Source organism: Aphelocoma coerulescens, chromosome 2 (genome assembly GCF_041296385.1).
Source record: "Aphelocoma coerulescens isolate FSJ_1873_10779 chromosome 2, UR_Acoe_1.0, whole genome shotgun sequence".
NCBI lineage: Eukaryota > Metazoa > Chordata > Aves > Passeriformes > Corvidae > Aphelocoma > Aphelocoma coerulescens.
In genome coordinates, this window is record NC_091015.1 from 8601748 (window position 1) to 8717930 (window position 116183).

The 116183-nt window shown below is 39.1% G+C and overlaps 1 protein-coding gene across 2 annotated transcripts; it reads left to right on the plus strand.

Moving 5' to 3' along the window:
- Positions 1 to 37911: 37911 nt before the first annotated feature.
- Positions 37912 to 107733, plus strand: UBE3C (ubiquitin protein ligase E3C). Of its 2 annotated transcripts, XM_069006410.1 has the most exons (23): positions 37912 to 38258; positions 48479 to 48532; positions 51251 to 51325; positions 51971 to 52117; positions 52790 to 52905; positions 54241 to 54398; positions 56432 to 56585; positions 57386 to 57606; positions 57890 to 58044; positions 59835 to 60022; positions 67094 to 67180; positions 67833 to 67990; positions 68554 to 68786; positions 72527 to 72631; positions 73461 to 73548; positions 77362 to 77459; positions 80699 to 80831; positions 81627 to 81874; positions 94428 to 94640; positions 102311 to 102499; positions 102597 to 102663; positions 103497 to 103627; positions 106755 to 107733. In XM_069006410.1, exons 1-23 carry the CDS (start codon positions 38193 to 38195, stop codon positions 106923 to 106925), a joined length of 3255 nt encoding a protein of 1084 aa, XP_068862511.1. In that variant the 5' UTR covers positions 37912 to 38192; the 3' UTR covers positions 106926 to 107733. The 2 variants fall into 2 exon arrangements, with proteins under 2 accessions (XP_068862511.1, XP_068862512.1); XM_069006411.1 differs by lacking the exons at positions 102311 to 102499; positions 102597 to 102663; positions 103497 to 103627; positions 106755 to 107733 and adding an exon at positions 95997 to 102302.
- Positions 107734 to 116183: the final 8450 nt, after the last annotated feature.

Here is a 116183-nt window from a genome sequence, read left to right on the forward strand (position 1 = left end):
CTCAGGGGAAATCAACAAGTCACAGATCAGATCCATTACGGAGCAGCCCCGGCTGCCGGCGGCTCCCGCGCCGGGGCCGTTCCTGGGCCGGGGGGCTGCCCCAGGCCATTCTGGGGGGAAATGAGCCCCGCCGGGTCCTCGGGCTGGGACGAACACCCTCAGGCACTTAGAAAATGCCTCTGCGTTATCAAACTTCTTCGTATTGCCCGGAAATGAGTTGGGGATCCCGGGAGGGCTCTGGGCAGGTCCCAAAGGCGGCTGGGTCTCCACAAGCACCTTGCCCCTCCTGGGGTCTCGGAGCTGACCGCCTCCTCCCATCCCTCCAGGGGAAAGGGCTTTTCATGCACCCCAAGATGTCCGAGCTGGAGAGAGGGGCCGGTCTGCCAAAACCCTGCCTTCACCTCAGACCCCACATCTGGACAAAAAACTGGCCCTGCGTTAGGAGGCCGGGATACTTTTTGTAGATGTTTTTTGGTTGTTTTCTTTTTTTCTTCCCTACAAGCCATCTCCCAAAGTTTTGCCTGGATTGCTTTAGACTTTTTTTTCAGATAATGTCAAACAAAAATTTTAAATTTATTCCTGCTAGTGCTGCAATTCCTGCATCCATCGCGGTTTGTCTGGAATAACAGACGCTGGACAGTTTTTGCTCATCCACAAGAAAACAACAAAAAGCCCACCCAGTGTGTGCTGTCCCTTTAAGCCCGACCGACAGCCTCTCAGTCCACCCCCCTTCAATTTAATTTCATTAAAACAGAGCATGAATATTTCTATTAAACCTAAAATGAAATATGAAGCCATTTAGACTCTGCCTGCACCAATCACCCAGATTTATGACTTTTATTCATCACATCAAGAGCTGGGAAAAATGAATTTTCTTCACCCAGGAAGGAAATAAAAACCCTGCCTTGGTCATTTCCAGAAAGCTGTTAATTTGCCCGTGTGGTAATTACTTTCACAATTAACTAAAATACAAATCAACCTGACAAATTGGGTTAGTTTATATATTAATTAGCCAGTTTAAATTTATTCATTATGAAAAGACAATTTAAGAGGACCTCGGGTGTCTGTTTTATCGCAATAAATTATTGTTAGGAAATGGGGGCTAATAAAACATCACCGCATTTGAGGGCACCGCGCGGGGCTTCCGCGGGCCGGAGCGCGGCTCTGCGCGGGAGCGGCGGCCCGGAGGAGAGGGAGAGGGGCCGGGGCCGTGCCCCACCTCCAGCTGTGCTGATTTAACACTCCGTCGATAGGATCATTCGATGCCTTTTAGCTTGTGATCTTTATAAATGTCCCGCTATTAAATTAGAAAATGATTCTCTCCTCGTTTAATTGTATTCTTTCGTTTCTTATTTCCAATTAATTAGTCCTATCGACGTTGCAATATTTTAAGTGACTGGAGTCCGTTTACAGTTTAAAATATATGGGTCAGCGCGTGCAATTTTAGACTAGGCAGAACTATATAATGTGGGTTTTAACTACTCTTCTCTCATACGTCTTAAACATCTGGCTGAATGCATCACTGGGAAACACCGCGCGTGTTTTACGCGCTGGGGACCGGCGGCCCCGCGGCCCCTCCGCGCTCCGCACGCAGCCGCGGTGGCTGCGCCCAGCGCGAGTCTCTGAAAATCGCTTGCGCTGCTCCTTCCGCCGGCGCTGCGGACAAACCGGGCCGTTCGGGGGGAAAGCTGAGGATTTGCTTTGTTTTGTTTTGTTTTCCAGTGCAGCAGCTCCGGGGGCTGCAGAACGCCTTTGGGGCTCGCCCCGGCCCCCCTCCCCTGGCAGCCCCAACACTGCTGGCAGCGCAGGGGAAAGGGCTGAGGGGCTGCGCAGGGATGCCTCTTTTCCCTGCTGCCTGTCCCGTGCAGGAGCCTGGGTTGGAAGCTAGAGAGGCCATTAAATATATATCAAATATATGTAGTGAGGTATTAAATAACCAGCCCTCTCCTGGCCGGCGTGATCTGCAGGGTCCCCCAAAGCACCGCCCAAGGGATGGAGGGGAATGTGTGTCCCCACTGTGTTGGAAGCAGATGGGGGGGACCTGGTGCTCTTTCTCCTTCTCTGCTCCCCTCTCCTGTGTAGGAAAGACCCGTGAGAGCTGCCCTAAAAGACAATCCAGGTTGGGCAGCATGCGTGATCTTGTTTAACTCCTCTCCGGGGTCATCCTACCCCTGGTGCAGGCCCCCCGCCCTGAGCAGCCACAGTCTCTATGCAGTCCCACCTTCTCCATGAGCTGGGTTGCCTCTGACCCCATGCTGTGAGACCTGGGGGGACCCCACGAGCCCATGGGGGCACCTGAAAATACATAAGGCTGATGAAGGAGCCCACCAGGAGCAGGATGGCTCCAGGAAGGGGGCTGCCAGAATCACTGAGCAGGCAGGTGAGTATGGCTGGGCTGTGACAATGTGGGACTGTGGAGGACACACTTTGTTTCCTGCTCCCCGGCCCCGTGGGGATCCCCCTTAGTGCACATGGACATGAACACCCCTGGTCTCCTACTGCTACATCCCTCAGCTGATGCCTCCTCCCTGGTCCAGCCCATCCCATCCTACCCTCCAGCACCTGAGGGCTTGGGGGCCACAGTGGGGCCTGCGTGTCTCAGACACCTTGTCTGTACACAGTTACTGGGACATCCTGGGGCTTTCTGGGTGGTCCTTCACTGATTTGTGCTTAAACACCCGTCACAGAGAAGCTGCTCCCCCACCCACATCTGGGGTGATGCCAGACCTCTCCCCGATAGCTTGGGCAATGAAATCCTGGGCACAGAGTAGCCCTGTAGCAGACAGAACTGCACCTTGCTGTCCCCAGCTCACCTCGTGTCCCTGGTCCCTCCAAGTGGGAATGTGCCAGGGTCCATAGATCTTGGAGGCTGCCTTGAGTTTCCACATTCAGGGGGTTCCAGCCTCCATCTCCAGCCCTGCCTCCATGGGACCCTCTCTCCAACCAGGCAAATCTTGTAATTATTTTAGAGGAATTATTTGGAGAAATAAGAGATCCATGTGGATGGAGACTGGGATACCTGTCACCTCTCCAGGATACACACAAAGCCTTTCTTCACCTTCAGGCTGCTCGGCTCTGGGACTGTTTGGACCTCCATTGTGCATGTCAGAGGAACCACATAAATGCCAGGAAGGATAAAAGATGAATCATAAGAGCAGATTAATAATGTGACAAATACTATTGTTTCCTGGCCAGGGCTCCAAAGGTCCCTCCCATTCATGGTGGGCTCAAAAAAGCACCTAATGTGGTAAAACCTAAATGTGAACTGCTCTCACTATTGATTGCATCAAATGTCATTGTAGTAACATCAATCACAGCAAGTTCCTCCTGCGATTTAGGAGATTGTAATATGTGATTCCATAAGACTCTCATTGTGATTTAGCATTGATTAATGTCCGTTCATAAAATGATATAAAACTTACTTCTCTTCCATTGTAGAGCCCCAAACCGCATTCCAGCCAATATTTCAAAACCTTGTTAATGTAACTGCTAATTTCAGAGGGTGATGGGGATGGTTATGGTGTACATGGGCTTGTGCTGAGGGGTCTGCAGTGGGGGCAGGAAGAGGTTAGAGGAATTATTTCCAAAGCAGAAGATTGCTGTCCAGTTTAAATTATTTTAGGTGTTACATGGTCATTCTGCTGTGCCTTCAGATTCACATCAGAGCTCCTGAGGATTTAATTAGCACTTTGAAATGCCTGACTCTAAATGCTGAAATTATTTTGGTGATAAACCCCACAGTATTTTTACCTGTGGTTTCTTCTTTTCTGCTAGCATTTGGCCACCTTCCGCTCCCAGTGAACTGGCTGCTCTGAAGATATTCATAGAGGCAGTTTGCTTTCACTGTATTTTCTGGAGGTAGGAGGCACTTCTTGGCACAGGGCCTAGTACAAAATAGCTCATGCTTTTTATTTCCTTTTCTCTTCTTTTTTGTAAGACACATACCAGGGATTGTGATGTGCATGCATAATGGTGTGTGGCCCAGGAACCAGGCTCTTGCAAAAAAATAATCAAATTAGTGGAGTGGGGAGGAGACCGAGTGACTAGCAAAATGTTTAGAGAATTAAAAAAAAAAAAGGCTGAACACTGACATCTGGAAAAACAATATGTAATAGGAAGTCAAACATTTGGTGCTTTAATATAAATAATTTAGTTATAGATAATAGATAATAGAGAGTTCACAGGATTACTTGATGGGAAATATATTGATAATACAGTTTTTCTTTGCAAAATGCATGCAATGATTGCAGTTTTGGTTTAATAATAAATGTAACTTTGAAGAATCATTTGATTCAAACCTCTGCTTTTTCTAATGGCATTCAGAATTATTAATATCTGTCTAGCCAGCTAAAGAGGTTTTTAAAAGAGTATGCTGGGGTGTTCTGCAATTAGAGTAGCCATCTGCCCTTTATTAAAACTCCATTAACCTTTACATTAAAATACATTTAAAATGCAGACACACTGAAAATATCAAACACAAATAAAATAGATAAATCTAAGTGGTTTCTTTTCTTAAGTGGCTTATTTGTGCAGAACCTGGCAACTTGTTGTGGCACCTATAAATTTCTGGGGACGGATAACAACCTAGAATAAATTTTCTCATGTTAAGGATAGGAAATAATTACAAGAAGGTAATGGAATTAATAACGTCCTTGATGAAAATTTCTAGAGCGTGATCTTGTTTATAGGAGGCTAGAAAATCGTTTAAAGTTCATATTATTAACTTCAAAATAAAATGCTTAATTTTAAGAGCAGAATTAAACTGCTTTGCTCACGCAGCTGATTACAGTGGAGCTATTTTTGTGGTAGAATGACTCATGCAAATAAAATTATTGAAAATTTTCTGAAACTATTCAGATATATTGTCAATATGAAATCCAACAGAGCTCCTGTAGATGCTGCTGCATTGTTCATTGAGCCTCATACTGGTGTCTCTCTAAGGAGTGAGAGTGATGCTGTCTTTTCCCTGCCTGGATTATTATTACCATTAGCAGAGCTGCCGACTTTGTCTGTAAATACATATGCTTAAAATACCCCTTCTAAGACCTGTTTGCAGTTGCTTCTGTTTTCACACACTTGATCAATGTGGGCTGAAATTCCTGAATATCTGAAATACCTGCCTACATTTTTTGAATTTTTTTTTAAACAAAAAATGTCTCAGCCATTTTTGAGACCCAGGTTAAGAAACAACCTCCTTGTTTCGGCCGGCTTGAAGTCTTCCCAGTGAGGGTGTTTGCACACCCACTGAGCCCTGATTTACAGCCACAGCTGGCCGGGATCAGGCCCTCCTGGCACAGGGCACACCTCCCGTCATTGATCCCACAAACCCAGCCTTTGGCCAAATCATAAAACTTTCCAAAGTGGCTCCTCCGTGAGCTGCACATCCTGCACTTCGCAGGGACTGCCTTCACTCCTGGTCAGGGTCTGAGCAGGATTTCCCTCCCTGCCGCTGGTTCTTCTGCCTCCCATGGGCTGCAGCAGCCGGGGCGAGGGGAATGAGGTGTCAGCCAGGGAAGGAGCCGGGGCCGGCAGGAGCCGGGTGAGGGATGCTCCCGAGCACTGTGGGTACCGCACCTGCAGGGCTGGCAGGGGAGTTCAGAGCTGGGTGTGCTGGGGCCGGGTGGGAGGACACCAGAGACAGAGATGCTGGGAGAAGAGAGGTTGGTGGGAGGTGAGGAGGGACGGGGAGGATGAGGATGGGGAAGGGCAGCGGGCAGTGAGAGGCAGCGCCTGCAGAGCACCGGGCAAAGAGGATGTCAGCAAGAGGGAGAGGTCAGTGGTGGTCAGTGGTGGTCAGTGGTGGTCAGTGCTCTGTGCAATCGGCTGCTGCTGCGCTCAGCAGCTGCTCATAGAGAAATTTCTGACAGTCCTGGGATTAAATAACCTCATTTTCATTGCAGAATCAACTTTGCAAAAATTTAATGTGGCAAACCATTTCAATCCACGCTACAAGAAAATGCTTTTACTTGGCTTGACAGTGTATTCTCAAAGGTCTGTTTTCTCAGAAAGCTGTACAACATTTGCAGTTTATTTTTATTCAGAACAAACACAAATGTCAAAATTACAGAATTTCCCAAGAACCATAAATGCTGCTTCCTTTAAGGCTCTGGTCTTACTGATCCCTGGGTATCAGATGGTACAATTTAAGTTTAGATCCCAGCAATACCCTTCTGATGAGAAAACAGTTGAGGAATTAAATAATATATTTTCATGGACTATCATGCTATTTTCTTAATGGTATTTTCAATCCACATCTCCTTGGATTGAAGGATCATCTTGGAAAAAAAAGCTCAGTTTTCAAATAGGTTTGTAGTTTTCTTAGCTGGGTTTATATGTAGTCCTTTCATTGACAGTACTTTTTGATTAATATTGTGTATAACATTCCTTAATGCATCAGTTGAATTAAGTATGCAGAAACATTTGGCCACCTGGACGTCCTATTGACGAAATGACATTTTATTGACAAAATGACAATTTAATACTGAGCTCTCCTAAAGCTCTCTGCTGAACAGATTGGTTTGGCAAGTAGAAGAGGGCTTGTGGGCAACTTGGAAAATCCTTTTGCTTTCCCCAAAATTTCTCAGTGGGCTATGAGCACCTCAGGATTGCTACTGGAAGTTAGTACTGGGCTACTTTGTGCCCTCAAGTCCAGGTTGGATGGGGCTCTGGGCAACCTGATCTAGTGGGAGGAATCTCTGCCAACAGCAGGGGGGGGTTGGAACTGGATGATCTTTAAGGTCCCTTCCAACCCAAAATAGTTCAATGATTCTGTGATTCCATGACTCTGACAATGGATAATGCAAAAAAGAGAGGTTTCATCCACAGCTTCTGCTGGCTGAGCTCAGTGTGGTTTTCTGAAATGCACCTGTGGGTCATGGCTCTGACATCTCCTTTTGGCTGGGGTCCTGCTCTGGCTTTGGAGAGTTCAAATTATTTTGGTAAATGAGTGGAACTGTGGCCAGGTGACAAACATGGCTGTTAAGGGGAAAAAAGAGCTGCCTCCCACACCTGAGAGAGAGTGCTCAAAATTTTCCCTTCTCACCACTCTGTGGACAGTATGATCTTGTTGTGTGGTCTCAAATGAGCTTCTGTTTAGCTTTTGCCATGTCTTTGAACCCCAGACTTGAAAAATCAAGACACACTTCAAAATGATAGATTTAAACTGGGATTTTCAAAAGCTTACAAGTGACTTTGGAACAGGAGTCCAATGAAATTGCTGCGGTCTTCCATCACTTGGGCACCTTTTTTTAAAAAAAACCATATTCTTTATAGGGACCTTAGTTTAACTTTCTTAAACAGTTGGAGTGTAGAGGTGGTCCTGATGATGGAGAATAATATTGACTTTCTGTAGCTGATAGCAGAGATGTGAGTAGGCTGGGAGTTTTCCAACCAGATGTTTTTCTCTTGGAAAATGCTGATTTATTAAAACTGATACTTTTCATGGGAACATATCAGTACTGATTAAATTTTGTTGAGAGAGATTGCTAGGGCCTGAGCCAGAATCTCTGACTGTAACAAAAAAATGAAATCCTTGAATAGGGAATGGCCAGCAGGTCAGGGCAGCCATCTGGAGCCTGTCTAGGTCAGGTAGAGGAGCTGAAGGGCTGTGAAGGGCTTCCACATAACTGACAAAGCCCTTGGGCTATTGCTTACTCCAAGGATCATCTACTGGTTTTTCATAAAGCAAACTTAAAAACCTCTCCAGCTTATTGTCATATGGAACAGGAAGAGCATTTCTTACCTAGGTTGTTGTGAGAATTAAACACTTGCAGTGTCTTTGAAAATCTGATCTATCAAATTATTTGTATTGCATTATTAATACTAATTTAGAGAGGAAAGTGCATGGCAGGGTACAATCACCAGGAACACTTCGGAGAGGATGGGTGAACGTCAAGTCCAAAGACTTAATCCTCTGGAAGCAAATTACTGGTAACTGCATTATGGTGAGTTAATATCAGTAAATGTTATTAGTGTGAGGATTTGTTCCCATGTCAAAATGATGTTAATACAATATTAGGGATGCAGGTCTTTGGTGTCAACATAAGAATATCAAATGCAAGTGGAGGAAAATTGTATTGGATTGTGGAGATGATGGCAAATCAATGACACAGAAAATCTATGGAGAGCAGTTCACAGTGACACAAGAAAGCAGTGTCTTCATAAATCAGTGCAGGCCAATTGGACACTGAAAGGAAATTTCCATGCAAGATTAAGTGGGCATAGTTTTCATGTCAGGACTACATGAAATAAGTGCTGAAAAATGAGGATGATACCGTGATACCGACATTTAGACCAACCAATGTCAACAGAAATTGCTCTCATGAAAAGAAACCAGCAGGCTCCTCCAGGACAAACTCCGACAGCAGCAGGAGCAGCTACTGGGCTCCATCAGGCCTGGGAGCTCCTATGGTGGATCAATCCCTGCAGCATTCGGTGCTGAGCAAGCACAGACCTGCACAACCCCTCCTGGCCCAGAAAGCTGACAGAGAGGGGGACAGCAGATGTCTGTAAAGGGGATGTGGCAAGGAGAGGCCAAAGAACTGGGGAAGGTGGGGGCAGCTTCTGCTTTGCTGAATTTTCTGTGTGCAAAGGAGAGAGGTGAAGGATGAGGAGGGTGATGCTCTGGGGACTCATGGGGTCATGGAGAAGAAGGGGAGGGGAAGGAGAACTGAAGGAGAACTAGAGTGGGAGTTGGAAAGCTGATGCTGATGGGAAGGAAAAGCTGATAGTGGAGTCACCCAACATCTTTTCTAACTAGATGTGTGTTTAAGAAGGTAATCAATGTGTTTAAGGGGGATGAGTTGATATGTCCCATAATCTTACCTCCTTGCAGTGTGAAATTTAGGGAATATTCTTGACTGTGTCCCGATCCAGCTGTCCATCCAACACTGCAGCCCAGCTGAGTAGCTCTGTCATGGGTCCACTCAGTCCAGCCTTAAGCCCAGCAGGGCATCACAATATGTGGAACTGGGTAACAGGACCCACACGAGGCAGCTCACACCTGACACAGGTACTGCAGGCACCTACCCTGGGAAGGGCAGGAATAAACCCTGCTCCAAACATTGCAGTTGTGTAAACACCTCATCAACATCGCAGGCTCAGCCCAGCTCATGCATGGTCCCAACTCCCAGCAGGTTCCCCGTGTTATCTTGGAGCTCTCTGCTGTGGGTGGAAGAGAGTCTGCAGTTTCTACATTTAGTGCACATTTACTGTACATTTACTGTACATTTATTGCACATTTATTACACGTTTGTTTAGTTGAAGCCCGGTGAGCTGGGTCTCAGGGAATTCAGTGGGAATTTTGCCACCAGTTTGACAGCGAATAGGACCAGGCCCTGTATCTGCAGAGCAGTGTAAGTGTCCTAATGTGCTTAAAGTGTTTATAAAATTACTTAAGTCAGACACATTTTTCAGTCCAGCCCATTAGCCTTTCACACGTGTTTGTGCAGAGCACAGTGCCCAGGCAGACTGGCGGCTTGTAAATGTTAAATCAGCATAAATATCACAGCCTCCACGAGGGCTGTTCATGTGGCAACTCACAGCATGATTAACATAATGCAGGGAAAGAAAATATTGACATTTTATAAATCTGTATCTCTGTAATGCCGCATGGAAAATGATATCTGCGATACTAATGGACACCTAATTAATGTTATTACAATACTTACAGCTCACTGAGAAGCTGGTGAAAGAGCCTGTAAAAGAGATAAGATTAAAAGAGGGAAGAGTAGTAGTAATTTCAGCCACATTTCTGGCAGCAAGCTCTAGTGCAGCTCTTGCTTTAACTCTTGCTACAGTCACTGCTGGCATTTATGGCTGTGTTGCTTCAGGGGCTGCTCCTGCAAGGATGTTGGGTGGTAAAGAGGAGTAGAGGGTACTGAGTAAGAAAAGTCAGATTTGGGAATGAATCAGAGAGGTTTTGTTGCCCGTGACACTAGTGGCTGCTGCTCACAGCTGTCTTGATAAAGCAGAGGGAGATGGAGAGGAATTCAATGACAGTGACTGTGACAGCAATGATACAGGGAAATGCTCGAGGAGGAAAAGGCAGAGTCCCTTTCTGGCATGGTCTGTTGCCAATGTGAGGTTCACAAGGTTTGGTGAGGTGTTTCCTAGTTAAGTTTCTTAGCTGGCTTCCCAGACCTTGCCATTAACCAGGAAATTTGGTTCAACCACAGCGATGACAAAGAGGTATTGGCTTAGCCTCATGCTGATCTAGGTGAGGAGCTGCTGAGTAGCATTTGAAGAAGCATTCCTGTAACTTGAAAATGTGTCACTCCCTGCCATCCTCAGGGGCTGAGCAGGGGCACCTTGGTGGGTCAGAAAGGCCCCAGCTGTGTGAACCTGGGCTCTGGGCAGGCAGGGAGGAGCTGGGGCTGGCACACCCCATCCACAGAGGAAATACTGTGGACTTACCAACATCGCAGGGCATTGTGGTGTGGTGAAGAGGAAACTGGAAAAACAACATTAAAAGCCATCCTTGGGCTAAACCACTGGCAGCAGTTCAGAAAATGAAAGCTCAAGATAATGCTTTCCTCCAACAGGGCTGCTGGATTTGTAGTGACATTGGTTTGTCTCTGGGACATACAAACTTGCCTTCTTTTTTCTCTGCTGTTTGAAGGATGCAAATATTTCCTGGAAGCGTAGCAGGTATGTTGATACTGACTGTATTCCAATGAGGGTCTCCTTCCTCCAGCCTCTGGAAATGGGGGGCACTGGTTGAAGTGCTGACCTTGCTGGAAAGCTCTGTCCTCCTGCAGTGAGGCTCTCGCTGCATTTTCCTGCCTGCACACACCAGCCAGAGTGCCACTGTCAAAAAGGACTCTGTCAGGCTGTTGCAGGGGAATGCAAATAACACACAGCAATGCCAGAACTGCATCATGTCATTAAAGGCAAATCCTCAAGTGAAGTTACCTTGAGTGCACCAGGAATTCTTAGGAGGTAAGGACTGACGTGTGATTTGTAGATACCTGCAGACACTAATCCCTCACTGCTTGCTTGTCTCCAGCTCCAGGGGTGTTGATTTAGCTTCCACCACATTTGAGCAATTACTTTTAGTGGCTAGGACATCATTTGCATGTTGAATAGCCTAAACTCTTTAATGCAAGACTGTTTGCCTTCAGAGGCATTTAGAATTTTCCTAAAAGATGGCAAAGAGCCACTATGCTATCTTGAATCACAGTCTAGTTCCAGAACAATCAACTCTAAGTTGTTTAAGAAGGCTGGGTACATTAAAGTGGCTGTAAATCAGCATAATGAAAACAACAGTACATACAGAAATTCATTACATATCTGATATGCTGGGGTGTTATTTTTTTATTTGGTTCATTTTGCTTTATGATTGTTTTGCAGCATAAAATTCAGCCGATGGATGTGAAGTTACAAACTGCTGCCACCTCTCTCACAGTAAACAGAAAGCATTAAAATAAATAAATAAAATAAACACCTAAATGTTTTATTATAATAAAGTTACTTGAGGCCAAGAGTTCAATAAGGAGAATTTATAAACATATCATTTCAGATCTTGGAAGGATTTCAACATAATTTTCTTGTGGTATGGTAAGTGAGGTGAAATCCATCTACAAGTCTCTCTGGAGTAATAAATATATGGAAGTGTCTCTTTATATTTGCTATGAATTTACTGTAGCACAAAAATGCTCTAGACTATCCAAATCAAATATGCATGACTTTTGGGCAAGGAAGAAATTCTTGATGCACTATATTCTCATGTAAGTTAAATTCTATTTCTCCACAAAACACAAACCTTATTCTCTCTTAACTATTTTGGCTCCAGTGGTGCTACTCAGAGGGTAAGGTTTTGAAGAATCAGGCCCCAGGGCCCCAGCTTCCAGCAATATTTTTGAATATGTTTTCATCTAAGCTGACAGTGTAAATAAATTATAATAATTGAGACTTCATTTTATGTCCATTTGTAAATGAACATAGATTTTTCAATTTATCTAAGTAATTAACCTTTATCAGCACTGCTCGCTGTAATGCAATGACAATTTTATACACAAATAGACACAGGTGATTATCTGTGCATATTTTGGGCTTGGTAACCAAGCCTACTTTTGGGCAAATTCTCTGTTGTGCAGGTGGGTATGGCTGAAGAGTCACCTACTGCAAAACTCCCTATCACTGTCAGCAGTTGCCTCTGCAGTGAGAGATGGAGTTGCTGAAGGGAACAACCTTGCTAGAGCAGGACAGTTTTTCATCCAGTGGCACTGCTGAGATTTTTACCTTTGTTGCCATTTACCACTGGAATTGAATTAACCTGTTTAACTAAACACAGGACTTTGAAACCTTGCACAAGGAGTAGGAAAAAAAATAAAAGGATGGCTATTCAAAGCTTCTGGTGAAGTTTTATTTAGCAGAGATGTTAGTTAGTAGATGTTCTATATCCCTTGTCCCACTCCAACAGAAATATTGCCTCCTTTCCAGATATCTGGTTTTAGGCTCATTTCCTAGGGCCTCATTGTTCACTCCAAACAAATTTCCTCACTTGGGACAGACAGACAGTGCCTCTCCAGTCTCTGCTATATAATCTTTTTCTATCCCACCCATATGAAAAAAAGGGTCCAGAAAGGTATGAATTACCAAGGCCAGCCCTTTTCTTAAACCTGTAGTCAGAACTTTTTTAGCTGGCCCCTGAGAAGGGGATTTGCTTGCTGACATTCAGAATGGGAGCAAAACAAGCCCCACTTCCCATCTGCTGTTTTGAAATGACCTGGAGGCTTACCCAGGAGTTTGGATATCTTGTCTTTGAAAAGTTTAATGATTTGTTGCCTGTATGGTCTTTCAGATTCAACAAAACCACCTGTTGTGATTTAAAAAAAAAAGTTTGAAAAAAGTTTAAATAACATTTAAGAGTAGCTCTAGTCTTTATACATCCAGAACCCTCCAGTACCAACACTGAACCATAGGGGAAAAACAACTACATAGCATCAGAGATATGTATTTCTGGGATTTACACTTTTATTGAATGAAACCAAAGTCTTAAGAATAAACCTTCTACACACAGTATGCAGTAAAGTTGGAAGTGAAGGTGATTGATAGGTTCAAACTCTGATCATGGATGGGGCTGTGTCAGGAAAGTCAGTTCTGCATGAGCAGCCTGTAAAGTGTGAAGGGATATATTCAGAAGCAGGGGGAGCTTGAAGTCTAATGTAGAAAAATAATTTTTAGTAGATCAGGCTAACAAAAGATCAATCAGAGATCAAGTAGATATTTTTGATCACACCCTGGGGGCTGAATCAAGGGCTTCTCAAGGTCTTTGACAATCCTATTTTCTAAGATCTGACAGCAGTTCCAGGCTGAACTGCTGAAAATCTGCTATGTAATATAATTGATTTTAAAATGTACTATGAGTTATTCTGGCCAATCCAAGAGAGAGAAAATGTCCCTTCTGTCCTCCTAGCTTACAAATCATAAGCTCGATAATAAAATACAGATCATGACAGAATTGCTTTTCCCTATGTTTTAGAAATGAATGACTTTAAAACATTGGCAATCTTCTCTTGCTTACAAACTCTCAAAGCCATGTTTAAGCACATTAGGTTCTTTCCATTGTGCAAGGCAAGGTAAGCACTTAAATGTTTTGGGTTTTGGCAAGCAGGGGGAAAAAATCATCAAACCCTACTATTGAGAATGCAAGCAACACAGTCAGCAAAAAGTTGCAGTGAAAAGGAATCACTTCTCAAGAAGAGAAGCTGTGGCAGAAGAGGATCATTGAATTTACTCTGGGACCACAGGGATCAAGATGGTGGCTCTGTGCCAAACCCTTAAAAAGGCAGGAGCTGGAGAAGCTCTGATGTCCCACCAGGCCTAAAAATGAGAAGGGTGGAAAGAAACAGAAGGAAAAGTTGGCAATGACTGAAAAGTATGCATGAAAGAAAAAAAACTGTGAAAGCTTTGAAATCAAATACATGGAGGATGATGGTTGCACAGCCCTGTTCACCAAATCTAAAGGATGAAGTGAAAAAGCTCCAGTTTGGTGTGATTAACAGTGGAAGTTGATGCTGTCAATGAGGAAAAGGAACCAGAGTGCCTTTTTCTGGATCTCCGATCTCAACAACCTAAACTTTTAATTTGCTCTTCAGGGACAGGATGGTGTGTGGCTTGTGTCTGTGGAGGAAGCCTGTTTTCTGCCCTTGTTCCCAGTCACCACACAATGGTCAACTTTTGCCAGTGGGAAACATCATTTTCTTTACCAAAAATGGCCTTTCCTGTGAATCATTACACTTCTCCTGCTCAAAGTTTTCACCCTGACTATCTATCAGCCATGTGGTACATGTCAGAGAGAGGAAATGCTCCATGAAAAATTACTTTATGATTTGCAAACATGAGCTGGAACTGCTGACCCAACTATGCAGTGACAGCTCCCAGGTAATTTCTGAATGATCTTGCAAAAGAGTAAAACAGGAAGCTAAATTTTTTCAGCAAGAGACTGCCTACAAATTCTTATTTCCCTTCTGCAGAAATACCCTCTCTAAGCACAGTGGATGTTACCTGTGACTGGGACTGTGGCAGGCAAATCTCATGGCTGCTCTGTGTCTCGCCCTATCTGCAGATCAACAGCAACTTCATGATTTGAAGTGACTTGGATTAACTTTCATGCTTCAGTGTGTTTGGATGGAATCCCATTAATTTAACATGCCTAATTGTCCTCATGCTACCTCAGGAGACATTGCAATTGCTTTACCAAGGATCTATGAGCAGCAGTTGCCTCAGATATAAACAGCAAGTCTTCTCCACAGACCTTGTCAACCAAACCCGGCAGCTGCCAGCACTTGCTTGGGTGAGAGACCTGGACCCTTTCACTTGTGGCATGTGAGGCCTGAAATAGTTTTTTTGTTCCTCTTTCAGGCCAGAAATTCCAACCATAAGTGAGGAAACATTTTCTTCTAAACTGATGTGTTTCTGCCAAAAACTTTGCTAGCTGGAAAGGATTTAATTGAAAAGTTCCGGTTTGTTCTGGCACATCCTGACACCAAACCCTCAGCAAGAATTGGGGCATGCACAGACCCAAACCAGAAGGTTACAAATACAAACTGGTGCAATCCCAATGAATATAACCAATTCCCTTATATATTATATCCCTTTAGCTAGATAGTTAAATTCAGTTAACTGAGTATAGCTTAATCAGAGTCATTGAGCAAAAGCAGCAACATAACCTGTGCAGGAGTCAGGCGTTGTTCTTTTGTTCTGCTCACACTGCCTGGGGTAAAGCAGCCCTTTAGTCTTCCTGACAGGGTTAGAAATTAATATAAAGTGAAGACATATGGATTCATTCTCCTCCCAACTATTGTCAAGCAACCTGGGAGCAATTCCACTAAAAATAGTTGTTATGGTCTAAAGGTCAAAAGCTCAGGATTTTTATAAAATTTGGTCTGGCAAAGAAAGTATTTCTTTTGTTCCTGGCTGCTTCTGATTTGCTGGTTGTCACTGTGGTGCCTACTCCAGTATCAGTGAATGGGTTTCTCTCTAGACATTTTCTCCATAAATTTCAGAATATCCTTGCAGGTTTATGTTTTTAATGTGAGCTGAATGTTTGGTAGCTGGAAAAAAAAAGTATCTGCTGCAGAAGAACGGTGAACAATTGCAGTGGGAACATAAAATGGCCAGCTTGTGATTAAGGAAGTACCCATGCTCAACACTGGGAAATATCTGACTCTCACTGAGTTTTAATAAAAATCAGTCAGTCAAAAATGGTGACATCTGCAGGTGATCAGTGACTCCCATATCCCTGATGTAATCAAGTCCATGACCTTTCTCTAGTGAGGAAATGGGGGTAACCATTGGACTTGGAAGTGTATTTGTGGATCTTAAAAGTTATGGAGAGGAGTGGTCACTGCTGCTTCTGAAGAGAAGTTATGCAAACCCTCCCACACAAAGGCCTTGCTTCAAAGCCCAGTGAGCTGGACTGGGAATGTTTCTGTAGCTTTCACTGGACTTGGCCCAGAGCTCAGAGCAGGCAGGATGTGCCCTTCTTTGGGCTCTGTTTCTGAAGTGCCCACACATGGAAACTTCTTGGCACAGAGCTGAAATGGGCCTTTCCAAATGCTACCTGACCCTCTGGCTTACTCCAGGCCCTGTGCTCATCATGGGCACTCCTACCCAGCACCCTTCTGCTGGCTTCGGGGCACAAGTGGGAGAGGTGGAGGAGTGACGTGGATGAACGCTCCCCGTGTGAGCACCAGCCTCTGATTCCTGTTGTTTCACATGGAGATTCATTCACCTGCTGTTACAGCTGTGTGTGAACAGGGACACTGCCTCCATGCTGCTTCTCCAGTCCTGGTGAAGTTCTCACAGGGTTTCTGGAAAAGCTAACAGCGAGAGGAGATGTTTGCACTGCCCAAGCCTTATTCTTGTTTGTTAAAAGCAGAGCCCAGCACTCCCTGCAGGGGAGAGGGCAAGCTTGCTTGGTGCCTAAGCTTTGGCCTGAACATTTGGCTAGGAAGAGCAAAAATGTTACAGCCCACCTGGCCAGCATCTATCCCAGGCTTGATTCTGTCAGAATTCAGTAAAGACAGTTACTAAGGCCAAGTCCAGGTGCATAGAAATATCTCTTAATGCTCTCAGACCTGGTCTTTACTTCAGGATACAGACACAGCTGAACTCCTGGGGACATCGTTCTGTGGGGTCTGGTTCAGTCCTGACATTAGGATGCCAAAAAATGAAACCCATGAGGTTTGCCCTCACCCTTCCAGCATGATTTAGAGAAGTCAGGTGAACCTTGTTTCAACCTTGTTCTTGGGTTCTAAGTGGTTGTTTCATTTAGGACATTTGACTAAAAGCCCTTTTCATGGAACCAGCTTCTGCAGGAAAGATGCCAGCAATTAATGAAAGATGATAAAATAATAAAAGAAGTAATACATTAACTATATTATCCTTGCACATTTGGGCAGTCTTTTTCATTATATCCTCTTTATGGACATCCTCCAGCAACAATTGAAGAGCTTCTTTACTGCTGTTCTGTGACTGTTTTGGTTTCTAGACATTAACAAGTTATTTAAATGCAAAAGTTCTCTTTTGCTCATCCATTTCCTACCAGTAGATTTGATTCAAATAACAGAAAAACCCTGCAGTATGTTGCATTTATACAATTTCTGTGTCTGTAGGAATACTCATATCAAAAGGAATTTAGATCTTTGACTTTCTTCTTTTTCTCTCTCCTTCCTGCAAACACAAGGAGATGCAAATATTCCTTATATACAGGTGTATACTCTTCTGGTTGAGTAGTACTGTGTAGCCACATTGTTTTGATTACTGAGACAGGATTTTCTGAGCAGAGAAACCAGAGTGAGCCCACCAGCCCACAGGGCAGTGATTTCCCAGTACCTTGAAACAGCAACCTCTATCCCTCCTGGGCTAGGTGGGAATCACACTGGCAGTTCTAGGCAGATTCCTCTCCCACAAATCCCAAGGCCCTTGTAACTCCTTTGGTGCTAATTCTTCCAACACCAACACAAACACTGGTTTGGAGGCACCATTCAAAGCTTGACTCTGCTTTTGTACAGAACAGAAATAGCTCTCCAGACAATTTTGACTGCTGGCATCAAAACAGGGCATCTGGTGGGAATGGCTGGTTTTGGAGCCCAGATTTAACAGGCAGGCTGGATTATTTTGAAACAAGAAAGGTAGGTATGGTCAAGCCCAATGAGAAAGCTGAAGGGGGATTGCTCGTTACTTTGTTCACTCATTCCACTTCCCCCAAATGCCTTCTGACAACTCCTTAAGAAAGGCAACAGCAGAACCAGGTCTGGCAGGAGGTGATTCCTAGGCTGCCTATGAACCACAGCTCTGTTTGCTTGCAGAGTATGTTTATGTCTTACACAAAAATCAAATGCTGTATTTTTTTATTCTGCAATAACCCTGTGGCTACACAGGCTGATGGAAACTGCCAAGGTTCTCAATGTTATTTTTATTTAGCCTATTTTTACCCACCTGCATTTCTTCCAAAGGACTTGTTGTTCTAGATCCATATATATATATTTAAATTCTCAACTATTAAATAGTAGTTTGCCATCCTGGAAAAAGAATGTCAATGAATTGTCAATTCTTTACGTTGAGTAATTGATAATTTGGCACATTTATCTCTAAATCAGCAGCAATAAACTCTATAATTTTTAATCGTGACCTAAAAGTACTAAACCACTCCTAAGTGCCACTGTTGCTGCTGTAAAATGACCAATTAAACTGCATTCATATCATAATCTTTGTTGCTCCTGAAAAGTCTAATTGAAGTCACATCAGTGACTCGGTGCCAAGAAAGGAAAGGACATTGCTTTTGCTTTCTCTCAGGAATTACTTGGATGGGAACACCTGACATTTCCTGCTGCCTGTACTGGACACTGGCCTCCAATTTTAATTATTGCTGCAATGCTATTTATTGTCTGCACTGAGGCCCAATGTCCTGGGTGTTTTACAAACCCAAGACAGGACAGTTCTAAGCCCAAGAGCTGAAGAAGGATATGGAGAAGTAGGAAAGCACAAAATGATGATGAAGCACCACAACAAACACCAGTTCCAGAGTATCAGAACTTTTGCAAAGTTTTCATCAGGCATCAAAGCAAATGGGAGTTGTGAGGAGACATTTAATTTTATTTTGCAATTTATGGAATTATTTTCTAGCAATTCAACATCACAAGGACTCTAGGAGTCAGCTTTAGCCTGACCTTTGTATACATTCCTAAGAAAAGGGATAGAGCCTAAAATCCCACCATTATGGTGGATCATAAATCCTGGGGGCCACAGGCAGCTGGGATTAATGAACAGTTGAGTGGCCCAAGGATTAGGATGACCGTGTCCAGTTTTCCTTTGTTCTCATGCCTTCTCCAGGCTGAACACAGCTCAGCCTGACTGGCTAATCCAGCCCTCTTGTGCTATCATCATGTACAAACAGGATTTGTGAAGTGGTACTTTAACCTTGTGAAAAACAGAGTTTTCTGACAAAGAAGCAGAGCAGACCATCAGGATCCAGACAAGCTTTCTTTGAAGCTGGGGGAACTGGAGATGTTTTCTGACAGACAAAATACCTCCACCCTTCCTGTGTGAGTTATGCAAACTGCTGAGAAACCTGAGTGGCAGCTTCAAGTTGTAAAAACCAAAAAAAGGAACTAAAAAGAAGTAAAAATAATAAAGGACTCAAATCCTGCAGGATTAAGCTGAGGCCCAACTTCTAAACTTTTGGGAACTAAGTCAGCATAAAACCCATCTAACAAAGTTACAATGCCTTCCATCCCAGATTCTTGGATTCTTGTTCTGGTTTATTCATTATCAGCCCAAGTTCTGTAGCTACAGCTTTATTATGATTCTAATTCCACATAAAGTTTGCAGGTGAAAAAATTTTGAAACTGTACCAGATGTGATCTGAAAGAAATAGAAATAAAGAAGCCCAGACCACCATAATTCTGTAACCATGAATTTAGATTTTTATAAACCTTATCCTGCTTATTGCATTTGACAGTGTTACATTGTAAGGGGCTCTATTGCCTCAAAGAGAGTCTCCAAACCTGAGAACCTCTGTTTTATCAAAAAATTGGTTAAAGGAATCCAAAATGACTAGAAGAAAACAAAACTTATCAGGACCCAGCATGAGCAACATCATTCCTTTTGCCTCCTTACACCTTCCCATGATCCCAAGGACAACACGGGGAGCAGCTGAGTTCTGTAGGATTTTGGAGAGAGGTACTGGCAAGGCAGAATGAAATAGGGAGAGGAAGGCCACAGCTCTTAGCACAGGTTTCTCTCAGTAAATACAGGAAAAATGCCCATGGGTGAAGATTAGCCATAGGTGCTTTTAAATAGAGGGGAGTGAGAATACAGGGGATAGGGACATGAAGGACAGAGGGTTTCTCATCTCATGGACATCTGAGGTCTGAAAGGACAGAACACCTCCTCCCCATGCTGGGAAAAGCCCCACATTTTGCTTCTTCATGGTGTGGGTACTGAGTGGAACAAGTGGACAGGTGCAGTGTAATTCTGCTCCTGTGGGTCAGCACTGCAGAGGCAGAGGGCTGTGGGTGAACACTGGCATTCACTGCTGCTTTTCTAGGGTTTTGAATCAGGGAGGAACACATTTAACACTGTTAAAAAGTATCTTAGGTTTTGGGGTTTTTCTTAGGAAAGGGTTTTGGGGGGTTTCTCCTATATCAGCTTTGGTTGATTTTGCAGGGCATTTCCCAGCTATAATGCTAGTAAATGGTGGGCAATGACCGAGTGAATGGGGCAATGAGCTTAAGAGGAAATAGGGCAGTGAAGCCAGCCAATTTAATCTCCTCCATGTAAAATCTTGTAGATGAGAAGGAAACTCGGGCTGATGGCCATCTTTCATCAGACGTTTCTGTCACTTGAAGTTTCCTCTATGAGGATTAGAAAGCATAAATGTATGGAGTATTAATCACAACTGATTTGATTGTTAAAATGACTTCTGTAATTTCTTTAGGGCTTTCTCTGCTTTCAGAACACCCAATTACTCCATCTTGTGCTTTAAAAGCAACATGAGAATTACTTTTAAGAACAGCTGAAGAGCACTGAGAGAATTTGTCTTGTTCCTTAAATAAAAGGTTTCTTCTACTTCATTATTGCCTTTAAATTAGCAGAGATTTTGTGCCTTAGTAATTTCTGTTTTTTCTAGGTGGGGCTGGGTAGTTTGGAAAGTGTGTGCTGTGATTTCTCTGATCACAGGTGCCAGGGTGGGAGTAGTCTGTCTCCGAGAAAGAGAGCTGATGTTTTATATACCAAACACCAGCAACTGCAATGAAAGAACTGTGAAAACTAAACCCACCAGTCCATGAAACCATCTGAGAGATCATCTCCACAGCTGCCAGCCTCTTATCTCTTTGTGATGTCCTGACTAACCAGCTGCAAGGCACCACAGATTGTTGACCTAGTCAGGAGCTGGCTGAAGTAGTCTAAAAAAAAAAATGAAAGCATACCCCAAAAACATTTCTCATGAAGCCCAGACTGCATAAATGCCTCAGATTTCCTTCCTTGTCATGAAAAAGAAAAAAAAAAAAAAAGTACACAAGTTCAGTTTAAAAGAGAAAATTTCAGGAAATCTTCGTCTAAAGGGATAATTCCTGGCCCTTACTGAGACTGTTTCATCCCATTTCCTCTTTTTTTTTTTCCTCCATGTGTGCCAGGTTAATACATGATGTAATGCTCACAAGAGTGTTTTGTACAATAGTCAGATATCAAATACAGCTAAAATAGCTTAACTGGAACAAGCCACAATGGGACTATGTGAATATTTGACACCAGCCCCTCTTCACTGTGGAGTGATTGTTCATGGGGAGAAGTGGGATTCCTGGTGGATTTTCTCAGGTTTATTTACATGGAGTCAGATCCCTTTCTCATGCTGCTTTGGCCTTCAAACCTGTGGCCGAGCACCTTCTCCACAGCCCCAGAGATGCTTGATGAGGTTGGTGCATTGAAGTAGCAATGATGGGTTCAAAACCCTGTGGAAGAATCCCCCCTTGCACAGGAATGGAGGAAGATATTCCTCTGAGTCACTCAGAAACATCTCTTGAAAGACCTTGCATGGCTTAAAAATTATAACAAAATCCATAAATGGTTGAGAGCTTCTGATTGCTAGAAAACGACCATGCTTGGTTGATTTGAATTTCAAGTTTTCTCTAGAGCCATGGGAGCTGTAATTTTCAAACCTGGGAATCATACAGAGCTACTTGCTCTAGGACACAGCAGGGAGAGAGAAAAAGGGCAAGTTTGAGGCTCAGACTGCAGTAATAAGGCTGCAGCAGAGGGGCTTCTTTGGCCAAGAGTTTAAAACCCAGTGAAATGCTGAATCACTCAACCAGCAAAGTTGAAGTTACTCCTCTGATACAATCTGTTATCTCTGCTGCTTTCTGTGTGACTTGTCCCAGAAGAATACAGTTCATAGCTTATTCTTCACAAGTAATGAACACAAAACCAATTGTATGATGCAGTATTTGCCACGACAAAAACTTTATTACAAACTAATTTGGAAAGTAATTTGTAACAGATACATTTTGGGAAGAGTGTTATATGGCAAGCTCTGGAATGTGAAACTGTGGTGACTCTATAAAAGCCAAAATGTACACATTAGTAAATCTTAAAATAGTTCCTGTCCTAGATTTTAGAATAACCTACAAATGGATCATTTTTCAACCTACAGACTTCAAAATTACTTTTAGACAGATCCAAAGAAAAATTTTATTTGCCAATAAAATTTTCCAAAGGAGCTGCTTTAAAAATGGCTAGAACATAAAGTAATGGCTTCATCTAACATTTTCATCTAATGGTTTTGGTTTTCCTATGACTAAGAGTTTGGGACAGAGACATCTTATTATTCATATATTAGAAAACAATTTCATTCCTATTTTAAAAACAAATGTCCATATAAACCCAAGTGCTGGGCTGCCTTTTAAATATTTGTCATCAAATCCATTAATCCTCCAAACCCTGAGTCCATTTGTGATTAGATTGATCTGTCACATTAGACAGCATCCTTTCTAAAATGGTAATCAGTGGAACATTAAGTGACAACATCCACATGATGACCCGCAGATTGCAGAGGCAAGGCCCAGAAAGATATTAGTGAATGAACTTTCAATCTTTCTCCAAATTTATAAGATTTTTAAACTGCCAAAATTTAAAAATAGCATACTGCCATTGCCATGAACATAATTAAAAAGGAACAATAAATCCATGGAATTAGAGATGTTACATTAGCAGATTCGCACTAACAGAATGTATCTTCAGTCTTTGTTTTGCTACAGTCCAGTAGCCAGATTTCACAGTAGTAAATCTCTGAAATGTACTTTTGTACCTTTAACAGTCCTTTTCATAAGGAGGCCTCAGTACAGGGTAAACATGACCAAACCCTCATTTAAAAAAAATATTTTTATAGACAAAACTATCCAAAGAAAAGAAAAATAAAAAGAAAATTTAAAAAAAAAGAGAAAAAGAAAAAGAAAAATAATGAAACCCCTAGAAGAAAATGTTGATTTTCTTATAGAAGCTGTTAGATAAATGCATTTGTAAATTTTCAGCAAACTTACTGTAGGCAACTGCAGCTTTCTGTAGCACAAAAATAACTAAATTCCTGTTTTATGTGCATATATCAATGCAACCTTCAACAGAGAAACATCTTGGTGGCTTCACATTAAATACTGCCTCCAAAACTCCATTTGTAATCTTGTCATAGAAAACAATTGTACAAGACAAATAATTCGACACGTCTTTGAATTTTTTTTCAGCACAAGAAGGCTATCAACTGTAAAGGAATGAAATTTGAATAGCTAAGTGAATTCATCCAGTTTTAATGTTAAATACCGAAGATGAACATTGCAGTTCTTTTGGCTGATGAAAAATTGCACCATTTGCCAGCTCTGGTCTGATACCAGGAGGGGTCAATGTTCATAAGTGCTATGAAATAATTTTATCTTAGTACTGTCATCACTACAGAGGCAACAGAGTTTATTTTCCTGTAGGTTTTTTTTTAGTTAGCTTTGCTTGAGTTATTCTGTGAGCTAACTTTCAAATTGTGTCCATATTGTTCTGCATTTATTCATTTGTCTGACAAAGACAAGTTTTATATTTCATGGCAGTGGTAAAAGTTTACCTGTTGAGCTACTTCATTCCTAGTGAACATGGAAGCACTTTTCTTTTTGGACTCCTAGAGGATTTGTGAGAAAGCCCTGGCTGAACAGAGCTGGTCTGGGCTCACACTACCTTGTGACTGTGTAAGTACTGAGTGTGGACCAGGCTACTTCAGCCTCTTTACCCCAGTAGCTTCATCTACCTGAGTTCAAGACATTATCCCTCTAAATCAAAAGTTTCTGTGTGTGGATTTGACTATGACTAGAAACTACACTTCAATGATGACATCGCCTAGCTTTGCTGTAAATACCAGCCACCTGTCTATTTTCATGTAATTCCAAAAGTGTTTGTCACTTGGTTGCCTGGATACCAATAATCAGAGCTTTTTTTGAAGCCTTTTTTCATTGAAAAACAACGAAATGCGAATTTCAGGAAGCCTCTAGATGATCTACAACAACCAAAATAACTTGAATTCTTGACATTTCTCCCCCTTGCCTTGTTTTTTCTTACCTCACACATTGTATGTTTCTACAGCCATACTTTTTGTTTCCATATAGCAGCATTTGTTCCTGCACATTGTAGCAGTGCTGGTCATCAGTGAGCATTTCCTGGTCACCCTTTGCACTTTGCTGCAGTGATCTGCCCATCATATTTCATTATCAACTGCAGGGTGAAATACATTATATAGGCATTGTCTGCAGGAGACTCGCAAGGTTAATGCAAGTACAGCAATAACTGCTCTTTGAATATAATTAAACTTCCTTTGTATTCAGTCAGCTATTTTTTTTCCTAGAGACCAGGGTTATGCTATGGAAAATGTTACTTTCCATCAGGCCTTGTTATTGGACTTCTTGAGATTAATGTTCTTAAAATCAAAATACAACCTACAGAAGATGTCATGTCTTGGAAAATTGTTGCCAGAGATACTTTATTTAGTAAATCAGCAATCAGCAGGGACACATTGCTGTAGCGTATCAAATACAGCAAAAGACTGCTCTGCAAAACTGTCATTTGAGCAGGAACAGTCTGAAACTAAGCCAAAAGTTCTTCTTGAGTTCAAAAGTTAAACATATCAATAAAATTTGGTTCCCTTGTCAGTTTTGCATACTAGATAGATAGTGTACAGTGCAGGGCCAACAAATGCATATCGAAGGCTGTATAACTTTTTGCATCCCAGGCTGTTTTGTTCGCTTCTGTGGCTCCTGACGGAAGGAGCTTTACCTAGGAATTATGTCAGTGTGGTGCAGAGTTAGGAAGAAAAATCATCATGGCAGTTTCTAAAAATAACTTAATTACAACTAACAACTAGCTAACATTCAAGATCTCATTATTCTACCGCTGCAGTCAGGTAAGTAAATATCTGAAGATTATCTGTGGTGTAGTATCTGGTGACTCCCAACCATGTTAAACACACCATGTCACTGTAACTTAAAAATAAATAAAGTGGAGGCAGGGGATTCAGCTGGCTGCCAAATAAATAATAATAAATAGCACACTCACCTGAAAATTATTAACACCAGTTGTAAGCAATAAGGAGATCTGATGCATGGGCCAGTCTCCTTTTGAAACAAATTCATGACCTTCTATTCACTGAAAGTTAACTTTTAAATATACTTTTTCCAGGAAGCCTTCCAAAGAAAATCTACCCTGGAAACAAATCCAATTTAAAAAAGCTTCACACAAACAAATGAAAACAGCAAGAGGAGTACAGTAATAGACTGCATTTAACATGTATATTTTTACTTTTTTTTTCTGTTTTCTTTTTTTTTTTTTTTCAACTTTCCTCTTGTTTAGGCTTTACGGTACTTTGGATGGTGAGGAAAAAAAAATCAAGGCCAAGTTGTCTGACATAGTCTGTCTGCTTTGCAACATTACATTTTCCTTAAGATTACTGTAATCAGAGTCTAGTGAAGAAAAACTTCAGTCAAGCAAAAATTGTCTAAGCCAAGGGGTTACCTGAGAGGTCCTCTAGTGCCTGTCCAGCCTGGGGCTTGTCTTGTACAATATTTTTATCAATGACTGTGACACACAAATCAGGAATTTGCCAAAAGTAAAAAGTTGAGAGGTACTGTTGATACTGAAAGGAATCTGAACATCCAAGACAAAGAAAGTACTGGATAATCGAAAGTGCTGGAATCTGAAAATTAGTCCAAATTTCCTTGTGCAAAAGTGTCCTGCTTAAGGGGAGCCATCAGAGGGATTTCTGCTGTAAATTGAACTCACCAGCTGAGAATGTCTGAGGAAAAGGAAGATCAGGATATAACAGGGAATACCAGGACTATTAGGAGACAACAGTGTTATGCAGAGATGAGGAAAAGTAAATGGAAACACATTTACAGAAGTATTTCAAAGAGCAAAAGGAAAGTTTCATTTTGATAAGGGAGACCTGTGGTTTGTCACCCAGATCTGGCCACATGTCCTGACAAAAAGAGTGAAGAAGGGTTAGTGAGATGATGCCGGGAGTGGAGAGCTGATCTTACAAGACGACACAGTGTTTTAGAGGTGGCCTGAACAAGCCCAATTTTGACCACCTGCCAAACTGATCCTGCTCCCTAAACCAGCAGAAAACTCTTTGTATTTTCTGCTGGGTTATTTTATTGATTTAATCACCTATTTTATTTATATTGATTTAATCACCTAAATTGAAAGGGCATACAAGAGCCAGAACCAGTTGCACAGGAAATATACACATGGACAGGACAGAGAGAAGGAGGAGAAGGAGAAGAAAATCAGGGATCATCCTTTTTTAATGGCAAGAAGCTGACAGATTGACTCAGCCTGTTTCTGACAACCTCACCTAACTCTGCAGAGCAAAGCTTGCTCAGCCTAGAAAAACTTGATGGGGCAGAAAGAAGATTTTGTCTATCAACACCCAACCAGATAAGACAGAAGCCAACACTGTTGCAAGAATAAATGGATATAAACTGGCCATGAACAGAGCTGCAAGTCAAAAGAGTGGTTTTAGGCTCCATACCAGCTAGATCCTTCAGTTTCTAATGGAATTAGTCAGGAAAATGTGAAAGCCATAAACACTGAGGAACACCTAGTAAACACTCAAGTAAAAAACTTAGAACAGAGGGCATTACTTTTTCACCCACAGAGCATTTATAAGCATGCAGCAATAGGACTCTGCTGTTGCAGGATGTCACAGTGGCCACAAGGATAAATGGGCTCAAACAGGGATTGGCCAAACTCCTGAAGAGAAAACCCATCAGTCTCTGCTTCAAACAGTCTAAGTGTTCCTAGGATGGAGCTCCATAAATCTGTGCAAAGGATTATATGTATGGAACATGTGGTAGCAGAGGACCAGAGTTCATGGTGCAGGATGCCTTTTCAAGTCCTAGATCCAAAGTGTATGGATCAGTGAAGAGGCAAATGAACCAAATTCCATGTCCTGTATTCCACAAAAGACCAAATGACCATTCTTATCTGGCCAAAATATTTCCTTGCTTAAGACTAGGGTACCAGATAGTGCAAAACAAGCACAGGTTGTAGGCAAGTTTTCAATTTCCCAGTTGAAAATATTTCACTTTTATTCTCCACTATCAATCACTTTGCTGTTATTGATTTCAAATGCTGTAGAGGCTAATTGGTAAGCATAGAAAATTGAACTGATGGAAGTGAGTATTTAATTAATGCAAAATCCAGTTTTGTAGATCTTATATCCATCATTTAATTCAAATAATTTAATTTTCATATTACAGGTTTGTATTCCAGAGATGCATAATACACAAGATTTAGCAAATGCTCATACCTCTGTTACAAAGTTCCACAAAATATTTTACTGTCAAGCCAAAACATTGAAAAAATACGAATGAGACCCCAATAATCAGGATACATAATTTAAAATATATTTTTAAAGGAATCAAGAAAATTCTGACTGCATTAAAGTCAATGACAAACCTTTTGTAAAGTCAATGACGAAATCCATATGGGATTAGTTTTAATTGCCTTTTGTTTTTTATGAGCCTTCAGGACTCACCTACTTGCCATTTCCAGTCTCTGTAATCAGAAAATTAATTTTCCTCTTTAACTGACTGATGGAGTTTTCCCATAGTCTAATAAGTCCAGGAGTTGAGGCAATAAGAGAAAGACAAGTTACCATAAGGTTTGTGCTCTAATTAAGTGTCTCCAGTCAATTGGAGAACAAATTCTTCTTTTAAACTCATCCTGCAGGAAAAGCGTAGTGTCTCCCAGGGAGATTTGATGAATTGGACAGGAGGGCCCTGGAATTAAGGGCTGGAAGTGTGGTCTAGACAACCCTGAGAAGGTGGAAGGACCAAGCTGGGAGAGAGAGTGGGATGTAGATCCCAGCTGAGCTGTCCTTGCCTTTGCTCCTCAGGGGACAGGTGGGTTGAAGCAATGATGTCTACTTTTGGGACTGACCACCTCCTTCCTTGTTGCTGCCACTTTTTCTGCCCTGCAGAGGCCCGAGCTGCTGGTCTTGTTCGGCAGATGGCACAGGCAGGGGTGCAGTGGGAGCAGAGCTGTCAGATTGTGATTGCATCTGTGCCTGGTGTCACCCCTGCTTGCTGGGTTGCATGTGGGACAGAGGGAAGCAGAGGACTACCCTTGGAAAATGTTTAAGTTGAGGCCACTTATGCTCAGTTCAAGCTTGACACCTCAAACAATGGCAGTGGATTGATGTCATTTTACAGAAGATGGATTTATCTTCTGCTGATGTTCACTGACTTTATCTTTCAGCCTTGACTAACTTCATTCCTGGGAGCTGCTTCATACAGGAACATTGATAGTGGAGCAGTGAAGATCTCTCTTGAGGCTGGAAAAAAAGCATGGAAAATAGCTGGAAATATCTGCTTGGAAGATAAGAGCTTAACCTAAGAAGAGAAAAAAAGACAAATCTGCAAGAAACAGGAATGACAGGAGGAGGCCAAGAGGAACAGAAATTTTTTAAACTAAAAATAAACCTCATTTCTGAAACTTAAATATATAAAGCTGTCTATTAAAAATAGTACCAGATTACATCTCTACAGTGCCAAATAATTAATAACTTTTAATAACCCTAATAAATTTGGATTTCATCAAAATCTTGTTGCATATCATTGACTGTTTCAAGCAAGGACTATGAGTTCTTTAGGCAGACCAGCATCTGTGTTAAAATGTACACTGCTGACATCTTTCCCAGGTACATCAATTATAATTAAAGTGTAATAAGAATGCCAGGATGGACTTCTCAGGCACTTTCATGCAGGAGCCCTAGCATTTAAAATTAAATCCATTAATTGTAACTACTGTACGTTTGTGATCTCTCAGCGTACAAACTAATTCATTGCTTTTGCAGTCATGCCAGTCTTTGTTAATTAAGGTTTGTGATTTATTTAATTTGAGCAGGGATGTATCAGAGTGCCCCAAACTGGACTGATAAAAGTTCATTAGTTCGTACTGTTTAAGACAATTTGGAATCTGATAATGAAAAATGTTTCTAGGCGCCTGACAAAAATTGATTAGCAAAATGCTCTCTAATTGTTTAAAGGAAAGGTCCATATTTTCTTCAACACACCCATCTGAAAGTTCATATGTTAAGAAGCTCTTCTCACTCTGAAGTGGCTCTGAAATATATTTGAAGATAAAAGCCTGATTTAAAATTATTTTTGGCATTGCTTAGGGGAGGAGGGAGCCACTGTACTGTCATCATCTGGAAGGCTTTATTTCTTTCTTCTCTTTCCATACATAGCAGCCAACATCACAGTCTCAGAGCAAGAGTCAAATATTAACAAAAGTATTCCTCCAGAAAAGTATTAAGGTAGGAGTATTTCTGCATTGCAAATGTGGAAGAGAGCTGAAGAATGTGGGACTGATATGACCAAGTCATGGCTTAGAGGAGACACTTCTTTGTCATCAGAAAGATCTCAGCAAGAGAGCAATAATCCTGACCACAATAATCCTGATGAGACTGGTGAGTCTCATCGTGAAGTTGGGACTGGAAGAGTCACAACAGTGATCCCAGAAGGAACCCAGAGCAACCACATCAGTTGTAAGCAACCACACCATAGCCATTGGTTTGGTGAGCTGAGTCACAGAGTCAGAGAAGAGCTGAGGCTGGAAGGGACCTGTAGACAAAGCAGGACAACAGATTGCTCAGCACACTGTGCAGGGCAGGTTTGAATGTCCCCAAGGATTGGGGTTTCACAAGGCACCTCTCTGGGTCCCATCCAGAGTGTTTGACCACCAGCAGCATGAAAAGTTTCTTCCTAATATCTAGTTGAAAATAATCTAATTTCCCTTGCTGCCACTTGTCTCCAAGGCCTCTTGATTGCAACTTATGTCCTCAAGAGGAGCTTGGTTCCACCTTTGCTATACACTCCCATTAGATGGTGATTAAATTGCAGGGAGGTCTTTCCTTTGGCTTCTGCTCTCAAGGCTGAACAAACCAAATTCTTTCAGCCTCTCTTTGTATCATACAGTCCCTCATCATGTTGTTGGTCCTCTGATGGATTTCCTCCAGAATTTCAAAGTCTTTCCTGCCCTGAGGAGACCAGAACTGCATGCAGCTCTCCAGATGCACTCTCAGAGGGAAGAGTCATTTCCATCAAGCTGCCGGCTATGCTCTAGTTAATACAACCTGCTCCACAGCTGGTTTTCTTTGCTGCAAGGGTACACTGGCCACTCATGTTCAACTTCTTGCCTAGGTGGAGCCCAGGCCTGTTTCTGCACAGGTGTTTTCCAGCTGGCTTACTTAATTATTATACAGCAGGTTGATGGAAGTGCTTGGCATTTAAACTACATCTGCCGAATCCTGGATGTGGCACCTTCATCTCTTCCTAATGGCATTCTGAAAATCAAAATTTACTGCAAGAGATCAAAAGAAAAATGTCATTTCTGTGTCTCTTTCTAGAGTAGATACTAACTACAGTCTTTAGAATTTATAAAAGGAGAATTATTCAACCGTCTCTGACACTTTTCTCAACATCCTTCTGTGACACCAATAATAATCATGAATAATTTTATTCCTCATTGGTCATTTAGGTCTTAAAATCTGTTTAGAAGTGTCTAAGCATCATTGCTCCTACTTTAAGGATGAAGGATCATTGTTTTCTTTATTGTTTTATTGTCTTTATTTCTTTATTTTCTTTACTGGCTTTTCTTCAGTCACATGGAGAGTGAACTCATCCCAGCTAACTTCAGCCTTGCACATGGCAAGTGCCCAATCTCATAATGAACTTTCAGTCAATCAGCACATCCAGTGACCTGAACCCATTATAAGGGAGGAGTTTAGAAGAGGAAGGAAGTGATTGTCTGTGTGGAGAGGTCCAGATGAAGAGGTTAGACCAGATGCCTAATATTTAGACAGCTAAAATTAGATTACACTGGTGTCACTTATAGAGAAATATAAGAGTAGGTAGGAGTAAAATTCAGGAACTTTATTCTGAGGCAGCATAAACTCTTTACTCCTACTGAATGCTGTGTAACCATGCCCATTTTTATCAATGGCAAATCTAAATGAATGGATCTGAGGACGCAAAATCTAAAATTAGAGAAGAACTTCTACAGTTCATATAGGACTAAACTAAAACACCCATGCAGAAAATTAATCTGAATAACTTGAATGATGCACAGATGTAAAGCAGAACAATTTTTCAGGATCCCATGGCTAGCTGTAGTAAATTCTCCAAAGTAATTTTAAATACCAGAATACTTTTTGTTTCCTCATAGTTATCTAAACCGATTTCTGGGGTTTTTTTCTTGCTTTCTCTTAATTATTTTCCACCAGATCATAATTTGTGTCCCTTAAATACTTTTTGAATGAGTCTTCAGAATATGAATTTACTGGCTGCCTTTAATTTCAATCTGCCTCCAGATTTTTAATCTGCTTCCAGATGACAGCCACTTCCACCTCCTAAGAGCTGGTCAGTGAAAGCTTACTTTCTGAATGGGCAAGGTATTGACATGTATTTTCATGATTTTTTTTTCACCGTTACAAGAGCCCAGGCCTTGTACAACAAACAACCCATCTGAGTGTTCATATTCAATGAGCATAGGTTGGGGGTGTGCTGGGATCTTCTTCAGATGTTCAAGACTGTTAACATTTGTAATTATGAGTAATTTGTTATGAAGGACCTCTTTAAATTCTTTTGTGAATTCCTGCATGAAAACACATCCGTATACCCTTGTATCAATACAAACACATCTAAGTATGCATGTGTGTATGTGCTTTTCTGGATCACAGGGAGCTCAGGTGACCTAATTCAAGGAAATAATCTGGTCTGGTTTTTCTCAAACCATGTGAAAGATTTGGCTTCAACATGGTTCTTGTTTACATGGGCACCAAGGGAGGGTGAAAATATTCCAACCAATTTAAATAGGAAATTAAATGGAACATGTTTTAACAACAGCTAGATGTGTACTGGCCCATAGCACACGTTTCTCTCAAGATAAAATCAGCATGTTGGAATTTGCTTGGAATGGCAATTTTTATAATGCTTATGTTTAGGGAAAGCTTCCAGGTGTATCAAAGGTGACCCAAAGATAGCAAGGTAAATATGAAGTTATATTTGTGTTCACTTGAGGGTAATTATTCTTTAAAATTGGGCTTTCAATGACATGTAAGAATCCTGAATGCTCCATTCCTATTAAAATAAATAGTTCAGTTTTTAGGCAGACTTGAAAAAGATGGTTCTAATCTTTACTGTTTAGCTGAACATCTTTGCAGCACTAGTATTTGAATTAAGTATGTTTATATTTTTAAACCCCAGAAAACAAAATAGGATTTATGGTTAACTAACATTTGCCAAATAACATAATCATGTCTCACAACTATAGCTATAAAACTATAGTAATCCCTTACCCCTAATGCTCCTCAGAAGACTGGATTCCAAAAATAAATGATCTTGCTCCATCAGAAGCTGTGAATCAAAAATCTAGGCACCTCTAGGGGGGAAATTTTGCTATGTAGATATTATAAAGGAGCTGAGACCATAGACTAATAACTTTTTCATCTTAGAAATTGTGGACATAACGTTCCTCATCTCTTCTGCTCAACATGCCTTTAGAGGAATAAGGTGTCAATACTGGGAAAGGTACCACTTGTCTGACTTTTGCATCCTTAAGAGCAGGGACAGCAGGCAACCAATGAATATTTGTAGATTTCTAATGGAAATCCCCAAAATCTCACTGAACCAAGCCAGCAAAACATGGAATGATGGCCCCAGATTGGAATCCAAATGCATCACTGTAGTTTGCTGATGTGATTTGCTCTGTAGTACAGGATGGAGTCTGTCCATTTTTAAAAACTGGGCCAAAGCCTTGAACAGTTGTTTAGGTAATGTAGATGAGGCTTTAGGTCTTAATAGTTCCTACAATTACTGCTGAATCTGGCCTTGGCTCAGGAATAAATTCCTTGTATTGAAAAGATTTACTATCCTAACTATATCTGTATTTCAATTTAATGAAAATGTTAAGGATAATTTGATGGTCTCTTGCCAGTGTAATTTTAAATAAAATGTCTTCATTCCTTGGCACTGTCTATTGGCACTCAGGTTTAACTAAAGGAAGTGCTTAAGTGAAGTGCTTTTTGCATTACAGTCTTGCCAGTATCTTCTCTGATAGAATACATTTAATTTTCAGTGTTTTACCAGAGTAAATAAATTAAAAAAAAAAAAATTACCTCCCACCATCAGTCCATGTGGTAGCAAACCTTACTAAAAGCATTACTAAAAATCAGATATTGGCCTATCACAGCATTTGGACTAATCTCAAGCCTCATCTCCTGTAAATTAAAGCATTTCTAACTTATTTACTGCTCATTTTTTATGCACTCTTGTAAAAAATCTTTTTGTACCTTGGGAAATAATGTAGAGCATAATGAGGCGCTGTCAGTGCATCTTAGATTTTCATCTAGTTCAGCAAGTCAGCAAAAAAGTTTAGGACACTTTATTATAATTGCATAGGGAATGGAAAGTAATGGCAAGGTGGTGACAATTTGGCCATCATACCCCACAGAACCGAGCAATTGCCAAATACAGTCTTGATTGCTTACCCTGTCTAAATCAGGAACGTGTGTACAGAATGAGGCCAGAAGGACAATGCATCAGAACTTAAATTGTTTGGGGATAGACTGATAATAAAAAAAAGATTGTAGATACAAAAAAGTGCTCATTCAAGGGGTAAAACATTGGTAATATTTATTTTCTTTCTAAAATTTAAGTGCCATTGATTTGTTTTAATATGTAGAAAGAGTATTTGCAAAAATAAAAAAATCTGCCTGACAGAGGCAGAGTGTGCTGCTACTTACATCAAGGTACCAGTAGCTCATAACTTTTACAGTTCATAAGTCACCTCAGTAATGCTATCCTTGGCACCCAGCACAACAACTCAAGATCTTCGTCACTGTTGGGAAGGAATTATTCTTCTTGTTATTATTGCCCACCAAATCCTCATTCCTCTTTTTCTTCTGCTCAACAAGAAATATTCAGAAGTGTCAACAAGAGACTTTTAGAAGATGGCTTTGCTCTGAGCCACTCACAGTGAGAAAGGAATATCTTACAGCGGCCATATGGGCACCACGGATTTTTCCTATCCTTTGGTACCTAGAGGCAAGCACTAGAGACACTCTATAGATAAGTTTCTCTGTAATGTGGATTGAATCACATATTTTCTACAACTGTGACTATCTTTGTGTTGCTGTTTTAATTTCCATGGCATGCATTTACAAGAAAAAGATGGTATTTGCACCCACTTGGAAAACTTGGTTTCAGGGAGTGAAGAAAATGTTGAGTGATGACATCTTTTTAAGAGACTGCATCTGATAAACAATTGGACTTCTGCAGACCCCCTGTACCTGGGAGCAATGTGTACACATGCAAGCAGAGGCAAAAACGGTACAATCACAGGGCAGAGAACTGTGATTAGGATGATGCCTTAGGTTTTAACTTTTATATTTTTCAAATCACTGTACTGCTTAGTGTGTAACTCTGAAGTTTCTTGTAGCCTGTTAATTTCTGCTCTCTCATGCTATGTAGACATAACAAAGCTTCTCTGGGCCTGCTCCTCAAGGACACCCAGACCGTCCTAGGCCCAAAAAGTATAAGCCAAAAGCCTTTGAGAGGGGGGCAAGCTGAGGGGAATTGCATCATTAAACTGAAGCTTTAATTGGAGAATTAACCCTGACATGCAAATGAACCAAACCTATAAAAATGTGAAGAACTCGTGACCTGTCGTCCATCTCGGGGTCCATCTTGGCAATGGCCTCTGGCCCTCAGGGGGTACCTTTGAAGGCCTTTCAAATAAATACCTACCTTATTCCCTTACTCCTGTCTAGCTTCTGTTTCTAGGAGGCCTCTCAAGGCATCAAGGAGAATACAAGAAGTCTTGTGGAATGTGTAATAAAGAGATGAGGAAGATGGGGAAGATTGCAGCAGGTGAGGCAGGTGGGTTAGCATACATACAAAAGCAGTACTCTGACATCCTTGAGTTTGTCAGGGCCCTGGATTGCCCTGAACAGCTTCATCCATGGCCTGCACTCACTCACCCCACTGCTCATCAGTCCATCTAAGCTCAGGTGTACCTGTCTCCAGCCCTGCCTCCTGGATGGACCGTGGACATACATCATAGCTCTATCTGCCCTCTGTGGACTCATCCCCTCACCCTGCCTGGGGCTGTCAGTGAATCCTGTGTAACCACTGCCAGGCTCTGCCCCCTCTCTCTGGATCCTGTGGGATTATGTTGTGACCTGGGAGGGCATGGCCTGTGCTGGGGTCATGCTGGGGGAATCCACTTTGCTTCCTTCATGGAACAACCTGTTCTTGCTGCTCCCTGAGAATATTAAACTAGTCATGGCCTCGAAGGACACATGCAAATCATAGAACCACAGAATGGCTTGGATTGGAAGGGACCTTAAAGATCATCTAGTTCCAACCCCACTGCCATGGGTAGGAACACCTCCCACTAGACCAAGTTGCTCAGAGTCCCATCCAACCTGTTCCTGAACACTTCCACGGATGGGGCATCCACAACTTCTCTGGGCAATCTGTTCCAGTGCCTCACCACCCTCACTGTAAAGAATTTTTTCCTAGTATCTGATCTGAACCTATTCTCTTTTGGTTTAAAGCTATTCCCTCTTTTCCTGTCACTGCATTGCATTGTAAAAACTTTCTTTCCATCTTTCTTGCAGGCTCCCTTCAGGTACTGGAAGGCCACAATGAAGTCACTCCAAAGCCTTCTCTTCTCCAGGCTGAACAACCCCAATTCTCCCAACCTTTCCTCATAGGAGAGGAGCTGCATCCCTCTAATAATCTTGGTGGCCTCCTCTGGACTCAATCCAACAGGCTGATGTCCTTCCTGTGCTAGGGACCCCAGAGATCACCAGGACTTCTCAGACATTTGTTAGCTGGGCCTGTGTCATTTACCAACTACTTCTGCAGAAGGTAACAGCCAGGGTCAGCAGAAGATCTTGTGTCCTGACACTGGAGCTAGAACACGTCAAATGTGTATCAGTCAAAACCCTACTTCATAGAAACTCTGCTCTCTGTAGTTTCATGTTTCTTTAGCCTCTTACATGACAAGGGATTGCATTCCGAAGTTGTCTTTGCTACTGATAAACATGGCACAAACTCAAGGCCTAATAGGTTGCTTCTGTGATAATGAAAACTAATTAATTAACCACTAGGGACACCTAGACTAGTCCTTTTTTGTATGAGACTTAAAAAGTTTACCAAGGCTTAAGTAAAATTGAAATTAATCTTGTTATGTTTGAAAAAACTTACTGTCATTGCAATACAGAGTGGTGGGATATTTCATCAGCAATGCAATGTGTTGAAACTATGAACAAACATTTGATGTGGTATTTCACAATACCCTAAACTCCATCTGCATTTGTAAACAGTATTTAAGGAGGCCAGGCTTGCTTATACTGAGACTATGTTATCTGGGGAAATGCCAGGCTAATGCTCACTCTTGCCAAGCACTCATTCCCTTATGAAAAGTCTGAAATTTTAAAATTTAGACTCTTCTGAATCATCCAAATCCAATGAAATCTCAACAAATATTTCATTTGCCAGCCAGCTTGACAACAGTTAAAGAGCATTGTGCTCTTGGTGTGAACAGCTGCAAAGCTCATACGTCCTCTCCTGACGTGGGTGCTTGCCAGTTGTTTGTTGTGATAGGCTGATGTGAGAATTCACGAGTTAGAGCTCGTGAAATCAAATTTCCACTGAAGGGAATGAAAGCTGGATTTGGCCACCTATATTTATTTAACACCTTGAGCTGCAGACTGAAGAACTGCTTTTTGTTATTGCTGTTGTTTGTGCCACCTCTGTATCTGGAGGGATGCAGACACCGCACTGAAAAATGGAGAATGAGTTAAGAAATGTAAAGCAGCCTCAGGTGTCATTTCACCATGCGGGTCTGCTGCTTTTACATTACAGCCTTTTTCTCTTTGCTGCTTTTACATTAGAGCCTTTTTCTCTTTCCACTCCTAATCAGCTGTTGGGGCCGCGTTCCTGTGCCAGCCCACCTCTATCACGGACCTTCTCGAGTGCATTTTCATGGCTGTGTGTCTTGTCACGGCTACACAGAAGCCTGTACTGGTGTGTTCAGTCTTCATCCTGACGAGGTCTTTGCAATGGGGCAATGTGCATCACATGTCCATCTCTTCCTGGAGAAGAGGAGGCTCAGGGATGACCTTATCGCTCTCTACAACTCGGTGAAAGGAGGGTATAGCCAGGTGGGGGTCGGTTTGTTCTCCCAGTGACAGGACGAGAGGAACTGGCCTGAAGTTACACCAGAGGATATTCAGGTTGACAATAGGAGTTTCTTCACAGGAAAAGGTGAGCAAACATTGGAATGGGCTTCCCGGGGAGGTGGAATCACCGTTCCTGGAGTTGTTAAAGTCGATGTGGCACTTAGTTGACGGAGGTGTTTGGTCTAAAGTTTGACTCTGTGATCTTAGGTCTTTTTCAGCCTAATTTATTCTGTGATATGTTTATCCTACTAAAAGTACGAATTATCTATATGTGTGTGTGTGTGTGTGTGTGTGTGTGTGTGTGTGTGTGTGTGTGCGTGCGCGTGTAACAAGTGTGTTCCCATAGTCCACTAACGCTGAGGAGGGCAGCCTGTGCCAAAGCCCGGCTGGACCCTCAGCTCGGTTCTCGCCCTCAGCGCAGCCCGCCTGGGCAGGATGCGGCACAACAGCGCAGTCCAGCTCCAGACGCCCCTGCACACCCGCAGGCAGCTCCCGGGGAGACCTGAGCGGGAAAGTTTCCCGTGGAATACCCACAACCAGGACAGCCGGCGCCCCTGAGGGCCGGCGCGGCCCGGGGGCGGGGCGGCGGGCGCGGCCGTGTGTCGGGAGCGCGCCCGGCGGGCGGCGGGCGGACGCCATCTTCTCTGCGCGGCCGGCGGGAGCGCTCCCAGTGCCCCCTCCTTCGCTCCCTCCTCCTCTTTCTCCCTCCTCCCACTACGCTCCGCCGTCGCAGCCGGTCAGGAAGGGGGCGACCGGGATAGCGAAGGCCGTGGGGAAGGCGGGGAACGGGGGAGCAGCCTCGCGGGGGCGGGCGGGCCGCGGGGCGCCAGCCCGGGAGGTTCGTGCGGCCCCTCTGCTCGCCCTGCCGGCCGGCCGGGCCCCGCTCCCCATGGGATAAGCTGTAAACATGTTCAGCTTTGAAGGGGATTTCAAAACAAGGCCCAAGGTGTCCCTCGGAGGAGCGAGTAGGAAGGTAAGGAGCGGCGCCCGCCCGTCCCTGTGTCTGTGTCGGTTCCGCCGCCCCCCGCCCTGTTATCGGTGCTTTTACCGTCGGGCCTTCAGAAATGGGAGCAGCGATGACTAAGGTTTAACAGAGGGGGAAAACCCTCCCCTCCTGATGGTGTGTTTATCTCCGATCTCCCTGCCTCTCTCTTATTATTATTTTTGTATAATCAGGCCACACCATCCCAGGCTTGTAGTGTAGTAAGAATTGTGGGAAGTGAGGAAATATCTCCTTGGCTCGTCCCCCCCGCAGGCGATCGATCGGTCCCGGGTGTCGTGGCCGGTGGCACCTCCCGAGCAGTCGCTCTCCAGATCTTCCAAGGGGGAAGGACTCGGAGACCTGCTGTCATTTCCCTCCAGAGGGAATGTCTGGCGTGGACCTGCTTCGCCGTAGGGATGTGGGGCACACGCAGCCTCACAGAACCCGAATTGCTGGGGGAGGTTCATCCACGTGAGCCGGGACTGCCGGGTTGGTCTCTGTCAAGTTTAGGTTCAGTCAATTTGTGCGCAGGGTGAGTAGCAGTTAATAGTCAGCTGTACCAGACTATTTGATCTCCTTGTGTTTATTGATGGGAAAGAAGCAGAATGATTTATTCAGATCTTGCTGATTGGACAGGGTAAACAAATGTTTAGTCGAGCACTGAAGGGCACAGGACTTCGGAAGAACGACAGAAAGGACTAAGTGCTTTTAGAAGTGGCCTGATCTGTAGGAGTTACTTTAATTCACCGTGAAAATACCGAGTCTCCCTGTTGTCATTGGAGATGGCTGTGTGGGAAGCTAATGAGTGTTTCCATTAGTATTTTTGAATTTTAATTGAGTAAAAAAAAAAGGCTTAAGTTTTTATTACTGTGCACTAGAAGCAAGTTTGGTTCTTGGAAACTTTTAAGGTTTGGCAGTACAGTGAGGAAATGAGCAAAAATGCTGCAGTTTGTGATATTAAAATCACAGTGAAGTTTGCATTTTGGTATATTGACTTAATATGAAGAGATTGTGTTCAGAACTGTGTTTAGATTATGCAGCTTTTTCTCTGAGTCATCTTCTGTTTATCTTCCTACATTTCTATTCATTAGGCTACATAAACTGGCATTACATGAGTCAAAATGCCATAAATACTCCCCAGCTTAAGTAGGAATTGGCAGAACATGCCCTGGTCCTGAGCTGTACACTTCAGGTACTTAGCAACTTTTGACCCTGACTTGGTCATAGTGCTTCTTGCTGAACATGTTGCCTTCTACAGAAGTAAACAACTGTCATAACATATTCTTTTACACTTAGCAAATAATGAAAATGTATCAGAATTATGTCTATTTTAATTATATGGGACAAATTTATTAATGTTATGCAGGCATAAATTTCCAAGGGCAAATACTAGCATGCAAAGGGCTGGAAGCTGAAATTGATGCATAACCTTCACTCTGTGCAGTAGAGGTTGTGTTTCATGATGAGATTGATACTGACTGGTGCACAGATTTCGTGATTTTACATTGGTTCACCAAAGTGCTTGTGCTGCATCAGTGCAAATCAGTTACATGCAGCTTTGGGCATCACGGTTATATAGACATCCTAGAGTGTCCTTGAAATAGCTGCATATTTTCAGAAACTGTGTGCGGTACTGACGAAAGAATTTATTTAAACAGTACTAAAAACTACTTCTAAATGCAGTTTACCTGAACTTCTGTGGAAACATACAGCAGAGATTGGTGTGCGAAATGTTTATTTGGGTTCCCTGAGTTTCTCATTATTTCACATCATAGGCTCCTTGGGATCATGTTTCTCATACCTATAGGCTTCATTTTTACAGAAGACTGAATTGTAAATAATTTCCTTTCAGCTTTTGGTACACATACTAAAAAACCTCATTTTTTGACATATGCTCTTCCCCTTCCAAATGGCGTATAATTTTAGAAAGATCCAGTGCTGTATCTCTGCCATGCTTTTGGTAGCTTGATGCCTTAGGATTTTATCTTTTATATTTTTCATATCCTGTAATGCTTTAGCATGTAACTCTAAGACTCCATATAGCCTGTTAGTTACTGTTCTCCCATTCCGGTCAGACAAAACAAATCCTCTCTAGGCCTGGACTTCAAGGACAACTTACTGTCCCAGGCCCTGAAATACGTAAACAAAGCCTCTAAAGGGGGCAACAAACTTGGGGTAATGACTTCATTACCTGAAATTGTAATTGGAGAATTAACCCCGATATGCAAACGGACCAAACTTAAAAAAGTATGAAAACCCTTGATCCAGTCGTCCATTTTGGGTATAGCCTTTCTGAAGGCTTTTGACTGCCCAAAGTGTACCTTGGAGGCCCTTCAATAAATACCTGCTTTTATTCTCTTAATTTTGTCTAGCCTCTGTTTTCAGGTAGCCCCATCAAGGCATCAGCTAGCTGTATACTTAGTGCTGCCTGCTGTAATTCCTTTGGTGGAAGAAGGCACAACTCAGAAATACTGGGGCCGTGCAGGCTGCGTAGTGCTAAGAATAACTCTGTACCCACTTTGGGGAAGTTCCCCAAAACCTCCCTGTATGGACACGGGGATGCCTGGTGGAGGAGCCAGTCAGTGTTCGAGGTGCCAGTGGAGCCTGGTGTGAGTACAGCTACACCAAAATAGTGATCAGCAGCACTGTTAGAGGTGTGGTTTTGCTGATGGAACTGCAGCTGCAAACAGTGTGTTGGTCACGGCTCACATGTTGACACCTGTCTGGCACCACGATGTGTGTCTGTAGTGTTCCCCCAGGCCTCACAAGGGGCTGATTTCAGTAAGTTCTATCAGTAGAAGCACAATGATAGAAGTATAATTGGGGACTTGCATAATTGTGGCAGTTAGGTACTGAATCTAGTGTGCCTTCTCATCACTAGCTTGTATGGCATTTTTGAATTACAAAAACAAGAGAGCTTCAGGTCTGTTTTTGCATGGTTTGCATCTTATATTCAAGTGTGTTATGGTCTGAATTGTAGATGCTGTGGAGAGGCACTTCAATCCATCTGTATCTTTTGAGAAAAAAAAGTAGTTTTTAAGTATCACTTGTTTTTGTTCTAGTCCTGGGTTGCAATTTAATGTTCTCAAAATTACTACCTCAGTGACTGATCCTTTCAGAATATTATTGTAACATTATAATATTGCATTGTACATAAGTGTAAAAATGTAGGTGGTACTGTCAGTGTCTGGACCTTTATTTCCTTACCTACTTTCAAGAATCTGCTGATTCATCTGGACTATTTGAACTGTTGAGTATGTGTTTGAGGGTGTAGATACAGGGTTTTATTTACAATGTGATAAGCAAATTTTAGCAGGTTTTATTTATTTTTATTTTCAGGGTAGCTTATCGTCACCTTTTAAACATGGTTCCTTACTTCATGAGGCTCTTAAAAACAAATTCTCAAATTTAGTTTAATTGTAACTGGCAAACCATATTTTTGTGCTTCTGAAGTAAAGTAGACTCCAAAAATGAATGCTATTATTGGAGTTCAATACAGGAACGTCTTGAATTACTCATGGACATTTTGTACAGGACAGTAATTGTTGTCTGAAAGGCTGGGGCTGCAGAGAGTCTGGTGTGTTAGGCAGGAAATGCAGAGCTGTGCAGGAAGAGTTGGCTTGGGGTGCAGCTCAGGTTGGCCTCACCCAACCCAACTGTGCAGGGGACTGAAGCAGATGGTCCTTCACCTGGGTGCTTCCCTGTGTCCCGTGTACTGAACATATTTCTGCTAGGTGGAGTGTCACCGAGCCTTCTGGGGGCAGCTGGCAGCTTTCACTGATTTTAGCATGAGGTTGAACACAGCACAAAATTGGTTTAACCATGTCAGCCTGATTTGGGACAGTCAGGCCTAGTGTTACTTCATTAATTAGTATTAAGAAAAATCGGAGGTAGCAATGATTTAGTACATCCATGCAGGGGATCCCCAGGCCAGTGCTGAGAGGTACAAGGGGCTCTGTAGCTTCACATCATTTAATTATGAATGAAACCTTGGAAGTCTTAACAGGTAAAGTGGTTAAAAGAATATTAAGTCAAATGTACAGTATCACTAGAGATATCTAAACTGTGCTTTTATAAATCCCAACAAAATAGAGTATTTTAAAATTATAACCTATTATGAGATGATTTTAAAAACTCCCTCCTTTTTCAGAATTTGTAGTACAGATGGGTTAGCACTGTCATGAAAGTGAGAACAGCTTCATTGAGTTTGGGGTTCTTTTTGATCTTTAGCTTTTTTTGTGGAAGACATGAAAGCTTACTAATGAGCAAATACTGATGACTCCATCTGTATTTTAAAATGTCTCAGTAATTTAATATGGACATTTTTAATAATCAGAGATCTTCAATTTACAAAGTTTGTTTATATTTTAATTAAGTAGTTACTGATGTACTTTCTTAAATTAGTAGCATGACATTAAACATCAGATTCTTGGATATATTTACCCCTGCTTTCAGCTGAAGTGCAGAGGTAGAACTCCAGAAGCACCTTGTTTGCTCTTTGTTGTCTGTATTTCACACATGAAATAACTTCTCGTGGAATAAAAGTTATAGAAGCTGTAAGAAACTGTAAGATTGCCAGTGTATGGAGAGATCTGCCAAGGCTATCTTGACAGATGTCCGCAGGATATAAACATTGATGGGACAGTTTAAAAATGGTTTTGTTTCTCTCTTACTGATTGATTGAGGAAAATAGGTAAAAATTTTAGGAAGGAATAATTTCTATGTTATTACAACTTATTTGAACCTACACCATGTGGCAATGCAAGTGAAATGATGCTAAGGATTTATAGTACAGGTTTTCTAGATTAGAATTATAAATTCAGTGTTTATTTTTGAATGGTGGGAAGACATTGTAGTGCTTTGCTCTGTAAGACCTTTGTCCCTTAAGGCACATGGCGTAGATCTGTGTGCAGGTACCTTCCTCATTCTGAGTCAGAGCTGTATTTTATTCAGAATCTTGCAGTGTCAAAGCCTAAGTCTTGAAATACTCCTGGAATTTCAGATCTGTGGCATGGAAGTATGAGGAGACCATCATGTTGTAAAATAATGACTGCCTGATGGTAGGAAACTACACGGTTGATGCATGCTAGATTCTTGGGCATTTTTTTCCTATTTCTGTAACATTTGAAATTCTCCTCATTTGAAAGCTAGCTGCAAAAGATGGAGTTGCAGTTAGCTGACAGCAGCAGTGATTATGCTGTTATTTTCACTTATGTGCTATTTTTTCAGATTCAGAACAAAAACCTCTGCTTTTATAAATACATTTTCCCCGCTTGTTCCGGAGAAAATGATGAATCATGGAATAGTTCGGGTTGGAAGGGATGTTAAAGATTACCTCCTTCCAACTGCCTTGCCGTGGGCAGGGATGCCTTCCCCTAGAAATTGCTCAACTACAGCTTTGTGTACAATAAACATCTTAGAAATCATAATAGGGACAAACTGAGCATAAATGTAAAAGCAACTTTCTTGCATTTCATTTGGCCTCTAGAGCCTCTGATCAAATCCTTGTTCCACTGTGTGTAGCTTTGTGGTACTGTGATAGAAGAGGTTCCAGATCCTCCCTACCTCCCACAGTAAATTTCAGCTAAAATGCTGAGGTGTTTTCTAGCAAGCACTGTGGCATTGGCTTTGGTGAGGCCAGGCTTTCCTGGGCCAAATGCCTCTTCCTGGGCATAGTTCAAACTACCTTCTGCAAGATGGTCTGCTCTACTTGTAAACATACTTCTGATTATTTACATCATTATAAGGAAGAGTCACAAACTGGTTAAAAGCAGAATATTTCAAGCTGCTGAACATACTCAGACATGTTCAATGGAATTTAAGTTGTTGAGGTTCAGTTCAAGACATTGTAAGCCTTTAAAAATGCAAATTTCTTTTACTATTCATATTAAAAAAACCCAGTTGGAGTTCATCTTGTCTTAAAATAATGTTGGAAAATAGAAACATTGTTGAGAAGGTGAGGGACATCTCCCAGTGTCCGCATTTGTTCTATAAAAATTCATGTTAGAAAATTTTCCATTTATTTGCTGGAGTTACTGAATACTTGTGTTGAAAGGAATTTTATTCTATAAATTGCCTAGGTCACTTCATTTGTTTTAGGAGTTGTTACTGATTTTTATGTGGTTCAAGTTAAATTCAGCTGTAAAGTCATGTTCCTCATTTTAAGGAAAGAAAAAAAGATTCAAGTTCCTGGATTTTATAGATGAAAACCATACAAGTTTTTATTATTGTCCACAAAAATTAAAAAGATCAAGTGCTGACTTGTTTTTAAAGAAAATTTCATAAAAAGTCATGCCTTGTACTTCACGTGACCTCTTGTAATGTGAAATACAAAGCATTCTCAACTACTAACCAAAATAAACCCTCTTTCTTTATAAATAAGCATCAAACATTTATTAATAATATTAATTTTTTGGCTTCAGTGTGTTATTATGAATTTTTTTAAAAACTGTAATCAGTGTTTAGCTAGTACCTGAAAATAATTATTCAGTTTCATCTTTGCATCTGGCATATTTAGGTTTTAAATTTATTTGCTATAAGATGGCTTGATTAACATAGCTGTCCAGGAGTGTTCAATTTCAAATTTTAAGAGACAACAAATATTAGAATTGTTGAAAAGGTGAATTTGGATTTTGAGCCAAAAGGGCTGAAAGTTTATTCCTCTGAAGACGAAGTGTTCAAATGCAGAAGGAAAAGAATAATAATTTCTATATTTGTGTACCTTATTCAGTCTTTGTCTAGGATATGTGAAAGCTAGGAGTTCTGCAAACATACTTTTAGAAGCTGAAAGTTTATTGCAACAAAACAAAGATAAGAAAACAATTTTAATTCAATTTTTTTTTCATTATGGATTGAACTGGTGTTTTTGAAGCAGTGGCGTTGACATTATTCCCCTGTCAGATGTGGCTGTTCTCTCTCATCAGCTGCTCCCTTACAGCAGTGGTGCCACTTGGAACTTTGCTGTGATGAATAGTACAGTACTAGCAGTTTTATGCCCATGTACAAATTAACATTTCAAATGTTACTCAACATTTCTTCGGTGGCAGTCACAAGTTTTCCTTTCTGTATGCTGTCCTCCATCTGCTTCCCTGTTTTCACCTCTTTCCTCCTTCTGTCTTACCCTTTGAGTCATCGTCTGTAATGTTGCATTGTGTTATGCTGTCCTATGAGCTTCCTCTGCTTTCTTGTTTCTTTGTGCCGAGCCTCACAGAAAACTTCTCAAGTTGGGTTTTTGGGTTTTTCATGGTGCTGCAGCTCGCATGCTAGAGCAGGAGGTTGGTTGTGGTTTGAAAACTCACAGACAGTGTGTTCCCTGTTCTGTGCTTGGGAGGGCAAGCTCCTGAAGGAGGAAGACCACATCATAAAAAGTCAGAACTGTGATTCAGGGAATGGCTTTTTACTCCTTTTCAGTTAGGGTGGACAGAGCCATATTCATGCTTCCTTCCCCCTACCTTGTCTGCCTGCCTACCTTGAGAGGAAGACTCAATACCTGGCGTGTGCCTGTCTGGCAGGTGAGGAAAGACGGTGGCATGATCACCACAGGATCAAGGCAAGGTGGGGAGTAGGAGCGAGCCAGGTGTGATCTTTGGGAGTTCCTGTCGGGCCATCTCCTACTGTGAGGAGCTGTGGCTGTCGGCAGCAGGAAGAGGTGCTGGAACAGTGGCTGGAACAGTGGCAGTCAGGAGAGTCTGGGTGGGAGTTGTCAAATGTGTGTTACTTGAGTAACGCTGTTGTCATTCACAACCGGCCACAGAACACCGAGTTCGGCTTCTTTTCACAGTGCTGGCTGTTAAGGGGCAATTCAGGGAGGATTATGTCTCTAAGAAATGATTTTGTTGGAATGCCCTTTGTAGGTGAAGATTATTTCATGGTTCTTTTCATCTCTTTCTTATTGCATGTTTGTTTTATTTTGCACATGTACTGTTACTTTTTAATTTCTGAAGAGACAGTGTATTCCAACTTGGTTTAATAATTCTTAAGGTGATTTTTTAAAAAAAATTTAATTTAAATATGTTCTTTAGTCATAGTTATGATCTGTGTATATCTTGTGAACATGAGTAATAGTATTATTTTACCCATAATAATTCTTTAAAGGTGGGATGTCCTTACCTGAATATTTTATTGCCTTAGGACAGTTCTTCTGTTTTGTTTAATTTATACTTTAACAAGTTGGCATTTTTCTTTACAAGTACTCAAAGCAAGTATGTGGCTGACTAAAAACCTAACTTTTGTTAAAGAGTGGATTGGTTTAGAGTGCTTGCCACAGAGACCCAGTTCCTCATCAGTGAAAAGCTCGTGATACACTTGAGTGAGGATCCACTGCCCTGATATATCTCCCTCTCTCTTCAAATGATTTTAAATGGTTTGTTTTTGATAAACCCTCTGGCCACTTACTTTCCTTTATCTACTGATCATTTGTATTTATGGTGTTTGTGGTTTTTCATACCATTCTCTTCTCTCACATAGCAATATGTTTTTCCTTTTCTATATGTTCTGCTTTTTCTTTCAATTCTTTCGGAAGTGTAAGAACAAATTAAAAAACATTGTTTCTAAGCAGAAGTGCACTTTAAATAGTGCTGCCTGCAGAATGATCACTTCTAAATAGGGACATTTCTCCAACTTCTTTAATGCATCAGGTATCAGCTGTTGAAAAAGTCGTGAAACTTTAAGCCATTTGTTGGTTATTAATTTAGTATCTTGTTTTGTCTTTGTGTGTGCATGTCTGTACTGGTTGAGTTGGGATATATCATCCGTATGTATGGATTTCCTTACTTTTGTTTATACTGTGTTTAACACATGGACAAACCCTGTCTTTAGAGGGCAGTAGCTGTAGTTAGTGGTGTCTTTGGCCATAAATGCTGTCTTTAGAGGAAAGATGGTTAACCTTCTTGTGGGATTTTTTTTATTTTTCACTCTCTTGGTGGTCTGTGTTAGAGTACTTTCTGTCCTAAAGAAACTAGGAGAATCATGACTTTGATTCCTCTGTATCATCAAAAAAGAAATGCAGAAGAGTTTTGCTCTCATTTTTTGTATCTGCTGATATACATTGAAAGTATTCCAGCACAGTTGTTTCAGCTGTAGTTAAATATTCTATAAACATTTGTTTGCCAACTTTAAATTGATTTTTCTGTATTAAAATACAATAAATTTTTAGTTTGAGTGTTTTTTAATTTCTTAACTTCTCTAGGCTAATAGGAGGCATAGGAAAGAAATGAAATTGTCATATGTGTTGTAGTGTCAAAAAATGAAAATCGTTTCCTTAAATCTGCTGTGTGTTTTAGACTGAATTTGGGAAGGTGCCAGGATGCTTTCATCTCCTGTTGCCTACAGTGGAAACTGAATACTGTGCATCAAAATTGAGTTATTTTGTATATTTCCTTGGAAATTACCCAGAAGCACCCAGTAAGAGACTCTTGCACATAAAACTTTGTTTATATATTGTAGTCTATGAGTACTCATATAAGATTGTGGTTTAAAAGCTAATGCATGGTTTTTCTGTTGTAATAATATTGGGTTTTGAGGCCTCATGAATACTTCAGTATTTTTTTTTTTTCTCTGTTGGTGAGATCACTGTCCTGAAAGTTTTGGTGTGTAGCCTTAATTTGGGTGAAGAGTTCAAAATTTCAAAAGAAAAAATTCCTGCCATTTATGCTATATCTCTCTTGACATCTTTTCTGGACAAGTTTTGAGAAAAAGGATAAGTAAATATAAGAGCTTCATGCTTTTTTGTAAGTTAGACAAAAGCATGGGGCTTTGGAACAGGATGTGATTGCTCTGAATGTGCCACAGCTTGCTGTATGCACCTGGGCCAGGGTTTATGTACCCTGTAGGCAAGGAAAGCACTCAGACTTCTGGTATGATCTGGTGTCTGGGACCTTATTGTGCTCCAGCTCTGCCATTTGTAAATGGGTAGTTTGCTAGGGTGACTGGGATGCTGAGAACACAAACATGGACAGAGATCAGTAGAGTTTGCTGCTCTTTGCCTGTCTCTTTTCATAGGGACATAACTTCCCTTCCATCACTGTTCTTTTGGGAGGGCTGCAAGTCCTGTGTTTGTGAGTTCAGAAGATGATTAGCAGCTACTTTTCTCTATGTTTTACGTGTTATGCGTTCCAAGAAATCCCTAAAGTGAAGTCTGCATTAAATATCCTGAACACAGTTGAAGCACATTTGAATGAAAATGCAGTAGTATCTTTCTTTGTGTCTTGTAGGAAGAAAAGGCTTCTCTCCTTCATCGTACTCAGGAAGAAAGGAGAAAACGAGAGGTAAAGTAGCCTGTAAGCGTTTGCCTGCTCACTGGATTTTTCTTTGGTCTGACATTTACAGTGTAAAGTACTTCTGCTGCAGTTGTACTTAGTTCTTTCAGTTTCAGTTTTTTCTTTAGTTTTCTTTCAGTTTGCAAGTTCTGTATAAAGTGTGCTTTAATGGCAAAACAGTTTGAGTGCTTTAAGATGTTTCTTATGAGTGCTTTTAATCTCAAAAGAAGATAAGCATGCACTGGGTGCAAAGGGAATTTTCCCTTTTATTTTGGTGTTTATTTGATCTAGTCTTTGTTGAGAAAAGATAGGGATTTGGCTAGTAAATTGCAAATTTTACCTTGTCCGTAGTCTGTTACTATGGGTTGGTCTCAGCAAACTTTCTTTTGCTCCTGGTTCTGCTATGATTTCTTGGCTGACCTTTAGTAGTTCACTTCCCCAGTGTGTGCCTCAGCTCTGTGAACATAAAATCAGAACAGTGATTCTTGAATGCTTTGAAAAGTTCTCAAGTGCTTTGAAATCACCTGATAATTAAGGAGCAGTGAGAAGCTGATGTGTGAAGCTTTAAGCAACCTTAATACTGGTTTATGATGAAGGCTTACTGCTCTGGATAATTCAGTCTGGAATAATGCAGAGGTGGAATAGGCATTGAAAGGAATTTGAGTGAATATGTTAATTTTGTCATTTTCCCCCCACCCCTCTGATATAAGTTGAAAACATGTTGGTGTTAAATACTGTTTAAAAAGTATAACTATTCAGGTTTCATGCTCGGGAAGAAAACAGCTCTTTGGCCCTTAAAGGTGTGTTTGACCCATGCTAGATTAAGCACAAGTTCTGCAGTGGCTCTTCAGTTTCTGTGGACAGTTACTGCTTTTTATTCTTTCCAACACGGGTGTGTAGTTATGGACCAGGTTCAAGTACGAAAGTAGCAGGATTTCACCCATTAGTTCAGAATTCCACGTTATGAATCAGATTTATGATCAGTGAGTATTGAGCAACATACATAAAAATTCTTCTTTGTGGTTCATAAACTCATTCAGTTGCTTGGCTCTGTCCTTTGCAAAACTGATGCAGAGCCATACACTCATCCCAGTGCATGTACACATGTGCACACAATGATTTGCTGTGGCATTGAGCACATTTTCACAAAATGAATGGCTCCTCTGAGAATAAAATCAGCTATGGCTTTTAAAAAACTGACTGTAGCAGAGTCTTAGCAGTGACCTCAGACTTAAAACCTCTGCAATTACGGGTCTCTAATTGACAGTTATGTGTTCTGAGATAAAGCCAGTACCTAAAGAAGAGGAGAACTTATCTGTGTTTTAGTTGAGCCTTACATTATGCTTATGAAGAGGCACCACCTCTCTGAAACTCTATCCTGATTGCAGTTTTACTGTTGATACTTTGGAGAGGAAAATACCCTTTGGCCTATCAAAATTTTGATTTTGGTCCATCCTTTAGAGGTAATTAGAGTCTTCAAGAATCCTGCTTATTCAGAGAAGTTGCTTTAAGAACCAGGGTTTTCCAAGAAAAATAAAATAGGCCTTGAATAGCAGTTTTGTCTGGTGATCTCTCTGGTCAGTTCAGGTTGTGAGGTTGTATTTTTAAGTTGGATGTATCTTTATAGGACAATAAATTAAAAATCAAGGTTTTATGAATTGAAAGTTTATGTGAACTTTCCTGAAAGTATTTAAATTAAATTAAGGAAAACATTAGGTGTTTTGTTTTGCCTGGTGACTCTCAGAATTATAGGTTCATTGTAGTTTTAAGGATTGATTAGGTTGAAATTTCTCTTTTTAAAGCAGGCTTTTTGATCCTTGTACTTTTCCATCAATCATTGCTCTGTAGCTCTAGGTTCATGAACAACTCTTTATTTCCCTCTTTTATTCCCTAAGAAACCATATGGACATTGTTAGAAACATAACTGCAGTAGCTACTTCCCGTAGGTATTTATTGTAATGGGATATGCTGAGGATGTTGTCAGGGAACCCTCCAAGAGCTCTTTCCATCTCAGGCAAGCTGGTGTTCAGTTCTTCAGAGCCATTGTAAAGGAGTAATTTTTGCTACTCTTTCTACCTACTGAGGAAGATGTCATAAAAGGACTCAGTAGATATGTCTGGTTTGGAGAAGAGACTAAGAAGTTTTATTAATTTCCATGTTGTGCTCCTGGGCCACAATGAGCTTTAAGCCTCATTTTCCTTTTGACAGAAGTACTGTCTCCAAATAACTGATTTTTAAAAATTGTTTTCCCAACATCTAAACTGTGACAGCATCATAATGCTTTTGTATTTTGTACTATTTATCAGTGTTTGCTGCTGTATGCAGAAAGAGGAATGATGTAATTGAATTTGGTGAATGCGTCAGCATTTTTCAACATAGTATTAAAACTTTGTCTAATAAAATGCATTAATAATAAAGTGATGCAAAGTAATAATGTTTATGTTGATTTCTGTAGTATTAAATACTTACTGAGTATTAAAGATCCTTTTGCAATATCTAATCATAAATTTGTGCTTAAAACCAAAAAGCATTCTCACTGATTTATGTGTATTGGATTCAAGCATTAAAGTAATTTATTTTACTAATGATTATTGCTTAATTTTCATTAAAAACACATTAATTCATTAAAAACCCATAAAATTTTGAATACAAATACATTTAATAAAATGGTGAAAATTAAAGTCAGTCCTATGGTGTTGATTTCAATTTTCTTGCTTTGTTTTACAGGAAGAAAGGCGGAGGCTGAAAAATGCAATAATAATCCAGTCGTTTGTAAGAGGGTACAGAGACAGAAAACACCAAGTCAGTACCTGTTTATTTAGTTAGAAAGATGCTAAACAGTTTTGCAGAAAATGAGACTTTCTAGTCATAAATAACTTGATTGAAAAATCGTTTTGAGTATTTAAGAAAGTGGAAGTTCTTTTTTCCCTCTTGGCATTTTCATTTCAAACTCAGTATTTTAGTAAACAGATCTATGTTCTGCAAAGCAGTGATGTGACTGGACCTCAGTGGGATCACACAGGGTTTTTTTTAGCTGAACAATTGGATAAAAACCGTTAGATATTAAAAACTTTGACACACCAGTGGAGCATTTAATTTTTTTACAGTATGGCTAAGGTGGTAGTTTGAGTCAAAAAGTTGTTCTAAGTTGCTGTTGGGTGGATTCTTCTAAGAAAGAGCTTTGTTTAAATTCGTTAATTTGAGTAAACTAGACTAAAATGTTTGATGTGATATTCTTGATAAGCAACAGATTTGTTGAAACTGTACTGAGGTACAGAACGGAGTTATGGCTTCAACTATGATATCGTGTATATTTTGATCTCTTGACAAAGGAATGTTGTATCTGTTTTACTACTTTGCAACCTTGCTGGATGAAAACTGAAATTTTGCACCTCTGTTTTAAATCATAACAATTACTGATATATTGATGCATGTTTTATTTTTAAGTACTCTATCCAAAGAAGTGAATTTGATCACTGTGCTAATTTGGCCCAGTCTGGAGGAACCTTCTCCACTGCTAATGGAGCAAATTTGACTCTTCTAGTTCGCCAGTTACTCTTTTTCTATAGACAGAATGAGGATTCAAAGCGTTTGGTGAGTACTGTTACTTTGATCCATAGCACTTGCATTTCATGCACTTATAAAGTAGTCTTTCACTTGAAAGTGCACTTTTCAGTGCACTCTGCTGTTTTTCATTTAGTCACAATAACTAAAAATTATATTTTACAAGTACGTGTGCCCACACACATACATAGTATGTGAAAGGAAGCCCTGAAAAATCCTACGTGTACTATTCACAGTAAGGTTTAAAAAATAATACACTTCTATTAGAATTTTAATTTTTAGACAGTATTTCTACTTAGCCTCCTGGTCATTCCCAAGGTGTTTGGGTGATATTTTTTTTCTCACTGTTCAATATTGCTGGCATATCAATTGCAAAGTCACTGCCAGTTTCCCAAATGTGTGAGTAAGTGTGATTCATAGTGGCTATTAATAATGGATGTTAAAGAATTATGGCTATTTAAAAACAAAAAATTACCAGATGGTGTAACTCTGTCTTAACTTTGAAAGTTTAGTACTAGTGCTTGTGTAGTTTATGTAGTGTGACAATTTTTTTTTTCTCAACTGAACATGATTCAGTCTGAGTTTGTGTTTTGTAAGTCCTCCAAAGGTTTCCACAACAGCACTGAAATATTACTGTCTGAGTTGCCATAGATGATAGAACTTCTCATTATAACCTGTAAACTTTTGCATATCTTGTTGCAGGTATGGATGTGTCAGAATTTAATTAAACAGAGTTCTCAGTTTGTCAAGCAATTGGATGGTCCAGACAGACTTACTTGCTTATTCCAAATAAAAAGACTGTTGGGGCTGTGTTGCAGGTAAGTTCTTTTTTTCTATGTAAAAAGTATTCAGAAATTATGTTGGGCACTTGTTTGTTTCTTTTTGCAGCAAGGGAAGTATTAAATGTACATTTATTTTATGTAGAGGACTATTTATATTAAATATATGTAGGCTATGGTATAGGATACCTGTTCCTATGTACAACAGTGGAACATTCTTAAGATCTGTTGACTTTCAAGTTCAACATGTGCTTAAGGGATGCTGTCCTAGGATAGGCCTGAGTATGTTCTTAACTGGTTTTGTATAGTGACATCATTTGCAATATTTGTGGAAACGCAGTTTTCTTGGGAATTGATAGCATTTAGATGTTGTTATCTGAAGTAGACTAATGTTCCAAGGATATGCTTTGGATAGATGTTGTTTCAAAACTAATATAATTTATTATGCCCTTCCTCACTCTTTATTTTGAACTTAAAGCATATTAAGCAGCTGCATTATTGGCTTCAGCATTAAATTTATTATTTGTAGTGGGAGGATCACAGGAAGGTAAATCTGTTAAGGTGACTTGAATATCTGGCAGCTATTGTTATTCTATTATTAGAAAACTTATTTGTTCTTATCAATAATAAGGTTTGGTGACACTCTGCTGAGCTTTAAAGCCAGATACTAGAGAAGACTTGAGTGGTGGGCTTTAAAGTCCTTGTGTGCAGTGGGACACAGCTGTGGTGTCACTGCATTGAATTGTAAATTCTCACTACAGTGGAAATAGTGTTTTTGTAAATGCAGCTCTTAATATGGATGGGGAAGAAAGCACGTTGTTAGGGCAGGTCAGCCCATACACATCTAGCACTAAAAAAATACTTTAAATTCTAAGCAGGCTCTTAATCATCATAATTTCTGTGATTACTGGTAGCTGTTATATAAGCAACTTGTTAAAATGATGGGAATAGTTGTGTTTTTAATATTTCAGTTTGTAAATGAAGACATATTGTGTTAGTTATGCATATGGTGTTCCCTAGCACCTGTTCTCAGCCCATGTTGCTCTGGGGCTTTCATGGCTTCATTTTTAATATAGTTAGTGGTGCATGTTGGGAAAACATGTATTATTCTTTGCTTCTCTTCCAGTTCATGCAGTAGACCTCCAAATTTTCAAATCACTCAGAGCAAGAATTTAGTAGGAATTAAAGGTAGAATGCCATAGTTGTAGATAACTCTAAAATCAGGAATTATTGTTATAAAGATGCCGTCAAAAAGATGTAGCTAAACCAGTGAGAGCACCTGGCAACCAAGTAGATAGAAATAAGTTACTTTAAGGTGAATGTGTGGTGAAATAAGAGAAATATCATGTTAAGTAATTTTAATTTCATTTATAGGCTACTGCAGAATTGCAATGATGACAGTCTGAATGTTGCACTTCCTATGAGAATGCTTGAGGTATTTTCATCTGAGAATACGTATTTGCCTGTTTTACAAGATGTCAGCTATGTGACATCATTAATTGAACAAATTTTGCACTACATGGTTCAAAAAGGTGAGTAGCTAGGAACCATAAATTCTGGGAAATAATCAAAAATTAAACAGCTGAAGCCCATAATGTTTAATCAAATTTTTGTCTTTACCACAGACATGAATAAAGTGCTGCATGCACTAACCTATACATTAGGTGGATATTGTGCTTGTAATGAGGTCACGGCTTGAGAAATTACTGCTTGATTTCTTTGGAAAATGTGTTATAAATTGAATATTCTACTAAATTACTGATACAGACTTGTAGCAGAGATTTTGAGAGTAGGTGGATATTGCCTAACAAAAGTTGTATTCCAGTACCTGTTTGACACTCTCACGTGGACACACACACTGTGACAGATTTAAGCTTCAGTTGTGTAAAAGTTGGTCATTGTGTTGCAGTACTGTTCTCTGTAAATGTTAATATTCAGTATTACTCCAGATTGGCATTACCTTTTCATCCTGCCAACACTCAGATGAGATGGTGGCCTGGCTTTTATTTCTCTCCTCCTGTCATCAGCAAAACTGTTTGCTAAACTGCAGTCAGTGACACCTGTGCAAACATACCAAAAGTTAATGAATTGGGTAGTTAGCACCGAGATGATGTTTTGTTGCAAAGAAACTTCATTATTCTGGGAATGTCCAAAATAAATTATTTTGGCTTTTTAATATGGTGGCTTGAGTTAGCAAATCTTGTGGATCATGAGGAAAGACAAAACCATTTTGAAATAAATCTCTTGGATCCATCCTCTTGGGTATAAAATGCAGAAAGAGCATCTTCCAATCATTAGTTATTGGACTATTTCTATATATTTCTAATATATTGTAATATTTGAAGTACATTCAGTGGACTTGACTACCTAATTCTGTTACTAAGGATTTGGTTTTAACTCCTGTATGTTGAAGTCACTATCAGAAAAAAATTTACTCATTGTAGCACATTTATTTTACTTGCCTTGGCATAATAAAAACTGTATGTTTGTCTCATTGGTTTTTATATAATACATATATGTCTTCCAAAATGCATGGTTTTGTTCTTTTATTATAATATTCTGTCCTCAAAACTGATATATGAAAGTTTGCGATCAGAGAATCATTAATTTTTTACTAAAATATAGCTTTCTGATTACTTATAATGAGAACAAAAAGAGGTGATTTTGTGCAACTGCAAATGTTCTGTGTCCTCATAATTTTTGATGCTTAACTTGTAAATTATCTCTTACCAGTTTCCATTAGTTTATGTTTTTGTGTAAAATTTGCCTTCCATTTGTGTCTGGTCAACATTGCTAAGTCATTCCCTTATGGGGACTTCCACTGTGACGAGTTAGGTGATGCCTAAGAAGGGTTCTTAGACTGGGATCTCAATGATGTGACACTGTTTATGCATTTACAGTGTTCTGTAATTGTGGAACTTGTGTCTTAGTTGGGAGTTCATTGAGCATGAAGGAAGTTGTTTAAGAATGAAATCAGGTGGATCCATTTGTACTTCAGTGAGACATAAATAAATTACTTTCTATACATGTCTTTATGGCATGGGTGATAATGCATTTTATTACTGTCTGGGAGAGCCCTGTTCTGGAAACAGTGATTGTATTCTTCAGCCTGCTAAGGCAAGGTGGTCACAGCATTGGGACATTCTGCTGGCAGGGCTCTTACCTGTATGATGCAGTCATATTTTGGAGTAGAGTGGAAAATTCTTCCTTTCTGGAAGAGTGAAAGGACAACATGACTAGAGTCACTGAAAGGAGAACATGTTTTTCATAAGCCATTATTTAAAGAAATCAAATTATTCACTTCATCAGCAAGAGTTGATTGGTCTTTGAAAATCAAACTGACTCTGAATATGGTTATCTGTGAATGATTTTATAATGTGTTTCCAAAGAGATTGCTGATAGCCTGCTAATTATGTGATTGTGACTTGAACTATTGTAAAATGTCTTCCTATGTCAAGCTTCATGTAATGAATTGTAAAGCATTTTTCAACTTAATTTAAATTGTTTTATATGGAAAAGAAAAAAAATACTGTGTTTAAAAGTGATTTTCTTCTTTTACTTGCAGGCTACTACAAGTCGCTTTTTTTGTTAATTAACAATAAGCTTCCCTCGAGTATTGAGTATTCTGATGTTTCTCGTGTTCCTATTGCAAAAATACTTCTGGAGAATGTTCTGAAGCCATTGCACTTTACATATAGCTCCTGTCCAGAAGGTGCAAGGTAAAGAAAGATAACTTAAAACATTTGAGTACTCATTTGCTGTAGTCAGGGGTGCAGTTTGTTGTTATCTAGTGTCCAGCCATTCTTTCAGTGTAGTTCATTGATTTATTTGCAATAGTAATGATTTTTTGGTAGCACTGTACATCACTGAAACAAGGTAGTTTCAGGTGTCTTTAAGAAAAAGGCAATAAAATGCTGAATGCTGCAATAAACAGAGTACAGAGAATAGCAGGTACCACAATACATAGGAAGGAGGGTGTGGAAAATTTAGATGAGAGCAGAGATGCAGCTAAGGGTAGATGAAAAGAATTTCAGAGTTCAAAAGAACTTTGTGACAGATGAGCTGAGGTTTATGGAGAGAAATTACTAAGGCAGCTTACAAGCAGAAAGAGTCAGATATGTAGACAGAGGGAACATAAATCAAATTCTGGTTGTATCACATGCAGTAGTGTTTTGTGTTAAAATAGGGATTTGTGTAAAAAGACTAATTGAGTTTGTTAGATGTATTTTGTTCTTTGATACTATAAGCAATGTATTTAACTTCAGAATAGTTTTCTCTGATTTAATGAAAAGTTTAAAGGATAAAATTGCATGTAAGATCAGGAAGAGGATTTAGTGTAAGAAGTTAATTTTTGAGAAGTCTGAGAAATTTGATGTACTAGGACAGGATTAATGGAGCATATCTTTGCAGTCCTCTTGATGGATGTATTCATACTTGCAAAATGATCTATTATTCCCTTGGTATGATTGTGGGAAATTTTGCCTGTGTTCTCTATAGCAACAATTTTTCTTCATTTCAGGCAGCAGATTTTTGCCGCCTTCACAGAGGAGTTTCTGGCAGCACCTTTTACAGATCAGATATTCCATTTCATCATTCCAGCGCTTGCTGATGTGCAGACCATTTTCCCGTATGAACTCTTTCTGAATGCACTATTACTAGCAGAAAGTGGATGTTCAAGAAGAAGTGATCAAGCCCCATGCCTTTTCTACTTTGTGTTAACAGTAGGAGAAACATATTTGGGTGAGCAAGCTAAGTGGCCAATTCATTGGTTTTTTTCATGTTGGGATTAATATGTTGTGTATTTCCACAACATGGTTCATTGCCAAGTAAAAAGGACAGTTTGTGCATGCAAGTGTTGGAGAGATCTGTTTTATTACCTGTTCCTACCCTTAACATTATAAAAATGTGCTAATTTGATAAGATTTGGCATAACTTGTTTTGGTCGGGTATTTCTGGTAAGATATATTTTATAGCACAGTGTGATCTTGCTGATGATCTTTTTGTTTCAATGTATGTGCTCTAGGATCCCTTTCAGAGGAAGGACTTCTTGTGTATTTGAGGGTACTCCAAACTTTTCTCTCTCAGCTGCCTGTGTCTGCTGCTGGTACAAATTGTCAAGATGCAAACAGTGATTCTGAAGATGAGGATGAAGAGATCAGTAAAATGACAACTACACCAGTAAGCAGTGCAGAATTTCTATGAATGGATTTGTAATATAGCAGCAGCATCAAAGATAGGCAAAAACATGATCACTCTAAGTCCAGTATTTTTCCGTAGATGTAGAAGGCAGCCTGTTTGCTTCTTAAAAATAGGTGACTGTTCACTGCAAGCAAGTGGAACTGGTTGCTTACATTAAAAACAAACCCCTTACTATAATAAGAGATCCTAAACTACAGATAGCATGTCTGTGTAAGGATAAAGCTTTTAGTTAAAAAAAGAATAGGCTTAAAATTACCTTTTTACATTTGTATTTTACTGAGATTTTATTACTCTCTCTATTCTGTAGGTCCGTAGTGATGCTAAGATATCATGAAACATACTAGTACTCCAACTTAGTATTTTCATTTTTTTTGTCATGGAAATACAAGTTCAACAAGAGTCTTTACCCTGTAGAGTAGCTCTGTATATATCCACTAACTCAAAAGCCCTCAGAGTGAAACACCTGCTTTCTGTAATAATGTACAGAGTGTTATAAATACAACTTTTCACTATAGTTGAAACTTATTATAAGTCTGTGCTAACTCTAGCCTGTTCCTACTCATATCAAGGCTTTGACTAACCAAAGTTGGACAGATACAAATTCAGCAGTTTCTTACTGGCCTTTATGCTTTCAGAAGACACAGCCATTCAAAGGACTTAGTGTGCATGCTTTCCTTGTAGAATGTGTGAAATTTCACCATCTTTAGGGTTCATTTAAAAACACCAAACTTGGGGCCATGCTGCCAGGGAGTACTTGCAGCATTTTACTTGCATGTTTTTAGACGCTGCGTGTTACTGTCACACCAAAATCTTTACCAGGATAATGTGAATAAAATACTTAATTTGCCAGACACACACTGTGTGCAATGTAAATATTGGCAGATTCTACTTGTGGCTTAGAGATCGGTGATACTTAAGAGGTGTTTAGGTAAAAACAAAGCAGAAATTTCTGTTCACAGATAACTTACACTAATTCATAAAAGCTGCTCTGAGGAGGCTTTATATAAATAATACTATTTATTGCGATATGCTTTTTTTGTGTGCTTCTCCTATGATTTTTTTAATGTATGCCATAATTTCATGCATGCCTGCCTTAAGAAAAACAAAAGGTCAGGGGGTGGGGAAACCCCTCTTTCTTAAAAATTTATAATTGGTTAACTTGTGTCCTTCAGTGAGCCTGACAGCTTTGCTCAGTTGGCGACAAAATAAAGATGAGAAATAGGAAAAAAAAAAAGGTTGAGGTGGAGTCTGTTGTATGCCGAGGGAAAGTATTCCCCTTCACACACTGCTGGTACTACCCAGATGTGTACTGACCACCCTGAACTGTGTTGTCATTTGTTAACCCAAGAATTATGAATGTGAAAATACTGCTTGTAAAGGAATTTAGAGTCGACATTCATTTCTGGGTTTCATGTCCAATGCTGACCGATGTCAGTGGAGAAGAGATGATTATTCGTGTTTTATGCCAGTAAGTGATTTTGTCTGTTGTATCCACGTGTTGCAGAACATGCTTACATTAAAGGGAGTATTTCCACTGGCCTCAGTGAAGGATGGATACCACAGCCCAACAGTTACCTGCCTGGGGCTTTAAGTTGGTTCTTGGGTCTGATACTTTTAAGACTCGGACATGCATATGTGCTTCCATTTTATTTATTGTACAAGAGAACTTTATGTTCTAATTAAATATGGAAGTATTTTTTTTAATACAAAAAGGGATACTTAATCATTATAAATAATTAAAAGTAAACTTGCCTTTGATATGTTTGTAGGGTGATGGGAGAATATCAGTTCAGTACATAACTGAGGAGTGCCTAAAGAAATTGGACACAAAGCAGCAGACGAACACTCTACTGAACATGGTTTGGAGAGATTCAGCAAGTGAAGAGGTCTTTACCCTGATGGCATCAATCTGCCACACGCTAATGGTACAACACCGAATGATGGTGCCAAAAGTCAGGCAAGTAGAAATAATAGTTATCTTGAACTGTAGTATATCTAAAATTGTTAGATAGACCTATTTCAAATACCATATGGAGTTTTTTCTGTGTTTTCTTTTACAATTGGCTGAAATAAATTAGATTTTCAGAATTTAAACAGTAATTCCAGGCAAACCAAAGAGTGGATTCTTTGTGTCTAGTTTTTCTTGTTCACTGTGGCCTTTCAAGATTCGTGGAAGCATTTTTTCTTTTCCTTTGCTCAGAGGCAGTGTTGAGTGCCATTCCAGCAGAAATTGGACTACCTTGTTTTTGAAACAGTCAGTGCTATGGATTCCACAGTCTCTCTGGCTAGCTGAGCACTGAAACCAACTTGTTCACACCCTTCTTTAATATATGCCAAAATCTCTTGCTACAAATCAAAATAATTCCTAAGTATTGAAGATCGCTATTGTTTGGGGAGGGTTTGGCACCTGAGATGACGATAAAGGACGTTTTCATTTGTGCAGAATTCTTTTGCAAACATTGCAAACCACAAGTGTCAGAACAATGGGAGAAGATTTTTGACCTTTTTATTACCAGACTGAGACCCATAAGTATTAACACTGTTCTGGTGCAAGTACCTATGTAGTTGCTGGTAGTAAAGTAAGTATTTAGGGAATGTTGTAAACATAATTCAAACTGCATTGTAAACAGTGATACAGAAAACTAATTAGGTGCTATCTTAGCCCAATGGTGTTTATAGCTGCTGGAGGAAGTAAGATGTCAGTGAAACCGTGATTGCTCGATTAGGGTAATTAGTTCTTTGTAGACTAATTGCATTAGAGCAGGATGTGAGACCTGAAGATCATAGCAGCAGTTGAATTAGTGTGCCAGCTTTATTGTTGCACGTAGTACATTGCCTTGGATAGTAATTACTGAGCTTAAATGCATCAGTGCTTTGACTGGAGGTTTGCTGGTGAACTGTGTGGAAAAGGGTGTTAAATGAGTAAAGAAGTCACCGAACTTTAATTGTATGAGTATGGCATCTATTTCCTCTGAGAAGCCATATTGGGTCTTTGCAATTATTTGTGATAACAACCTATTTACACACTGGATAAATTCAGGAGTTAAGGAAGTTCTACTCAGCATCTTCTAGTGGAAAATAATTTCGAAATTGTAACTTTTGAATAGCTCCAAAACAGCTGAATTTTAGAAATAAGTAGTAGATACTAAGATTTCTGTCAGTGGTACCAGTGCAATTACTTTCATGGTCAAAATGAACTTAATTCACACAGATATTTGGTAAACTAAAGTAGGCATTTAATTACTATTTCTGATTTAGAAGTCAGCTGTAAGTGCTGAGTTTGCCAGGGATCATAATTTCAGCAGGTGTCAAATCTTTTGTCCTATTCTCAGTGCATTTTAGACCTGGCTTAGGTTACCAAGCAGCTGTTCTAAACATTATTTTTGAGTGTTTTTTGAAGGACAGATGATGCTTAATTGTGGAATTTAAAAAGAAAATGAAAAGACCTTTTGTCATTAAGTTTCACATTTTAAAATTGTCTGGTGACTTTTTTTAAAGCTCAAATAATTTTACCAAATTTAATGATAGTCTCTTGAAAGATGCTAACACTTGCTTTGAAACTAACTTTTAAATTACTTAATATCCAGAGTGAAGTATATCTACTTAATTAAACCATGTAGAAACAGTTAAGCAGAAATAATTTATCTCAAATTATTTTTAATGTATTCTAAGAGCTTAATAGTGCTCTTTTATTTTGTGTTTGAAATCATACTGAGTCAAATGGTTTAAAAAGGAGTTGTTAAAAAGACCTAGTTTATTTAACAGCATATACAACTGTAATATAAAATAATGATAAATAAAAACATAGAAGTTTCAAATCTGAAAAATGGGATGCTTAATAGAGTAATAATGGAAAATAAATTTTCAATAACTGAAGAAAATTAGACTAAGATTAACACAGGCTTTAGAAGGGAGCAAATGACAAATATCTCAGTATTGTTTTAATAGTTCTGAGGTTTTTTTCCTTATTGAACAAGCATGAGAATTTCAGAATATAGAGTTGTGTCACTCTGTCAAAGCTGAAAGTTTTTTTTTTTCTTGAGGCTTCTCAGTACTTTTAATTTGACTGATGATGATGATATTTTGTGGTGTTAGGAGCATTGATGTTGCTGAATTAACTCAGTATTTTCCTTGGTTTTGCAACAAGAGACCAAGGCAAAAGAACAAGATACCCAAAGTACAATATAATTTTGAAAGAAGCAAGCCTGTAAAGTTATTTCCTGATGCTCTGGACAGGATGGTGAGTCTAGAGGTGGATAACTGAAAAAACACATTGCTTTGGGTTAGTTATTAGGAATTTTGAGGAACTCTGAATAATTCTGGAAATACGCAGTCAAACCCAATTAAAGAAAAAGGTCACAATACAAGAAAAACCCAACTGTAGCTTGTGTTCAGTAACAAGTATGACTGGATTAGAGGTGTAGAATAAAATCCTGATTGTAAAGAAGCCATTAGGAATTCCGCTTGTTTTCAAAAGGACAGGACTTTAATATTTTCACTATAAAGTTGATACATATTATTGAATACAGTTAATAAAAAAGAAGAGGAAACTTGTCTCTTGGACTGTAGTTGTCATTAGAGAGACTTGCAAGACTTTTTTTCATCAAAATGATACTTCGAATAAATAGTAAGTTCTGTTTCTGTAAAATATTTCAGGGTGTAACTTAATACCTTAGACTTCATCTTTATGAGAGCTGAATATTAAATAGTGATGGAAGCTGTGCTTGTTCTGGGCCGTCAGTCGCTGTCAGCCATCTGATCAGCGCCCCGAGTTCACTCATCTTGGGTTAACAGCTCCATAGTCACTGTTCATCACTGCTGTTTAATTACTGTAACATTGCTCATCTCAGCCTGTAGTTCAGAATGTTTGGCAAATGACAATCCAGTGTAATCTGAGCAGCCTGTCTTCATATGTGTGCTGAGATACCAGGCTTTACATGGGGCTCTTGGGGTAATTCTTCAGGGAACGTTCTGACCCTGCTGTGTTTCTCTTAAATCCAGAATCATAGTATTTGCAGTTTTAACCTTCTTTTTTTAAGCTTTGCTTCACATTCTTGGTCCAATACAAACAGAGGCAGAAGGATAAGGCAGCCTAAAGAGCAGGATAGTTCATTTACCAATGGCTCTGCTGCTGTCTCGTACCTGTGACACCTCACAGTTCTGAAGTGACAGAATTCGCTGCCCTGGCAGCAGTGACCTGTCGCAGGCTGTATGAGCTCCTCTCATTCTGCTGTATTCTCTTCATTAACTTAAATGGTCTCAGTGGGAAACTGGGCCCAATTTATGACCTAGACTGAAAATCTTGCCTTTAACTAATTAACTTGTAGTGGTGCCTCAGCTAAATTAAGCTTAATGGGTCATTTAATCTGTCCCATTGCACAGGAGGAATTTGACACTTTTTTAAAACCAGAGGTGCCCAAAATGCTGTTCTGTCAAGTAGACATAAATCATGTGGCCTTTGTGGACAATTAGATACCTAGAGAGAGAAACAAGGTCCTAAATAAATGATCATTATGTACTTACTTTTGGGAACAGATAATTTAATTTGGTATGATTAAAATTGATACTTAACAGGAATCACCAAAGTGAATTTAACTCTCTCACAGCCTGTGGCTGAGGCAGTGTGTGTTGTTCCACTTGAAAGGAGTTTATCCTTTCTGATGGCAGCGAAATGTTTCATTCTTCCAAATGACTGTGCTAAATCTTAATATTGGACTTTACAGAAAATCTGTTAATGAATCCATTACATAAAACATGTATAACAATCTCATAATAAAGAAGTTGGTGGCTTTTAGTGAGATTTTCAAGAAAATGCAAAACCTCCAGATAGGAGAAGTTTAAACTTTAGCTGCTTGGTTTGTTTTTAGAACAGTACAAATCTTGAAACCCCTGGGTTAGATTTTACAAGTTTACATAACAATCAAAATGTCTGATCTTTTTTATTTCCCACTTTTTTTTGTGTGGATTTTTTTTTTCTTTAAAGGAAAAAGTGGTCAAGACTGTATGGACACTGGAGCTTTATATTAGCTGATCTCTCTAAACTTTGTGGATTCATAAGGCTTTTTCTTCAGGATATGTAAGCCGTCCCTGTACTCTACTGCAGTTGATCAGGAATTCTTGTGCTGTGTCATTTTAATGTAGCTCTACCTGGAAAGGCTGTTTTTAAGCAGATGCACATCTTTTCTCTGCCAAGGAAAAAGACCAAATAAGGTAGATTTCGACCTATTTTAATTCTCAGAGGTTTTTTTTTTTCCTTAATTTTTGTTTTTTGCTTTTTCACAGTCCTTTTTTCTGTCAATGTGAAGCCAAAAAGTTTGAAATTTTATTATGGCCAGTTTTGTATAGATACAACTTTTCAAAGCCATCCTTGCATTTTGTGGTGGGTTTCTTTTTTTTGTATTTTTTGGTTACAGTTGTTATCTTCAGCTTTTAAAGCCAATTTCTGTCCTTGGAGTGGGAAATTAGCAGGTTTTTTCTGCCATCTTTACTTTTGCAATGGATTAAATTTCAGATGAATCTAATGATAAAAATCTCTTTTAACACAAGGCCCAATTCACCATTCTGTGTTCACTTTCTGGTCACAGTATGGAAACTTTAGAATGGAAGCTTTAGAACTGACAAATTAATCTGCTTCGTATTTACAGATATTTCATGTTAATGAAACAGGTTGTTGGTACCATCTTCTACCAAATGTGCATTTTTGTACTTAACCAGATTTTCAGGAAAGGGAAATGTGAAAGTTGAATGCATTCAGCATTTCTGGAACTGGGCCATGAAACAGACCAGTTGCTACAATTGACTGCCTGAATCACGGATATGGAATAAAAATGGCTAAAACTTAGACAAAGGTTATTACTATAAGCTCTTAAGGTTTGTCCTTTTTTCCCCTTCACTACTGCTGAATATTGCTAGAATGAAAAATGAATTACATTATGATAGGTTCATTGTCCATAATGTTTGTTCATTTCTGCTCAAACTGTTACATAATTTCCAGGGATGATTGTAAAATTAACAAGTTTTTACTTGGAAGCTGCATGAGACCTGATGGCCCTGTGCCAAATTACTTTTCATTTTAAATATGAGGCTGAAAACTGAAGGTCACTGAGGAAATTTCTCAGTGTGGAAACCAAGACATCTGAGCTATCATTCAGATATTTAAACATTAAAATACAAATCCTTATTCTAAATTAGCTAGGTATAATAAGCCCTTCCTTACATGTTAATGTATAATTTTTGCCAAATGTCAGAATAATGTGACTTTAGAAGGGAATAGAATTCTCATGTATCAAATTCAGGTTGAATTTTTTTCAAAAAATACACACAAATTACAACTTAATGTAATGGTGAAGCTTATCTTGAACTGGCATTAGCTGCAGTTGCTTCAAATTTGACTTGAACTTGATGATGTCCTCAACACGCAATTTCTTTGAAATAAATGAAGCTCCCAACTCTTTTTAAAGGTACTGATCTATGCATTTAAAATACAAGGAGATGCTGCGAACTAGAGGTGGCATGTGTTTCATTTCCCATTTTTCTGCATGTCCCTACTCTATTTCCAAAACTCCCTGTACCAAAACGATCCTTTGTGCTTAGTGTGAGGAGTTCTGCCCTTCTCGTGCTCCTTTATCCTGGCACAGATCCTTGGCTGTGCAGCTGGATCTGGTGGATGCAGGTGAACTGGGAGCCCAAGGAAGGGACCAGCTGTGGGGTCAGGAGAGAGGCTGTGCTTGTGGGGAGGCAGCAGGAGGGGCGGTCAGTGAGCCAGGACCCAGGGGCCTGTGGCCCTGTGCACTGGTTTGTGAGAGCGTGTGTAGTGTGGGAATTTTTGTCTTTCAGTGAATTGCCGCTTAAACCATTCTCCAGTATTTTTAAATCTTTATTGATATTTTACTTTTTTTCCCTTAATGAAATGTGTTTTTCCTTTTGCCATGTGGCCAATTTTAATTTAACCATGTGGTCCACAGTAAATACTTTGTTTTCAGGCAGCAGCTAGTCTCCCCTCCCTGGTCCCATTTCCCAGCCTCCTATCTCTTGTATGCCTGGTCTTGGAGAATTTTGATGTTGCAAATCTATTGACCACTGAGAGATGTCGATCTCAGTATTTGTTTTACTTACTTCCTTACAGGAATTAGGAGACCTAGGAAAGTAGCATCTAAAAAAATTACCCAAATACTGTTCTTCAATACCTGAAAAATGACTGTTCAGTCAGTGAAATCCTGTTTGGTTCCTAGAAGGCATTGTTTCAAATGATTTTGTCTCATATGTTGTTTCTTGCAAGGGGAAGAAAATACACTGGGAGTGACTTTTTAGTTTCAGGAAGCTTTTTGTTTCTCATTTCTGTAACATTTCTGAAAGACACTGTAATCATGTCTGATACAATGCGGTTAAAGTCAGTCCTGTGTATAACTGACTTGTGAAATTACATATTCCATTTCATAAATTAATAAGAAATTTTCAAACAATAAACAATTTTCTGTCAGCAGATGGGTTAGTACATGTAGCTGTCCTGACATTGTTCCATTGATGTTGTTTTATTTCTCTCTGCCAAGCTGAGTATACCAGTAAAATTGGTATAGTTCTGACATAAGTGAAGGTATTTTAACCTACCTTTTGCAAAAAATTGCTATGTTTGTTACTGTCAGGAGAACCACAGAAGTGACCTGTTAACTAGTTTGGTATGATTTTCTATATAGAATTTTAAAAGTCCCAGATCATTAGTTCAGTGTCATGTTATTTTTATTAATATATGTTGAATTCTGTGAAAGACTGGAAATGTGGGTTTATATTGTATGGTTTGTTGCTGATTTAATGAAAACTGTAGTTTTTGGTGTAAGGTTTTAGTATGATTGGTTTTCAGCTTTTGGGGCTTTCACCAGAGTTGATCAGAATAAGACCTTTCATCTTGAAAAAAGTAAATTTAAATTGTTAATTTCTGAGAAATGCTTGACAGAAAAGTTCTTACAGAAACACTGTGTTTTGTGAATACAGTATTTTAGAAGCCACAATTTATTTGAACTTCTTCTTGCAGGCTTCTCTATAGTTTAGCCTTTAATGCCAGATTCCTGAGGCATCTTTGGTATTTGATATCTTCAATGACTACACGAATGATTACAGGGTATGTATTGTAGCATTTCTGGAATTTATTCTTTGTTAAAACAGAGCATATCTAGTGAAAATGGAATGGGACAGTTAGAGATATAGTTATTTATCTCCTATGATTTCATAAAACCAAGCAAAATCTTGGAAATTGGACAGTTGTAAATAAAGAAAATATTTACTTAAAATGAGTTGAATGTTTTGTAGTTCTTGGAGTGCTTACAAGCATCAGTGTAGCAAACACTGAAGCCCTAAGTTGTTCACCCCAAGTTTGTGAGTTTTATCTCACCTACTTTGGCTAGTCCAGAAATAGGTGGTGGCAGAACCACTTTCCTGTGAGGAAAGGAGCTGAGGCACTGGACCTACAAATGTGTTCAGTGTTGACATGCAGAGAATTATTCTTTCTCCTTCGTGTCTCCAAAGTATCTGCAGTCCGGATTAGTTAATGCCCAAGTTTATTTGTCATGGAGACCCTGAGCTACCTGTGACAAGAACTTGTGAAGAGTAACCTTATTTTGCAATAATTGGAATTAATAGTTATTTAACTGAAAACACCATTGTTACATTGCTGTTGGAGCTATTACCACGTTGTTTTGCTAGAATGCTGAAGGTGGTACTTTTTAAAAGTATTTTATTAACCCTCTCTTTTACGTTGCATTTTATATTTTAAGGTCTATGGTGCCACTCCTTCAGGTGATTTCCAGAGGCTCTCCAATGTCTTTAGAGGACTCTAGCCGAATTATCCCTCTCTTCTACCTTTTCAGTTCTTTGTTTAGTCACTCACTTATTTCTATTCATGATAATGAATTCTTTGGTGATCCAATAGAAGGTGAGTTTGGAGCACACTAAATAGCAGTGCCTATTAAAATGTTTTTGTGTGAGGCTGGAGAGCTCCCTGGGCCATGATTTGCTGACATCTGGGAGGAAGGATCTTTGGGGCTGGCTTGCTGATGGTCCCCTGAGCACTCAGCTGTCAGCTGGCTCTTTTATGGTGATTGCACTTAGAAAGAAGAGAGCAAAATGAATGGTCTTCACCTTGGGAACCCTAGCTTTACATAGGGTCTGATATGGAAGTTCTTAATCATGATAATTTTTGATGAGTTAGTGAACAGAGCAAACTTCTGGACTGAACCAGTAGTTTAATGTATAAATTTAACATAGCAGGAATCACAAAAGAGAACAAGAGGATATTGCAATTAAAATGTGACTGCAAACAATCCTGGGATTTGATCTCCTTCATGCATGTTTACTCATTCTCTTTTTGGGTTTTTTTTCTCTGCCTTTAGATTTTTTGTGTGAATATTAAAGTTTAGTTAAATAAGTAGTTTCTTTAAATAATAAAATAATTAAGAAAAAGTAATTTAAGGAAACTTAAACTGGTGTTTTGTGTAGTTGTAGGTCAAAGACAATCATCTATGATGCCTTTTACACTAGAAGAGCTTGTAATACTCTCACGCTGCCTTCGAGATGCATGTCTAGGAATCATAAAGTTGGCTTACCCAGAAACAAAACCAGAGGTTCGTGAGGAATATATTGCAGCATTTAGAAGTGTTGGAGTGACAAAAAACACAGAAATGCAGCAATGTATACAGACAGAACAGAAAAGGTGGATTCAGTTATTCAAGGTAAAGTGTCAATTTTCAGAACATAGTTGAATAAAATTTTCATGCTTCTGCTGAAAAGATGAGATTAGGTACTTTCTTTCTCTAATTTTTTTTTTGCTGTTGCAACAAGGAATATGGATTTGGGAAGATTGTTGTTTGGCATATATGCTAAGCTTCACGTAACTAAGTTCTGATAACTTAACACTTCCTTTTCCCTCTGTCAACTCTTAATTTTCATGTTTGTCTTGTTTATAAGACAGTTGCTGTGTAAAAACGGGGTTTAACTTGGACTCCCATTCAGCAAGGTGCTTAAGCATGTTGTCATAATTTTGTATAGGTGTGAAATTCTAACAAAATCTAGTGATTACTCAGGTACTTCTGTATTAGAGACTTCACTATATTGGTACCATGCTGCATTGGTTTTGTTGGTATTCTCCTAAAATCTGTTGATACTCCTCATTTTGGGTTTGCTGGAATATTAAAGGGAAAGTGAATCTGGCTTAGCAAATGTGAATTTAATGTATGTTCTTTCTGCTTATCTACCAGTGTTTTTCTGCTGTTTTATCCATGGCATCCTAGCTAAGACATGAGTTAAGAGAAGCTGAAAACGTTGGCAGAAAAAAACCCCTAATATAACTGTTGCTGAAAAAAAGGAGTGCTTGACTTGTCATGAAAATTCTGCAGCAAACACATCTAGTCAGCTAAAATTGCTCATTAAAGAAGTGGGAGCAGAAGAAATGCATTTTCCAAATTGAATGCTAGATTTACAGTCTGTTTAATACTGGCGACCTCTCGCACACTAATGTTCAGTTCGAGTCATCAGCTGTCCCTTCAGGTCTTTTATCACTGCTTTTGTCAAGCTATCTATTTAATTGAAAGAAGTTAATTGAATGAAAATGATCAACTAAGCTTGTATTAATATTGCTAATGGAACTTTCTTCTTGGCTATGTTTGGAGAAAGATGTCATGCTAGACTTTAGGAAAGGCCCATTAAGGCTTGCACTTAACCTGATGGGCTAATTAAGGAATGCTTATTCATTCTACAAGTCTAAGGTAGCCTCTATCCAGCCTATTCTGCGTGGTTTTACAACACATTTCACTTATGAGCATAAGCATTAATAGCAGTGAGAGTAACTGATAATGTTTTGATTGCATTGAATACAGTCCTAATGCACCACTGAATTTGTAATTTGCACAGATTGATCTAATATATGTTTGCACAATGTAATTTAATTACTTGTCTTTAAATTGCCAAATAAACTTTTGATTTGAAGGTCACCCCAATATGAAAACCCCAATATGTTTATTTTTCTAAGAAAGATGTCAGACCCAGGGATATTTTTATGTATGCAGTTCATATCATTCCACTTCCTATTTGTTTGCTTTAGTTCGTTGTTCTTAACCAATCTTTGTGTAAGTTGGTGGATTTCAGGTGAATTTGATCATATTTTGCTGTCATTCAGAAAGTTGTAAAATCCCGAGTTACTGTATCCCACTTTGACAGTCAGGAATTGAGCTTGTAGTGGAACTGCCTGAACTTGGTGTACTCCTCCTATTTCTAGGAGCCAGGGTTGTCTTTCATTAGCTGAATTACAAATGTAAATCTTGAGGGTATCTGGAAGGCTCTGGTTCTACCCAAAAAAGAATACAATAGCAAAGCTTCCCTTGTTTGATTCTTCAGAAACATGTTTCCATTGTTAGGGATAAAAATCGAACATGCCTAAAGTTAATGTCATCGAGAAGACTCCTGTGTGTAGCACTGAGTCTTTGCTGAGGGCAGCTTGACAATAGCTTCCTGCCAGTAAGCAGGCATCAGTACCTTCTTCCAAATCATGACAAAACAGCTAAAATAGTTAATATAAAGTAAAGTAGAAAATGCTTTTTCTTTCCTTTGCACTGTGTCAAATACATTTATCAAATATATGGGATTTATCTTTGCTAAAACTTTTGCAAGCTACCTGCAGAAAAAAAGGCACATTCCTTCCTTATTATCTGTGCTTTTAATTTCTCTTTTTCCTTTCTTCTTTTAACTCCTCATTTTTTTGTGTGTTTTCCCTGCCTTTGGTATTTAGTGAAATACGTATGTGTATATATGAAATGAGTGAAATACATACACACACACGCAAATATAGGCTTCACTTCTGCAAGGTGATGGTAAATTTGGTAACAGTGAGGCTGCTGACAACGATGTGCAGATTTGCTAACAGATTGGAGGTCTTTGGTACATTTACATGAACAATTATTTTCATTCAACAGAATCCCCCATTTTTGGCTTGATAGAATGATGAGTAGTGTAGTCAACTGTTACAGATTCCATAGAAAATCTTAAGTTACAAGTACTTGGAAATGGATTTTGTTAAACAGAATTACTTCACTATCTTGAGTTAATCCTATGAAATCAAGTTTCTAATTTTGCTGAATTTTAGTTTTAGATGCTGGTTGCACTGCACGTTATTGGAAGGAAATCCCCATTTTAGTATTATTTATTGCAGAGCATCTTCCCTTTCAATAGAATACATACTTAGGAAAATATTTACAAAGGAATGCTGAGTTGAGGTGTCAAGTGTTCTCAGTAACCATGCATTCTGTAGGAGAAACTCGAATTTCACCTAATCTGATTCAGCTTCCTTTAAGGTTTCTTTAGCTGCTTGTAAAATACTGTATTTACATAGACTTCATGTGGATAGTCTTTTCTGATTTTATTTTCCTTTTTAAAAATGTTTGCCTCACTTACAGTGGTAATGGGACCACAGAGCTTTAGTGACTCATGTAACCTGCGCTGAATTTTATAAGGGAAAGGTGATGAAAATTCCTGTGTAATCAGACAGTTCCCTTAATAGCAGTCTTTGTTCTGTCTTGAATAGAGACATTACCTTAAAAACTGGATGTTAAAAGCTCTTTTGTGTAGCATCTAGACACAGAATCCTTTACAAGGCCCATTAAACTTTGTTACTCCTGACACCTGTCTATTAAGATTGTCTTTTAGCAAGATTATTTCAGAAGAGCTCTGGGTTTTCATTTTTTTCTTACTCATTTTTCAAGTGCTGTACTATTAAGTTGCAAAACAGATGGGTGTTCATTGTAGCAGTGATAATGTCTTTTTAGCCTAGTAATTTACTATTCTATTGATTCCACTTAATTATGTTTTGTGTAGTGGTGGGCGAACTTGATTCAGCTTTGGACAGAGGGCATGCAACCAAGTATGGCAGTTCTGCTTGAGGTGGAGAACTTGTTTGCTTGGTTTCTCTATTTTTTTTTTTCTGGATTGGAGGAAATTGCCAAGAAAAACACTAAAATTGCAAAGATACCCTAGTGACCATGATAATTATTTTTCTCAGCCTCTCAGTTTTGCTGGGAAGATAAAAGAACATTGTATACTTACAGAGTATACATTGTGTCTATACTTGGTTCGGTGTCATTTTCTTTAAATAAGTGGTTTAATGTTGATGATTTGTTTGGGCTTCCTTGAAGTGGCATGCAGCACTTTAGGTGTGCAGTACTATTAAGTCCTGTGTAGTCCTGGTTCCTAGTTTTGGATAGAGACTTTCATAATCCAGGTTTTTTGATGTCTTGCAAGTGAACCATGGTTACTTAATTTCATTCTAAGGTATTTAAGTCTAATAGCAAGTTTTTGTGAGTTAAAAATAAGTGGCAATTTTATACATTGCTGATTTTTTTTAAGAAAGCTTTTGCTTTGTGAATTATGTAATTTCATGCACAGTGCTAAATGCATATTGAATGTATGTGTTTCTAACACCTAGGTCATCACAAACTTAGTGAAAATGTTGAAATCTAGAGATACAAGGAGAAATTTCTGCCCACCAAATCACTGGCTCTCAGAACAAGAAAACATTAAAGCAGATAAGGTAAGAGTCATGTTCTTTTCCACAAAGCCTTACAAGTGCCAAATTTTCAATGGTAAAGTTTTTGATTCCTGACAGTAGTAATGATGTTGATGTTGCACAGATTGTGTAGTTTAAAACCTGGAATAATGTTGCTTTTCTCTGATGTAAAAGTCTTGCATCTGTTAAGAAACTTGTGTGTTAAATCACATCTCCAATCCATAAAGTAGAACTGTCTCTACAGTACAAGAGTGTAAATCATTGGCATTTATAGCAGAGGAGAATTGGAAATCTGGTAGCATTTAGTTGCATCTTCTCATAGTAAAAATGCTAAATAAAAGAATTGCTCTATAGTAGGGAAGATTCTCTTCCAAAATAAAAGAAAATTCAGCAGCATTTTCTGTACTTACCTCACCTAGAAATTACTTTTTTTTTCTAAGAGCTTTTGAAAAAATGACATTGATCTTAAAAAGTGCGTATGTGTGTACAAAAGAAAAAGCTAATACCTACTGTGGACTAGATTCCTTTGACTCATGACACTTGCTCAATACAAAATAAACAGAATACTTGACATCTCAAAATTCAAAGTCAGCTTCTGCAGTGTCCCAAATACCAGAACTGAATGTAACATTGTGTGGTATTGTTTAAATGATAGCTGGGATTTATATGGTATTGTTGTTAATTGTGCAGCTCTCCTGTAAGTCACAAGTGTAAGGAGGGATCATCAGAAATGAAGGCATTAAGGCATTCAGACACACTCCTGCATGTGACCTCTCTATGTATTTGCTATGTAGTAGTGAATTGTATGTGTAATTAGGTCCTGTTTAACTGTAAAATCCTGTTAATTTCTCAGGTCACACAGCTGTATGTGCCATCCGCCAGACACGTCTGGAGAGTCAGGAGGATGGGGAGAATAGGACCACTGCAATCTACTTTGGATGGTAAGACACTGACTATGCCAATTCAGCTTTGCTAAGTGAAAGTAAGAGTTTGCCTTAATGGAAAGAAAATCTGTCTTTTCTACTACTCAGTTGAGTATTTTGTATTAAAGTCATGGTAGCCAAAAGCATGACAATCTTTCATAATTTTATTTCAGATATTTTAAAAATTGTGTACTTGTATGCATGTGTGTATATCTTTAAAATATTTAATGTTATTTAATTTAATAATTTCTTTGCCCAGGCTTCTGCTGGCATTGATGAGGGGAAATGATGGGGTGGAGAAATTATATGTTTTAAAAATAATGTATAAAAGGCAGTTGCGTAAGATAGAAAATGAATACAGTTGCAGAAGATGTAAAGCGTTGTGATTTTGCTTTTACTGTATACTATAAAGAAACATTTTAATTATCTATTAAACTGTAACAAACAGGCTTTCCATTGATGCCTTGAGAGGCCTCCTAGAAACAGAGACTAGACAGGAGTAAGGGAATAAGGCAGGTATTTATTGGAAAGGCCTTCAAAGGTACCGCTGGGGGCCAGAGGCCATTGCCAAGATGGACCCCGAGATGGATGACAGGTCACGAGTTCTTCACACTTTTATGGGTTTGGTTCACTTGCATATCAGGGTTAATTCTCCAATTAAAGCTTCAGTTTAATGATGCAGTTCCCCTCAGCTTGCCCCCCTCTCAAAGGCTTTTGGTTTATACTTTTTGGGCCTAGGACAGTCTGGGTGTCCTTGAAGAGCAGGCCCGGAGAAGCTTTGTTATGTCTACGTAGCATGAGAGAACAGAAATTAACAGGCTACAAGAAACTTCAGAGTTACACACTAAGCAGTACAGTGATTTGAAAAATATAAAAGTTAAAACCTAAGGCATCACCATGATAAATATTAATTCCTGTTTATAAATATTGTCTCTAATTAGATAAGGCAGAAACTTAAACCCTGGAATTACTCAAAATATCAGGATTTTATGGAACTTGCAGAGAAAGATTAGCGAATTGGACAAACTTAGCAATCAGGGTAAATTTACACTAGATTAGTTGTGCCAGTATGCTTTCTCATGTAGGCAGTCTGCTTCTTCCAGCTTTTCATACCTTCTTAGCTTCACTATTCTTGAATTTTACCTGTGATCAGGTAAAATAATCATCAAATCAGTGAAACTTGTGCAGAATTAATAATGAATTAAAAATGGGGCCTTAAAGTGGAAAAATGAATTCATCTACAAGAGTCCATACTCTCTTTCAAGATGGTGCAGTCTGCTGGAGTTAGTTTAGCCAGATACAGTAGATCATATAGAGACTGTAGCCTTTGACTGCTGCTATAGAGTTGTACAGAATTCAGAGCTTTGTCTAGGGTTGAAATCTAAAGACTTCTAGTGATAATTTTTATTTGAGTAGCTATGATGGTAAAAGTTCATTTTGATTACCTTATAAGTGTAGTTGCCAGATAATAACTAGTTGGCCCAGTATAAGTACTGCTGAGAATTTTTAATTATATATTTTTTCAGTTTAGTTTCTTTCTTTGGAAGTCACCTATTCTCCACATCAGCAATCCTTGTTTCTTCCTCTGACCTACATGACTCTGCACCGCTGTTTATACTGTCTGGATGTTCTCCACTGTCAAACCTATTCCACATTTATCACTTCCACATTCTCCTGCTGCTGGTCTCCTTGCCCTCATACCTACAGTACCTTGAGTTCTCTGCCTGGTCTCCCTTCCCAAAATGCCCCCAGTTCTCTCCGTTTCATGACTCCCCTGGTGTGGGCAGTTGGGGGATAAGGAATGCCTGTGCTGTGCTGTGCTGTGCTGTGCTGATGTGAGCTGTTGTGTGCTCTCCTTCTCCTGGCTGGCTTCAGGTGAGCTGGCACACTGAGCACAGCTCTCCTGGCTGTTCCTGTATTCAGGTCACTATAGGAATTTCTCCTCTCTGTCCAGTTGAAAATTTTCACAATACTTGGTGTTTTTGAATCTCCTATTCTCTGTCAAAGTTAAAGTTCAGCTGATGAACTCAAGAGATGTGTTGGAGGCGAGATGGTGAGGAAAGATGACACAGTGTGTTCACATAAACCTCGTTTTCATATGAAATCAGGCTAAAATGAAAGTGCAGTCAACATGAATGTGTGAAAACAAGCAGGTAACCTTGTGCACATGACTTGTTTAATCCCTCTTTACTCCATATGGGTTAAAGCCAATTAGCATGAAAGTACTGCTGAATCACATATGGTCATGTTTATTTGTGCTTTTTCATTTACTTAAATGGCAGACTTGTGAGTTCTAAATGCCCTCTATATTGATGACTCCATCCCATATTTCTCTTTAAAGAAAGAGGCTGTGATGGAGAAATGCAGATAAAATTGACTAATTGACTGAAATAATTGAACTGTCGAAGTCATGTAATAGTTTACCTTTGCTGTACATGCACTTTTTATTTAAAATGCTTTTAACTGTTAGCTTAATAGGCTTCATACATTGACTTTAATTAAAAACGTTTACTAAGTAAACTAAAGGTAATCACAAATAAGCATTTTGTCAGAAATTCCAAAAGCTTGCAATGTTGAAACCTGCCCCCAATGAATATATATCAAGAATAGTGATGTTTAGGGTCATATCCTATTAAATTGGTGCTTAAAATATTCCTACTTAAAGTGCTTTGAGGATTTAAAAAACAATCGAAAAAGACCATTGAAGTGTTCAGTCCAGCAAGATGCTTGTCACCAGGGGTAGAAGCCAAAGAAAAAACCTTGAAACTGTCAGCAAAAACTTCCAGAGAGGGTATGACATGAAGCATTTACTTATTTGGTAATACATTCTAAGAATAGTCCAGACTCTGCAGTCTTTTTTCAGAGAGGTGGTTATTTCATGAAAATGGAGCAGCCAAGGAACGGGGGGTGTTGTTTCCTTGGTAGACTGAAGCCAGGTGGACCTTTGGCTGCAATGTCTCATCAGTGAGCAATGCTGTAATTAATTAATTTACAGTCAGATAGGTGCTCACCAGCTGAGTTTTCTCCCATGAAATTAGAGCAGGATTGTCATTTCTACTGTGCATCACCAAAAGTTGAGTTGTTTCCTAAAAATACCTTCTGTAGGTTCAAAGGAGCTGCACAGTAGCTTGGGAACTGCGTGAATGAGCTCTCTGCTGTGGCTTCTTGAATTCTGCTCCAGTATTTTTGTCTTAAGTACATTATACAGGTTCTTGATGATGTTTTCACTGTTCTTGCAATGACTGGGATTTAATGTGGTTACTGTGACTTCGCTGTTAGGAGAGAAAACTCATTGAAATGAATATTATCTTTCTGTTGGTTTCCTTAGATTTGGTTTAATTCTTAAGGTTTTTACCTAAAATGACTTGATTGAAGGTAGATGATGTAGTTGGAAGCACAATAACTGTAAACTATTTTGATCATCAGGGGAATTCCTGTTAGGAATATTGTATATTCCTATTAGGAATATTGTATATTCGTGCAAGGAAAGTTCTAAATTATCACAGTTACTAATTGTCTTCTGTCATGCATTTTTTCCTAATTCATAAGCTAAAATGTCAATAGGAAGATTTTTTTTCTGAATAAAATAGAGGTAAAAAAGTACGTATTTTTTAATGCATTCTGTTTTCAGTGTTTTCACTACTTAAATTTCAGTTTGCCTGTAGCAACTAATGTTTAAAGAAAGGTAAGGCTTTGAGTAAATATGTAGTAAATAAAACTATTTTAATGTATGTATTTTTATACAAAGCGAATTGAGTCACTTGATACAAAATAAACTGTTTAAAAAAATGTTCTTTCCAAAATTTTTAAAATTATTATTTCTATTTTAAGTGGGTTTGGAACCAGCACCTCTTTCTGTATCTGAAGAACGACAACTTGCAATTCTGACAGAGCTACCTTTTGTAGTTCCTTTTGAAGAGAGAGTAAAGGTACCTACTTTCTAATTTAATATGCAATTGGTTTTTTAACCTTTTTGTTTTGAGTAAGTGTAAAAAGAACACTTATTGAAGTAGAAACTGGATCAATTCCCTGCAGAAGGATGTGGCAGTCTGCACTGTTTTTCTTCAGTATTCACGCAGCAACTGAACATTTGAAGTTAATGACTTCTCTCTTATTTTCCTGCTTATATTGCCCTTTATAATAATTGCATTAGAGTTAGAAGCATTTATTCCGAGACAGATGAGAGCAGTTTGCAGTCCTGGCTCAGTGATGGCTCTGCATGACTGCACCCTCTTGTGGTGGCACAGCACCGGCCGGTTGTGTTCTGTACCCGAGTACAGGGTCACAGCTGGGGACTTGGGTGCACTGGGTGGATTTGCTCCAAATGAGATGATGGATGCCCATTTTGGGAAAATATCACTTAGAGATTAAGTTCCTGCTTTCATAGCTGAGTAGCTGAATTTTAATAGAGTGTATAGCTTAATACTTGCAAGACTCTTGTACTTGATTGATTGGATTTGCTTTTTAATTTTTTTAAATTTTATAGATGTAATTGTTAATTCTGTTACTTATTTCAGTTTGAATCATAACTATTCTTAAAGTTTTTTTTCTGTTAAGCACGTTTTTTTTTAACTGGTTTAGTTTTCAACAGTACCAGTTATTTAAAAACTGCTCCCTAAATTGTTTTGGAAATGTTAAGTTTTGAGACACCATCAAGGGAATGAAGAGTAATTCCATACGGAGAGTCGGTCTTTATTTGTCAGAACAGACAGGGACAGCTTTGGTAGAAAATGCATGCTTTTTTCTCAGGTTTCTATGAAACAGTTGTTGCAACAAAACATCTTATTACTGTATGGCAATACTACACTAGGATTACAGGGAAATTATAAGAATTTACCTCAAGCAGGGATCTCTATGTCATGACTTAGTCACTGCTTTCCAACCTCTGGACTTCTTAAAGTTGTGTTGAGATGCATAAATGTTATGTTTTTGGAATTCATAAAGCCTTGTTTGGTGCAGTTGGAATTCATAGAACCTTGTGTGCTTTTATCACAAAAACTGAAGTAACAATTGCATGAGAACTTGGAGATAAGGATAAAGCTACAGACTGAACTTTAGTTCAAAGAGGAGATCCTGTTACACTGTGTTTTGGAACAAGTGTGTATGGTCCTTTTTGAGTAATAGTGGGAGTCAGCATTCCTTTGGAATCTCCCACTGCCTCTACAGAGCAACTTGCAATCAGGGAAGAAAATACCACGACCATAATAAGGTTTTTTTTCCTTTTGGTCAGTTGCTGTCTACTGCTCTGTAATTTAATATGGCAATGCAGCTCAGTGCTGCTTGTGCATGTGGGTTGTTCCATATGCTCTTTCATTTTCTGACTTCCTCATGACATTTTTACCTTGAATTACCAGACAACAGGTACTCCTACAAGAAATTGCAGAGTCCAGTTCCATGGTAGGCTCATCAGCTTTCTGGCCCCAGGGAGTGTTTTCCCCTCCAGCCTTAAGGCACTTGGGGTGCACCTTTCAGTCTGTGGGAGGTAATGAATCCAATTTGTAGGAAGTGCATTGGTTTTCACCTCCTTAGGCCGTACGTGGGGCAGCTTGCCTATGGTGGGTGATGCTGCTTCCCATGGTGTGTGCTTCAGTCAGCGCTGCCTTGTTTTTCTGTGTATTAGTCTGAAGTCATTACAAATGCTTCAGCTGTGCATTAAGGTTCTCATTTTCAGGACTAACATGTACATGAACATTGGCTTATGCAGGGAGTCAGTAGCAAAAAGAGTTTTGCTATGAGATGTAATACCAGGTGATTCTTTCCATCTGGAGTTGGGTAACAATAATTAATAAACTGTATCTAGTCCTGTGTCAGGAAGGAGAGTGGTGGTGAACATATTCTCATGCTCTGTACATTAAAAAAAAGGTGCCTGTGGCTACCTGTCGTGATGTTATAAAACTAGAAAAATTTAGGCCAGAAGGGACCTCTGGAGGTACTATAGTCCACATCTTTCCTCATACAGGAGTAACTTCAGATTTCGGCAGCATGCACAAGGACTTGTCCAGATGAGTTTTGACTATCTCCAAAGGTGGAGATTTCACAAACTCTCATGTAATCTTTTCCAATACTTAATCACTCCTATTATGAACTTTTTTCTTTATGTCCATTCCTTGTTTCTCTTTCTGCAGCTTAGGACTATTTTCTCTTCTTTTCCTCCTGTGTACCTTAGGAAAGATTCCTGCTTTGTCTATACTGTAATCTTCCTGGTTGGAAAGCATCTTTTCCACTAGGAACATTTGCCCATAAAAGCAGTAGATTTGAGACCTTACTCTAGCTTTGTCTGCTGTGGTCAGATTTCCTCTTCCATGGTAAATTTGTTATTTTTTAAAATCCCTGCAGACTCTTACTTAAAAACATGGTCTGACATATTTCTGGGAGATTATATCCCTTGGAAAATGTACTAGACTATTTATTATATATGGGAATGGTGGCAAGAGAGAATATAGTAAACATACATTCCCTGGATCAAGGGAATATTATTGTACATGAGGCAACCCGCTCCCATGCTACGTATCAGCATAGAAACACAGCTACAGTTGCTCTTCAGGTGAACAGGTTCCTCTTGTGAAGACTTGAAAAGGGACAATGAGAAGTTCAATTTGTACTTCACCTGCCAAATGTTATTTTTAATTGGTATGATGCTCTTTTTTTTAATATGGCAGTAATATCCATGATTTTATTTTATCTGACTTATTTGTTCCCTTGTGCAAGGGGAACTGGTACCTCTTTTCTTATTACTGAGAATGTTCCTGACCATTGCAAACAGCAACAAAAAATTATTTACCAGTATTGAGAATAACCTCTGTGTGTGCAAAATACTCACAGGACCTTTTTCCTTTATTTTTGAATACTTTGTTTCAGAACTCTGAAAGTTAGGGAGAGGAAACTGGAGTCACTGGCACAATGTCTGTAGATGTGCCTCTTTATGTAGAAAGAACTGAGGATGATACCTTAGCACAGAAAAGTTCTTTGCATTTCTGTCCCCCTCCTCCGCTTGCCTGGGTCATGGCTCTGTATTAAGTTTTTGCAGCTGTGTGAGAGAGAAGACAGATTACTTGAAAGTGAGTGCCAGAAGCAGCTCAAAGGACAGTAACAGTAGTGAATAACTGTCTCTCATTGAATATTTAGATCTGCACAGTGACATGATTGCTCTTTTCACTCATTTTAACAGATTTTTCAAAGACTGATCTATGCTGATAAACAAGAAGTTCAAGGAGATGGGCCATTTTTGGATGGAATTAATGTCACTATCAGAAGAAATTATATTTATGAAGATGCTTATGATAAACTTTCTCCTGAGAATGGTAGGTTTACAGTTAAGCTATCAGCTTGTTATAACACTTTATTCTTACCATGGAGTTACATATTTGCTTATTTGACTGGTATGCTGTAGGTGTATCAGCTCTGAGATGTGAAGTTCTTAAAAGTTAAATTTCCTTGTTTTTACGGAAGTAATTATCACCCATATTCTTTCTGATTATTGCAGTCTAAATAATCTCTTTACAACCTACTTTTACCGTGCTTTTCTTCCCATTTGCTCATCCAAATAATTGTAATTTGTTTATTTTTCGATTCATTAGATTATTCATTAGTTCATTAGATATTACCTACTTTGGTAATCTTTGCCAACAAATACATATGGACTGAACAGGATTTGCTGAGTACAGTGTGTCTGATAATAGTGCAGGGCTCTTTTTAATGATTGGATGTAGTACTATAAATTTTATTGCATTGAATTAAATCACATGTTCATGTGAATCTCTGTGAATCTTGCATTCACAGTATTTTATATAAACAATTTTCAAGTTATTCTTGGGTCCCTTTCAAATATTTTGTAGGATTTTTTTTCTTCCCCTACCTATGATCTTTTCCACTCCTTTTTTTGATGACTCTTAAAAAACAAGGCCTTTTCTACAAAGTGAATGTTTCACAAACTGAATATTCCAAAATTCAAGCCAGTAATAAGAGTTTTGCTACTGTTTACTAGGTCAATTTTTATTCTAGCATATATAGTTTTGTGTGCAGGTACATGTGGTTTTATCCATACAAAACTGATGCAGACAGTTGCATTTGAGTTTGTCTCTCTCCTTTCTCTGCAGAACCTGACCTAAAAAAGCGCATTCGTGTTCATTTGCTTAATGCACACGGTCTTGATGAAGCTGGTATTGATGGAGGTGGAATTTTCAGAGAATTTCTGAATGAACTTCTCAAATCAGGATTTAACCCTAACCAGGGGTTTTTTAAGACCACCAATGAGGGACTGCTTTACCCTAACCCTGCTGCACAGATGCTCGTTGGAGACTCATACGCACGACATTACTACTTCCTTGGAAGAATGCTTGGAAAGGTAAAAACAGTGTTGGGTAATAGAAAGCTATAGCAGTACTGAAATTATTCAGTTATGTTTTTTTCTAATTAGGAGGGGTTCTTCTAGGCTTAAGAGAAAATAGCTTTCAGATGTTGGGTCTGAATGTTATTACTACAGATCAGCTAAATTTCTGGTTGATTTTAATAAATTGTATACTTGGGAAGTACAGGAAATTTGCAATATCCTGACTGACAGTTGAGCAAAGTTTGCATGTTTGGTTCTGTGTATATCCTCGTGCTTAAGGTTAAGTTGGTTGAAGCCACTAGACCTGCTCTGCTTATTGTGATTTTCAACCTGGAGCTTTTTTGGAATATGACTGCAGTTACATTTCCATCATTTGGAATACGTGAAATGGATGTTTTAAACAGTTTCTAGTTATATGAGGTATACAGTTGTGGCCAGCATGTAAAATTTGCCATCAGCATTTACCATACTTAAAAGCCACGTGCAAATTAATTTTCACGTATTCTGTTTGGGGTTTGTACATTTTACATATTTCTTGAGTTTTAGTGCTTGATAATTTGGTGATACGAATGTTCAAAAGCTAATAGATGCTTGTTGAGCTAGATGAAAAATGAAGGGGGAAGAAAAAAAAAAGAAACCATTACAAACATTAATTACATTCAATTTTCTTTTATGGTCAGGTTTAATACTGAGGCTATTTCATTCTGAGCGCTTGAAATAATTTTTATAAAGCTAATAATTGTGAAACAAAGTTTGGAATACAAATTCAATTTCAGAAGAAGAAAGTATTAATTGCTACTGAGCTGTCTAATACTGAAGGTATTTAAGATACGAAAGTCTCATTTAAGTGCCTGAAGTGTTTTGGAGGCTGAAATCCTGCTGCCTTGCAGTGAGATTTGAAGTGCGGTTGGATGTCTTTGTAGTGTAGCTGGAAGTGGTTTCAAGGGATGTTGTTGGCAAACTTGAATTGTTGAAACAGTGCTGTGCTTGGGAGTTGCCAGTCAACTGATTTAGATAAAACTGCCTCTTTGTAAGCAAATCTCCTGCTAATGGATCCTGGCTACTGCCACATCCAAACTTCTTAGAGAACGGAAGTTACAAATCAGCCATTTCAATAAATAATCTTTGAGTGATGTTCTCACACTCAAAGAGTGGAGATGGATTCAGTACTAATACAATAGTTTGTAATTGTGTCTGATACTACATATCCAAGCTTCATTTTCTTTCTGCATGTATAGATTTTTGGAGTGGGAAAGCAAATACTTGTGGCATTGTTAAGGAAGTTACTTCACTACAAAAATGTTTTGTGTATATCTTGGAAGGAGGCAGGGCTCAACTGTCAGGGGAAGTTTGAAACATTATTTAAAAAATATATATTGTAATTTGGAGTCTTTAGTTTCCTCTGTCAAAACAACACATTGCCTTCTGTAATTGAATTTCAAATCTTAGCATAGAGACAGAAGTTGCAAAATGTGTTCTATCTCACAGAGAGCTACAAGTGGAGTTTTACTTTTGTCTTTTTAAAATCAGAGACTCTATTATTTAACATTTTGAAAGCATAAACTGTTTTTGTATTTGCAGTATGTTTAGATAAGGTAAGAATTGACAGTGCTACTTAATAATTACCCTTGCCCAGGTGCACAGACACGGTTTTAGTAGCGTATTTAGAGACTTGATAAATTAAATAGAAAGATAAGGCACGACCATACTGTTCAAAACCTGCCAGTATTGTGATCTTGGTTAGGTTATTGAATACCCACTCATCCGTTTTCAAAAATGTGTCCATTTTATGCTTTGCACAGGGCTATTTGAGAGCAATAGTGGATTATTAAAAGCCCCTTTGCAAACAAAATAGATATAATGCAAAGGAAGCAATCAGGCATCCACAGCAATTTCTTATTTGTGGAAACCAGTATGTAAAGAGTGCTGCCACCAAAAACTCTCACGTAAGAAGCTTCAGTGTTATCAGAAAACAAATACATTAAAATATAATAATTTATAGAAATTCTCTGTCTCTTGGTAACCACTTCATCCTAATACCAAATGCATTTAACTTTCAGCACCATAAAGTTACACCTAATTCAGTTTTTCTGCTCATTAAGAAGTTTCTAACAGCTTGGCATCTTCTTTGTTAATTGGTCAGTTCAGAACCAGAAACATCTGAAAATGTAAAGCTTATCTTGAAAAATGGTGTATCTGAAAATGTAAATAATTTTAATCCTGGATAAATTACTGACTTTTGGGTGTATTTTTCTAGTTAATGAAGAAATGAACATCAGTGTACAAAATGCATAGCTTGTTCATGCAAGTTTTGTAGTTCACTGGATGAGCAAAAGGTCTTGTAGAAATAATATTGTGTGATCATGTAATTGCATGTGTTGCCTGAAATCATCCTTTAAAAAAAAAGCAGAAATGAGTTTGCTTAAACAGCAGCTACTCAAACACTTCCAAAGTTTACATTTCTCAACTGTCAGTGACTTTACTCTGAAATGTAAATATTACCTTAGCACTGGTGCCTTTTAAGCATTTTCCTTTCTCTTCCTTAGAAGTGAAAGCTCAGCTTGCCGGGCACACCCTTGGTAAGAGTTTGCCATTGCCGGAGGGCTTGGAAACTTGAACCTCTCGCTGTTGCCCACTGCATGCACAGCTGGGGTTCTCTGAGTCCCAGGCCTTGCTTGAGAGCCAAGGGTGTCCTGGGCTGTCAGGAGCATTCAGGTAGAGGACCTCTAACCCCAAATCCTCTTTGTGTCCTCTCTGGAAAGTAAAGTCTTCTTGTCTCATGTGGTGTCCCGGAAGGATGAATGGTCTGGATGCTGTGATCCTTTTGCTCTCTCAGTAGGTGGTTTTGGGCTGTGGGCAGGCCCCTGGTTTGGTTCCACTTCCTTTCCACATGCAGTAATTGTTGTTCTGGCTGCACTAAAAGTCTCCCCACGTGCAGACTCTCCTGCTGCAGGTTTGGCAGTGTAGTGGAATTGACCCAGGAAAACACAAAAGGTACTTTTTTGACAGACTGCCAAGAAGCAACAAAGCAAAGAAGTTTGGAAGCAACACCTGAGAATATTAAATGAGGATTTTCTCCATGCTGACTCTTGAGTGGTCTGCTCCAAACCTGAAAAGAGGGAAACACTGGTTAACCATTTCAGCAGAAGCAGTGCTTGGTAGAACAGTGATGGAGAATTAAAATCTCAACTTCACCATGTTCTGACCTAAACTCAGTCTAGTATATGCCATATTTCTCCATTTCCCGTTTACATTTGCATTATTCAATGATCTTACTGTGACAGATGTTGTGGGAAAGGACATTATTTGCATTTGGAATTCTTTGACATCAAGCTGCTAATTCTTAGGATAATTTACTTAAATTCCATGAAGTATCAGCATTAGTTTAAGAATATGGCAGGAAATCCATAGATAGATTAGTATGATATTTTTTATGGTTTCCTCTTCTTCCCTTTTGACATAAACCTGCTAGTTCTTGCATTTATTTTGTTTTGCAGTGACTGTCTTTGCATGTTAAACAGAGTGACTCTGCCACTAGAGATTTTTGTATAGTACACTCAGTGTCTTTGAATTTACTGAATTCTACCATCTCCACCTCTCTTATTCCAGAATATTAAATAGAACTTGTGAGTCACACGTTCATGTTGCTGAAGAACATCTATTTTTGAAATATAGTATTAAGTCCCCTTTTCTAAGCAATAGAACCTGCAGTTCTTGGAAGACACTAAGGTTTTCTGAAAAGATTTAGATTTGTTTTGCCAGAAGCCAACTTTTGTCTTAAATGATTGGGAAAGCAATATGGAGAACAAAATGTCTTTTGAGATGTTTTGAACTGAGTCCTTCCTTTGTGGAACCAAATAAAGAACTTTGATAGAAGAAGCAGCAAGAATTGAGAAAAACTAATGTGTTCATTTTAAATTTTAGCACTATTTTGGTGGTGGATACAATCTAGGTTTAGTTCTTTGATCGTTAATATTTAATGGTATATAGGAGGTCAGTAATTTGCCTGGACTTGTGGATATTATACTGATGAAAGTCAAAGTTGTTTATTTTCTTAGGAGGTTTTGTAGTTTACCGATTTAAGATCGAACAGACGGTTCTTTGCACCTGTCTAAATGTTGTTAAATATATATAATTGAAAAAAGTTATAAAATAAGTTCTTGCCTAAAAAGAATCTTTAGAAGAGTAATAGTAGATCAAATACAGATTTTATTACACTGCAAGTAAATGTGGGACCTAATTATTGATTAGGTTGTTTTTCTGTATCTTAGAGAGTAGTGTGCCTTATGGTTACTGTTTGTAACTTGGAACAGAGCTGTGAGAGATCATTTTTTGTGTGAGATATTGTATCTGTCTGGAAGGTGCAATTCTAAGATGAGCAGTGTCTGTAGAATCCATTCTGCAGAAAAACTAAAGTAGTTCTTAATCATCCTTGGGCTTTATCTAAGAAGTATGGAATTAGGGGAGTCCTTGCACAGCAAGAGCTGCATCAGATCCTAAACTGTTAAATTATAAACTAGCAGCACATACAGAGTTAAAACATTCAAGGAAACGTTTCTGATAAGATCTGTGAGTGTCGTTTGTGCACCAAAAGCTTGGAGAGAGAAACCAAAGCAAGAGAACTGTACAATGAGAACGGAGTTTCATAGACTTGATTATTTGGAAGGATGGTGTGTCAAGCATCGCATTGCCACTCTGACTGTTGAAGGATGGGGTTTTTATCCTTCTGATTTTTAGGCTGCCCTTTCCCTTTTCTTATTGGTCACTTATTTAGATCCGCTGTAGCTTGGATCAAGTCAGTACACCCTTAATTGATTTGTGCTGCAGCCACAATTGATACTGCTAGTACCTGGAAAGGTAGGTATGGGATTGGTGGTACTGATGCAAAGAGGAGGTGATTGGTATAAACTCTTTGTTCTGTTAATTTCAGTTACCTTCCACATGATTTTGTAGATTCAGCATTTTGCTTAAAAGCAAATTAGCTGATGATCATTTCTCAGAAAATCCTGAATCATCTGATATGGAATCAAAACAGGAATTTACCATGGAAAGTGGCATGATCCTTTAATTATACACTTACAGTGCGGAAACACAATGCTAAGAGAGCAGAATTGATACCTTATGGAAGTTATTTCATGATTTATGAATGCAGATGTAAACTAATCTGAATCTATTTTCTGACACAGTTATTCAGCTTGACAATTCCTTTGTGTACTGGTGCATTTAACAAAACCAATTATCTTTTGATTACAAATAGCTATGTTAGTAGTAGCCTTGTAAATATATGTCTAGCGCTAAAGACTACTGAAACTTGGTATTTTAACTCTAAATCTTTAGGAAGGAAAAGTGTTTATTGATGGATTGTGATATTTATTGGGTCATAATGTATTTAAATTTTCTTTAATGCATATGTTAGTGATTGTTTACCGTGATAAAGTGCATAGAGGTCTCTGCAAGGAGTTCTGCATGGAAAGAATTACCTCATGTCAGTGGTCACTCTCAATTAAAAGTTCCATTAGCAGATGATTCCTGCTTCTGGTTTGTGTACTGATTGCATTTTATTGCCTCTAAATCAGGTTCCTAGACAGGGAATAAATAAACAGTTAAGAGTGTGTGGTAATGGTATCCTGATCTTTTTTCACAGTTGGGAACACCTACATCCATTTCAATCAATTAGGTTTGGAATATTTACTGAAATTCTTAATTCTCTTTGAACTTTAAAAATTACTAGTTTCACTGCTGTTAAAATACAGATTTATCTTAGAAGCATATCCAGAGGTTATATAGTAGTAAGTGTTTATTTTATGTCAGAAGAGTAAACTTTAATAAGGAGGACAAGTTTTCCTTTTATCTTCAGTTCTTCCTAAATTATGTTTAAATTTGAGACAGGAAAAATCTATTAAGCCTTTACTGGAACTTCAGTAATGAATGATAACTCTCAGGTACTCAGTGCATCCACAGGTATCTATAGTGCTTCCTCTCTCATCCCTCAAAACCCTCCAAATTACATTGATAGCAATTTGTGTCATATTTATGGCATAAGTTACTGAGATAAGTGTTCCTATTAAATGAGAAAGAAACTATCAAACTGATGAAATGGTAGTTTTCTGCAAGTGCTGGCAATTCTGAAGCACTCTGTTTTGGTAATAAACATAATTGTAATTAAACTAAATACATTCTTAATTCTTAGAATAAAAATACTATCATGACTTTCCATTTTTAAATTAAAAATTAACTCAAGGTCATTACACTTGATATGATCCAATGAAGTCTTTGGGAATGGATCCTGACATTTTTCTGGTCTTGTGTTCATGAGTTAGGAGTTTGGTCTGTGCTGCCAAACCCCTGTGATCCATATCAGGGATTTGCACTGGCTGCAGCACCTGTGACAGGTAGGTCCTTCATGCCTGAGTCTTGCCACCCCAAATCTCTGAAACTTCTATAAACTTGTGCTTACTGACCTTCAAATTCCCAGTGAGTGGGAAATCTGAAGTAAAACCAATTTACAAAAGGCTTTTTCTAAAAAACAAAAAAAAAAAACAAAAAAACAAAAAAAAATTAAAAATCTGATTATATTAGGAAGGGCTATTAATAAAGCTCGCAGAAGCCTAATTACAGGCATCAAGCTGAATTTTGGACTCCTGTTCTTTAAAAAGACAGAACAAAGGCAAGGTATGAATTTTCACAGTAATGCAGGGAAGATAATGCACCAGATTCTCCATTACTGTGGTGATACAAATGCATCTAGACATTTACTGCTGCTCAGAGGCTTGGAAACAGTGGCTTAGTGCTCCCAGGTAACGGGACACATTGCATTCTCACACACACCTGAGAGAATTTTATTTTATTTTACTATACTGGTGTTAGAAGCAATATCATTTGGGGTTTCCTCACTTTAAAGCACATTATTAAACATATCTTTAAGAAATTATTTTATCTGGAGATTACTAAATGTTAGCTCTAAAAATGTTTCAAAAATGCAAGTACATGCTAATTTTAATTTAACTTAAATTTTCAGTTTAATCTTTTTTATTAGGGTTGAAAAGGCTTTGCTGCCCCCAAAGGCTTCGTGAGTGTGATATTTCTAGGATATAAATAATAAGGTAGAAGGAAGTTCTAATGGTTTTGTTATTTTTCGATCATTTTTATTAATGGTTCTGTACAGCTTTGAAGATCTATTGCACTCTGTAAGTGCTAAGTATTATTTAATAGTAACTCTATAAAATTACTGAAATAGAAAGGGTTATGGTCTTGGGGGCTGATTATGGAAATAACTGAATTTAAGCCCAGTCATTTAGTGCCTTATCCCAAAAGCTGTGCATCTTTCTAGGGATATGACTTTAGCATTGTTTATGCTTTAAAATACACTTCTGGGTTGTAAAGGATTAATGGAAAGTAGAAGCAAGGACGGATTATTTTTCTTAAGAGAGATTTTGGTCAAAATAATAAATGAGAGAGTTGCAGACCTGAAAGTGTAAGTAAAGGCACTAAAGCTGCCTCACAGTGAGAGAGGTTTAATTAGTTCATCTGTGAATTTGTTTACACAGTTTGAACCTAATTCAGCACGTCGTAGTGTAACCTCTACTGTGTATAGCTAATTTGGCTGAAACTACTCTAATATCTTTCATTTTGTCCAAATTTGAAACATGGTGTGAAATCTTTTCTTGCTGAAGAGCAGTTCCCTACATCTTGGGATCATACCTGAGCACTACCTTGTGTGACTATGTAGTACTTAAATGGTATCATGATGTTTACCATCTGTAGTCCCAGTCAGGCATTTTTCTTATTTTGTTGAAAGAAGAAAAGTCCTCCTTGTCCAGAGAACTGTCATCCTTCTGCCTTTGTCACTGTGTACAGCTGTCCTTCCAGCCCAGATCCTTCTTCCATACCTCTACCAATTGCATTCCTAAGGTGCTTGCCTTAAAAAACTGTTTCTTCTTCCTCCACATCACAGATGTTTAGTGAGTGTGTTCAGTATATTTGTAAGTGTCTGAACATCATATTTTTTATCACTTCAAATGCCTGCATTGTGGTCTGTGTCACTGAACTGAGTAAAGGCCAGTCCCTGTTGCAATCAATTACAGTGGAACTATACTGTAATCACAGGTAGCTGAGATTATTTAAAAGAGGAACAACAGACTTCAGACTGCATGTGAAGTGCAAACCTATTAACCACAGTAGGCTTCCTGTTATTTTGGTTGTTTTTAATATTCTGATGTGTTCTGGAAGCATTTACATGCAAAGAGGGAGAGAGGTGTGTGAAGTTCCTTTTACTGAATACTACTTTTTCCATAGTGAAATAATTGTTCTTGGCCTTTTAACCAGAAAACCCCCATATTTTAAGCATCTCTTCAGAAAATAGAAAAGGCTTGACGTAATTTGGAGAACACTGGCTTGGGGAGTATTAAAAATAATTTGTAACTGAAATAGAAATTTTTTTTAGTCATTTCAGAAGCATTTGAGCTACTTTTTTTGATATCTAGAGATGTCAACTTTACCTAAAGAGAATCCCTAACCTACAAGAGTTTGAAATAGTGCTGGGAAATCCAGGTCGGCCTTTTCAGCAGACATAGCTTAGCTACTTGGGAATGTGTTACCCTGTGAGCGTTACAGTGCTTGTGGGATTGCCCTTGATGTGAACATCACTGTCTCTGCTTCAGACCAGCTTCTTGCCCCAAGCTTCTACCTGCAAATTGCACTTCTGTCCAGCTGGAGCATTAATATCCCAGCCTTCCAAGAAGGCAGAGCTATATAGGCTCTGTTGAGGTTGTTTATTTTGTCCCCTACATCTGTACATTGGAAACTAGAAGTCTGATGCCATATGTGACCACCAGTCCCTCCTTTCATACCTTCCCATCTGGATTTTTTGCCTTATGTAGGCCTGCTGCAGTTTATGGACTGCAGGGTAGAGACAATGGAGTCAGGAGCTCAGATAGGAAAGCTGGGAATGGGAACTGTCAGAACTCATTGTAGAAAGGGATCGGTCCCATTGATGATTACTGCAGAGTTAAAGGGAACTCGCCAAAGGGTGAGAGAACTTGAAGTTTGAGAAGAGATTAGTTTTAAAATGTATATTGGTTAAACTTGCTGGCTTTGATCTCCTGAACCAGTGTATGAACAGGAAGCTCTGATTTAGCCAAACAGAGGTAGACATCTCTCTCCAAGAGCAAGCCAGTTTCTTCCATCAGTGTTGTTGCTCATTGGCTGTGAGAGGAGGAAAGAGGACAAGTTCTGTGTGAGAGCACGACCTTATATTGTATTAAAGTACATACATAAGTACACTCTAATTATGCAGCTTCATACTGCAGCTGATGAATCTGACAGCTGGTTTCCTCTGGTGGTCATCATTCCCTTGCCTGTCATTGATGCTGGGCTCCTGCCTCCCTTATGTTGATGTTGTAGAAAGCCAGTTCAGAGAGTTCAAACAGGCAAAAAACTAAGCTTGAAATAGGGTAACCTAGAGCTCCCTGAGGCAGTTTAGTATGGAAAAAGAAGGAATGAGGGAAGTCTCCCTCTTGGCCATTAGATTAGCTTTAGTTAGAAAAATTCCCATCAGGGTGGGCTTCCATGGGCAGCTGGCAGCTCAAAAGTTGTGCTCCTGGGGAAACAAATGGTCCTCCTATTCCCACCCAGTTTTAGCCATGGCTGTGAGCTGGATCGTACTCTGATCTGAAAGAAACTTCAGCATCCATGCTGTAGCCACCAACACTCACCCACCCTACAAAGCCCAAATCCAACAGCCCAAACAAAGCACAACACAAATAATCTGCAAATTTTGAACTTTATTCACGTTGTAATGACCCTGTAGGCCTCTACTGTACAATTACTCTACTTGCAAGCAAACCCAAGGGAACCAGCAGGTGATTCTGGGTCTATCGCCCTGGAATGAATGTGTGGAATCAGAGTTTTCAGCAACAACAGGTAGTTTGATCAGTTTATGCTGACTGAGAAACAGAAAAGTTAGATGGAATCCAGAAAATAAAGTTTCAGTTTATTTAATCATGTTGTACACAGCATTTCTCAGCATCTCTGCACAGTGCTGGGGCTGTAATGGTGGAATTCACCTCTTTGAAACAAACCCAAAGTTTATAATGACTTTATTCACCAGTTTTAGTGCATTTTTTATTAAACTTTTATTAGGATAGCTTGACTTTCAAACTAATTAAAACACTACTGTTTGTCTTCTTTCCAAAAATACTTTGTCTTGAATATTGCAATCACTTAGGTAAGAGAGGGAGTAATTAAAGTTATTCTCAAGTTGCACAATTTAGTTTATTTAAAAATACTTTATATAGTTTTTAGATGAAGTTATAAATGTTCACTTTGGAACTACCTGAAGATTAATAGTGATGCATTTGAAATGCATTATTTTTTTATTGATTCTTAATGTTGTAAATTACTGAAGTTATTTGGCAGCAAACAGAAATAGCCAGTGATGTTGTTCACATTTATTTTCCTGATAGCATCGCAATTTGCATTAATTGCATTGCAGCTGCACTCACTTATATTAAAAAGCTTCTACCATAATTAATCCTTTTTATTTCAAATCATTTTGGCACAATTTCTAGCAATAAACACTCATAAAAGACAGACACTTGAAAAATAACATACAAGTTTCTTCAATATACCTATTGCTGTTTTTTCCTGACAAGGAATTATTGATAGGCTTCTAGGATCAAGTGTTGCAAGTGGTGAAGACTTAAGACCAGTTTGAAAAATGCTAAGTGGATTATTTTGCATAAAAAATAGACAGGTTTTGAATTTGTGTAATTAACCTGTGTTTAGAAAATACCTTGATTTATGTCTACATTTGTATTTCAGTTGCATACATTATGGAAATTTAATTTATAATCCATTTAGCTGATGTGATCATAGTTTTTAGTGCTATCATTTATTAGTCCTTGTATATTAAATGCTCTAAAGGCTTAAACCTGCCTTGTGTAAAAAATTACACCTCTGCATTTACATTTTATGAGTCATAGATGGAATTCCATTTTAAATTCGGGTAGCTTTGATATATTTAAGGAATTACAATAGCTTTATTGTTACTAATGCAGGAACAGCAAACACTGACCTTACACATTGCAAATTAATGATTTATCCCTCTAGTTTGCTTTTAAAGTCAACTATACAAATGAGGATTTTGACTTCTACACCTTGAATAAATCATATGGCTCTAAATATAATGCACCCTTTGGCTTTGAACTCGTTATTCTCAGGTTTTTTTGCAAGGTCTAACTCACCTCATAGAAAAATGTTCTTTCAAAAGTTTAAGGAATTGTGTATATTTTTCTTAACATCTTTGTTGGAATATCATTGGGTGATTAGAGCTACCTTTGTTCTTCTTTTTTCCGTTTATTTTTTCCCCCTCAGTGTTATTCCTTTTCCAAGTTTCCAGCAGGTTATGGAGGAATTAAGTAATGTCGAAACACTGCTCGTGGAGAGTTAAAAGGAAACAAAGATGTTACAATGGTGTTATGTTGGTGATGCCTTTTCTGATCAGCCTGGCAGTGATATTGATGATCTGTAAAGATTTGGTTGTCACTAGTAGAGAGATGCTGATGTGGCAGACAGACTGGACAATGAGAAAGGCAGCATGTGCTAGGAATGGGTCTTTTTAAAGCAGTGGTCCTGTATTCAGAATAGCTCTGAAGTTTCCACCTCTTGTTCTTCAGAGAGCTACCATAAGTACTTTTTTCTTCCAGTCAAGAAGTTGTTACTGACTTTGTGAAAAATAATGCAGAGGTATTTTGCATTATGTGGAAATGTGCTCATACAGTAGATCAGTGTCGAATGGTATTGCTGGAGTTTAAAAATTCTTGAGGATAATTTGAGTTTGCAGTCAAAATACATCTTTCGTGAATGCTGCAAATTTGGGTCAGGTACATGTTTGGTTCAGTAATTTTTGACATCTGTAGCAGTGTCAGGCATAGAAAGGATTGGACCAGTACTACAGTCAGAACTGGTAAACTCTTGGCTTGGAAATAATGTTTTGCCTGTGGCATTAGAGCAGTAGAATTCAGCCAAAATGTGCAGCAATGAATCTGTAACATGCACGAGATAGTTTTTATGAGTTTAAAATGTACTGGTTTTACAGAGTTATTTTTAAGGGGATGAGGGGGATGACAGTTCTACGTGTAGTGATGGATATGAATGGAATAATATTGCTTGTGATGGTGCTAATGGAAGTAGAGATGTTAACTTTTTTTTAAGACATTCTTGATGCAGTTGCATTGTCCTTTAGCAAACCTTGCTTTTCCTGAAAAACTGTGGAGTTTGAATAAGAAGAGTAATGACAGATAAGCAATGACCTTACATTTTAAATCACAACATAATTAATTTGTGAGATTTGGGACCTTGGTATTTCACAAGAATATTACCATTTCAAATTTTAGATGAATATTCTTAAATTTATGCAATGTCTGAGCTATTTCCATGGCAGAAGAACCTACTCTGGCACCAAATTAAGATGGAATTACTCAAAAGTTGAGAAATAGACAATAGCCTTCAGAATTCCTGCATGTGCAACAATAAAATCTAATGTACTTTTAATTGCTTTATTTTTCAGGCTCTTTATGAAAATATGCTGGTGGAGCTGCCATTTGCTAGTTTCTTCCTCTCAAAATTATTAGGGACAAGTGCTGATGTTGACATTCATCATTTAGCTTCACTAGATCCAGAAATGTACAAAAATTTGCTTTTTCTCAAGAGCTATGAAGGGGATGTGGAAGAACTTGGACTAAACTTCACCGTGGTAAATAATGACCTTGGGGAAGCGCAGGTAAGAATGGCTTTGAATTTTTTTTTCTTTTATCTATGACTGGTGAATCATTACTATCTCTACTAATTAATTTTTTTATTTAGGTGTGATAGGAAACAACTGTTAAAGGCACTGTGAGCCATTAGTTGGGTTTCTGACTCAATATTTGGAGCAGAGAGCAATAACTGTTGTACTTAAAAAAATAACTTTTGATGATTACTTTAAGGTTTGGTCTTTTAAGTAGTAAACTGCAGTGATTATTTTTGAACAGTCATACATATAAAGCTCTATTGCCTGAGAATGTCTCTTGAACAAAAATACGTTGTTTCTTCAATTGCACTTGTAATAATTGCAAAATTTAGATGATGTGTAAACTATAGAAGTACTGCCTGGTTTTAGAATTGCAGGTAGCAGTCAGAGAGGTTTTAAATAATAATGGTAGTAAAGACCCTTTATTGTGGGACAAGCATTGTCTCTGTAACTGCAATTTTCAAAGTAGAGAGCCTGAAGTCTTCCCGACACAATTTTTTTTTTTTTGTATACCTACCTCTTTTTTTTTTGAGACACCAGATTAGTCAGAGGGGATAAATGGTGTTCAGTGCTTCTATACAGCAGTTACTTAGGTCCTTAAGTGTGAGTTCTTAACACAGTTGCACCATATAATTTGATTATAGCTTTTATTTGCTCTGTTGTGTGTAGTAAAGATCACTCATAGTAGAAAATAAATGTCACTAGAGCTTTAAAAGCCTGCCTTAGTGTGCTAATGCAGGTAGCCTCCTAGGTAAAGTCTTCTGTTGGGCTTCCTCTTTCATTTTTGAGGATTTAAAATTGAGGATTGAAAACTTACACTTGGTTATGGCATATAATTGGATGAAAAAAGTAGATCTGCCCACATTGTGATGAGCAGCAGCATCTGAATTCAACCTCCTCTTGTGGGGAAGAAACAGAGACTCTAGAAGAGGGGGAGCAGTTCTCTGGGGTTTGCTGCTCAGGGAAGCTGGGACTTTGCATGTCTTCAACAGAAGCAGCACCACTGGGATGCAGTAACCTGTCCTGGAAATTGGTAGCTTGAATTCTCTGCTGCTGCTTAAGTCATAGCAAGTTTGCTGGCCAAGACTTCTGCTTGAACAGCATCAGGCTTGGATTTTATCTTACTCCTCTGTCATCCATTTCCTGTCATTTTGGAAGATCCTAAAATCTGGATTGCATTAAGTTTAAAATAATACCCTCAGATTTGGGGTTCCTAAAGCATACTAAAGGAGAGAGGCAACAGTTGCCTGATATAAATAATGTTTAATATTAACCATATGCCCTATGTCGTTTTCCTCCCTGGATTACACTCCCTGTGTGAAACCATCTGACCTGCACTGTCTTTAGAAAAACAGTCAAAGAGTTGAGATAAAGACATGATGCAGTGTCGCTGTTGTACCGAGAACGGCCTGAAGAACCACACAAGTCCAAGTGCAGGAATAAAATGGTCCCATTTAATGGATTATAAATCTGTTTATATAACTTGGTTTGCAAGAGTGGTGTAATGCTACTGGTTGCTTGACCATCCACCTCTCAGAGTGATTGGCGAATGCTATGACACCCACTTCAAAATATTTTCTTCAGTGTACCATCACAAGACTGTGCATAACAAGTTTGCATCTGTGAGGTAAAGTTTTGGTTTACAAAACCCTCTACACTGTTTTCAGCTAGCTTGCATGAGAAAAGAAAACTTCACAGGATGCTGCAGAAGCTGGAAAATTCCTGTTTCTAACTTTTTAGTATCCACAATACTGATGTACCCAAAAGCACATTCTTAGAGTGGCTGCTGTGTGGTACCATGTGCTCTGCCTGGCTGGTACTGAACTGAGATCTGTAGCACCCAGAGGTTGGTGCAAAGCACACAAAATGGCAGTTTCCAGTATTATGTGGGATCTTCAGCGATGAGGGGGAAAGTCTGAATTCTAAAACCATTTATTTAACTGCACTTAAAGTAATAGTTTTGTTGGTCGCAGCTAACACAAACCCAGTTTAGTGTCTAACTAAAATGAGGGCTGTGGCTGCTGTTTTCAAGATGTCTGATTTGTAATTGTTTGGCATAACTTCTGAATATTTAATATATTAGTGAGTTATGAGTAACTAGATGAAGTGTAAGTTAAAATAAATATTCTGATGCTGGTTTGCTGTTTTTATACTTGAAGAGAGAACATTTTACCCATGAAGTATCAGCCACCTTTTTATGAGGCTCACTGCATGTTAGTGTAGTTCAACAGAACCCATTGGTTCTTGTCACTGTCTTCTGCCTTTCAATGAAACAAGTCTCTTTCTTTGCTTCATTTCATTACCTTAATAAACATCATATGGATAAATACATTTTGTCTACTATTTGACTTGTAACCATTGCATACTAATTGATTGTGCCAAGGTAAGGCTAATTCACTTTGGGAAAGAGCTTAATTTGCACTCCTTACATTGAATGTACATTATATGTAGTTTTCAGCTAAACAGCCACTTTAGTGTTTAATAAATTAGTGCCCAATAAATGCATCATAAATCTATCATTGTAAATAGCTGTCCTCATGGCAGCGTCCATCCACCAATTGTGGCACAGAAGCATTATTTGCAATGAAAAACACATTCAAAAGGGGCTCTATTGCCTCTGTCAGTAGTAGAAGGTAGAAATTCTATTATCAGTGTATTGATTCCAATCCTGTAATGTGCTTTTAGACCCCATTAAACTATTGTCAGAGTGCATTCACCAGAAGTTGAAAAAGGTACTTAATAATTTGCACATTAGACCTGCTAATTAGGGGAGCTATACCATCAACCTTATCTTCCAACCCCAAATAGCTTTTGATAAAGATCTATCTAATGCAGTGATACCAGCCTACATTTCAACTGTTGGGTCTCCTGCAGAAAATGGTGGCCAGTAGCAAAGTCTCAAAGGAGGTCAGCTGATAGTTACAGGTACCTTCAAGCAGCTGTGCAGATTGATTTAAGTTTTCCTCTTATCTTTTGGATGAGATGGTTATGAAAGGTCTGTAAGAAAAAGGTTAACAAATTCAAGAAAACACCTTTCCTATTCAGACCTTTGTCCCTCCCCTTTTGTCAGTGAGGAAGGCGAGTTTTGTGGCTGTCCAGGGGCAGAGTGGGATGCAAATAAACATTTCCTCTTCCTTCAGAAATGTTGGATACTGTAGTCCAGAAACTCTGTTTGAAATCTCAGTCTCAAACACTGATACTTGAGAGTACATAGATCAGAAGTTGTGATCAGAAGATTCCATAAATAAAAGTGTAAAAGCACAAATCCACAGAGAAGCACTATAATATATATGGCAGCAGTTTCTATGAAACCCATCTAGTGTAGAACTTGGTGTTGGGACATCTTCTTGGGCTTTTTAAACAGGTGTGAAAGCCATTGCTGTCACTGAAAACATGCTGACTCACCAAAGGGGAGTTCTTTGCCTTTGAATTTCTTCGGGGGAAAATTTTAAAGCCTTAAAAATAGTTTTGAAAGTTTCCATCTTGACAGCCTCTTTACTGGGTTACAGTGGCTTAGATGAATGATTTTAGAGGTTTTTCAGCAGCTAAGTAGTTAAGCTGAGGCTGAGCCTTCTCAGGCAGACTCATAACAGTTACAGAAAATGCATTCTTAGGCATTCATGTACAACCTCCTACTTGAATTCCTGCCTGAACATCTGGAAGGCAGGTGACAGGGAAAGAAAGGAAAAAAAAAACTTCATCGACTTATTTTTAAAATGAGGAAAAACTGTAGAGGTGATGTGACCAAAAGTGATCAGAGCCCAAGAGAAAAGATTTTCATCTTGTAGAAGTTCTTGGATATCTGTAAGAGCTTTGTGAAAGGGAGCTGGAGGTTCTGTGGTTCTGTGAAGAGATACATGTCTTATGTCTTCATATGGGACTTCTCTGTCCCGTTTTGGTATTTCCCCTTCATTTTGAAGATGCACTTTGTGAGTAGGGAATCAAATTTGTCTGAATGATCTGAGTACTTATTTAAATTACATCTGTGGTTTGATTGCCTTTTAACACATGCCATTTTGATTAAGACCCAAGTTAAAATGCTTTTTGTTTGTTTGTTTCAACTTAGATCTACAAAATAGAAGCTGAGGTGATGACACAGGGAGGGCTGTAGTTTCCTCGTGTGGCCTGTCCCGGGTTACCTGGGTTATTGTCTTGCCCCATCTAGTGGCCAAAACTGGATGGACAAAAGTAAAAATAAAGCTTATAAAGTGTTTAAGATGTATTAAGTTGTGCTAGGTTCCCTTTTTTTGAAAAGGAACTCTTGAACAATAAATCCCGACTTTTTAGAATTAAGTGGGAATTCTAGAATAGTTCCTTTAATGCCATGAAAACATTGAATGACTGAAAAGTGGTCTGCATCTACCTTTACTTTAGTTTTATGCTTACCAAGTGTTACTGTTTTCTGTCTCCTGTTTTACATCCTTCTTAGCCTTTTTGGCATAATATATTTATTATTTGTGCTCTGTTATCCCTTTTGTTTTGGTGTTGGATGATACTTTGACAAAACAATGGTAAAATTAACCTCTTACTGACGAACTCCAAAAAGGGATAGTTAGGTTTCTAGAAAACCCCAGGAAATGGAGTTAACAGAATGCTGTACTCTTAGCTATGGCAATGTGGGCTCTGGGGAGGAAGGGGAGCTACAGAAACATTGCTGGATCAGAAATCAAGATTTGCTACTTAAAAATATAAAAATAAAAGGAAAAATAGGATTTAAAACCAAAATAACTTTGTCCTGTTTTCTAAAAATAGTGGTCAGGAAGAGAACCTTTTTTTCCTTTGTTTTGCAGGAAGAACTTTATGGGGAGAGAATAGCTTTTTATTATAGAATGAATACAGCTTTCCTGACATCCCTAGAGCACTGTGGAGCCAGTGCTATTACAATGCAAGTGTAAATTAATCTGTGTTCTGATTTCTGTTTTCTGGCCTGCAGGGAAGGTCAGACATTTTATTTCAGCTAGTGCTGGGATGATCTTAAATCCAGCAGTTTTGTAGAACACCCTGCCAGTAGTTCCCCTTGGCTATTTTAGGAAGGAGATCAGTTCAAGCATGTTTTAGTGTAAATACTGAGCTTACAGAAATTACTGTGTGCACATAGAGGGATATCTATTAGGGTGTTGCTGGTGTCCATATTCTTAAGAGATGCTTGATGAGTTAGGTAATACAAATATACTTTAATATGGCCTAATTCAGTGTGTCCATACCTCAGAGAGAGGGATTATATTAAATGGTATCAAAACCCCATGGAATTCTGCAGTTCTGCAAACAAGTAGAGAAAGTTTGTAAGGTAGTAAAGTATTAGTAATATTGAGGTCACAACACTGATCTCTTCGTGTGCAACATCACTGGTTGCTCTGATCTTGTAAAGCTACAGAGGACAAGAATTTAAGAAGTAAGAGAAAGCTTTCTGATCTTGTTAGGCTTTGTAAAAGGTATTTTATAGGAGGAAATAAAAAAACCCTGTCTTCAGTTCCGTGTAAAAGTCTCTGGGAAGATTAATGAAGTTGCTGCCCATAAGTAATAGATCATGGATATATTTGAAGAGGAAGGAAAGAGTTGGTTAAGCTCTTCAACACTGAAATAAGGACAATGGGTATGAACAAACTTTACCAATTGAATTTGAAGTGAAAATGAGAATGTTTCTTGTCTATAATTGGATTAATCTGATGATTAACTTTCCAGTGACAGTAGTAAAATTACTGCAGTGGGATGAAACACAGAGGAGAGAGCTCAGCAGTGCAGGGGCCCCTTCTCATCAGCTGTTTCCACTGTGGTATGGAACATGTCCCTTACTTCTATTAATACTCCTTGTGGACTTCACCAGTAAAAATACCCTCACCCTTAGGCCAGTCAGTGGCTCCAGGCACAGTCATGTACCCTCTGGAAATGGCCCTTGGCTGTGACCCATGCCAGGCTCTGAGATGGGTGATCTCAGAGAGAGCCCTCCTGGGTCTTGTGTCCCTGGTTCTTGTCAAAGGGGCCTTGCCCAAAAGGAGCACGATAATGTGTGCAGGGTGTGAAATGGTGTCACCTACACTGACACCTTCCTCTTGATTAATTCTTGCAGGAGTAGGGTGTAAGCATAATCAGTACCTGCACACAGACATGGTGGAGTATTGATGAGGTTTTTTACTGTAGGTGCTAACAAAAGCCAGAAACTTGGAGCTGAAACATTAAAGTGGGAAGGAAGACTTATTTTTAACACCTATTGTAATTCAGGTTGTGGTAGCTTATCAAACAAAGTGGTAGATACTCCATCACAGGATTGCATGTCTCTGAAAAATGTGCACTAACTCATCTGTGGATTTATTGAGTTAAATACAGGAATCTCTAGACAGAATCCTCTGGCCTGTGTTATCTGGGAGGTCAGAATTCACAGATCTTAATGGTTTCTTTGCCTTAAAGAGTATGAATCAAGAAAAACTCCGAATGCTCAAAAGCACTGTGAATTTTTAATCATACCATTTTGCACATTTTGCTTAGTACAAGAACAGCTCACATTATTAGGTAGCATGTTAGAAAATAAACTATTAATGTGTTTAATTCTCTGTGCTCTAAAGATGTCATCATTACTACATACTGAAGTGCACAGTTGGTTTAAATGAAGAAATTGGTGACTCCTGAGTGTAGGAAAAAAAAAAAGAAACAAGAGTTCTGAAGAGTTCTGGAAGGTGACATTATCTCAGCTTTTCAGGTTTTTTTAATTCTTCTCTTAAGTACTCTAGTAATACCTTCCAGTTGGGTTGCTGCTTAACAAAATTAACCTCATGTAGTAAAGAGTAGAATATGTGGAGGCCTGTCATATTTTAGTAACAACTATCTTTGATCCTTGTTTATTTCTTAATGCAATTACAGTATCTTTAGTTTTGGGGTTTTTCTTTAAAAATTCTTCCACAATGAGGTACCTTGGTGTACCTGAAGGACAAAAGTTGAGCTTCCCAGTAGAAAAACAACACTTAGGCTTGATTTGTTTGGTTGGTTTTTTTACTTCCGTTGAATGTACTGAGCATATACAACAGTACATTTTCAACAGTATGAATTGTGAGTGCTGAGCATTCTGCAAATCAGGCTTGTGTCATACTCTGAATTTTGACTCAGCGGATGTTGCTTTTACCATAATGTGACCCTGCAGAATTCACCAGCAGCAGACAGTTATTAGGGAAGAGCCCATCCAGGTGAGCTCAGCTTCCCTAATCCAGCTGCAAGGAGAGTATTCTGTGTGAGCTCTGTGCTTTTACAGGCTACTCTCTCTTCCAGGGTACTTAGCAGTGAAGCTGGGGCAAGCTTGCCAAGGAAGGTATTTTCACCTCAGTTGTTGTCTGACTTATGTTGGTGAATTTGGTGTTACAGACGGCTCCTATAAAAGAGCTCTGACTGTGCTGAGTCTGCTTTCTGGTGATAACCCATGGGACTGTGTGATGAGCTGCATTGGCAGCTGGAGCTCTGGGTGCACAGAATGTGCTCTTACACATAACCAGAAAAAACACCTATCTTTGTAACTCCTCATAATCTTCTATCATATTTTGAGGTGAATATTCCCGAGTGTATTCTAGTCAACTTCAAATGGATACATCACTTACTCGAATGTTTTGCAGCCCCATTTCACGGTTGGAGCAGAGCAGTGCAGTTTATCAGGGTGATGAGAGTTGCTGTGTTTGTAGGTGGTTGAGCTGAAGCCAGGTGGAAAGGACATTCCCGTCACCAGCGCTAACCGGATTGCCTACATCCATCTGGTGGCCGACTACAGGCTGAACAAACAGATCCGGCAGCACTGCCTGGCTTTCCGGCAGGGGCTGGCCAACGTGGTGAACCTCGAGTGGCTTCGAATGTTTGATCAGCAGGAAATACAGGTACTTCTCCTTAAAGCTGCAGAAAACAATGGCTCTAAACAGAAATAATTGCTGATTTTTGCCTGTAATGTAATGGTCTAATTTCCTTTGCCATTAGGTTCTGACTTCCGGTGCACAAGTTCCTATTAGTTTGGATGACCTTAAATCTTTCACAAACTATTCAGGTAAGCATATTTTGCTTAAGTAAAAAAATCTATTATGACTGACTTGGGAATAAATGAACTTGCTTTTTATCCTGCCTTTTAAGAAAAAGTTGCAGCGCCATTCTTGTTACCTTTGGTCAAATTTGGTACATAGGACTAAATTTCAGAACATTGACTAAAATTCCAACACAGTTTTATAAATGCTGGGAAACTGAGATATGCAGTTTATTTTATTCACACACTTAAATGCAAGTTTATAGCCAGATAATTCAAGGGTGTTTTCTTTTCTAAATTAAGTTAGTTGAGGACTGTGTCTGGTTGATCTGAAAATAAGTCTGCAGATGACTTTGGGATAGTAGTTTGTACCACCACATTCAGATGTGTACTATTTCTCAGACAGTCTGAAGAGAAAGATCATAGTTTTAGCTTGTAAGAATTTTTTCCTTGCATTTATCATGAATGTAATGAAAATGTAGCTACCAAATCATCAGTTCACATCTGGGCTTACTTCAGGGTAAGTGGATTCATTCAGTAACATCCTGGGTCTTGCAGATTTTGTGCGTTCTTGGAGTGAAAAGACAATAATCCGAAGTTACTAGCTAAATAAAATTAATTTTAAATATGATTCAGTGAAGAAAACTGCATTTAAGAAGCTGAGGGATATAGTAGCCATAGGTAAGCAATGAAACTGAAATTGCAGGGATCAGAGACTTGTAGGTACTGGGAGTTAGCAATACAAGCCTGCTGGTTATAATATCTTCCCCAGACTTTCCAAGATTGATGCTAGGTTTTCTGAAGAATTTATTTCTTACATAAAAATATTCTAGCTGTAAATCATTTAAATCTCATTGTAGGTGGCTACACAGCAGACCATCCTGTAATTAAAATATTCTGGAGAGTTGTAGAAAGCTTCACTGATGAAGAGAAACGTAAACTACTCAAATTTGTAACGAGCTGCTCTCGACCACCTCTTCTGGGGTTTAAGGTATGTCTTCTGACGTCCTGGCAAGCTTTTAGAAATGCTGCAGATGTTGATCCAAGTTTTTCTTGTCTAGGAATCTACAATTTGAGAATACTCATCCATGACTACAGAAATAGCTTCAGTGTTTGCATTTGCATGTATAATAAGTACAGTTTTAAAATATGTAATGAAGTGTTCTGCTGCTTTCCATTTTAACTGCGAAATTTGATAAGCTTACAAACCCATTGATTAGAGCACTTGCTGCATGTGATGGAAGGTCCTTGCTGCCATTTCATGTTACTGTGCTGAAGCAGAATTGCTACCAGTTTGAAGCAAAAGGTTGAGTTAAGCATAGTGCCTTCTAAGTCAAGCAAAAGAGAATTTAGGATATAAAAGCAGCTATTAAATTTGATCCTCTTAAATTAACCATTTGAAGCAGGACATACATTGTCTTCTTTTCTAATTCCCATTTATCTGCTTATAGGTCACAGCTCATTACCCTTAGTAGCAAAATATTTAGCTGCTGTCTCCAGATTGCTATTTACAGGGAAGCTTAAGTATGAAGAAAAATTTGCTGTACTGCTGATGAAACTAAAGAGAGACCAAGGCAAGGTGAAGACATTTTGAACCTAAGTTGTGGGGATATTCTACCCATGAATTTCACTGGACTGCAAAATTTTGGCTAAGAACCAGACATCATGTCATTTCCCCTAAAATGTGGAAACATTCAGTGCTGTGGAGTTTGCCATGTGGATAGGCAGCATCCTTCATCTTCAACATCTGTAATCTATAGCTCAGTTACACTCCTTTTATAGACACCCAGGATTGGAACTGGCACTTGCAGTTGGTAACTGGTCTGACTCTTCCGTGTGTCAACTTCAGGATGAAATGAGTCATTTCTTAGACTCCCAAAAACAGGCTAAGTGGTTCCCCTTTAACAGTAAAAACTCTCCATAGATTTGATACGGAGACAGTGGAGATGGCTTTTGAAACACATGAATCCTGTCTAGGGTATTTGTTGATTGATTTATGTGATTCCTTGTTTAAAAGTCTGCAGGCATTTCTCCTAAATGCCCCAAGTCCATGTGATTATTGCTGTACAGTATTCTAGCAATGAATGGGATTTTACAGGACAGCAGGAAGAGCAATTGGAAAACTCTGGGATGAGACCAAGATAAAACAGTGCACATCAGTCACGTGAGGAAGGGAGAATTGGGAAACAACTGGGGAAACCATTTAAGCAGAAGTTCCCATTTGTTGTCATCCTCTTTTAATTACAAGGGGAGGAAGTGCAGATGTAGGTACCCAGCTTTGAGGTAGCCAGTGTGACATTTGAAGAGATGGAGGAAATGAATCAAAAGTCTAAAGATACTAAGGCTGACAGTGACATATTTGAAAGAAGCTAAGTGTGGAAAGCTGAAGTTTGTGTGTTCTCTTGGGAGATGGGCCACAAACTGACTGTAACATATGCGGGTAGAAAAAATGGAAGCAAATTAGGCACTGAATTTTCGGCATGAAAGCAGTAAGTTAAAAGATGAATTCACTGAACAAGGGGCTTGCATGCTCAGCCACATGCAGCAGTGTTGGCAGAGGAAAGCAGCTGAAAGGGTGTTAGAGCTGCTCTGCTGGGCAGCTCTGAGCGGGACCTCAGGCAGTACCGCAGGGTGGCTGCAGCAGGACCTGTTTCCAGGGATTTACCTGCAAACCAGCGGCTTGCCAGGAAGTGTCTGCCAGAAAGGGCAGTGTGTGACTGGTATTGTCATCATCAGGAATGTCTTCATAGCCCATGACAGTGTGGTGTTTGGAGCTTTGAAGGTGCAGACTGTGAAGCCACAGGAGAGCTGAGTATTACCAGCTAAGTAACTGTGGGAACATCTTTATGTTGATGGGAGACATGAACACAAACCATCTTCAAAATGTGTTTGCACTTTCAGTGTGTGTGTGTGTGTGTGTGTGTATTTTTCTGAGAGAAAAACAGTTTCTGGTTCTCACTCTGAAATTTTCTGTGTATGCTTTATATTGTGGGACCAGCATGTTTTCTTCAAGTTAGTGCATGTTGATTTAAGATTAGGAAATACCTTGATGATCACATTTCATAGATGACATAGTCTATCTAGCTTTGCATCATCTAAAAATTTTAAACTTTCATTGCCAGAGTCAGGTTCAGAATAACACTTACTAAAGCTAATTAAAGTTTAATAAGTTTAATAAATGTGATTGTTACAGGCAAAAAAAAAAAATCATTAAAGTGTGGTTGAAAATTGTTAAGTTCCAATCAGGTCACATAATAAATTGATGATACTTTTCCCTTCCAAACCATTGCAGTTTCCCGCTGTACAGTATTTAATTATGCAACAAATGGTGCCCTTGGCATGGCATTTCAATTTAGAATTCCATTTTAAAGCTAGAGTAGGGGAATTCAATTAACATTTTGAAAGGAACACTAAAAATGCAACATTTTAGCCGTGAAATACTTTTAAGGCCTCCATTTGAACAATAATTTAGCTTAGAATCTCACTGACCTTTTGCCTTTGGAACTGGAATTTTTTTCCAGTTTCTAAAATCAGAACTTTTTAACCTCAGGCAATCATTTGATAAATGAATACTGTCTTGCCAGAAAAAGCGGTGCTTTGGAGGTAACAAATAAATATATTTTTCACTATACTTTTTCTTGGAAGAAGATAAATGGGATACTATTAAAAAAATTAAATACTACGTACAAAATGTCTTTAAAGTGTGTTCTTCAGATCAGTAGTTAACACATCAGAAGAATAATCAGGGTTTGACAAGCCAATATCATTACAGACTCACTGTGCACATTGATTGTATGTTTTTGTAGCATTGTAAATTTGTTCACTAGACTGTATGAACAATAACAAATCATTATATTTTCCTTAGAATCACATAAATTGCTTTGTGTGTTGCAAATTAGTGGATCTTGTTGGGACAAGGCAGAAGGAGACACTATGCAATTCAAGAGTGGTTTTGGTGCTAGGAGGAGTGAAAGAAACGCCATTTGAGTGTCATTGTGACAGGTTTTCATCTAGTGATTTACTTCATAGAAATGTGTGCCAGCTGCTACAGGGTAGATTTTGGCTTGTATACCTTTTTTTGATATGTGGTTGTTTTTTGTTTTGGTTGCATTTTCCAGGAGTTATATCCTGCATTTTGCATTCACAATGGAGGATCTGATTTAGACAGGCTGCCTACTGCCAGTACCTGCATGAACTTGCTGAAGCTTCCCGAGTTCTACGACGAGAATCTGATGCGAAGCAAGCTCCTCTATGCCATTGAATGTGCTGCTGGATTTGAACTCAGCTGAGTCCAACTGATGCTGATTTGGATGATCTGCAGAGGAACGAACCAGTGCCTACTCTATAAGCAGCACCCATACCCAAGCAGTTTTAAGGGAGTTCTGTCTACATTTCTGCAGTTCTTGTGTTTTACCAAATGCCCTCAGATAGGTTTCATTTCTAAACATGGTTTCTTAGTTAGCTTTCATTACTGAATATTGCATTGACATTGCTTTATGACTCAAAACAATGAATGCTGTGTGCAGCGTGGCTGATTTCTGTGTTTATGTGAAGAAAGAGCACGTTTAAAGAACAGTGACATCTCAGTGAAATTAACCAAAGATGAAGCTTTGGCTTTGTGCTGTTCAAACATAAATAATTTTGCAAACTGGCAATAAAGTTGTGTACTCTGCGGTGCATTGGGATGAGACAGGGCTAACATCCTGTAATTAGTCTTTTAGATGGAAGGCAAGCAGATGTTTGCAGATATCCCAGAACTCAGAGGATGAAAATGCTCATTACTGACAACCTAACATCTTAATTTACGCTGTAGAGTTGTTTACAAATCATAGAGAGATGGGCAATCACCAACCATATGAAGTTCAACCAGGGCAAGTGCAGGATTCTGCCCCTGGGATGGGGCAGCCCTGGATGTACTGACAGACCGGGGAATGAGAGGCTGGAGAGCAGCTGTGGAAAGGGACCTGGGGGCCCTGGTTGATGGCAAGTTGAATGTGAGCCAGCAGTGCCCTGGCAGGCAGGAGGGCCAGGCGTGTCCTGGGGGCATCAGGCCCAGCATGCCCAGCTGGGTAAGGGAGGGGATTGTCCTGCTCTGCTCTGGGCTGGGGCAGCCTCACCTTGAGTGCTGGGGGCAGCTTTGGGTGTCAGAATATAAAGAAGACATTAAGCCATTAGAGAGCATCCAGAGGAGGCCATGAGGGTGGTGAAGGGCCTGGAGGGGAAGCCGTGCGAGGAGTGTCTGAGGTCATTTGGTCTGTTCAGCCTGGAGAAGAGGAGACTCGTTGCAGTTACAGCTCCTTATGAGGGGAAGAGGAAAGGCAGGCACTGATCTCTGTGGTGACCAGTGACAGGACCTGAGAAACCAGCATGGAACTGGGTTGGGGAAGGTTTAGGTTAGGTATCATGAAATGGCTTCTCACCCAGAGGGTGGCTGGGCACTGGAACAGGCTCTCCAGGGAGGTGGTCACAGCCCCAAGGCTGACAGAGCTCAAGGAGCATTTAGACAATGCTCTCCAGCACTTGTTGTGACTCTTGGGGTGTCCTGTGCAGGACCAGGAGTTGGACTGGATGATCCTGATCGATCCCTTCCAACTCAGCATAGTCTATGATTCTGTTTTTGAACTGATTTTGTTTATACTACCTTCCCTCAAGATGGTAGGCACTGAGATAAAATGGGTGTAATATTGCATTTGTGCTTTCTGAAACACCTTGAAGAAATAGAATTTGTATTATTTTAAGTTCAACCTTTGCTGCATCCTTATCACGTGGACACTGTTCTGAATGGATGTGACTTTCCAGGTTTTCTCTGTTCTGTTTCTGTCTTTTGTGCCAGGTTGGTTGGTTGATTTTAAATGAATCAGTCTCCTATTGCATACACAGTACATAGAGAAATCATCACTTTGGAAAAATATAGATCTAATAATTATTAAAATTATTTGAACCAAAGTTATCAGGCTTTATCTTTTATATTTGAAGCCTGTGGTGGTCACATTCCTTTTCCCTATCATTTCTTTCCATCTTAAATACCATATCTGTGCCGTAGACACTAATGATATTAACTTTTTTTGGTGATTAAGCAGCTTTTATATCCATTTCCCTGCAGTATTTCTGCTGAGAAAAGTAAGTGGGAATATGCTGCTTAATATAATTTGATATCTAGGGAAAAAATTGCTTTCATATGGAAGGAGCTGATCCTCTAGTAGTAGGCACATTGTAGGGTTTCGTATGCCAACTGCAGTGAGTTTAAAAAAGGAATTACAGTTCAGACTGTAAGATTCATAAGTCCATCCCTCTGAACTTTGCTTTTATATTTTAAATCATCGAAAATTGCAATCAAGTTTGTATTCATCTCTTATGCAAAAAAATATTTTGCTGTTACTGGAAACTCTGCTGGATTTCCTATTTAATAAGCAGTAACCAGCAATATCCTTTTAAATGTGGGGGAATGGAGTGGTTTTAAGATGTTTACTAGTAACCATATAAAAATGTATAATTTCTTAATTTGGGTAATAAATGAAGTGTTAAAATACTATTTGTAGTCTTGATGTACAGAAATAAAATGATCGGTTTTCTTTTTGGTTTTGCTTTAGGCTTTTTATTTATGTTAAATGTTACACACCCAACCTATTCTTTATCCCAAATTCTTTTTTGTATATTTTTCTACATAAATTATGGAACTTGTAAAGAAGTTGAAAAAGAGATCGGTAATAGTGAAACTGCCTCCCCCTAATTGCAAAACCTGAACACTTCTTTTAGATGGCATTATTTATTTTAGAACCTAATGCTTTAAATATTTTGAAATTATTTTTCAATTCCATTATTTTGCTACATTGGGTAGTGTTGTATCTGTATTTTGTAAAATTAAATTAAATTTTTCTATTAAATATTTGTATTTCGAAGATTGTGTTGGAGTCATGCCAAGTACTGGTGACTGGTAATGTCCACTTTGTGCTTTTGAAAAGGAACCAGTGCCCACTAGTGCTGTCTGTGGCCAGGAAAGCAGCGGGTGCCACAGGGCTGGGGGAGGGTGACTTGCACAGAGCTGTAATTGCAGGAATCACCGAGTTGCAGAAACCTTCAGGAGAGAACTTGAGTTTGCTGAAAATACTCTGATGTTTTATTTCTTCCGTGTGCAGCACTCGGTGCTCTTGTTTGTGTCTCCTGTACATGAGGTGTGACACTTTGGCACAGGAGGGCATCAGAGCAGTTGTAGCCCACATTTCACTGTGTGCAGGCTGGAGCTCTGTGCAGCTTCACCCCCTTCAGAATCCAGACTGCAGTGAGAGGAGAGTGGGGCTTTCCTTTGGCAACCAGTGCTTCCAGCTCAGCCAGCTGTTGTCAGAGAGGCAGGATGAAGCACGAGTTCCTGCTTTTCAATGATCTATTGCTGGATACTTTAAGGAACAGGAGATAAAGGTGTGAGAGGTAACATAGGCATGTCCTGAGGAGCTGGGGAGTCGAAATGATCTCTTGTAGCACTTATGTAGCAAGAATTGTTTCTGTATGAAACTGGATTTTGTGGATTTTAAAAGAAGAGTGAACTGTCTCCCAGTTGTGATGCTCCCAGAATTTAGGTAGGCAGAGGCAGGAGCACTCTGCATGCAAGCAACCTGAAATACCATTGTAGATTTGATCATCATAACTACAGCAGTAATAATTATGAGTTTGGGGTTGGTGTTTCTGTACAAGACAACCCTTCCTTAAAGTAAGTTTCTGTACTACAGTGTTTCATCCTCCTAGTTCAGTGCTTGCTTTTTGAAAAAGCAAGCATTTTCTGATTGGATTTTGTTTTCAAGTAAGTTTGGGTTTGTAATTTTGTAACCTGTTCTAAAAACAGTTTTGTCAAGGTCTATATGATGGAAGAGTTCACAAATTTTTCACCTCTACAAAGTTCAAAGGCGTTAAAAGTTGAATAAAGAAATAAAATTAGCAGTTGGTCTCTTTATTTCAATGAGGTTTCTTTCCAGATGGGGGCTTAGTCCTATTAGGTGGATTAAAAAAAAATAAAGCACAGCAAACCAAACCAGGAGTAATTGGCCTTGTCCTTTATCGCTGTTGTCTTCCGTCATGGTCCTGAAAGCCAGACTTGTATAAATTTCACAAAACTGATTTCTAGGGAACATTTATGTATCTGCAGAAGATGAAGGATTTTCCTCCAGTTTCATGTGTAAACACTGAGCTGACAGAAGTTTGATTTGAATAAGGAGGATATCTTCAGGTATTTTTTGGGGAGGTGCTCCATGATAATAATAAAAAAGAGCTTCCTGATGCTATTAGTAGCAATGTTGACATTTTTTTGGCAACACTTGAGTAATATAGCACAAACATACCTAATTTAATCCTATAAAGGGGTTTGGAATTCAGAGAAAACACTTTGAGTGCAGTGAGCTCATACATTTCTGTTTCTACCAAAATCTGTTAGTTAAATGCCAGTGAGACAGCACATACTCTTATCACCTAAAAAATACTTACTAAAAATAGTACAGCACAGAAAAAAGAAAAAAAAAAAGAGGAATGTTTTGTTGGACCTGTAATACTTGCTCATATACATGAATCTGTGATAATAATGGTTTGTGATGTAAATGCTTGTTACTTTTTTTTATGATGCTTTTGCCTGTCAGTGAAGGAGAGAAGAAATGAACATGGTCTGTAAAACTGATCAGGATATCTATATTTTTATTGACTTATGCTTTTGTGAATAAAATAATTTGAGTTTTCTTGAAACTCTGCAGAAACACGCTTTCATTTTTTGCAGCAAATTGGGCATTCTCTTGTTAAAGATTGATAGTAGTGACTAGGTTCTAAAAGAATCTAGTATTAACTGCTTGTTGCTCTTGAAGTGAGTACTGTTGGAACTGGCTGCCCATGCCAGTGGTGGGGTCTCTATCTCTGGAGGGGTTTAAAATCCCTGGAGATGTGGCACTGAGGGACATGGCTCAGTGGTGGGCTGGGCAGTGCTGGGTTAATGGTTGGACTCAATCATCACTGAGGTTTTTTCCAACCTAAACATTCCTATCTATGGTTCTACTGCTTCGGGATGGTTCGTATCTCCAGCTTTCGAGCTGTGATTTCCCACTCTGCCAAGGAAGGTGCAGCTGTGAGTTTTATCTTTGTTTCAGGGTGTCTTTCAAACAATGCACTTGCTCTGCTTTGTAAAAACTTCTTCAGAATCTTTGGAAAGAATAAAACTCCAAAAATCTGAGAAGCTGTGATTCATAGTGAAGAATGCTACTCTGTCAGCAAACACATACAGAAATGTCTCTTTCAGCTTCTGGAATTTTAGCACGTGTGGGCCCCTTTGAAGGTGCAATTTAATTTTTATCTCCTTTGATAATTAGGCTTATTTGCTTCCCTTTGCTTATTTATTATTGTCATTGCTAAATACACTTTTAGTTCCACTTTAGTATTTATAAAGTTAGTATTGTTCATATTTGTTTTTGAATACTTAGAGCATATATACTTCAGCTTACTTGCTACTAAAAATGTAGTAAACGTAAAATTTCAAAAAACTCCTCTCGTAGGGCATTTCATAATTTGTAACATTAATAAAAACACAAATGTCCAGATATCTGGCCTGTTTTTCAGTATGTATCTGGTAGTCTGGAAAGGGCATTAAATTTCTCGTGTGTAGAGAGACAACACAAGGCAAAAAGTGATGATGAAGTTACACCAATTGAATCCATTCCAGAGAACATAATGGCTGAAGTCAGGAGGAATGTCTGGAGATCACCTACTCCAACCCCCAGCTCAGAGTAGGGTCACCTACAGCAGGTTGCTCAAGACCTTCACCTGTTGAGTTCTGAATGTCTCCTTGAATAGAGCATCCACAGTTTCTCTGGGCAACCTGTTTTCAGTTTTCAATTAACTTCACAATAAAACATTTTTAATCAGGTTTAAACACATTTCTTGTATTTCAGTTTGTGCCCATTGCCTCTTTTCCTGTCACTGGGCAATACCAAAGAATCTGAGGCTTCTCCAGGCTGAACAACTTCAGCTCTCAGCCTTTCCTCATATGACACAGCCTTCTGCCTTGCTTGTTAGTGAACCCAGCAGCATCTTCAAAATACCTTTTGTGGACTTGGATGTGACTGGGGACCAAGCAGATAACACCAAATCTCTTCCTTGTCAGATCCTGTGGTTGTTAATCAGTGGCACTTACCAGGTAGGGTTGGATTTAAGACTTTTGTAAGTTTCCCTGTCCACAGCTCTGCAGAATCATACATTCTGTTTGCAAAGTTGGTTCATGTATTTATAGGAGCAGCATGCTCAAATTTCCTACTATATTTAACATCATTCTTTTCTGCATTCCCAGAGCAGCTGTTTGTTCATTCTGTGTAACATTTAACTGAAAGTAGTTTTGCATTATTTCTATTTTATTCTTTGTTTATAGTTACACATAGTTCTTGACTGCTGAAGAAAGAAACAAGCATTCACCAGATGGTGTTATTTCAGAACCTCCTGCTACTGCTGCTTGCCCAAATGTTAGACCTGGGAAAAGCATCTCTCCTCAGTTGCTATGTAGTTTTGCTGTATGTTGTCAAACAAACCTTCTGAAGGAATTGTTTCCTTCTAGCCCTTGTCTCTTTACTTGAGAACAATTGTTTTCCTTACAGCTCTGTTTTTCTTTTTCCCCTCTTTCAGGCAAACGGCAGCAGAGCTCAAAGTTCTGCAGAGATATTTTAGGTATAATTATCTGGTAGATCTATCTGGCTATTGATGAAAAATTACATAGAATTAACTAATATTTGGCATTGTCACATGGACAGAAAAGCGTACCCCTGATCAAGTTAATGAATATAAACGCTGATCAAGCTGTCCTTGCAAAGGATAAGCACTTGGCATAAGCTGTGAGATCATCTGACTGCCCCCAATAGTTCCTGGGTTGTTGTGTGAAGACCCAAAATAATCAGCAGAATACATATTGTATTTCCAGGGGAACTGGCAAAAACATCAACTATCCTGAAGTGGTTTAACCACTTTCAAAAGCACCCACTTGGGCTCAGGCTTTTGCTCACAAAGGAGTCCAGATAAACCTGCAGCCTGTAGATTACCGAAGACACACTGTATCAATGAAAATTGAGGTTCTGCTCGGCAGGAAAACACTGGAGAATGCAAGTGAAAATGGGTTATTTTGTGCCTTTAGTGCTTCTACTGAAAGTTTTAAACACTAGGTGTATTGCCCATATTTCAAGTCTAATTGTTTCTGATAAGCTATCAGCAAAAAGTTAATGCTTACATTTAATTAAGTGGCACTTTCCAGAATTACTTTGCCAACAGTACTATAATTAGATGACATGAGAACAGTCTTTGATACATATGCTCATATTCTTTGTTAACACCAAAAATAGAATCTGTAAATCTGTAAATAGGAAAACTGGATGCATTAAGCAGCAGGGCAGAGCAGCAGGCCGGGAAGGCTACAGCCATTACCTCCTCAGGAGGACTAATATTAATGTCTCTCTAATGCAGCATTTTTAAGCATTTCTTGTGTTCTGATGGGCTTTATATAATTGACCTCCATAAATCATAAAACACGGTTTAAAAAAAGAATCTGGGAACTATGTGAATTGCTAATACCTCCTGGAATGCTGCCACGTTATTTCCATCATTAGGTTATAGCTACCAGTTAGGCCTGAATTCATCTCACTTAACTTCAGGCATCTGTGACGTGGCTGTCGAGGCACTTGTGGAGAAAAGGCAGCCCCGGGACAGAGCTCTGGTGGGCGGTTCCTTCTTTCCTGAAACACATCTCCAAAGAGGGTGGAATGAACTGTGCCCTGGAGGTGCCCACTCCTCCTCTCTCTTCACAGTCAATGGCGTTAAACTGGATGTTTAACTTTGAAACAGCTAAAGTTAGCTGAAGTGACCAGACCTTTTCCTCATGTTCCCAAGGGAGAGTTGAAAGTTCTTAAACAATTAAGATTCTTTGATAGCAGCATTTATTCTGACTCAATGACTCAGCACTTGGATATCAGCCTGCATCTTTGATACCAGCTTTAACAGACCCACCAGACCTTCTTTTGTTATTGGAATGTTGATGCTCTGCCAGCAACATCAGATTTAATGCCCCTTAACACAGTACTCCAGGCTTCTGCTGCAAGCAGCTAGCCATAAAAACATAGGGCACTTTGACTTCACACTTTTGCAAATACCTTTGAAGGTTTTCTGAATCTAAAAGCTTTTCAGTTTTATTAGTCCTATAAGTATTAGTCCTGTAAGATCTAATTAAACATGTTAATGAGACAGTTATGTAATCCTTTTGGATTTCAGTAAAACCTTGGATACTGTCTCTCCCAGGATCCTTCTGGACAAAATGTCCAGCACACAGCTGGATAAACACATCATGTGAAGGGCGAGCGACTGGCTCACAGGTCGGCACAAAGGGTTACAGTGAATGGGGTTACAGCAGGCTGGTGACCTGTCACTGCTGGGGTTCCACAGGGCTCCAGCCTCAGCCCCGTGCTCTTCAACACCCTCATAAATGACTTGGAAGCAGGACTGGAAGGGAAAGTAAGTTTGCCAAGGACACTAAATTGGGAGGAATTGCTGACTCTCTTGAGGGAAGAGGGGCCTTGCAGAGACCCAGACAAATCAGAGGGCTGGGCAATCACCAACCATATGAAGTTTAACAGAGGGCAAGTGCAGGATTCTGCACCTGGGATGGGGCAGCCCTGGATGTACTGACAGACCGGGGAATGAGAGGCTGGAGAGCAGCTGTGGAAAGGGACCTGGGGGCCCTGGTTGATGGCAAGTTGAATGTGAGCCAGCAGTGCCCTGGCAGGCAGGAGGGCCAGGCGTGTCCTGGGGGCATCAGGCCCAGCATGCCCAGCTGGGTAAGGGAGGGGATTGTCCTGCTCTGCTCTGGGCTGGGGCAGCCTCACCTTGAGTGCTGGGGGCAGTTTTAGGCATCACAATGTAAGGATCCAGAGAGAATGATCACAGGAAGGCTACAGAGATGGTGGAGGTTGTAGAGGAGAAGCCCTGTGAGGAGCAGCTGAGGTCACTTGGTCTGTTAAGCCTGGAGAAGACTGAAAGGAGACCTCATTGCAGTCTAGAACTTCCTCCTGAGGGGAAGAAGAAGGGCAGACACTGATCTCTTCAAGATTATTCATGTCAAGATGACTTGGAATGCTTGGTGGTGGAATGCTTGGTCATTTACCAAGGTCATTTACCACCACCAAGGGGAGCCTGAACCACAGGTGGGAGGTAGAAACTTAGTCCTTTGGTAGGAGCAGTCTGATGGATGCTGGCCTAGAGGCAGCCTCAGCCTGGAGTCTCTGGAATTACTTCCCCCCAGTCCTAAAACTGAAGTATAAATAGGAGTTTTTTTAGCTGTTACCTCTGTCCCATTGTTTCCTAGTGTCACCAAACCTATGGAGGTTCTGTGGCACTCTGTGCCAGCCCGAGCTGCCTCCTGCAGTGATGGTGAGATTGGCTTCTGCAGAGTGCAGTACCAGAGCTGAGCAAACCTGGTGCTTACAAGTGTGAGGGGGAAAATCTCAGAACAGGGGCACTGGGGAGATTCACACAAGTGGCTCTGCAGAAGC

Excerpts from the sequence above, each read along its gene's own strand:
- UBE3C (XM_069006410.1), top strand. The coding sequence starts at position 38,193 with ATGTTCAGCTTTGAAGGGGATTTCAAAACAAGGCCCAAGGTGTCCCTC. Across the intron at positions 72,632-73,460 it reads AAAACATTAAAGCAGATAAG|GTCACACAGCTGTATGTGCC; the intron begins GTAAGAGTCATG and ends TTAATTTCTCAG. Across the intron at positions 102,500-102,596 it reads TTGATCAGCAGGAAATACAG|GTTCTGACTTCCGGTGCACA; the intron begins GTACTTCTCCTT and ends CTTTGCCATTAG.